General features: G+C 40.0%; 1 protein-coding gene across 1 annotated transcript; it reads left to right on the top strand.

Annotated features, from left to right (window-relative positions):
* Nucleotides 1-15,706: 15,706 nt before the first annotated feature.
* On the top strand, nt 15,707-100,942 carry fgf22 (fibroblast growth factor 22). The gene is made up of 3 exons (XM_028816224.2): nt 15,707-16,412; nt 96,641-96,744; nt 99,780-100,942. The coding sequence occupies exons 1-3, from the start codon at nt 16,082-16,084 to the stop codon at nt 99,972-99,974; spliced, it is 630 nt and encodes a 209-aa protein (XP_028672057.2). The 5' UTR covers nt 15,707-16,081; the 3' UTR covers nt 99,975-100,942.
* Nucleotides 100,943-121,896: the final 20,954 nt, after the last annotated feature.

Genomic DNA, 121,896 nt, shown 5'->3' with positions numbered 1-121,896 from the left:
AATGGGTGAGCCAGGGAGAAAGAGAGACGGAGGTGGGCCGGACAGTAAAGAGAGAGACATTTTATTGTAACTGCTGTATTTTTACCTCTGATTTTAAAGAATTTATTTATTGATGGTTTTTATCCTCACTGGACACTTGTTTTTATGGATTTATTGAACCTGAGGCACTGCACTTTGGACACTGTTTGTTGTTTTAAATAAAAGCACTTTGGAAATTTTTGGATATATCCCCTGGCTTCATGTGAGATTTGTCCTCATTTGTCAGCTTATCTGACATTACCAACGGTGTTGGGTTTAGAACTCCCAGAAGGCATTGGGAGCATGGAGAGAACCCGCATCGTCACACACCTCACTGTAAACTTGCGATGCAGTTATAATATTGCACAACCTGCACCACTTTATAAAGTGTGTATTTACATATGATGACGATGTCATTTTAAAGATGAAATGCAGCAAAATATGTTTATTACATTATACAGATAAAATGTTAACATCATTTAAGTAATCTATATTGTTAATAATTAAACATGTGAGGACACAGTGTCGCTGCACTAGCAAGGACCTGGCGCCCCATTCTCAGATTGTTCCTGCCTCGCACTGTATTCTTGCTGGGGCTGGCGCGACACTAGAAGGACAGATGGATGGAATAATTTAACATGTACTACGAAGATATTTCAATGTTCCTTAAAAGTTTTGAAGAATCGTCATTCTAAGCTTACAAATGGCGTAACATCTATTACAAAACTGATAGATAGATAGATAGATAGATAGATAGATAGATAGATAGATAGATAGATAGATAGATAGATAGATAGATAGATAGATAGATAGATAGATACTTTATTAATCCCGATGGGAAATTCACATTCTTCAGCAGCAGCATACTGATACAATAAATAATAATTAAATTAAAGAATGATAATAATACAGGTGAAAAAAACAGACAATAACTATGTATAATGTTAAATATTAACGTTTACCCCCCCTGGTGGAATTAAAGAGTCGCATAGTTTGGGGGAGGAACGATCTCCTCAATCTGTCTGTGGAGCAGGACAGTGACAGCAGTCTGTCGCTGAAGCTGCTCTTCTGTCTGGAGATGACATTATTTAGTGGATGCAGTGGATTCTCCATAATTGATAGGAGCCTGCTGAGCGCCCTTCGCTCTGCCACAGATGTTAAACTGTCCAGCTCCATGCCAACAATAGAGCCTGCCTTCCTCACCAGTTTGTCCAGGCGTGAGGCGTCTTTCCTCTTAATGCTGCCTCCCCAGCACACCACTGCGTAGAAGAGGGCGCTCGCCACAACTGTTTGATAGAACATCTGCAGCATCTTATTGCAGATGTTGAAGGAAGCCAGCCTTCTAAGGAAGTATAACCGGCTTTGTCCTTTCTTGCTTGATTGTTGATTGTGTGAAGATCGGTTACTTGGAGAAAGAAAAGGAAGGACAGGAATTGGGGGTTAGTATGTTTGAAAGAGACAGTACTGCTGCAATAAATTATTTCATTGAAGGTCGCGCACGGCGCAGTAAGCATCTTGCTCGAGGCAGTCTCCGGACAGGGCGCCAGCTCATCACTATCACTGTACCACCGTGTTCCCATGTTTAATAATATGCTTTAACTCCTATCATCATGAAAATGATATCAAGTATACATCTCAGTATTTAAATTATTCAGAGAGCTGTAATATCACGAATGTATTCTGTGTCCAGTCAGAAGAAGAGAAAGCCCATTTAAGAAGCACATAGTAGAGCACACATAGAGCAGATAGAAAAACACATACAAAACAAAGCATTTAATGTGCTACTTTCATTACAATGGGATTTGAGAAACTATCAAATTAAATGATTTAAAGATGAAGTTTATGATGTTCTACTTTAATGACAAAATAAACAATGTGATTAAAGTGGAAATTTCGAGATTAAAGTTGACATTTCGAGCTTTTTTCTCACTGTGTCCCTAGTTTTTTTCTTTTCTCTGTACCCTAATAAGCTTTCATATGACACTCAGACGGTGGGCTACGACTCGCCCTTTCACGACGACTTTGGTATCTGACAACTTCTTTTTTATTTCGGGCACTGTGCGACTTTGTGAACTTGAGCTTTCGAGTTTCTCAGACACTCTATGTCATTCGATCAACTTCCTTTTGTTGATTATATCACTGTTTAAACCAACAAATAGTACGTTTTTCCTTGCCTCCACTTGGTATTCGCTGAAATTTTCCCCCGTGCTTTTGCCATTGTCTTTTCACAGAATGCTGAGCTTAAGGGCTATTTATATTGATTTACATATTCAAAGAGGCATAATTCTGGGAGGAGATGGGGCGGGACAGCAGGCGTGTGCACGTGCGTTACTTTTCACACTGACCGGGATTTATGCAGCGGGAGAACGTGGAAGTTGGCGTACGCACAGATTTATGCAGCGGGAGAACGTGGAAGTTGGCGTACGCACAGATTTATGCATCTGGATTTTTTTGTGCATACGCACATTTCCGCTTTTGTCCTTATGCCATGTTTTACTGTGAATTCTACTCACAGTGATATACATGACGTCCCAGGACAAATTCAATGCAAAATTAGAGTTGCTAATTAAACAACCGCACATACTTTTGGAATGTGATAGGAAAAACAAGCACCGTGTTTTTAAACAGTGATTTGTTCATTTTATATTGGGCACCCCAGCAATGCAGCCGACCTCGACCTTGCTTGCACACTCACACATATAGAGGCACAAATGAATTAGTGAAAGTGTATATTAAACAAATAAAAAGGCAAAAAAAACAATTAATAAACAAACAATGTGTACACAAAGAGAGGTTGGGAGCATGCATCCACCATGCAACGAACCACCCAGATTGGGACCCGAGTGCAGATGAGCAACTGGGTGACACCTCAGCACCACACTGGAAGTGTGTGAGGTTTTTTTTTACAGTGGCTGTAGTGCCAATCCTGCCACCAGCTCATGAGTTTTCTCTGTAAGTTGGAGGACCCGTTTGTAGGGCTGGAGGCAGGTTAATGTCATATGCAAGAAGAAGAAATTGCAGTTTAAGGGCCATGCTCAAGGGCCAAACAGTGTAGAGTCACTTCATTGCCAGCACATATCCCTAGCCTCAGAGCCACCACTAGGCAAAAACCCTCACTAATTTCCCAATGGAGATAATAATTCAAAAGTTACTTGACAACATCTGGGTACAAAACGGTTAATGGTAAACACTCACAGTACAGTCCACAAACAGTCCGGTTTGACAGAAGTGGTGATGGCGAAAATGAATTGAGATGCCAAGTGAACAATTTCCTGAATGTTACGAAAGTTTTGTCCTACTGTTGTTGCTTGAAGATCTGTAGAAGATGGGAACACTCCCTGGACAAAGATGTTAACCAACCCAGACAAAATCACACAAAACAAAGGCAGAGGACAAGCACAAAAATTCAAAATAGAGCTGTAATTCATCGTCGGTTGTATTGTAGAGGTGCGGTGAGAAGAACAGAAATGAATAACGACAAACGATCACGATCCCTTTTGTAGTCTTTCAGCACCTTTTTAAAGAGAGTGCCTAATCTCCTTTCTTCTCAGCAACCCCTGCGCCACAACGTAGCTGCTCAATGGTGTAATATTACCAAGACTGCTGGGGTTTGTAAGGCATTTAAACAGCACCACTGCAGATGTAAGGGTAATATACCGACTCCACACAGGCAGTGCTGCACTCTTAAAAATAAAGTGTTATATTTCCGCTATGGTTCCTCCCCTGGCTGGGGTTTGAGTTCTTCTTCTTTTGTACATATTAATGTTATTTATGTTTATGTGCTATTGATTGTGTTTATGTTTCAATGCCTTGGAGATGTTCCATGTATTTTGTGGGTTGTTTCCTAAGAGGTCACCTGCCAATCACCACCAGGCACTGCTCTGTGCCTATAAACCTGGAAGGTATCCCACAGTTCCTGGTCGTTCATTGTGAATGCCCTCTGGTTAGTTAGTGTGTCTGTAATTTATAAAATTATAGATTTTTTTCAACCTTCTCTGTATTTTGAGATTGCTATTGAACATGTTTGCTTTGTGTTAAAGGGAATTTCACTTTGCATTATGTGCCTCCAGTCAATTTGTGGAAGTAAAACCTTTTTATTTTATGTATATTCTACATAGCTCTTTTTGTATCTAACCAGGATTTTTTGACAGAATTTCCAATCTAGTGGGCATTTTTGGAAGTGTTTTTGGGAATTACATGCTTTGGAACTCCTAGTTCATGACATAAAGGTGCAAAAAATGTTTATCATAGTGATGCCATTGGGGAACATTTTTAATTCCCAAAAGAACCACTCACATGGAAGTTCCAGAATGAACCATTATTTATTTAGATCTGTAACAGTTTCCATAAATAATCAAGAACAGATGACAACAGATTAGTGAAATATCAATGGATTTATGACTTTGAAAGGACTGCACATATTGTAATACCACAGGCTAAGTTCAGGTTTTCTTGATTTGTTAGTACCCTGTTAGGTTGCTAGTCATACATTGAATATTTCTGTTTTGCCCACATATTAGGAACCTTTTCACACCACCAGAAAAACAACTATACATACAGAGAACCCTTCTCGTGATGAAATGGATCTTTGTCAAGCAATGGATCTATGAGGAACCACAAAACTCAACAATGCCATTACAGAACCATTAATATTAAGAGTGTGGATTGGAATTTAAAGTCTGTCTCCTGGTTCTTTAAAGATGCAGTGTAATCACATGCTACCACCCTTATTTTTCAGTGAAGTGGAAAGATTGTGGTGCAGTAATTAGCAAAGCTGCCACACAGCTATAATATTATGGACCTGTTTCTTGACTCAACTATGTGTATAAATTAGGCCAGTTGTTCCATTCTTCACATGTTTATTCTGGTTTACTCCCATATCCCAATGACACAACACTGTGAAGGTGCTGGCTTCACAAAATGTGTGAATAAAAGATTACTAAAATAATCTCCTTACCATATGTTTTGAACTTACTAGTCAATTGGTTTTCTTTCTGGAGATAATTATCCTTCCTAATGAAGAGGCTCTCTTCATTCACCCTCAGCACCCACAGAGAAATTGTCATGATTTCTCAACTGCACGCTGATACAACTCCAGACAAGATGAATGCTGACAACATTTTGCTTTGCATAAAGGGACATGCACCAATGGATATGAGACTATGCCGTTTATGTAAATGTCATTTGGCCTTCCTTCTGAAATGCTAGTTTTAGCATGACTAGTGTCACAATGAAGTTTTAGGGTTTAAAAGAGCAGAACTGGATATGTCGAGCTTGTGATGTATTGAAGGCTAACGAAGAAGAGATAAAAAAAATCTGTTAGCGATAAAGATGGGGCACCCAATGAGAGCAGTACAGAATTTTCAGAATGCCTCCCATCCCCACCAATACAGGTAGGGTGCAGAGGAGTTGCAGTAATGTGCATCTCTTGTCGGCCAGCATTAGTCTGGGCAGCAAAGATAAATATCTTAATAGGGTAATAAGCTGGCAATAGATCAAAAGAGCTTCCGCAACAAGCCAGATGATTAGCACCAAAGGAACTTGAAACAGCCTCCTGTTACATTCATTCCATCACTAATGACAGATTCTTCCAAATAACCTTCTTTGGAGTTGACACAGTTTGTTACTGCCAGGCCAGACAATAGCTTGTCAGTTGCAAGGCTTTTACGCAACCTCACTCTTCTTTTTGTGCATGTACTGTGCCTTTACATCTGAATAGGAATGTGTTTTGTATCCTTTGCTGTTTCACAGTATGGCTCAACTGGGAATTCTCATTCCAGTATAATTAGAATGTTTTTTTTTCTTGCCTGTATCTCAGAATTGCTGATATGAACACTCTGATTAATGTATACAGTAAATCCCTTTCCTAGTTTCTTTCTAGTCCATTTTAGTTGGAAAGGCTAAACCCACTATTATTGGAAGCTGTTTTGTTTACTGGTTTCCAGTATACCTGTCTGGTTCAATCTGGTCACAGTTTTACAGTAAATGGCCAGATTATTCCAGATATTTTTCCTTTGTAATTTGATTAGCCAGTCAGATCTTGGTATTAGGTAATAATACTTCTTTTTACTTTTCCCAGAACCTTTTAGCTAGGAAGCCTGACCCCACTATAAACTCTTTTTTCTTAATATGCTTAAATTAACTCATCTCTTGCCAGTATACAGTGTGACAGTAGGGGGCGCTGTCGCACCTTCAAACCCGCAGACAACACGCCCAAACACCAGGTAAAAGTCCAAATAATAAATTTATTATAACAATAATGTGCACAAAGCACCTCCACCTCCACTATACACAATAATAAATCAATAATAAGCAATAAACACTAATCAATCCTCCTCTCCACCTCCATCTGCTGGGTTTCCCACAGTCCTTTTTATAGTCCTTGACCCGGAAGTGCTTCTGTCCTTCAGTCCATGTGTTTCCATAGCACTTCTGGGTCAGATGAAAACTCCTCTTTTTCTTCAGCCCGGAAGTACTTAATTTCTTCCGTCCCTGTGATGAGGTAGTACTTCTGGGCTATAATAGAAACACTCGTGCCTCCCTGCAGCGTCCCCTGGCGGCCCCCATGGTATCCAGCAGGGCTGTGCAGCCGAACTCCATTGTCCATAATGCCCTGCAGGAATTCGGGGCACCTCCATGTTGCAGGGAGGACTCCCTCTAGCGGCCTGGGGGTGTTGGCCGGGATAAACTGCTGGCCATCCCTCAGAACAGTAAATGGAGGTATATCTACTACAGTTTCCCACTATAACTGAGTTGGCCAGTGCCCCCTTGATATTCCTAAATGATCATTCTACTCAAAGTATATTATGCTGGCAAAGTCTAACCTCACCATAATTGAAAGGTATTTCCTCATCTGTTTTCTAATGTAGATGATTTATAGAATCTGATCCCAGTATACAGTAAAAGGGGCTGGCCAGTCTGGAACTGGAAAAACTAAAATATTGTTTTTTTGCCAATCCCTGCACTATTATTGTATAATGGAAGCACACTGGGTACAAAAATGGCATATTCTCTATTGTATCACTCACAACAGAGTTTCAGACTGGAAGTAACATTTGAACAAGAACTGTGCATTGGGAGCTTTGTGAAATGAGTTTCCATGGCCGAGCAACTTCACACAAGCCCAAGAACACTGTGTGCATTGTCATGTGTTGGCTGGAGTGTAAAACCTGCCACCATTGGACCCCAGAGCACTGGAAACATGCCCTCTGGAATTATGAATGCCTTTCTGAACACTGGGTTTGGCGGATGCCATGTGAATGCTTACCATCTGGAAGGATAATGGGCTGGGGCTATATTTTAGGGTTCTGGCTAGGCCTCTTGGTTCGAGTGAAGAATACTGTTAATACTACTATATACAAAGACATTTTAGACAATTGTGTGATTGCAACTTTGAGGCAACAGTTTAAGGCCCTTTTCTGTTTCAACATGACTGTGTCCCTGTACACAAAGCCAGGTCCATTAAGACATGAAGAAACTTGAGTGGCCTGCTAAGAACCCTGACCACAATGCTACTGAACACCTTTGGGATCAATCGGAACACCAACTGTGATCCAGGTCTTCTTGTCCAACATAAATGTACCTGCTGTCACAAATGGTTTTTTGGCTGAGAAGATCCAAAAGCTTTCCCAGAAGAGTGGACAATGTTATAGCTATAAAGTTGTAGCCAGTTCCCAATTGGACGTCTAACAAGCTCTTATAAATGGGATAGTCAGATAGCCACAAATGTTTGGCCATATCTTGGCCTAGAGTAGAATATGTGCATTCAAAAATAGACAAAGACATTCAAGAATTTGACAAAGCCATCCAGTATTTGCTGATTCTGTGAAAATAAGAAATTATTTACAATGCAATAATTAGATGGATGAGCTAGTCTGGCTTTAGTATCTTCCATTACAGCATATCCATATCCCAGTCTGATTTAACACAAATCACATATTTATTTTACTGTTCCCAAGAAAAACTGATCACCTCAGTAAGAGCTTGAGACATTTGTCAGATGTTCCCACACCTGCTTCCCTTTCTAGCTGAGGCATCCCTGTGAAGTATTGCCATAGCAGCAGCAGTAGTAGTAGTAGTAGTAGCAGTAGTAGTAGTATCATGTGTACAGAGTGCAGCGAGTTTCTCACTTGCATGTCTAACCAACATGCAACTCTCTCTCTCTCTCTCTATATATATATATATATATATATATATTTATACTATATATATATATATATATATATATATATATATATACATACATACTAGGGGGCATCGCCCCCTGCTCGCTTAGCTCGCCAACCCCCGTGTTTGGTTTTCCAGATAAACACACTTTTAATTTTTTTTCTTTGAATTGTTGCTATTTCATTAGTTTCACTTTTATTTCAGAACTTCAGTAAAAAAATATTTGGAATATTTCGAGTCCCAACATGCTGAATCTTTTAAATGAGGTCCGTGAGACATGTGTTTAATGACTTTCTACCATAATTCAGGATAGATTTCTCTGTTTTGGAATTTCAGCACAGACAAAACAATCTGCATCATCAGCAGTTAATAATTTTTTTTGCAAAGTAACCAATAAATGCATGTGAGGTAAACCCCGTTTTTGAAATTCGATTGTGTAAATGTATGCTCGGATTTGACTGAACACCGTTTCGAGTTCTTTCAATAAAATTAAGACTCTGATAAAACAATGTACTTACGAAAGTCAGAATATCCTGAGCCGATATAGCAGGTGTTTTCAAGAATCTCTGGATTTCTGGCCATTGTGAATTGCACGTCATTGTAATAAATAAATCTGGCCGACCAATAGATAGATAGTTCTGGATATTGCCATTGCATCATGGTATAATTGTTGCAATGCTCTTGGACTACTTTGATATGATGACGCTTTACCTATTTTGAATGTGTCAGGAACTATTGATATTTGAATTTTGAACATGATCAATGAGACCTTGCATATGTTTTGCCTGATTCGATTTAATAAAGAAAAGACAATTAACTTCGACTTTTAGATACGCATTAATAATGTAATGTTGCGTTAGACTTTGAGATGATAGAAGTGGGTTAAATCCATTGGAACGTATTGCTAATTTTGCCCCAAAATGTTGTGTTGGTGTTATTCATTATTATGTGCAGAGGCTGCAGACCTATAAATACCTGGGAGTGCAGCCGGATGATAAATTGGACTGGACTGCCAATACTGATGCTCTGTGCAAGAGAGGACAGAGCCGACTATACTTCCTTAGAAGGCTGGCGTCCTTCAACATCTGCAATAAGATTCTGCAGATGTTCTATCAGACGGTTGTGGCGAGTGCCCTCTTCTACGTGGTGGTGTGCTGGGAAGGAAGCATAAAGAAGAGGGACGCCTCACGCTTGGACAAACTGGTGAGGAAGGCAGGCTCTATTGTAGGCACAGAGCTGGACAGTTTGACATCTGTGGCAGAGCGACGGGCGCTGAGCAGGCTCCTGTCAATCATGGAGAATCCACTGCATCCACTAAGCAGTGTCATCTCCAGACAGAGGAGCAGCTTCAGCGACAGACTGCTGTCACTGTCCTGCTCTACTGACAGACTGAGGAGATCGTTCCTCCCCCCACACTATGCGACTCTTCAATTCCACCCGGGGGGGTAAACATTAACATTATACAAAGGTATTGTTTGTTATACCTGCATTTTTATCACTCTTTAATTTAATATTGTTTTTATCAGTATGCTACTGCTGGAGTATGTGAATTTCCCCTTGGGATTAATAAAGTATCTATCTATCTATCTATCTATCTATCTATCTATCTATCTATCTATCTATCTATCTATCTATCTATCTATCTATCTATCTATCTATCTATCTATCTATCTATCTATCTATCTATCTAAATTCAGTCATAAACAATGAATGTGGCCTTGGTGGTCTCTAGACTAGAAATTTAATTGTGTTAGAATCTGTTTTAACATTTAAAATGAATGCTTCAAAGGATGTGAAGTCACCTACATTTTTAGAAGCGATTTGCATTTTGTCACAATGAAAAACAGTCTCCCAGAAGTCACCAGGAGGATGCTTCTGTGATGTCATCAATGCGACCCTTTAAAATGATCATTTATGCACCGTTCAGTTATCGGTGCTTTCAATTAAACTGAATGACTTAACATACGTTCTATTCTATCTATCTATTCATTTTTCTGAATTTGTGTGTTTCATATTGTATGACCATCCTGTTTCTCCATCTGGGAAAAGCAAAGGAAAGTGTAATGGATCATAATGTGGTAAATTATTAGACAGAAATGTTGATTCATGTTTTGCTTTTGGATAAACACAAATATCTACTCTGTTTTTGATATTTCCGTCTTTCGAAATTATTATCGCTGATAATTTGTCACATTTTGGTTTATTATATATGCGTGCGTGGTCTTTCTGATTAATATAGAAATCCAAGAAAATTTCTTTGTGTTTTGCAGATAAATTTAGTGTAAAGTGCGATACTTTCGAAGGTATGGATTTGTATCCATTATTGGCTGTATAATTTCTATACAGTGGAACCTCGGTTCACGACCATAATTCGTTCCAAAACTCTGGTCGTAAACCGATTTGGTCGTGAACTGAAGCAATTTCCCCCATAGGATTGTATGTAAATACAATTAATCTGTTCCAAACCGTACGAACTGTATGTAAATATATATTTTTTAAAATTTTTAAGCACAAATATAGTTAATTATACCATAGAATGCACAGCGTAATAATAAACTAAATGTAAAAACATTGAATAACACTGAGAAAACCTTGAACAACAGAGAAAACTAACACTGCAATAGTTCACGCTATAGTGCTAGGAACCGCTCGCTAAAAGCACCTTTTTTTAATGAGTTTTAAGCACAGGGGAAAAAATGAACATTTGAAAAATCCGTAATTTAATAAACCACCAAGAAAAGTAACATTGCAACAATGCAGGCTACGAACCGATCGCTGTAAACAAAACTGAAAACAAAAACAAGCCTTCTCTACCTTATGCGTCCCTCCCTCTCTCGCTCTCTCTCTTTTGCGAGCCTGGAGCACCTGTGTGTGTGTCTCTCTAGCGCGCTCCTGTGTGTGTGCGCACCTCTCACTCGCACTCCTGTGTGTGTGCGCGTCTGTCTCTCTCTCCCGCTGCCTGTGTGTGTGCGCGTCTGTCTCTCTCTCTCTGCCTGTGTGTGTGCGCGGCTCTTTCTCGTGGGCTGCCTGTGTGTGTGCTGCCTCTGTGTGTGTGCGTGTGTGTGTCGCGCTCTCTCGCTCTCTCTCTTGCTCGCTGCACAGGAAATGCACAGTCTGAGACTGAACATGTACAAACCAAAAGGGAACCTGGCTTGTTCGTATACCGAGTGTGTGTGGTCGTGAACCGAGGCAAAAGTTTGGCGAACTTTTTGGTCGTAAACCGATTTGTACGTGTACTGAGACGTTTGTGAACCGAGGTACGTCCGATCGTTTAAGTCTTTCGAGTCTATGTTGCATCACTTCTCCGTGATCATAAATATACACCTGACCGAATTGTGGTTTCTTCGAAATTAAACTTGTCATTGCTTTAATTGTTGCTGGACCACAGATTCTCATAGGGTATGATCAATTCTTGTGTAAATCTATGTTTTGAGCATTGAATGATGCGAATGCGAAAAGATTATGGTAGACTCGGATATTTTGCCTGAAGTGTTAGTGGATTTCACTTTCCCCAAACATCAAATCTTTTAATTATCTTGGATACGCCTCCTCATTGTGTATAAACACTACTTTTCCCTGATGGCAACACAAATTAGACGAACTACAAGTCTCTGAGTTAAACTTCAAAGCCTTACAATATTTACATACTTCTGACATATCACCTATGTCCATATATTTGATCTCTATTCACCTTTCCTTTATTTCTCCAAGTAATAATTTCTCTTTGTTTGTGCTAATGCGATCTTTACTTTCTTTGTTTTGACACTTTAGTTTTTTTCTGCTTTCATATTCTGTATCTTGCTCAGCATATGCATCACGCCTACGTTTTTTTTTTGAGTCTTTTGAATTCCATTGTTTTCATTATCTCTCACCTGCTCTGCATGTGTTTGGCCCCCTTGTTTTTAACCTTTTTATGACGTTTTACGTTGTTTTCTACTCTTTGTCTTTTATTTCTGACCTTGCTTTGTCCTACTTTTTATTCAATTACACCTGGTCCGTGGTGATTATTTTCCCTTTTTCGAGTAATAATTTCCGTTTGTTTGCGCGAATGTGATCTTTACTATCTTTTTTTTGATACTTTTTAATTTTCCTGCTTTCTTAATCTCTGACCTGCTCTGCATATGTATTGCGCCACCGTTTTCGAACGTCTTTATGAAGTTCTACTTTGTCTTTTAATTCTGAGTCCGATTGGACCTGCTTTTTTTTTTCAATTCCACTTGTTCCGGGCTGTTTATTACATTCCTTTTATTCTGAATTTGCGCCTAGATTATTCTTTTTCTTTTTTGCATTTTTTTCTCCCCAACACTTTTGTGTCTCTTTTGTCCGCGCTGCTCTTTCTTCTTTGCTTTAGTCATCAACGTTTCATCTATAACGTATTGTCCTCATATGCTTTATATGCGCTGAGAGCGCTGGATTTGTGTCTGCTAAAAGCCTTTACACGACTGAATGTTTTACTGCCCATGGTCTTACTTGATGTTGGTTGTAAGTAGGGCGTGTCTTGCAAGAATCTCATGTTCTATATCCCCGTGAGACAGTCCTGGGTCAATCTCTTGGAACAAAGTCTCAAGTTTAAGGTCCCTGTGAGACACTCCGTGGCCAATCTCTTTCGTCTTGCGGGTCTTTTAAGTGTCTTCCATGAAGATCACGTCTCGTCTAACCTAGTCTCTCCCTCCCAGGATTTTTTTTTATAATATATATATATATACAACCCCAATTCCAAAAAAGTTGGGACACTGTGTAAAATGTAAATAAAAACTCATAAGCCCACATTTTATTCACAATAGAACATGGAAAATATATCAAATGTTGAAAGTGAGACATTTTACTATTTCATGACAAATATTAGCTCATTTTGAATTTGATGGCAGCAACATGTCTCAAAAAAGTTGATACGGATAGAACAAAAGGTTGGAAAAGTAAGTAGTACTAAAAAGGAACAACTGGATGAACATTTTCAATTAATTAGGTGAACTGGCAACAGATCAGTAACATGATTGGGCATAAAAAGAGCATCTTAGAAAGGCAGAGTCTCTCAGAAGTAAAGATGGGCAGAAGTTCACCAATCTGCAAAAAAAAAACTGAGTCTGCAAATTGCAGAACAGTTTTAGGGTAATGTTCCTCATGTAAAATTGTGAAGACTTTCAATATCTCATCATCTACAGCACTAATATTATCAAAAGATTCTGAGAAATCTCTGTGCATAAGGGACAAGGCCGGAAATCAGTATTGGATGCCTGTGATCTTTGGGCCCTCAGATGACACTTCATTAAAAACAGGCCTGATTCTCGCATGGAAACCACTGCATGGGCTCAGGAACACTTCCAGAAATCATTGTCTGTAAACAGAGTTTGCTGTGCTATCCACAAATGCAGGTTAAAGTTCTATCATGCAAAGAAGAAGCCATATGTGAACATGATCCGGAAACATTGTTGTCTTCTATGGGCCAAAGGTCATTTAAGTGAGGCAAAATGAAAACTGTTCTGTGGTCAGATGAATTGAAATTCGTTTTGGAAAACATGGATGCCGGGTCCTCCAGACGAGGACAGGGACCATCTGGCTATGGTATGGGTGTGCATTAGTACCCATGGAAATGGCAGCTTTAACATCTGGAAAGACACCATCAATGCTGAAATGTATGTACAGGTTTTAGAGCAACATATGATTCATCGAGATGATATCTTTCTCAGGGAAGGCCTTGCATATTTCAGCAAGACAATGCTAAACCGCAAACTGCATCTATTACAACAGCATGACTTTGTAGCAGAAGAGTCCGAGTGCTGAACTGGCCTTCTACAGTCCAGACCTTTCACCAAATGAAAATATTTGGCGCATCATGAAATGAAAAACATGACAAAAAAGAACCAGGATTTTTGAGCAGCTAGAATCCTATATCAGACAAGAATGGGACAATATTCCTCTCCCAAAAGTCCAGCAACTAGTCCCCTCAGTTCCCAGACATTTATGACTGTTAAAAGATGAAGGGATGCTACCCTGTGGTAAACATGGCCCTGTCCCAACTTTTGTGAGACGTGTTGCTGCCATCAAATTCAAAATGACCTTATTCTTTTCTTAAAATGGTACATTTTCTCAGTTTCAACATTTGATATGTTTCCATATTCTATTGTGAATAAAACATGGGTATATGAGATTTGCAAATCTTTGCATTCTGTTTTTATTTATATTTTACACAGTGTCACAACTTTTTTGGAATTGGGGTTGTATATATATCTATCTTTCTTGGTACAACTGGGAGATAATCCAAAATCACTCTCTCCTACCGAGCTTTTCCCATGGCCACAAAGATCTTTCACTGGGCATCTAATGTTTCAGTACACAGCTCTGTGCAGACGCTGAAAGCTGCTTTCAAGACAGACATGCAGAGAACAACCCTCTTAAGATGACCTTCAAAATGTAAAGAAGACAGATTTTCTGACATTCTACTGGTGGCTCAGTCTTTCTGCTTTAAAGGATCTCACTGTGATTTCCACAGAAGCCCACAATTCCAGGCTTAGCTTGCCCTTTATCAGGTCTGGCTCTTATATATACCAACCACATGCTACATTGTAGACACAGTATTAAGCCAAGTTAAGTGTAACAGTTAAGGCAGTGCCGCATCAAACAAACCAAACTAGATTTGACTGAATGCTGTCCTCCTGTTTATAGATTTTGTTGAATTTCTAAGCACCCTGAAGAAATTGTTTAATAGGAAACATGGAGCTGCCAAGCTACTTTTACAAAAAAAACACAAAGACAATGCTTGTTGCTGGTGGAATCAAGAAGCTGACCAAGCAGGTGCAGGAAGAAGGTGATTCCTTTTTCAGCACCTTCCCAGGTCTACATAGCAATCAACTATTTGATCAGTGACACAGACTTAATCATTTCCGACAAAAGCTGTTTAAGTTGAAAGAAAGGCATACTGTAGTAAAAAAGTACATATTTAGTAATGGCGAAGGGAGAATAATTCTTATTTTGTAAAGATCACTTGCTCAACTTCAGGTTATCAATTTTTGATGTCTTCTCCTAACCCTGTGAGGTTAATGCAGGCAAAAGGACACTGCTATAAAGTAAGAAGGAACTTGTCAAGTTTGTGATTTAGTTTACCAGAAATAGCAAAACACAAGCAAACAGGATGAAATTAAAATGTCAAAAAATAAAAATTCACATGACAGGGATACAGAGACAGTGCAGGCTTTCCTTTTCCTTAATGTTAGCTGGGTAAACAAAAGCTCCCAATGGTAGTACATCCCTGAGACAGAGGCTGGCATGCTGAAATTATGAATGGACTGCAGGCCACACCCCTTGTCTAGAAAAACATAGCAGATCGACTAGCGCTGGGCTGAGCGGGATTACTATACTCAGGCGCACACATGCACACAACGAATTCTCAGACACACACACACACACACACAGAGGGGAGAGAGAGACACACACATCGTGTGCCCTGCTTTCCTCCCTCCCTCCCTCCCTCCCCCCCCACCTCACCTCTCTCTTTCTCTCTCTCTCTCTCTTCCACTGACTGTCACTGAGTTTAGAGCAACTTCACAAGCAGGAAGGCAGCCTGCAAGGTGCAGGCAGGAGGAAAGCTGAGGAACCTAGAAATAGAAATGGGATAGAGGTAGCATCTTGCTTGGGCAGGACAGCTGGATTTTCTTCTCTGGACAGAGATCTCTATTTTTTTGTCCACTTTGCTTTACAGCTTTCTGCTGTTCTTTTTTTTTTTTTGTTTTAATTTGAGAGCGCCAAAGGAAGGGAACCTGCTTCCTCACTTTGTTTCACGGCCTCTCAAGTGTGATGGATATTGCGGTGCTGGCATTCGGAAACTCACTGCATTCACTCCTGTGCCTGCACGGTATGCCCTGCCTGCATTTTGCTGCCACATTGGGAGTCTGACCCCGCCATGTGGGAATGGATGTCATTTGCCGCCGGGCTCCTTCCTGCTGTTGCTTCCACCTCCTCCAGCCCACTCCTAAACCGTCTGGTGGTCTGCATCTTGCTGCTGCAGGCAGGTGCTGTCCTAGGGAGGTGCCCTGCTGAAGCGGGTGCTGCCGTTGGCCTTGAGCCCCTGCGGGGTGTCAACTGTTCTTGGAGCCTTGATCGACACACCCGAAGCTACAACCACCTGGAAGGTGATGTGAGATGGAGACGACTCTATTCAGCTACAAAGTTCTTTCTGCGCATTGAGAAGTCAGGAAAAGTGGATGGTACACGTCGAAAGAACTGCATTAACAGTGAGTATGTAAAGCGGGTTGGAATGGGGGCATTGGGTGCTGGTAAAATTGGCAAAAACACCCTTGTCTTGACCAATGAACATATAATTAGAATTCTTTTCTTTACATATGCACAGATAAAAATGAAAAAATTGAAGAAGTCTGCCTTCAGTAAATTCTACCATACTTGACTTTACAGTCCTCTGAAACAAATTGGCCAGACAAGAATATATATGCATGACAACTTCTAGATGACTAGCATTTTATATAATATCTTGTCATAAAGATGACCATCTATACTGGCCAATTGCACATTATAGAATTAAGGATGGCAGTACACTTCATTTGCCAATTTAGACCTTATCTTGACCCCCTCAAGGGACACAAATGATATGGTGGGACTCTTCTGTATGATGAGCAGCTTATCAGCAGACTGATGCATAAATCAGATGGTTAAGCAAGACAAATGGGCATAGGAGAGGTGTGCTGGAGATGTATTAGATGCCACCTTGATTATGCGTCCCTGACCATGTTGGCCTTTACCATTTTCAAGCAAACAGTCGCCATTACAGTTGCCAAATTCTGAGTTTCCAAATCATCCTGGAGCTCTGCTCTTAGTGTCTGCTGGGTGAAAGTGGCAACTCTGTCCTGTGCAGCTCCATATCATGACAGCAGCGCCACCCAGCTGTTTGACAATCACCTTTCTTATCTCTAAGGCATCACCTCTGGGAAATGATAAGACCTACATTCTTGTCCTTCAGCAATCACATCCTCAAATGTGACTGAGCTTCAGCAGGTCAAGGGCTAGTAATGGATATGATGAAAAATTGCCAAACTGACTACAAAACTGACATTGGTTCTTCCTCAGCCACTGCTTGCTCTTTTCTTTAACCTCCAAAATGCTCTTCTCTGTGGCCAATCCATCTTTTTACTGCAAGACTTTACTGTTAGGTATTTGACTTTTTCAAAGGAAAATGACACATAAGGTGCAAGGAGGTCAATAAGTCTAGGCACATTTCTACCATTGCTCACCATGCCCACTTTGTCATATAAGCCTGCCTGGCTCATTATTAGCTTTTAGAACTAGACCAGTTCAGAATATTCTGTAAAAGAACTAGTTTAAATCATTTATTTAAGACTGAAATGGCATCTTGCTCAATCTAACACATGCAAATTGAGTCCGGATGGGTTATTAGCTTGAGGGGAGTTGATTATAGTAGACACTAAAACATACTAGCATGGATTGAATGTCCTCATATGTCCATTTAACAGACTGTGTTGTGCTTGACGAATACACCCAGAATAATATAACAGGCCAATGAAGCAAACGGAATGATTTGGTGTAATAACGTCTATTTCGTGAATTAACTCAGTGGAACTCTCTGAGTTAACAACCAATTTTTATTTCATTAGACAAACATAGAAGATTATATTCATTTTATTCTACACCCACTCTGTCAATCAAATACTATGCTGGGTGCATTACTAGTGGCAGGGGCTCAGCAGTGGGAAATGTCTTGCTGAAACAAAATCAGCAAAAAAAAAAGTATTTTGTCTTCTCCTTTCTCAAAAGATACTCTCAAATATGAAGAATTGTATAATGTTGATCACTCATTTAATTTGATCAAGAATCTCAATCATAAACTTAGGAGAAAGAAAGTGCTTTCACATCTCAGCTCCTTGAGGTCAACTGCACTTTTGTTTGTAATGTTATCTATAAGCTCCCAAAAAAAAAAAAAAAAAAAAATGACACTAACACTATATGCTAAAAAAATGACAATGTAATGCATTGCGTTAACAAGCCTAGTTTAGTACACTGGACTAATCTGTCCACTTCAGTATTCTGGGTTTAATACATTGAACTAACAGCCTCAGATGAGACCATTAGCCTAATAAGTACATGTGGCTAAATATGATTAACATGCCAAGTTTAATGCAGTGGGCTAGCAACACCAATTAAAGTCCTTGTGGTAAAGAGCCTAGTTTAAAAATATTGTTTTAATGCACTTAATGTAGGCCATTGGCTTAATGTGTCCAGTTACATGGATTTGCCAAATTGAATTCTTTGGCAAACAAGTTTAGATGAATGCATTACTCAACATGTCTAGTTTAATGCAATATTCTATCTTTAATTTGTTGGTATAACCATAACCTTTAGGTGAATTAAAAGCAATGTCTTTTAATAAGTTTGGTCCATTCTACCCAGTTCATTATATTATGCCTTATAATCCCATTTAATGCATCTGGAGTGCTTAACACAGTTTAGTGCATTTGATGTTGTCCATCCTTTTTCTAACACCCTTACCTATTTCAGGGTCATGGGGATTAGCCATAATGTGGGAAAGAACCTTAAGTAGGGTGTCAGGTCATTAGGAGGCACATTCACACTAGGCCAGTTTAAAGTTGTCAATCCATCTAACCTTAACGTCTTTGCAATACAGAAGATAAACCTTCACCAAGACTTTGGGAGAATACACAAACACACATGCCGTACCCGCTTGCATTCAAATACAGAACTTTGAAGTTGTTAGATAGGCAAAAGACATAACCCCTGTGGCACCATGCACAGAATAATGTACCATGCTTGAATTTTTGGATTAACAAATCCAATTCAATGTCTTTGGGCTAGGGAGTCCAAATCATTCCACTAATAAGTCCAGTACATTTGACCTATTTTGCACATTTCAGTGCATTTGCAGAATAGTCAATCTGTCAGGAATGCAAGAATTTCGTGAACATGCTTAATTTACTTCTTTAACATAGTGTGGCAGTGGCTAAGGCGCTGCACTTTAAACCACACATTAACAAGGTCAGTCCCACACTGGCTCAGTGAATGATCCTGACCAAGTTACTAGACATGCATTGATAGGAGCATCTACAAAATACATCTCTATCTATCTATCTATCTATCTATCTATCTATCTATCTATCTATCTATCTATCTATCTATCTATCTATCTATCTATCTATCTATCTATCTATCTATCTATCTATATACAACTTAATAAAAGGGTAAGTGTCTGTGTGAGTGTGTATCTGTATATCCATTCATTTGTATCCATTTCCCTCTCATTCCAAGAGATGGTGCATCACAGATATTTATAGTAATGCATTTTATTACAAGTGTTTGTGATACGTCATCTGTTAGTTTACTAGAAATGTTTGTGATGCACCATTTGTTGGAATGACAATTTAATTTTATTACTACAATACATTCCAATAGAATGTGTACGTCAAAAGTTAATGCTAAATGCTAAGTTGATTATTTAGATTTCAACCCATCTTAGAAAGGTAGCACAGACAGCATAATGTATAAAACGTTAAGGGTTGTTTATCTGTCACACAAATATTTGCAAATCACTTGGATTTGAAAAATTGAGCTTGGTCTTAATCAAGAGCTTATGCTGTGGTACACACAACACAACCCATGAATTGGATGTGTGGACTACCTCATCCACATAAATTGGGCTTCAGGTCATTCTAATGGCAAGCAGCAGCAAAGCCATGCACCACGCCTGATAAAAGAACAAAGCCATGCATGCAATACAGAAGATAAACCAGGATAGACCAGGAAAAGAAACTCATTGACATTTTATGAGAGTGAAGCACTTTGCACAGGCCAATTAGATGCATGTGAAGTACATATCAATATTCCATCCATCCATCCATCCATTTTCCAACCCACTGAATCTGAACACAGGGTCACGGCGGTCTGCTGAAGCCAATCCCAGCCAACACAGGACACAAGGCAGGAACCAATCCCAGGCAGGGTGCCAACCCACCGCAGTATCAATATTCCATGAAAAAGAATTTGTGGATGACTGATCGTGTTCATCGAAAATGCAAGTCATACACACTGGGCACAAAAGAAAGTCATAGGAAAGGTGGTGACACCCTTGGCTGCTGTGTTTTGTTATGACCACATTTTTGTCTGCTCCCTGTCAAGTACCTTGCATAAGAACATTTCTTCAAGGATCAGAGGTCCAAGTATTTCTAGTAATAATTTAAACGCAGTTTAGTGTAGGTATGCTAATAGGTCCAGTTTCGTTAATTTGGTAAATGTCCACTTTCTATTATTTTGTCCTGAAAACACAGGGTGTTGCAGTTGGGAGAAAAAGAATAATCTACTGCTTTTAGAGAATGCACTAGAATAAGTTATTTATGCTACTAAATTATTCATTTAAAATATCGGTTTTAGTTAATTTTCTCCAAGTCTGGCAAATTTGATTAACATGATAGGTTTAAAGAGTTGGCCTATCAGAACCGAGCCTTCTTTCTAATGGACCAGTTTAATACATTTGGTGAGCATGCTAGGATTAATAAATCGGACCAACAAACCTAGCTCAGCACATTTTGGTAGATTTACCTAATTAAGTGCATTTGGTGAAAATGTGTTCATTTGTTTATTTTCTGAACTCACTTATTTCAATAGATGGTCACCAGAATTTGATTAAAACCCATTTATCTATTACCTTTACACAGTATTTCAATTTATAGTCATGGGGCAATAACAAGGGGTACAATGCATGATGCAATCACTGGTGGGGTGACAGTCGGCCGTGGTAATAGTAGTAGTAGTAGTATTGTCACTGAGAAATTCTTCCTTGCATTTTCATCCAAAATGCCACCCATTGTAGGACACATTAAGACCGCACCTATATAACAGCAGATTTTCCTAACCTGTATGTATTTAAGATAAGGGAAGAAAACCACAGTACTTATGAGAAAAACCTGGTAGATATACAGAGAGAGCAGGCAAACAAACTGGGATTTGAACCCTGTCTCTTGGATATGTAAGACAGCAGTGCTCACTACTGTATTAAAAGTGGAGATGCTATTTTAAATCCACTGAGCTCAAAAACAGTTAGGTGAAGTTAGGCTATAGAGTTGAGCCATGTGAATGTACTATGGTTAACTCATTCAATAAAAAGTCCTTTTCAATTACTTTGGGCTAATAAGCTTAACTCAATGTATTTGGTGAATAAGAAAAAATAAAGGTTGTGCTAAAGGATGTACACTTAGCACTTCTGTCATAGCAGAGAAAGGGACAGATAACAGAAGGTGACTTTCCCTGAACGATGTTTGACTAGATAAATTGCCCTTTCAGCTTAATTTAAAGCCCATTCATAAAGAGATCCTTTAATAGTTCCTATCATCATTCAGGATCTTTGTGCTTTCATGGTGGGCTCGTTTATTTGCTCCTACCTGGACACTGCTGGGAGCAGTAATACCTTGATAGGACAGCAGCTGCCCATTCCCTTTCTGAGTTCAGATATCAGCACAGTGATACCACTTGGGGACCTCATCCTGCACTGAATTTGAAACAAGAACTCTGAGTTAGGCAAGTTCAAATTACATGGTAGTGAGAGCTGCTTTCAGCAGAGTCAATGCTCACAGAAGTTGTTACACTAAAGAGGGTGGGCTCCCACTAACAGACATACATGTGGACTGGGCCAGTGATAGACATCTGACAGCTTAGATGTTCGCATGCTCACATAGTGACTGGGTGGGAGGCAATCATCAAAGGAAAGGACACATATAACTCAATGGATCTGCATCAGAGATCAGTTACACACAGTTACTTACAAGGGATGGACACAAAAGAGCTCAGTACATACAGAGATGATTACATGGGCTCTGAAGTGTTTTAACTAAAAAGAGGCTCACACCCCACATGATGTGGGAATAGCTCACGTAAGCCCAGACACACATAAACACGTGCACACAGACTGTCTGGAGAGCAGCTCTCTTTCAGGGTGTGCTCGCCGACTGACAGTTTCACCCCTGAGTGGCAGGGTCATTTTTTCCAGCCCCTAGTCCCAGCCATTCAGGTGCAAAAACAGTAGAAATTAGTCAACGGCTTTGCTAATTGACGCTGGAAAAAATTGTATCAATCCCAGCAGACTTACATCTGGCAGTGTGGAGCGTGCGTCTGTCGACCGCTAGGATTTGGTGCGTTTAAGGGTTAGTCTGGGAGGATGGAGTTACAGGATTTCAAAGATGACGACACTGTAACTCATGTGCTGCCTGGCATATGTGGGGCTCCAAGACTTGGAACGGTATTTAGGTGCATAGCCTTTTAAAATGAATGTCTGTTGTGGTAGCTGTGGGGAATCTTAACCCTCCTGAACTTGGTGGTCCTGTATCAGTGAACCTCCTGTACAAAACTTCTCTACTTTGAGTCAACATTGATTCCTCCCCTGTAACAGTGATCCATACACATGTGTGCATGTAAACTTTGCTCTGATACCCTGTCTTTAACATTCTTCATTGTTGGTAAGACAGAAATGAAATTAATAAATAATAACTGAAAGTATGCCCTGGAGATAAAAAAAGGTTACAAGCCTGAAAATGAAGTATGCCCCAAATCTAACTTGTCTTCTCCTTCAGCTCAGGTGTTTTAGATCCAAGTTGTTATTTTTAATTTTAGTGTCTCTCCTTATGAAATATTGTTGGCAACCTGCTAATTTATGAGTCGTTTATATTCTCTTTTAAAAGGACAGCCTGTTGAAATTTGGGTGTGTTTACAAAATATAAAAAAGTGAAGAAAAAAAAAAGAGCAAAATCAAAGAGTTGACTGGACTCCAGTTTCTGACAAGACGCTCAGCCCAAGGAAATAATGTCATAGAATGAAAGGAATCAAGGAAGTCATCTGTAGTTATATGTTGCCATGCTACCCGCGTGCCAGGAAGATGCAGTCTGTCAATGTGGCCCTTCTTGGCCATGTGCATCAAAGACAAAAAAGAAAGAATTCTCCTTTGACCTCTAGGCATAGGAGGGGGGCACGGTGCAGAGGTCAAGAAGAATGCCTGCGGGTTTGCTACGATTTCTGCCATCAGATACCCAGAATGACTGGAGCAAAGATTTGAAGGTATAAAAAAGAGCCAAAGATGCTGGAGTTTATGCTGGTTTTTAGTGACAATCACGATGTGACCTTATTTTATCATGGTCCTCTAGGTCGCTGATCACTGCCCACATCACACAATCAGAACTGACATTAGTAAGGATCCTTAAACGGCAGCAGTAGAAGTGAAGGGGTCAATAGAGTCTGAAGATGCTGACTTGTAGCCTATTGAACTGACTTTCTTCACAACTCCAGAATGGAAGCACAACAGGATAATGGCTCACTGCGCCAGAAGAACCTGGGGACTAGCTGCCTGCTTGAGTTTAGCACCACAAAATATTTAATAGAGTTGTTATTTTTTTAGAATGAATTGGTCATTACATTAGATAATACTGTTTTACAGTCTAATCAGAATATTTTCAGCATTTCAGGATTTTACAAATACATTTAGTTGGGTGGAGATACAACAGTTTAAAATATAGTCAGGCAAACCCTTTTTAGGATCACAGTATTGCTGAAGAGAGTGGTTCATTGGTTAGTACTGCTGCCTCACTGATCCAGTATCCTGGGTTTAAACTCTGCACATAGTCACTGTCTTTGTAGAGTTTGTGTGCTGCCCATGTTTGTGTTGGTTCTGCCAGATAAGAGGAAAAGAAGAAGGCCTAAGAGAAGGTTTATGGATGTGTTGAGAGAGGACATAAAGGTGGTGGGTGTAACGGAGCTAGATACAGAGGACAGGAAGATATGGAAAAAGATGATCCGCTGTGGCGACCCCTAATTAGAGCAGCCAAAAGAATAAGAAGAAGACTCCAGTTTTCCTTCCACACTGTAAAAGATGAATTGGGTGTGTCTGTGTGTGAGTTTATCCTGTGTGGAGCTTGGCCCAGACACAGACAGGCAGACATCATTGGTTCAAACCTACACACGTTTATTTACAATATTCACTATTTACAAAGGTGCACACAACCCCAAAACTCCCCCAAAGTTCAGGTCTCTCACACAATGCCTTCTTCACCGCCTCCACTCCTATCCACCAAGCTCTGTCCTTCTCCTCTCCCAACTCCAGCCACTGAATGGAGGGAGGCAGCCCCTTTTATAATCACCTGGACGTGCTCCAGGAGCCTCCCGATAATCTTTCGTTGGCACTCCCCAATGTGGCGGAAGTACCAGCTGCGCACCCAGAAAGACTCTGGGTGTCCCTGGTCCTCTTCCCCCCAGCACTTCTGGGTGTGGCGGAAGTGCTGAGGACCAGGGCTCTCCAGGCATTGGGTCGCCCCCTGGCGGTGACCACGGGCCCCTATAGGGTTGAGCTTCCAAGCTCAGTTTCCATGGTCACCAAAGCCACAAGGGCGGTCGCCCCCTTTGTGGTCTGGAGGAGGCATAAGCCCTCCTCCTGTCGTCCTCCTGGGCGTCCCGGTTGGGTAACCACCCCCAGCCACACGGCACACCAGAGATTCACAGATATCCCATCCAAGGTTATAGGGTCTTGTACCCAGTGCAAGTGGAATAGGATCTGGCCCTTCCACCCTTTACGAGATGAACTAGGCTGTATAACATCATGTTATGTAGAAGAGTTACGGAGAAAGGAAGGATGAGTTTGCTCAAAAGCCAAGTCTGAGGGAAATGGATCTTTGAAACCTGAACAGGGTCAATGGTAAGAAAGGAAACTATTCGGAGGAATACGTCTTATTACCTACTCTGCAGAGTAGACTCTTGTGGTCAGACGTCTGTTTTCTACTCAGGATGGAAATGAATTGATTATGGAGTCAGACAAGGCTTAGCTTGAATTTCTTTTAGGCATCAGAATTTTGACAAAAAAGCAATACCTGTAGTTATGGTAGCCTATTTTCCTCAAATAAAGTAAGTCATAGATATGGAAGAACTCTGTATGGGGTTTAATGTTCTGGGAAGGGAAATAAGTTTGGATATTTAGACATTATTAAATATAATAAAATTCCAAATAAGAATAGTCTACTTAGACTGGCGCAGGCACTGAGGAAGAAAATGTGTTTGAAGCCTACTCCACTGAGAAGCTAGCATCCTGGGAAGAATCATAGATATGGAGAAACCCTCCTAGAAGTCTTGTCTTCTTAGACAGACCATAGTTGTGGACGAATCCAGTTTGTAGCCCACTCTACTAAGGGACACCACACATGTGAAGGAAGCCATCTTGGTGACTGCTTTACTTGAATGATAGTTGGAAAAAATAAGACGGAGGTTGAGTAACCTATAGTGCCTTTAGAAAGTGTTCAGACCTCTTCACATTTTCACATTTGTTATGTTGTAGCCTTGTGCTAAATTTGTTTAAATTAAATTTTATCCCTCATCAAACAATACTCAATACCCGGGAAAGTCTGTATCAGAACATAATTTAGGATTTTTTTGTAAATTTGTTAAAAATAAAAAACAGAAATGTCACATTGATTCAAGTATTCAGAAACTTTGGTATGAAACTAGAAATTTGGCTCAGATGCATCCCATTCTATTGCTCATCTTTGAGATATTTTTATACTTTGTTTGGGGTCCATCAGTGGTTAATTCAATTGACTGGGCATTATTAGGAAAGGCACACACCTGCCTATAAAAGAAAATGTGTATCAGAGTAAAAACTAAGTCATGAGGTTGAAGGATTTGCCTGAAGAGTTTAGAGATAGGATTGCGTTGAGGCACAGATCTGTGACAGGCTACAGTACAAAAAAAATCTGCAGTATCACAGATTAATAAAACGAATGGTTGCCTCCATAATTCTTAAATGGAAGAAGTTTAGAAAAACCATAACTCTTCCTAGAGCTGTCCACAAAGCCAAACTGCACAATCTTGGGAGAAAGACCTTAGTAAGAGTGGTGACCAGGAACTCGATGATCACTTTAGCTGAAATTCAGAGAACCTTTTTGGAGATAGAAAGAACTTTCAGAAAAACAACAACCACAACTACAACAGTCTACTAATTTGGACTTTATTGCAGAGTGGCCAGACGACACATGAAAAGTCCACTTGGAGTCTGCAAAGATACACCTAAATTATTCTCAGACTGTGAGAAACAAAGATTAAATAGTTTGGTCTCAGTTCTAAACATTACCTCTGGATGAAACCAGGCACCCCTCATCAACTGTACAATACCATTTTGAGTGGTGAAGCAAGGTGGTGGCAGCATCACGCTGTGAGGTTGTTTCTCTGCAGAAGTGATTGGGAGGCTAGACATGGTTGAGGGAAAGTGGAACGGAGCAAAGTGCAGAGTACTTAATGAAAATCTGCTCCAGAGTACTCTAAAGGTACGCTAAAGGTTCACCTACCAACAGAACAATGACCCTAAGCACAAAGCAAAGACAACCCAGAAGTGGTTTAGGGACAACTCTGGGAATGTTGTTGAGTGGCCCAGCCACTGCTCAGATTTGAACCTAATCAAATATACCTAGAGAGACTAGAAAATAGCTGTCCACTGACAGTCTTCATTCAGGCTGATGGGGATTGTGAGGATGTGCAGAGAAGAATAGCAGAAAATCTCCAAATCAGGGTGTGTGCAGCTCGTTGCATCATATCCAAGAAGACTCCAGGCAATGATTACTTCCAAAAGTGCTTCAACAAAGTACTGAGTAAAGAGTCTGAATAAATGTGATATTTCATGTTTTAAATTTTAATACATTTGAAAAAATTTCTACAGTCTTGCTACACTTTGTTATTCTGAGCCACTGAGTGTAGTTTGATGAGGGTCAAATGCATTTAAATTATTTTAACATAAGGCTGCAACATAACAAATTTGTGAAAAGCAAAGGAGTCTGAATAATTTCTGAGATCACTGTATTTTCGATTCAAGCCTGTTTAGGAGGATAACTGGATAGTAAATGTGAATTGGCCGTGATGTCCAAGGCAGCTGACAAACTCTGCTGTTTTCTTTAAGATTTCAGCATAATTAGAAGGGTGAATGAGTTACATATTTTGAAAAATCTAGTCACATTTTTGCATTTACTACTGAATGAATATTAGTAGTAGTCAAGATGAGCCATGAGCTGCATTAAGCTACATTTGAACCTAGCCTACTGAAATGAGTTATAAATCCTAAACAACTTGAACACAGAGTAAGAAAGTCTGTGTAAGCGAACTGGACATTGGTGTATGACTTGCTTGATGGTCTTCTGTGAAGGCAGAAAAGAAGCAATCTCACAGTCAAAAAAAGCTGGATTTGGTTTCAGTTCAGCTTTTTGTTTTAGGAATCCCAGAAGAACATGCCTGTCAGTGTATACCGAGTTTGAGGTTGCTAGTCTGACTTACAGCTGGGTCATAAACTTAGTGGAAGACAAATAAGTCTTTGGTCCCCAATGGATTTCTCTTCTCACATCAGTTCTTCCATCATGCTTAATGTCATGTTGTCTGATATACTGTATACATCACACTTCAGAGAGGCCTTTGAAAACAAGAGAGGTTACTTCATTCATGGAAACTATCTTTTCTTAAACAGATGCAGATTGATACTGACTTTAAGATTAGCAAACGGTAGCTGGGATTGTCCACAAAACTGTTTTGTTTTTCTTTCTTTTTTATTAGTGCTTTGCAGACTCAGAGTATTGCATGCCAACTGGAAGCACCTCAGATTACCTTCACTGATTTAATCCAACTCATTGGCAATGATCCCCATGTCTGGCTGCCTTGCCCGAACTTTATGGCAGCTACAATATTCCTAGTTTGAAGCTCCCATTGATTTTTGCTGGCCCATGTTGCCATGCACTGCAGCTTCAAAGCACCCTTGCTACCTGAGGTCACTTTCCATTAGGAGTGGTGCCGGATACAAACAATTTAAGGGTGGATGACATGGAGGTCTGGGAAGTAATTGTCAACTGAACTGGGTGGTTGCAAAATCTCCAGAGACAGCACAGAAAGGGCAAAAAGGAAGCAGTGCCAGGGTGTGAATGGTGCCAGTTATTTCAGTGGTGACTGATGGGCCACCTTCACAACTCCTCACTTGTCACCAGCTGCATCTAAATACAATATTTCATTTATTAAAATGATTTATATTAGTCTTTTATATGTAGTGGTATAAAAATTAAATAGTGCCCTATGAGTTCTAATTGTTAGACTACAGAAGAGACAGTCACAAATATTCAAACTTCAATGCTCATTTTAAGCAAGACTCAGTGGGCAAATCTTCATAAGCCTGTGAATGTCTGAATCGCTCCAGAACAGTGCATATAAAACCTGAAAAGACAGCATATTCTGTTGATTCTGCTATTTTCACAGGCCAAAATCTTAAAAATGTTCACTGTTGTGTTGCTTGTTTTTAAGGCTGTTAAATGTTTGTGTGTTTTGATCTCCTTATTTATTTTCTGGGGCTTGTGGTGTCCTGGGTGTCATCATGCACACTATGAGGTGTATATTTCTATGAAGTGGTTGATGCCAGCTGGAGCTTCTGTCAATAAGATCAGAGTCATCATCAGCAACAGGTCTCATTGTGTCCTACACTGGCACACAAGGATCCTGAAAGGCCTTTCCACAACAAATGGTCTATGGCCTCTTCCCCTCTGACATAAATGAGTTCTTTTTCTAATGTTCTTTGCCTTACCTCTGTAGGATGCCATCTTTATCGACTCCCTTGTGGTGTCCAACATAAAGCAAATTTTGTTAGATGTTTCAGTTGCATATGAAGAACATGTCCCAACCATTTCCACCTCCTCTTCTTGACAATTACTCACTGACTCTGTGTAACTTGACTCGAGCAGGTCTTTGTTTCTGATGGTATTTTTTCTCAGAGTAATTTGAAAATGCTAAACAGAAACCATAGTGTGGAACAAACGAGAATTAAATGATCAAGCAAGCTTTTGTTTAAATCAAACCAGAAAATGCAGTCTAGACTCCTTAGTCAGTAATAGTGATGAGCAAATCCCACTGAATTCGCTTTGACTCGATTTTGGCAAAATCATGGAAATATTTGCAAATTTCACCAAACTCCGCAAAATGTATTAAAGTCAATAGAGAAGGAGGAATTAACTAGCTTTGAGAATTATAATTGTCTTTTAACTCTCCCAGTGGGCTAGGGGAAAAATGACCACCATCTTTGTACAAATAACACCAGAAAACATAAACATTGGCTAATGTAGTTTATTTTTTCTTCTTTTGGCTGCTCCCATTTGGGGTCACCACAGTGGATCATCTTTTTCCATATCTTCATGTCCTCTGCTTCTTGCTCTGTCACACCCATCACCTGCATACCCTCCCTCACCACATCCATAAATCTCCTCTCAGGCCTTTCTCTTTTCCTCTTGCCTAGCAGCTCCATCCCTAGTATCCTTCTCCCAATATACCCAGCATCTCTCTTATGCACATGTTCAAAACAACACAATCTTGCCTCTCTGGCTTTTTCTCCAAACCACCCCACCTGAGCTGACCCTCTAATGCACTCATTCTTAATCCTGTCCATCCTCGTCACACCTAATGCGAGTCTTAACATCTTTAACTCTGCCACCTCCAGCTCTGTCTCCTGTCTTTTTGTCAGTGCCACCGTCTCTAACCCATATAACATAGTTGGTCTCACTACCATCTTGTAGACCTTCCCTTTCACTCTGGCTGGTACCCATCTGTCACAAACCACTCCTGACACTCTTCTCCACTCACTTCACCATGCCTGCACTCTGTTCCTTACCTTTCTTTCACACTCTCCATTACTTCGTACTGTTGATCCCAAGTATTTAAATTCATCCACCTTCGCCAACTCTACTCCCTAAATCCTCACCATTCCTCTAACCTCCCTCTCATTCACATATGTATTCTATCTTTGTCCTACTGACCTTCATTCCTCTCCTCTCTAGAGCATATTTCCACTTCTCCCGGGCCTCCTCAACCTGCTCCCTACTCTCGCTACAGATCACAATGTCATCTGCAAACTTCATAGTCCATGGGGACTCCTGTATAATCTACTCTGTTAACATGTCCATCACTATTGCAAATAAGGAAGGGTTGAGAGTGAATCCCTAATGTAATCCCACCTCAGCCTTAAATGTATCTGTCATTCCTACTGCAGACTTCACCACTGTTACACTTCCCTCATATATATCCTGTACCACTCTTACATACTTCTTTGGCACTCCCGAGTTCCTCATACAATATCACATCTCCTCTCTAGGTACCCTGTTATATGCTTTATCTAGCTCCACAAAGACACAATGCAACTCCTTCTGCTCATCTCTAAACTTCTCCATCAACACCCTCAGAGCAAATGATGCATCTATAGCGCTCTTTCCCACCATGAAACCATATTGCTGCTCACTAATCATCACCTCCCTTCTTAACCTAGCCTCCACTACTCTTTCCAATAATTTTATGCTATGGCTGATCAATTTTATCCCGCTGTAGTTACTACAGTTCTGCACATCACTCTTATTCTTAAAAATCAGTACCAGTACACTTCTTCTCCACTCCTCAATTATCCTCTCACTTTCCAAGATTGCATTAAGCAATCGTTTAAACACTCCACTGCCATGTCTCCTAAATACCTCCATACTTCCACAGGTATGTCATCTGGACCGATGGTCATTTCCATTCTTCATCCTCTTCATAGCTGTCCTTACTTCCTCCTTTCAAATCCGTTGTACTTCCTGGTTCACTATCTCCACATCATCCAACCTTCTCTTTCTCTCATTCTCTTCATTCATCAACCTCTCAAAGTTCTCTTTCCATCTGCTCAACACACTCTCCTTGCTTGTGAGTATGTTTCCATCATTATCCTTTATCACCCTAGCCTGCTGCTCATATCGTTTAATAACGTTATTCATCAAAACAAACCCTAATTAGACATTTCTCTTCACTAAATGCTGTTTAGTAAAGCTGCTTACTTGTGTTTAATCACTTTAAGGTTAACAGTCAAAGGAATAGCCTTTCCCTCTTTTGTGGGCTTTTCTAACTGTTTCATGATGTTTTCTGGTGTTGAAATGCACAGGATTATTCAAGAAAATGAAAGCAACACACGTGAACAAACCAGTGCCCCTCACTGTAGCCTAAAGATCCAGCTCTGTCCTGTTTGGCAAGATGTAGAAAGGAAAGGACATTCTCTGAATGCAGCATCCAGCCCCACTACAGGTGTCCAACCATGCTCCATTCTGCATTCTGTAGTGAGGTACACTTGGAATGAGAACATGATCAGGTGTGGCACCCATTTGAACAGCTTCATTGTAGTTTGTAAAATAAGAAAGAATATTACAAGACTTTCTTCTTATATGCACATATTTGTAAAAAAGGCAGTTCACAATTCAGAGGAAGCCTGCACATTAAAGCCAAGAACACAAAATAATTAAGGTCAAAATACTACAGCAAAAGTCATTAAACTAAAATCGTGTTTTGAAAAGAAAAATTAGAAAAGAAGATTTGAAAGCTTGGATACTTCGTACAGAGTGCTTCCTTCTTATATATGCAGGACATCACTGAAATTGAAATACAACATGTCTGTAGCCATATAATGATGGAAGCAACCATACCAACCCACAAAGCCCAAAACGGTGTTACCAGAGCAAAGGTAAAAACTATAATTAATAATATTAAGAACATTATTCACTTCCAAGTAAATTGCATTTTAATTCTCTGAGGTTGAAAGTTAAAAAAAAGTAATTAATATTCATTTTAAAGGTGCAAACAAAAAAGGACATAGAGGATTCTTTTTCAGAAACATGAAAACTATAGAAGAAGGACTGGAGGTGGAGAAAAGGGGTAGTTTTAGCTTCATAATAAATAATAGTTTTTTCTCTGTAACATATTGGGCCAGGATAGAAAGAAGGCCTTTGCGAGTTTTTAAACATAATTGACTCTTAGTATACTCAACTTCAGGGAGTACAAGATGTAACAGTTTTTCTCAGTGACTATGCTGACTCGTGAGATACAGTAAGGAAGTAAGAAAAGGACTGGGAAATATGTAGTAGTCAAACAAACACGCTAAGATTAAACCAAGAGTCAAACCGATATTTCATCAGAGCCAAAAAGTGAAACCGTAATTCATGTGTCAGGAACCAGAGCAAGAAAGTTACTGAGAAGTCGATAAATAACATGCTTTTAGTAAACTGCACAGGGAATTTGGACAGGGAATAGCTATTCTCCCTGAGGAAGAAGACCAGGGGCCTCATGCATAACACCATGCGTAGAACTCACACTAAAACATGGTGCATGGACAAAAAGTGGAAATGTGCGTGCACACAAAAAAAATTAAGATGCACAAAATCATGCGTAAGTCAACTTCCATTCACTTCAGCTCCATAAATCCCGGTCAGCATGAAAAGTAATACACGTGCACACGCCTGCCGTCCCACCCTGACTCCTCCCATAATTTTGCATATTTTAATATGCAAATCAATATAAATGTCACCTTCCATTCAGTGTTTGGTTAAAAGACAATGGCAAAAGCACGTGAAAAAAATAAATTCAGTGAATGTGAAGTAGAGGCAAGGAAAAACTTACTATTTGTTGGCTTAAGCAGTGGTATGAACAACAAAAGGAAATTGACTGAGTGATACAGAGTGGTGGAGAAACTCGAAAGTTCAGAAAGTAGCACAGTGCCCAAAATAAAATAAAGAACTGGTCAGATATCAAAGTTGCTGTGAAATAGGGAGTTGTAGTTCAATGTCTGAGTGTCATATGGAAGTGTATTAGGGTACAGAGAAAAGAATAAAAATAGGGATACAGTGGAAAAAAAAGGTTGAAATGTCCACTTTAATCTCGTAGTTTATTTTGTCATTAAAGTAGATTGTTGTAAACTTAATCTTAAAATCAATGTTTGATCTGAGTTTCTCAGATCCCATCGTAACTAAAGTAGCACGTTAGATACTTAATATTGTATTTGTTCTTCTATGTGCTCTATGTGTGTGAATCACTATGTGCTTCTTAAACAGGCTTTCTCTTATGCCGACAGGACACAAAATACATTACATTCATGATATTACAGCTCTCTGAACAATTTAAATGCTAAGATGTATACTTGATATAATTTTCATGATGAAATGAATTAAAGCATGTATTATACATGGGGGCACGGTGGCGCAGTGGTAGCGATGAGCTGACGCCCTGTCCAGAGATTATTCCTGCCTCCCGCAAGATGCTTGCTGGGATGTGCCTGACCCTCAAAGAATTTACTTATTGCAGCAGTACTGTCTCTTTCAAACATACCAACCCCCAGTTCCTGTCTTTCCTTTTCTTTCTCCACGTAACCAATCGCCACAAGCTTACAATGACAATTCTTCAAAACCTTTAAAGAACATTAAAATATCTTCTTAGTACATATTTAATTATTCCATCCATCCATCCATCCGGGGTCGTGCCAGTCCCAGCAAGCATACAGTGTGAGGAAGGAACACTACCTGGATGGGGCGCCAACTCATTGCTACCGCTGCGCCACTGTGCCCACTTGTTTAATTATTAACAGTATATATTATTTAAATGAATTTAAAAATATATCTGTTAAATGTAATATACATACTTTAATGCTGTGAGAGGTCGCCCGAACACCATCAGACCAACACCAGCAGGGTTATAAAACACACGTTTATTCATACCCAAAAGTCCCAACACAGTCTCGCACAGCACACAGTGCTAAACACCCCTTCCCTCTGTCGCTGGAGCTTCATCCACCTCCAGCTCCCGACTCTCGCTCCCCGACTGTAGGAAGGCAGCCCCTTTTATAGTCGCATGGACGTGCTCCAGGTGCTCGCTGACGTTCTTCCGGCGGCACTTCCTGGTGTGGTGGAAGTGCCACATGAGCACCTGGAAGCACTCCAGGCGTCACTGGAAGGTCCTTCCTCCACCTTCCCAGTTGTGGCGGAAGTGTAGATCTCCCGGGCTTTATGAGGCTTGGGGCGTACCCTGGTGGTAGCCATGGGCCCCCACGGGTTTGATCCTCCCTGCTACTTCCCTGTGGTCCCCTTGCTATCCAGGGTTGCCCCCTCATGGCCCGGGGGACATATAGATCTCCTTCCGGTCCTTCCAGGCATCCCGGCTAGGTCTGGCCCCCAGCCTCCTGCCACAATGCATTTCATCTTAAAAATGATATCAATAGCTTTAAGAAGATAGCTCTTGGAAATCTAAATCAACTTAGAAGCCAGTCGTCATCATCTGTAAATACGTACTCTCTTCCATTGAATTGAATTGAATTCCTTTATTGTTATAGTATGGTACAATGAGATTCAATATGCAAATCCTCCATAAACTTATTTTCCTATAAAATGATAAAATAATAATAATAATAATAATAATACAATAAAAAACAATTAAAAATATGCAATATGAAAGCATAAGTACAATATACATGTACATATGTATAGTGCAGATAGTGCAAATGGTTCATAACGTGGCTCAGGTTGTGCAATATTACAAATGTAGTGCAAATTTACAGTGAGGTAATTGTACCTATAAGTATAAACAGTTCTATCAGGAGCACTTGAACGAGGGCGTTTATAGCTCTTGGGATGAAACTGTTTCTGAACCTCGAGGTTCCTACAGTCCCTAAAGTCTCTGAAGCATTTGTAGAATTGGAAAAGTTCAAAGAGACTGTGCGCATAGCTGAGGCAGCGTGTGCTATAAATGTTCTCCAGGGATAGATGCTGCATCCCGATAATCCTCTGTGCTCTCCACACAATTCGCCATTGAGCTTTCTGACAGGCTGCTGTACAGCTGTGATTCCACACTCAGATACAGTGGGTTAAAAATACTCTGAGTGGTGCACTGAGAGTAATAATGCTAAAGCAGTTATGGCATTTGGAATAGTTTGGCCATTCCGTGGATTATTATATTATTACAGGTTGATTACAATCAGATGCCTTAAATTTATAAAAAAGAAAGGGAAACCACACAGGAACAAAAGCACTGCTTTGACGCTGGGTGCAGCCAGTTTGCAAAACCAAGCAGAAAACATGCGTACATAATATGTTGTGCTGCTGTGAGAATATGCGTGGCTTTACAACAAGTTTAGTTTTTATACATTGCAATGTGAATGTGGAAACGGGCATTTCTGTGCGCATGCACCGTTTATAGATGAGACCCCTGGTGATGAAGTGAAGTCAAAACCAGAAACAAGTTGAAACTGTGATTATGAACCCTTTTGCATCAAAGTATAAACTGTAATCAAACAGAAGGAAAACAGTAAGTTCAGAAGCCAGATATCTGAGGAGGAAATTCAGGTTATGTTTGCTTGTGTTTTTATGTAAGTAACAGATATTTAATGGGTCACACTAATAATGTAAGATGCGGTGCCATGTACAACCATGTTCCTTGGCAACTTGTGGCACTGTGCTGGTAACAGAAATCATAACATTGCGGCAACCATACACAAAACAAAATAACATTGTGGCACCATGAAATAAATAATTATTATGATCAGGAAATATTATAACATAAAAGTAACTGTACAGAAATGTCCCAGAAATAAAGAAACTTATATTCCCATAGGTACCTTTGCTTGGAAAAATACTATAAGAGAAATAGATTTTTAAAGTGAACATCTCTAAACAATAGCTGCCAGAGGTAACCTTTTATCTCCTTTGTATAATGGACCACTGATGTTGTGATCTTTGTGACCATGACCCTGACAACTAGGACCTGCATCCCAAAAACAGGATCACAAAACAGAGGCAATCACAGAAAATAAAGAGGGCATCATAGCAAGACACTACAAAATATTCAAGTTAGTCAATTTACTTAAATGCAAAAACTAACCAAATTAATAATCCTCGGGTCCCAAAACCCCTAAATAGACATATGGAGTGAATCAACTGGTGCAGGGTGAGCTGCAAAAAGTTTATAAAACTAACTGATTAGAACAAAGACCACTTATTATTAATATCACTTCTGCAAATAAGATAAGATTGATACATTTGTTATATAAGATTAACTGGTTCTTTTGTTATTTATTGGGTTGAATTTCATGGAAACAACTCCTTGAATATCGTCACTCTATGATGAAAAGAAAGATTGTATGTTCTTCTGTGTCTTCATGGATTTTCTCAGTTAACTTTGGTTTCCCATTACATCACAAATTTGACAAGATTAGGTTTATTATTAATCTGTTATCAAATCCACTTAAACTACATCCCTGTTAAGGAACACAATAAGCTGGTTCAGAAAATAAGCAAATAAATGAATGAATTAATAGCAATAAAACACATATTTTCCATTGCTCAAAAATGTTCTGAAGCTTTTATCCAAATCGAATTGACAATCACAAATGCAAAGTTCAGATGTTGCCATATTCATACAATTTAAGCAATGGCAGTTTAAATGACTTGCTCAGGTCACAAACTCTGTTAGTGGTGAGGGGCAATGTGGTCTTCAGACAATGGCTTTAAACACTATATCATACAATCTTCTGTTTTATAGTGATCTTCTTCAATCATTTCAGGCCACACCAAACACATTGCACAAATGTGGTGGAGTGACGTGCAGAACAAAATGTGAGCATAGCCCCTGAAGGATGTTCTTACATTCTGTTTTGTGAATTTAAAATGTTTCTTTACAGACTTAATCCCAAGTGTGTGTTCATAGCAGATTATTGGCAATTAGATACCATTGTTTGGTTTACTTCTTTAAGTGTTTTTTTATCATTCTTTACTACATAGATTGTAAAGAATTATTATCTGTTGTGATTCCTGTCTCTTGCAAATAGTTTATGAAGGCTGTCCATCAGAATCCACCTCTTTATTATGTCTTCTGCAACCAGACAGGCTGATAAAAGGCTCCTTTTACTTGGTAGACAATTGGTCGACAAATTGGTAGAAGCCAGCTTTGCTCTGTAGCAATGCACACATGGCAGGCCACAGTCGCCTAGCCAAGCTGTACAAATAGGATAAAAGCGTCAAACCATTTGTGATATGATATGTAAATAATCCATGAACCCATCTATCCATTGTGTAACCCAGCTTGAGGGGAGCTGCTGCTTATCCTGGATGGGAATCATCCCTGGTTAGAATGGCACTCAATCACAGGGCACACTCATCCACACACCCACGCTTACCCACACTGAGCCATTTAGAGTTTACAATTTACCCAGAATGCAGATCTTTTGGGATGTAGACAAAAAGCTGGAGTAGAATGGTAAAGCCATACAGACACACAGTCCACTTTACATTTACATGTATTCACTTAGCAAACACTTTTATCCAAAACAATTCACAAAAGAGGTCAACATAACTGAGTAAACACCCATCTAGGGAAACAAGCTTTGCTGGACAAGGGTACACAACTGACCATCACAAATGAAGGCCTCTAAACCAAAGTGAACTACACAAGACCAGTTAATTGTTTCTTAGTTACTTAGAACCTATCAAAGCCATTATCAATTAGACAGAAATTAACAGAATAACAGAGTCTTCAAACACTTGCCAAGAACAGTGAAGGGGTGGGTAGCTCATTCCACAAGCTAAGAACTACACATGAAAATAGTCTGGTTTAGGATTTGATGTCAAGTAGAGGTGGCACCGCCAGACATGAGTAGATAAGACGTAGCATAGGACCTCATGAGTGTCTCCCCATACACAGATGGTAATCCACTGACTACTCTGTAGGCAAACAACAAGGATTTGAATTTAATAAATAATGCTACAGGGAAACAATGGAGTGATCTGAAATTGTGGCATGTGCCCACCTCAGCTGGTTGAACATGAGTCATGCCAGTGCATTTTGAATCATATGCTGTGCATGCAGATACCCCTACCAGTATGGAGTTGCAGTAGCTCAGATGTGACAAGACCAATGCCTGGACTGTAAGTTGCACTCCATACTCAGTCAGGTATGTCTGATCTTGCAGATGTTCTACAGGTCCAAACAGACAATGCCCCAGAAGGAATGAACTCAATAATAGGTTTAATTTAGCACAATGTCTATGATTTAGTAGGTATATCACAGAGCAAGAACAGGCCCTAGCATCTAAGACAAATCAGTTTGCAAATTAGGAAGTCATGACATTAGTGGACTGGCTGACATCTTGATGCAAAGTTGCCTGAATATGTAAATTTTTACTTAATATATGATATGTATTCAAGGATGTTTGAAGACTTAGTCAACAGTTTTGGAAGTTGAAGCATTTACATTTTTAAAAATGTTTTTAATCAAAGACAGACATATCACAGTTTTTTTTACAAATAATGTATTTTGTAACAATGAGTCTTGTTCCATAATGACAAAGGTAATAGACTATAATTGCACATATTAGTACAGTTCATGAAATGCATCTTTTTAATAGCATTTTACAGTATCACATAGTTAAAAATTGAGCCAAAGTACACATGTGATAGCTTTTATAGACACCACATTCCAACTCAAGACATGCAGAAAGTGCATCAGTATATGTACTATAAGTAATGAGTTATTATTTTCTAAACCTAAAATTCTGAAAGAACAACATATGGAAAGTTAATTCTATGTGGCATGACAGTGTTAACTCTGCAAGACTCTGCCGTTATTAAAGTAACTTGCATCAGCGATTTGTTTGGCTGTCAGGAGTGGCTATTGAACTTTTAAAAGAGAGAAATATGCAAGGTAAAATAACTTTGCTTAAGTTACATTTTAAAAAACATTAATTCAAGTCACACAGCATGTTTTTATTTTTTAAGTTAGGTAATTTTGAAAATTTGTCAATACTTTTTAAATTCATCAGTCAGTCATTGCCCAACCCACTATATCCTAACACAGGGTCACGGGGGTCTGCTGGAGCCAATCCCAGCCAGCACAGGGCGCAAGGCAGGAACAAACCCTGGGCAGGGTGCCAGCCCACTTGCAGGGCACACACACAACCACCCACTAGAGACAATTTAGGATTGCCAATGCACCTAACCTGCATGTCTTTGGAAGGAAATCTGAACACCCGGAGGAAACCCGTGCAGACACGGGGAGAACATGCAAACTCCACGCAGGGAGGACCCGGGAAGCGAACCCAGGTCTCCTTACTGCGAGCCAGCAGCTCTAGCACTGAGCCACCGTGCCGCCCTACTTTTTAAATTGAATTTTGGAAATTTCAAAACTTGGTATAGGGCTGTCTATTCAAGGTATCACAGCAAAAATGTAACCTTTTGAATTGAACTGAGGAATACAGTAAGTGTACTAAATTTCAATGGACTTGGTCTACTGGGAGCCAAGTTAATCCAAGTGGGCAGATGAGTGGACAGACATATAGATATGATGACAACAATTGCTTTTGTATTTTACATATATGCACCCAATAATAATAATAATAATAAAAATAAAAATAATAATAATAATACATTTACATTTAAATTTAAAAAACTTTTTGCACACATGCAACAGTGGAGGTCCTGGTACTTCACATTTAAGTTGCTGAAACCTATGAGAGCCAAAAGAGAAGAAGAGGCCTCACTTTGAACCCCAAAGACAGAAACCCAGAGGATATAATGGTCTAGGATGCTCTTTCTATCTTTCAGGTAGTCCTGGAGTTAATGCATATGACCTCAAGCAATGGGCATCATGACAAACCTTCTCAAGACAACCCGCCCACACCCTAACATTGCATTTGTCCTCTTATTTAGTATCCACATTTTCTAAAGCAAAGATAGACTTTTAAAATGTAAGAATTTTTAGTTATAAACACCTGGTGACCAGCGGCATCCATCAGGGTAAATGCAGAATTTTAAGCAAAACATTCAATGACCTAATTTTTCAATTATAGACTCACAGAGAACTGAAAATTTGAGACAATCTTGAAAGCTTTCAAAGGAGAGACTCACAACCAGTGGATTTTACCCTCATATGTTTGAAATGTGGGAAGAAATGTGAGTTGTCAATAAATACCATTGTGGACATTAAGAGAATGTGCACACTACCTCCAGACAGTAGTCAATTCAGGCATTGAATTATGGTCAATGGAGGTATCAGTAAGTATCACTAAGCACTGTGATATTAAACCACCTGTCAGTGAGTCACATTATAAAAATAACAAATCAAACTGAGCTACAGAGGTGTGCGTTTGAATTCCGCGCAAGGTTTGTGGCTTTTGTGTGCGTACGAGTATGTTTTTCTGCGAGTTTTATACGCATGTGTGCCTGTATACCCATCTGAGTGTGCATGTGTTTTTTGTCTGAAATAAACTAGAAAGAGCTGCATTTCCTTTTCCAGTGCTGTTAATGAAGAGCAGACTGCACCTTTACTGAGATCTGATGACTTCAAATGCGTTTCAAGTCCAGTTGTTTAAATAAAGCAGATGGGATTGCCTTAGGTTGATAACGCAATTGCGCTGAGGAAAATTGCTCAGAGGAGGGACAAACAATGAACACATTTATTCTGTTTACTCTAAAGCTACAAGAAATCTGAAAAAAAGAAGGCTGATGCGGCGCATTTAAGAGAAAAGTCGTCAGTGGCGGGGCAGACGTTCTGCCCTGTGAGGTTGACATGGCTTTTTGTTGATTGCTATCTGCGCCAATTTTCCAACATCAAAACAAGGAGGCTGTGTGGTCCAGTAGTTAAAGAAGGCAGTCTGACATTAGGAGCCTCTGCTTCACATCCCAGGTCAGTCTCTGACTGTCGGTGCGTTCTGATGGCAGCTCCCTGTTAACACACTGATAAGTAGCCACTTCCTACTTTTCTATCTTCTACTATGTCCCTTCATCTTCAATTCATCTTTTCTGCCCACTCACAGACTCATCACCCATTCCAGACACTTGCCCCACTCTTCTCTTATTTACCACTTTACATAAAGACCCCACAAAAGTCTTCCAGTCACTTCATGTCCCCTTTCATTAAAGGAGAAGTTTGGTATTTTTCAAGTTGAAGTTGTTTCTTCACAAACATAGCATATATGCATTTGCCATGCAAACCTTTGTTCCAAAGTCCAGCATTTTTTATAAATTAAAAAAAATATGTCTTACCCACACTGGCAGTTTACAATGGAGGCAACAGCACAAAGCACCACTGGTGAATAAAAACCTAAAAACTTATGAAATATGTCCTCATTGAGTTACAATGCCTTCTCTGTTTTCGACGCATGTTTATGACAACAAACGAGATCTGAAAATAATCATTTTATCTCATATTCCTGATGCTATATTTCTCAAGGTAAGGATACGTGTTTGATTCGCTTGGGTGACTTCTCACATTCGTAAATATGGAAGTAAATCTAAACAAGATCAACCAAGTGGCACACAAAGTTTATTGTGATTTGGTCTTTCAAGACTAAAGCATGTCTCTGGGGGTGAAAGGTTGTTGCACAGGAACACTAAGAGCTGAGCTATTGTGTATGGCTAGTCTTCTTTTAAAATGGCTGAATCTCATAATATTGGTGTTTTTTTTTTTTTTACAATGTGCGTGTATCAAGATGAGGATCAATATTAAGTATACCCCGTTAATTCTAATGTCAATTCTGGACAAGATCCTTTAAGTGCTTCTCAGCATATCTCTCAGGCCTATTATCACCCAATTCATTGTGGTCCCATCTCACCTTCTATTCTGGTTCAGTCATTGACTTCCTGTGCACCTCTCATGTACTTCCCAGTAGTGATGAGTGAAGCAGCTGAGTTTCAATTTGGATACTGTTTTACAAAACTGTATACAGTTTGCAAAAATAACTAGCATTATTTTTGCAGGTGATTTTGCAATTGTGAAATGCAAAACTCACTAAAAAAAGTGTTTTGGGATTTTTAGTTTTTTGGGTTGAGAAATAAGGAATATTGCTTCATAAAGCCTCATTCACACTTCCATGATTAATTGTGATCTTTCCTGCAGTTGTGTAATGCTAGCACATCAGTAAAATCAATTCTGTGTTTGCCTTCCGTTCACTGTACTGTAGAGAAGTACAATTTGTGATTAAAAAATGTGCCATGCTACATATTTTCTACATGAAGACACATCAAAACACCAAACTGTGCACATTACTGTGTTTTCTCTAAAGAAGAACTAACTACACAGAAAGCTGCTTAGCTATCAACCACTCCTTCCAATTTCTTAATTAATGTAAATGAACCTGATGGTGTGCGCGCTACATGTGTGCTGGAGCTTTGAGTTTTGTTTCTGTCTTTGATGCATCTTTAGGACTGTGATTACCAAGATTATACCAGTAGAGCAACCACAACACATTGCTGATGGTTCAACAAAATGTCTACACATGGCAGCAAATGAGTTGGGATTTTTTTTCCATTAGGGATGACTTGCAGATGCATGTGGAATGAATAATTATAAACGCTTCCAGACAGGATTAAACACCTTTGTTCTTGTGTTAATGGCACAAATTTTAATGGAAGCAAAACACAGTCTGACACACACTTTTTTGCAAATTGAAATACTGAGTTTTGCAGTGGAATCAGTTTTATGCTGATTGTTTCACTTATCATCACTTCTAAGTTTCAGATGTGTATACCTAAGCCGTCCACCATCTCATAATTTAGACATGGATTTCCAGTTTATTTCTCAGACTGCATAAGTGTTACAATTCTGATAATGACCCATAGTGTGGCTCCAAATCATATCGTTATCAAGTTTAGAGACTGACTCTATATCTGTCAATATTCATCGCATCTACCCCTTGAAATACCCCTAATTACAGTGTCACACATGAATGCTTGAGTATAACCTTCCAGGCTCATGAAAGGGGGGCAATTCCCTGCCAGGACAAGAGGGGGCGCCAATGCTAACAATACCATCTTTTTTCTCCTCTGTGGCTCTGAGAAGCTTTCCAGTGAAGGCACCTCAGCCATGCCCATGTTAAACTAAACCATACCTCTTCTGGTTAGTACAACATAAATTTAAGGGCTCCTGGAAGATGGCGTCACGGTCTGGGGAACACAGTCCCATATGACGGAGTTCCCCAATCCAGACTAGCTCAGGGTAATAACTATGGGAAGCTGCAGTGGCTAAAAAGACATATAGTGTGCCTAATTTCTGTTGTGGTACCACAACATCATTTTTGTTCTTTGTTTTAGACACTGGAAGTAAACAGGGTGGCTCGGTTGGCACCCCAATTTTTCTTTGATTCTCCTCTCCCTCATTTGCATCTCACAACAGACTATCATACAGTCTTAGTTTATCCTGATCTACCAGTATCCTTATTCACATCCAAGTTCACAATCTAATCTACATTATTTCACTTTATATTGTTTTTTACGTCCAATGCAGCCACCATTTAACACAGTCTTTACGTTTGTCCTTTATTCATAACCCAATTCAGTTGTGTTATGCCAAAGACAGAAACTGGTTGAAGGGTATGTGTAACAGACCATAGAACTGAAACACAGTCGAACTTATGGATGTAGATCAAAAAATGGGTAGATGAAAGACTTAATTGTTTATACTGTTGATCATAAACTAATATTGAAAAAAGTCTGCTTTCTCAGATATTCACTGTCTTGGCTACTACACAGTTTATGGCTTTTAAAGCATTGTGTGAATGACATCAAGAAACTTCAGGCAAAGAAAATTCTTAGCAACAAACTAAGTAGTGTTAACAATGAGGCCATATAATGTTACCAAAAATTAAACTATTCTAAAATCTATTAAAAAATAAAATAATGATTTTAGATACTCTGACTCTTAAAACATCAGAAAAACTCAATCTGGAATGTAATCAAGTCACTATAAATTCCTAAATATAACACATTACAACAAGCTAAGTCTTTGAATCATCTCATCTGTCATATGTCCTTCAGACTCCAACCAGTTTACCTACTTGTTAGCATCAGCTCTTTGAATTCGTGCCTTACAGTCATCTCACAGACAAGGTATTGATTACCACAATGTCTCTGAATTACCTTATTGACCGGTATGTCCCTCATTTATATATATCTTCAGCTGCTAATCACCACAATGTCTCTGATTCATATTATATCACATTAGGATTACTACTGAGTCTTTGAATCTTCTTTTGCTTCAGTGTGTCTCTTATAAACCCCACAATTTACCCACTCATGGTCACCCTGTCTCTGGATCCTCATAACTTTCAGTATGTTATTCTTTCACTACCCAAATCACTTAATGAGCCTCTGAATCCATTTCTCTCCCAGTATGTCCTTTCATCACTGCCCAGTTCACCCACTGTTTGGGCACAGAGTTTTTGAATCATCTTATCTCCCAGTGTATCCCTCAGTCACAGCCCAGTTCAGACGCTGACTCTGTGTAACCAGGTGATTAAGTGGTCATTTAATAATTTTCAGCTAGTCATTTCCCTTTTTTTTGTTATCTCAGGTTGCAGAATGTTATTTGATCTTTAATGTGAGTTCTAAGTGGTTTCTGAGTTGAAGGGGGCTGGGGGAGTCTTAAGTGTAACCATTATCACACTGTACCCTATTGCTCCTCGCGTCACTGACATCTGAAATTCTCCAATGACGCCTCCACCTCTGAACGGGAAAGAAAATCACCAGTGAGGGCCACTTGGGCTTTTGCTGGCTTTGACAGGATTTGCCGATAGCTGCTTTCGACTTTCCTCTTTTAGGGATGTGACGCCCAGTCTCATTTTAATAATGGAAATCAAACTCAGAATGGGAGTGGGGGTGGGTAGGTGGAAAGCCAGTTTTTTTTTTCAGAGAAGCCTTCAAGGTTTCTGGTTTCCTCTTATTTCCATCCTCATTTTCATTTTCCCTAAACTTCCTTCCATATACCCAGTGCCTGTGTGTCTGAAGAGGTCACCCAAACTGTCAAGATGGCGTACAAGTCCTACAGAGCTATGCAGAGCAAAGTGTCAGCTTATGTCTGGACAGGTTCAGTGACTAACTGGGAAAAGGGCTGCAGGTAAAGTGGTTTAAAACTGGAAGCTTTCCTTGGCCTTGAGAACTAAGTGGATAAAGGTTCTGAGGAAGGATTTTACGCTTACTAGCAGCCACAACTCTGTGGATTAATAATTATTTTTTTTATTAAGTATTTACATTTATGCAGCACATAGTGAGTGGGAAGCCACTTTAACCACCACTATTGTGCAGCATCCACATGGATGATGTGATAGCAACCATTTTGTGCCAGTATGCTCACCATGCAATAGCTTTCAGGTGGTGAAGAGGTGAGAGACAGTTAGCCAATTAGTGACAGGGGATGATTAGGGGGCCAGAAAGACCAGGATATGGTGGGCAAGTTAGCCAGGACATCAGGATACATACACGCTACTCTTTACGAATCATGCCCAGGGATCCTTAATGAGCACAGTAAGTCATAACCTCAACCCTGTACCTGCTCCCAATGAAGTGTTCATCCATCCATTATCCAACCCGCTATATACTAACTACAGGGTCACAGGGGTCTGCTGGAGCCAATCCCAGCCAACACAGGGCGCAAGGCAGGAAACAAACCCCGGGCAGGGCGCCAGCCCACCGCAGGGCCAATGAAGTGTGCTATACAAAAATAATTGAAATGAATTGAATCTGTGAAGATTCCAGTGTCTCACCTGTTTCTTTGTGTGACTTTTACAGTCCTGTATGATCAAATTAAGACAAAACACTGTATGTCAGGCTATACCAAGCAGTGGGTGCCTTCATCAATTTTTGAGGTGTTGGTGAGGCCAGCTGGGGGCGTTGGGGCTTACTCTGTGGTCTGAATGTGGATCCCAATGCCCCTGTGCAGTGATGGGGACACTGTGCTGTAAATATGGTGCTGTCCTTCATGGAGTGCAGGTGCAGGGCACTGCGACAAGTTCTCGGGTAAAACGCAAGTAAAACATGCAAGGAAAAATTGTATAAACTACTGAAGGCTGAATTTAACAAAACACAGAAATCAAAGTAAAAACTGATTAACATACATAGAATAATAACAATATCTGTCTTTCTTTCAATATCTACTGTACAAGTGTTGGGTGCTGCCAGCTCTGAAACATGTATGGTCACATACCGGGAAAAATAACTCAAAACAACAAAAACATGCACACAAAAATAGTGAAGAGGTGGCAGTGGTGGTGAGGGGAGCAAGACCTGACAGAGTGTGTCATCAGAGAACACACCTCAGCATCTCTACATTGCAAACCTCAGGGGCCCTTGGGAGGAGTTCCGCCAGTGAAGCAGCCTGAAAAGAGATCATTTGTATGCTGGACTCACTGCATGCCTCTTGCTCTCTTGTGTTACCAAGTAAAGGCTCACACATACGTCCATATTCATTTGCTTTGCATGTGTGTCAGTATTCATACTTGCGTGTGTGTGCATATTTCAGGGTAATCGTCAGTGTTTGTGCCTTTTAATATGGGAGTGTGTGCAAGCTTGTCAGAGCATTTTTTCCATCAGAGAGTGTATGAGCTTTAAAGTCTGTGTGCTTAGAAAGTGATGCCTAAGAGTTTGCTTCTTCTTTTCTGTGTATTCCTCTAAGAGTGTGTGTGCCCTTTGGTGTGTTTGTATATGAATTTTTATTGGTGTTTAGTCATATCCCTGTATTCAGGTGTTAAAGTGCTTGCTTCTGTTACTGTGCTTCTCTCTCAAACATTAAATCTGGAACAAGGTGACTGATGGTCACATGTCAAGCGCATGTCTAAGCTGGAAGATGACTGCCAGACTCACTGTATATCATTGTCTGAACTGGGACATGACTTAATCTCTGTCATTAATTTTTGAATAGGTAAATGGGATGAGTATTGTCAAATATGATGTGTTCATGTTAGTATGTGCTTACATTTATCCATTAGTTGCAGAAACATTTTTAGCATGAAAATTGTTGGAAGGGCCATACCATAACATAAACATAAACTTACCTAACTAATAATGTAGGTCCATTTTATGCTAATGATAAGTTCATACACCTTTCAAGTCACAAAAAATTAATTAAAGAATGGATGTTGGTGCCTAGTCTATCTCGATGGGTATCACTTCATTGTGATGCCCTCTCACATCATCATCTAACAAAATATAGACAGATATAAATACTACAAAAAAGTAAGAACCCGAACACACAGACTACATCTACTGTATATATTCACATAACAAATTATTAGGGACACTCTACTAATACTAGGTAAGGCCTCCTTTGCCCGCAAAACTGCCTCAATTCTTGGTGGCATGGTTTGCACAAAATGTTGAAAACTTTCCTTTGAGATTCTTCTCCACATTGACATGATTGGCATCATGCAGTTTCTGCAGATTTGTAGGCTGCAGATTATTGTTGCGAATCTCCTGTTCTACCACATCTCAAAGGTGTTTTATTGGGATGAGATCCAGTGACTGGTAAGGACACCGAAGAACACTAAACCCATTGTCATGTTCATGAAACCACTTTAAGTAGCCATTAGAAGATGGGGAAATTGTGGCCATGAAGGGATTCACTTGGTCAGCAACAATGCTCAGATAGGTCGTGGCATTCAAGTGAAGTATGTTTGGTATTGACAGGCGCAAAGTGTGTCAAGAAATCATTACCCACACGATTACACCACCACCATCAGCCTGGACTGTTGACTCATGGGAGTTTGAGTGCATGGATTCATGATGTTCACGTCAGATTCTGACCTATCCATCTGTGTGCCTCAGCAGAAATTGAGATTCACCAGATCAGGTTATGTTTTTCTAGTCTTCAGCTGTCCAGCTTTGTGAACCTGTGCCCATTGTAGCCTCAGCTTCCTGCTCTTGGCTGACATGAGTTGAACCTGATGTGGTCTTCTGCTGGTGTAGCCCATCCACCTCAAGGTTTAAAACGTTGTGCATTCTGAGATGCTTTTCTGTACATCATAGTTGTAGTAAGTGGTTATCTGAGTTACCATGGCCTTTCCATCAGCTGGAACCAGTCTGGCCATTCTCCTCTGACCTCTCTCATCAACAAGCTGTTTCTGTCAAGGGAACTGCCACTCACTGGATGTTTTTTGTTTTTCATATATGTGTCTGTGTGTTAATATTTGTAAGTACATATGTATTTAGTGTATTCTCCAGCTGGAGTGGCAGTATAGGGCATGGTTAGCGTTACTGCTTCATGGATTCTGAATTTGAATCCTGTACACAGTCGTTGTCAATAGGGAGTTTTCACATTCTTTCCACATCAGTGCAGATTACCCTCCGAATTCTCTGGTTTTATTCCACATTAGCAAAGACCAAAGACATCCAGGTTGGGTTAACTGGTGACTCTAAATTGACCCCGTGTGAATGTAGGTGTGTGTGAAAGAACTCTGTAATATACCGAAGCTGTCTTTAGTGCTGCTAGGATAGGTTCCAACCCTTCATGATCTTGCATTGGATGGAGTACTTTGAGAGTGGAATGTTGTCTATCTTTGTGTGCACTTCTGTGTCAGCACATCCGCATGCCAGCCAGTGTGTTAGTATATCTGTCTGACTGCTTCTGGGTGGGTGTGTCAGTATCCCTCTTCCATTCTTTTTGTGTGCTGTTGTGTCAGGGTTTGCCTTTGTCTGCCATTCGTTTTGTATACATGTGTGTCAGTGTCTTTGTGTATTTTGTGTGCAGTTGTGTCAGTACATCAGCCTCACTGCCTGTATACGTGAAAGCCTGGCCACGATTTCTACTTGATCTTTTAGAGGTACAAGTCAGGACATTAAAACAGCTGCAGATGGTATTGTGCTCAGCTTAGTGCCACTTGAGTGAATTCCTGTCTTTAGCTTCTCCTGCCTGCCCTGCCTTATTCAACTCCCACCCCCCTGCCCCCTAAATACAGGAAACTGCAGAAGCCGTGAGTCATGAACCGATTTTGCTGGTAACTATCTGTGAACTCTTTGATAGTGCTTGTTACGGATGTGATGCGTGATTGGCAGCGCTTCTTTCGATGATTAAAGAAAATCTTGCTGCCGGCCAGCCGGCTGGGGACACGCATCTCCAGAGGCCCACCCACATTTCAGGGGACAAGCTCCATTTAACCCTTCATGTTTCACTGGAAGCATGTTCAATGAAATACATAAATGGATAGATAAATAAAAATATGCTAAAGCACTAATCCGTCTACATCTCAAACAGGCTGAAGACATGCACATCCATTGAAAGCTTGTGTGCCTGAGATGGGAAATGTCAGGCTGCTAAAACAAAAAGTCAATGACTGGGAGATAAAAAATATTAAAGGTAATAAAACAAAAGGTCAGAACCAGAGAGACTTTTTAATTGAGGAAACCAGAGCTAAAACACATAGTCAATGAATGAAAGGCAACGTTTGTAGACAGAAATTTTGTTACAATTGGTGTTTTGAGCCAAGTGTGCATCTGTTCTATTAAATAAAAAATTCAATTCCGGTCTTTGTCTTTATCTAGATGAGTTCCTGAATAAGCTGAATAATTTTAACATTATACCCTGACTCCATTGTTTTAGTTACACCTACCACCAGTTTCAGATGTTAGCATCATCAGTGTGGTGATTCATTTATTTATTTAAAATTTCTAGCAATTTAATTTACACATCATTTATGGGGTTTAAATACACAAGGGATTTATTTTTCACAATTATGTTGTGATCCAAGTCTTCCTGAGAAAGTTTTCTATTTTTACCGTTATACTGCTATGCCATTTTGTTTTTGTTGTTGATGTTGCCATATTCTGGCACTTGTGCTGATGATTGCCATGAAATCATCAGAGTTGTCTACATGTGAAATCATCAACACAACCATGCAAACATCAATTTGTCCTTTTTGTTTTATCCAATATTGGAAAAAATGTTATTAAAAGATTTGTGATTGTTTATTTTTTGGTTTAAGGCTTATTTTTCTGAATTTTCAAATATGATTCTTGTTTTACCCATGTTCTGATGAAAGATTGGTTGGATTCCTGGTTTTCTATCCTTGTGTGTCTCTTGTTTACAGCTTTCCCAGAGTCCTTTACAAAAAATATCCCTAACTGTGTTTTGGACAGAACAGTCCGAGGTGTGATATTATTGGAGTGACGGTATAAATGTTGGCCCTGTGACGATGCGGGTTCAGCTCTGTGCTCCCATCGGCTGTTAGGGAGCCCTTGAACCCAACACCGTCGGTAATGTCACCGATGAGCTAGACAGTGAGGCAATAACAATGAGCAAGGGGATGGTTTAAAAGTGCTAAGTGCTTTTATTGACAGCAATCCAAAACAGTGTTCTAATAAAGTGCAGCAGTGTAATGTCCAATAAATAAATAATCCATTAAATGAAACATGGAGGTTAAAATACACAAAACAACAATCCTTTAAAACGAGGTTAAAACGTTCAACAGGAAGCAGTCTTTTAAAAACAAATGACAAGCCCGGTGCTTCTTCGGTTACCCTGGCGGCTCCCCTGCTACTCCCATCTGGGCTGCTCAACAGGAGATATGCTCTTTCTGCAGCTGGTCTTCTACCTACTCCTGCTACTACTGTCAGTCGCCTTTCCAATCCTTGGCTCCGGTCGGCTCCCCCTGATAGTGACCTGGGAAATCTCACCAACGGCCAAGGCTCTCACGTGGTGGACACCACGTTCCCAAGTCCTGATTCCCGCGGTCATCCGTGGAGAATCATCCACCTTCCAGACACTCCCGTCCTTCATAAAACTCTGCGGGAGCAACAACAACTACCACGCCCGGGATGTCGGCCTAACACCCAGGTTGCCTATTCAGCTGCTGCGAGCCTGTTCATACTCGCTCAATCACTCACTCGCACCGGCACACTCTCTCTTTCTCTTGCTTCCTACTTTCTTCTACAAACTCCCGTTCTCTTTCCTTTCTTTTCTTATTCTTCCCTCTAACCGTCTCGGGCTTCTCTATATATGCAGAGAGGACATGGCAGCTGCAGCCCATTAGCCACAGGAACAATCACGGATGTGGGCAGTCTCTCACCTGTGCACTTAGGTGAGAAACGCTCACACCGCAGATCGCCCTGCGGCTCGCTACAGTCACCACTCCCCCTCCTAAGCCGTGAGCGCGGTGATTATTTAACTGGCCTTTGCTGGGAGAGCTGTGGACCCATAACGTCACAGGCCCATGCATTTCTGGGGTATCTGAAGTTAGAATTAAAACAGTGTTGGTGTGTGATTCTTGCTACAATATTTTTGGATAAGATTCTTCCTTTTGGTGTTAAGATCTTTGATTTTTGATTAGCATTTCAAGCTTGATAAGTCTCATCTCCTGACCATTTTCATTATAAAATTCTCACAGTCTTCTCATATGTACGTGTAGAAGTTTTTACAATTTTGGATCATGATTTGTCCTGCATGGTTGACTTACAGTACATACCGTCTTATCAATGACATCATCAACCTGTTGTACTGCCTCAAAAGAGACAGTAAAATTAAAAAAAAAGAAAAATAACCAGGAGAATCATAGTTAGAGAACAGGCAAAGGTCAAAACAAGGAGGAAATGCAATCAAGCTTTGAAAACAAAATGAGAACCAAAAATTGAAGTATAAATACAAGAGCAGAGATACAAAAATCAAGAAGGGCAAAAATAAAGTTCTATAGTACAGTGAGACAGGGTTTATCCGTGAAACTTTTATATCCCAGAACCACTGAGGATGATTTTTAAGCTGTTGCTCCAATGATGATCAACTAGCACATTGCAAAGCTTGCTGGGGAACATTGCCAGGGAGGCAGCAAACAAAAAAACTTTAAAATTGTGGCATGGTCTTCTGGAAAATGGAAATGAAATATGAACTTTTTAAATATACCAGATGCACCATTTCTGAATAAATATTAAGAATCCTTGAGTGTCACATTTCCTGATTCCATATATAGATTGTCTGGAATGCATTCAGAAAGGACGTAAGTAATTTATAAAAATCAGAGCTCATGACACCTGTGTCTTCTGGGTAATAGCCCTTGGGGAACTCACTGCCACGTCTTAATAAATAATTTCACAAAATTGCAGTGGGCAAGATAAAACAAAATAATAATTCAAAATAAACGGTGACATGAATGAAGATATCCAAAAGCAAAATTAATGAACAAAATAATCGTGTCATTAAATTCTACGTAGTTGTAAACTTTACAAAAAAAGTTTAAAGAGACAAAAATTTCTAAGTAAAGAACAAAAATGTTGCAGAAGAATGGTACAAATGCTCAATTATGACAAAAGCAGAGTCAATCTCTCCGATGGTGTTGAATCCGGTGGATAACAAGGTAGTTTCTGTAAGTTTTTAAAAAAATTATTGCAATGATCAATTCTGTATTTTGAAAATAACTTTGTTATTTGTTATTTTTGTTATTGTTATTTGTATTTGTTATTTTCAGAAAGCCAAATTAGCAATCAAAGTATTGGCAGTGACAAATTACTGGCTATTATTTACCCTTAAAAAACTTTCCAATTGACTTTATGTTATGATTTGGAAGTTCAGGTACTAGGAAAAATAACTTTCAATTATTGAAAACAAACAGGCTGTTTTTGACATGCTTTCTTAATTTTGTATTAAATTTTAAAAATACAGGCAGTGTAATAGCACAAATAGCAAAAACAATTTTGTTCATAAATGTAAGTTCAAAAATGGGCTCCTTGTCAAGACTGTAACAAAAGTACAAGATGGTAAAAATCATGGTCTGTGTATGGGGCCTTCAAATATTCTCATAGTTTGTTGAGGGCCCTTTGAGGACTAGAGGTTGAGGACCACTGATAACTTTTTTCTGGTAACTGTTTAAGGAATTCTGCCCTTTTCTGTAAAACTATTTCACTGTCCTTTTTCATCTGCTTTGAAAACTTGTTTGTTTATTCTGTATTTAGTTTTTTGCTTCTACATACTGACTCCTGCCAGTCTGTTTCTGACTAAATCTCAATATTCTCGAGATTTCTGCCTGCTGTTCTCACATACATCTAACCAGTACTGCACCTGAAATTTCTTGTCCTAGTATACTCCTTGTACTAGAAGTTCAATTGAAAGCCTAAATTTATTGTTTAAAAAATTAGATTGTTCACTTAGAAGAAGGCAAGGTGGTAATACCAGGTATGTTTTTAATGTCCATTATGTTTTATTTATTTCAGAAGAGGTTTTATTTATCTGTCAGCTGCAGAGATTTTAAAGGTCTTCTTACAAGGCCCGTCCTGGGTATGACGTTAATCTGCATCCAGCCCTGCATGTAGGCCCTCCAACCTGCAGGGAAAAACCTGGGAGTTGGTGGCAGAAACCATAAAAAAAACTCACACTGGTTCCATTCCATCTGAACTAGTGTGGTGCTGAGGTGTCACCCATTGCATGGCTGCACTCGAGTCCCAATCTGGGATCCTGAGTTGATTCGTCATGTGGTGAGTGCAGCAATGCGCTGTATCAGTGCGTGCTCCTAACCTCTCACTCTCATTACATGGCTAGAGCAGGTGAGTAATCAGAAACGTTACAGGATCAAATACACCAAAGTCATTTTATTTTTCAACATGTTAAAAGAGCAAAACTAAATGCTAATCTGAAAGACAGAGGTACAGAAACAAACCCTACAATCAGAATGACTTTCCCTAAGAATTTATTCATTTTCTTAAGCACTTGCAAGTCCCCCATGAAGGTCTCTACTTTGTAACCAAAGGCTGAAGAATTTGTTGTGCATACAACCTTCTTGTAATTGACCCCCCATAATGTGCAACGCTCGCTGACATCACTTTGCCTGGCATTGCATTCTACACCATAGAATGGAAGTTCCCATGATAAAGCGATGAAAAATCAAAACAAAAATAATTAAAAAGTAAACACATCAAAACATAATACAAACATCAACATTAAATATTAATGTGTTTCTGATCTTAATATAGTAAAATTACTAACCACAAAAAAATGAATAAACCATTCAACCATGCATATCTGTATTATTGAGGGTAGGTTTTGAGACAGACAGATGGGCGGGCCACCATCCACCCTCCCACTTAAACAAAGACATTTTTAAATGAAATTGTGTTTGGCCTTAATGTCCACCATGGCTTATCCTCACTTTCTCTAAACTTTGATGTCCTGAATTAGACTGAACAGATAAGAGATACCAGAGTCCAGGCTAAGAAAGCTCTTCTGGAGCCTGGGTGGCCAGTTCCACTGCTGGTGCCATCTCATCTGTAAAAACTTGCACATCAGTCTCATTTATAATTGTTCACCCTTACTGAAAACCATTCTATTTTTCACACCACAGTATCCAATATCTTATTTGTCCTTGGCACCTGCCACAGTTTTTGCTCACCTCTAAACAAATCCCATTCTTTGTGGTGACAGCCTGTCTGGATATCATGGTTTGGTCTGACCTGAGTTTTGACCACAATCCCTTCCGTTTGGTCTTTTTAGCCTTGACCTTACTAACTCAGGTCTGAATTTCCTCTTGGGCTCAGCCATTGCAATGATTGATTCATTAAGTCAGTTATGTGAATCCCCTGAATGGCACATTGGCTTTCTGCTTTCAATTTTTCCCAGGTGGCCTCAATGATGTTAATTATGATGTGGATAATTAAAAAGGGAGCCATACCTTGTGGCATTGCTCAAACATTTTGACAAGTGGCATCATCGTTTTCCGCAAGATCTTTGCTTCCTCACAGTTTTGTGTTTTATGGTTCTGAAAATCTTTGGTGTTTCTTCTGCATTTCAGAAGTATAATGGAGAGTCTTGAATTTTTTTGTATGTTAATGTTTAGGTTCTGAGTTTTGTGGATGTATTTGTTAATACTCAAGCCCTAGGTTTAGTTAGTCTTGCTGCATGCTACAAGTGTTCATACGATTTCTAGTCACATAGCAAGGAGAATGTGATGACAGCAATGGCTGAATCTCTAAGGTTGTTACATTATATGACTGGGAATTACAGGGGCTTATTCATTACATGATTCACTCCTTTTTCATCATGGTTCATAATCTTACATTGTGCTGTGAAGATGTTGGGAGACCAGCTTATTTTGGTAGCCAGTCTACAGAGAGCACAACAGAATAAGAAGAGAAGCACTATGTGAAAGTAAGCAAACAACATGGAAAACAAGGAGATTGTTATCACCTTTGTTGTAGTACAGAAAAACAAAATACTGAAAAAATCTCTGTGCTGACTCTCAAGTTCCATGAACACTTCACATTTGCACATTCGTAAATGCTCAGTGTCCTTTTATATGTGACTAGACAAAGAGCCCGTTTCGACAACGTAAGATGAAACGGGCACGAGTGGAATAGTAATAAGTATAAGCACCACAAACCTGATATAGGTGTATTGAATGAATGTGTAATTGAATCAGAATGCGTAATTAGGCCTCGAGCTGTAGTCGAAATCGCCTTTCAGACCTCTAGAGCTTTAATCGAAGTCACCTTTCTCTTTGAATTTTTGCGGCCGTAAATCTGCCACCTGCCACGATGTTGGGGTTGGATGTCGGTCGAAGTCGCCTTTCTCTTTGAATTTTCGCGGCCGTAAATCCGCCGCCTGCTGCGATGTTGGGGTTGGATGTCGGTCAAAGTCACCTTTCTCTCTGAATTTTCACGGCCGTAAATCCGCCGCCCTGCCGCGATGTTGGGGTTGGATGTCGGTCAAAGTCACCTTTCTCTCTGAATTTTCACGGCCGTAAATCCGCCGCCCTGCCGCGATGTCGGTCTCGTAAGGTTTTTCGGGCAGCTGCGCAGAAGGCGACTGCGCATTCGTCTTCGGACGTGCACAGAAGGCGACTGCACATTCGGCTTCGGACGGACATGAGTGAGTGAGTGAGGAGGCTGGCGAATTATGTATTAAGATGATGTTACCATTTCTCACTGTTTCTGAGTATTGCATTTATTCTGGTTGAGTTCTAATTGGTTATTAACTAGCTATGTACAAACTGCTATGTTTTCATTTAAAAATGCAGACTTTTAAAATATTTTTTAAACTTATTTCTTCTGTCAGCTGTCTCAAGTGCCTTGAGTGCAGTGCAGCTTGTTCCAGCTGCCAGGGTAACCTTTCCCATTGTTCGGGTGGGGCATGGCACCTAGGTTAGTCACCTGCTGATCACTGCAGTGGTGGGTTTAAATAGCTGCCTACTTCGCCTTTATCTGAGTCATGAATAAAAAAAAAAAACCTTTGCTAAGCCTATCATGAATATTTCTTGTTTTCTGAATTGATCTCTTGGGTTCCTAACTTTCCTTTTGTCCTATTGACCTCAATTTTTGTCTTTCTCTTTCAGTATTTTTTGACCTCCCGGTTTTGACCCTTTTCTGTTTCATGCCTCTCTCCTGGTTTACCCTTAAAAAATCTTGGCAATTTCCCAAAACAACATTAGTCTCAGTTTTTGTCTTTCATCCACACTGAAAACAGAGACTTTTGCAAACACTTTCCAGAGCCATATATTTCTGAAAATGCTGACTTGTTAATTGAAGAGTGTGAAAGTGAAAATGTGGTGTTTTGTAAAAGCAGACTCTTATTGATTTCTGATTGGCTTTTGCTTATTACGTGGATCTTCCCTGTTTGGAATCTGCTCATTACAACATTCTTGATTGGTCACCCTTCATGAAAGAAAAACGTATTCCAACAAAGTGGACAAAGAGTGCTTTCCTTCCAAGGTACTTGTTGTGTTACTTGCCTGCATGCATCTTAATTGCATTTTGCACAGTTTGAATGCTGCATACATGTGCAAAAGTCAAATAATTTACCGCATACTACAGTTTTGCTGGACACGGCATAGCCATCTCTGGCTTTACAACTTCAATTCTAAAAAAGTTGGGATGCTGTGTAAAATGTAAATAAAAACCGAATGTGATGATTTGCAAATCTCATAAACCTATATTTTATTCACAACAGAACACATAAAACATATCAAATGTTGAAAATGATACATTTTACTACTTCATGAAAAATATTAGCACATTTTGATTTTGATGGCAGCAACACGTCTTGAAAGAATTGGGACGTGGGTAACAAAAGGCTGAAAAAGTAAGTGGTACTAAAAAGAAACAGTTGGAGGAACATTTTGTAACTAAATAGGCTAATTGGCAACAGGTCAGTAACATTATTGAGTATAAAAAGAGCATCTTAGAGAAGCAGAGTCTCTAAGAAGTAAAGATGGGCAGGGGTTCACCAATCTGCCAAAAACTATGTCTACAAATTGTGGAACAATTTCAGAATAATTTTCCTCTACGTAAAATTGCAAAGACTTTGAATATCTCATCATCTGCAGAACATTATGTCATCAAAAGATTGTGAGAATCTGGAGAAATCTCTGCACAAGAAACAAGGCCAAAATCAGTATTGGATGTCTGTGATCTTTGGGCCCTCAGGCGACACTGCATTAAAAGCAGGCCTGATTCTGTCGTGGAAATCACTGCATGGGCTCAGGAACAGTTCCAGAAATCACTGTCTGTGAACACAGTTGGCCGTGTCATCCACAAATGCAGGTTATAGCTCTATCATGCAAACAAGAAGCGATATGTGAACATGATCCAGAATCTTCTCTGGACTAAAGCTCATTTAAAATGGACTGAGGCAAAGTGGAAAACTGTTCTGTGGTCAGACGAATCGAAATTTGAAATTACTTTTTAAAAACATTTGACGCCATGTCCCCTGACTAAAAAGGCTTGTTCAAAAGCCTGCATCTCTGATGGTATGAGGGTGCATTAGTGCCTATGGAATTGGCAGCTTTCACATCTGGAAAGGCACCATCAATGCTGAAAGGTGTATACAGGCTTTAGAGCTACATATGCTCCCATCCACAATGCGTCTTTTTCAGGGAAGGCCTTGCATATTTCAACAAGACAATGCTAAACCACATACTGCTTATATTACAACAGCATGGCTTCATAGTGGAAGAATCCAGGTGCTGGACAGGCCTACCTGCAGTCTAGACCTTTCACCAATTGAAAACATTTGGTGCATCATGAAACGAACACTACAACAAAGAATACTGTGATTGTTGAGTAGCTAGAATTCTTCATCAGGCAAGAATGGGACAACATTCCTTTCTCAACAGTCCAGCAATTGGTCTCTTCAGTTCTTAAATGTTTATGGACTGTTGTTAAAAGAAGAGGGGATGCTACAAAATGCTAAACATGGCCCTATCCTAACTTTTTTGAGACATTTTGCTGCCATCAAATTCTAAATGACCTTATTCTTTTCTTAAAATGGTACATTGTCTCACTTTAAGCATTTAATGTTTTCTATGTTCTATTGTGAATAAAATAATTGTTTATGAGATGTGTAAATCATAGCATTCTGTTTTTACTTACATTGTACTTTTTTGGAATTGGAGATGTAAATGAAATTATAGTAGTATGTACATAATGTTTTATCTACATAGAGTAATATTTTACTCTACTTTCCCCTATTGTATTATTAATATATAGCCTTTGTCAGAATGCCTCAAATCTCCCAGACTTACCACTGTTTATAAGTTATTATAGTATGTAACTTCTCCCCACTTTCCCTCCTACATCTGTAACCTCAGGCAATTAGGTGTAGTAAAAGACAAGCAGGAGTTAAGCTACAATTTAAACAATGTATTATTGATAATATTCATAAATAATAACAATATGCACATTTGAATATTGACAACCATACAACCTAAAAATGGTGATGTGTAGTTTCAGGCAGCACACAGACTTGTTAGTTACTTAAAATGTCTCTAGTTAAGGCATCATTTGTGGTCAGCTTTCTTCAGAACAGGCCGCATGCTTGTCTCAATATGGCTGCTGAGCTGTGCTCTTCATTGTGTTATCTTTTTCAGTTCATGGTATGATGGTCTTCATCAGTTTGGTAAGAGAGAGAGAGAGAGTGAGGGAGTGAGCAAATTTATAGATGTTCTGTCCAACCCCTAGAGCCAATAGGATAGCATAGTACTTAAAGGCTTCTGATACAAGCCAGTTCTAAACAGCCATACTTCAGACCAATGTGGCAAAGAACATCTTAACACCTGCCATCCCCCAAAACCATATGTTTAAGATAAAGCTTGGCAGTTAGGCAGCCTGGCTTTGTGTGGGAGTTGAGAGACTTCAGAGAAATATTAGCCAAACTTGTTTCAGGCACTTACCCCAAATCCTGCCGTAAAATTCAAAGAGACTCAGTCCTGGTGGGGGGAATGGGTTCTTAAACCATCAAACCATTGCTGTTATTATCAATAAAGTAACACTAATATTACATTGCTTTGCCTAAGTTACAAATAAAGGCATACAAAATATTTATCAACTTATATGCAAAATCTCTCATCAGAACACATAACCTCTCACAAGAGCCCACACATATGAATTGTATTTTGCTATGTGGAAATCAAGCTGGTTTGATTTTGAAGTAATGACTTGTAAAGCAGCTATTAACAATGTGACATTTTCCAAAAATTATGTAAATAAAGGCAATGATGGAAAATTGTAGAAAAAGTTATGTACTGTTGATACTGGCCTCAGTATTTAGTGTTCCATTTAGAGTTCCACCCTGATATCTTTTTTGGAGATACCTTACTTCTTAAGATTTAAAGTACTTTGTTCTCCTTTTATTCAAGATTTTCAAGAAGATTATGTTTTTTTTTCGTTTAAGATTTTTTTGGTAATTTTTCCTGTTTACTTATTTTCTTGAATTCTGTTTTGAGATTTTCTACTTTGGTTAATTGATCTCAATTACTCCTATGGATGAGAAGTTTACTTTGTTGTTTTCTATTCTGCTTTTTTCAACTTTGTCCTCCTTGTTTATTCAGTACATTTACATTTACTTATTTGAACCTGCAACTTCAGGGTTTGAGGTCCAAAGCCTTAACCACTATGCCACACTGCAAACCCAACTGAGAATTTGAGATTTGTGTAGTCTTTCACATGTAGCAAATGTTTTGTGTTGGCCAGGAATCGAGGTCAACTGCTTGGAAGGCAGCTATGCTAACCACTATACCACCAACACTAGCCTAGAGTATTCATGTGTTATTTCTTAATACACATAATTTGATTACTTTTGTGTTTTCTGAATTGTTATCATTTAAGGTCAGGGCAGTTTAATTAAATAAAATACAGCTGAGGTCCTTATGATTAGGTCTGGTTTAAAGACTCAAGGACCCAGCATGTGACACTCTACACCAGATACACAAGATACCCACCAGGCAGGGCTGAAGATGATCTTCTGTATTCTGTGTGTCTGGTACTGTCACAGCATCTTCACATACTGGAAGGCAGAACACCCTCGCACTAAGCTTAGTAAAGCATGGATTTCTTCATATTTAAATTACCACTTGCATTCATTGAATTTGTGATTTATTAAACTTGTTATTGTGATATTCTAGGGTAGTCTGGCTACTTACATTATTATATTACATTAGAATGATTACGCTATCAAGCCATTTCCAAACCCAGTTAATCTAGGTGCAAAGCAAGACCCAGCCCTCTACAGAGCTCTAGTCCAGCTCAGGATTCACTGACACTCACAAAGTATCACCAATTAACTTAATGCAATCATGTAATGACTGTAACCATTACAAACAGGTCGGTACATATTTATGGTAATTTATATTTAATATAAGTAAATACAAAGTATTAATACAGATGATGAAAAGCTGTTAAGATTTGAATACACAGTGGACGTTGGAGACTTGAAAGTACACCTGATTCGAAGAACCTAGTAGTAATAGTGGTCACATCACTATCTACATCAACACAGTGCACAAACTAACAGGAAAATAGGTTACACAGGTCAATGTGTGAAGCTCAAGTCAAGGGAGGTTATGCTTAATCTAAATAACACACCTCTCAGGCTTTGTGTAGTTTTGGACTCCATAATACAAATAAGACAAAGCTGAAAAATAATCAGAACGCTAACTAGAGAAACACTTTGAAAAACAAAAACAGACTCTTTGTCAGAAAAATGAAGCAAGTATTCATTATTATTATTCTAAGACCAAAAATCTAATGACATAATCAAAATACAAATGTAAATGCAATATTCAAAAAGACTAGCTAAAATAAAAAACAGGTAAACTAGTCAGTCAGTCAGTCAGTCAGTCATCATCCAACCCACTATATCCTAATACAGGTTCAATCCCAACCAGCACAGGGTGCAAGGCAGGAACAAATCCTGGGCAGGGCACCAGCCCACCGCAGAACTTAACAAACACCTCAAACCAAAATAAAGTACAAGGCATGCAATGTAGTTTGTCCGAAAATATTCAAAAGTAAGGATGCAAGGCATAATGTGCCGCCATCTTAAATAGGAAAGGCTTGATGACACAACATGCTATGTGAACGCCATGTTGTGTGACTGGCACGGGGGTTAATGATAGTAAATAACATGGCCACGGTCAGATAAAATAAACAGAAAATGGAGTTGGAAATGACCATAACTAACACAAAATGGTACCAGAGTGGCTTCACTGTCATAATAAGAAAACAACAAAAGAAATGATTATGGACTGAAAAAATCAGTGGTAAAAAAGTTGAGGAGAGCAAGTAGGCAAATTCCAGGTTTAATTAAGCAGAGACTAAAAAGGGACATGACTGAAATGTTCAAAATTATGAAGGGAATTACTATGATAGTGATATGAATTTTCCAAAAAATGTTCTCCTTGATGGCTTCATGTATTTTATCGCTTTTCTTTCTGTTTTTTATTCTTTTTGTTGAATTTCTTTCTTTAATTAGTTTTGTAATTGAAAACTTTTTTAGTATTTAAAATTGTGTCTCTTGCCAGTTTGGTTTTTGTGAGTGCTGCCATTTTTAGTGGTGTTTGTGTTTAGTTTCTATTTCTGTTATTCCCATGTGAAAACACTGTCACAACAGCACAAAATCATCTGGCATGGTTACTGTATTTGATTTTTTGTGACATTTCTAGGGAATCTTTTGGACATCTTTGCAACTAAACAGGGTTCTTTAGGGTTTGGGAATTTAATTTTGATATTTATTTTTTTCTATCATATTTGTTTAGAAACCTATACATTTTTAGCATCATCCTGTGGCAGCATTTTATATTGTTTATGGGAGACAGTATTTTGCAGATTCTGTGTTGGCAGAAGCCTAGGCAATATCTTCTAGAATTCACCAGGAATGTGTGACATGTGATGTTATCAGTATAACCATATAAAGAATGTCATATGCGTTTTCAGCTACTCTGAGTTTGGTAAATTTAACATTTGGTGTGCGATTCTCTACATTATTGTCTTCTTGGAGTTATTTTCTGGCTTACAGTTTTTGTTTAACATTTTGGGTTTGTTGAAAGATTGTCTAGTATTTCTGCTAATGACTCTACACTTATTTCTTGACCTTGTTTCATCTCCTGATCCTATAACTAAAATTCTTCTGTCTTCTACTGAGTCAGAACTTCAGGATTACACAATATCAGGTTGCCAAGATTCCGGATTGTCTTAACAAAGGTGCTAGTTAGTATGGCAAAAGAAATGCAGTTTTTGAAACTCTTTGTAGAGACTTTTGGGCTTTGTACTTTGGTGAAACCTTTGACTTTGGTAATGACCCCCCTAGAACTTTGACTCTGATTTGTCTTCTCCATCTCCCCATGTAACTAATACATTTATTTTGGCCTAGTTTACAGTCAGGCATAACATTTGGATCTCAGCTGTGACTTACCCTATAAACCTAGAGTAAAAAATATATATAAAATTGGATGTTTGATAAGAACACAGGGGCACAGATGGAAACTGTTATGGGAACATTTTCCACAAATGTAGGAGTCTTTTTTCAGAAAGAGACTATAGACACTTAGAATAAGATATCAAGTACTCTGGTAAACGGTAAGACTTTACAAACCTTCAAAATTCAGGTTAATGGTATGTTGGAGAAAGTAGCTGACTAGGACTGAGAAGATTTTATTGGGTTAGATGGCCTATTTTCATCAAAACTGTTCTAATGTCTTCGGGACGTGGGAAGAAAGTTCCCAGAGAAAAAACTTGACATGGATATGATGTAACCAAATGAGATCATCAAGAAAATACCATATATCGTATAGTTTTAATTCATTAAATTCTTGGATGGCAGCAGTTAAAGCACAACCTCTTGTAATCGTAACCATATAAAAAATAGACATCGATTAACCAATTAACCAGTAATAGACAAAAGTAGAGGCAGTAGGCCAGAGTAAATGACCATAACCTGTTATTTTTAAAATGTATCTTTATTTGGAAAAGAATCTTTATTTTTAAGTTCAAACAAATCATTTACATGACATCTACCATGTCATCAATTGCTGTATGTACAGCAGGAACACAATGAGCAGGACAGTGTGTCCATGAACACAAAGTATGAAACAACACAAATGTCATCATCAACTTTGTGATGAAAACAGCATAAACAAAGTTGTATATTATGTATATTCAAAAAATTTAAATAGAAAAAACTGCAAAAGTGGTCAAAGTGGTCATGACACACTTTGATACCATGAAATTTCCAAGCAGTACGGTGCAGGCCAGAATTCAAAGCCATGTCTCTCAAGATAAGATGCAGCAGTGCTACCCTATGCATATACAGTAATCCCTCCTCCATCGCGGGGGTTGCATTCCAGAGCCACCCGCGAAATAAGAAAATCTGCAAAGTAGAAACCATATGTTTATATGGTTATTTTTATATTGTCATGCTTGGGTCACAGATTTGCGCAGAAACACAGGAGGTTGTAGAGAGACAGGAACGTTATTCAAACACTGCAAACAAACATTTGTCTCTTTTTCAAAAGTTTAAACTGTGCTCCATGACAAGACAGAGATGACAGTTCCGTCTCACAATTAAAAGAATGCAAACATATCTTCCTCTTCAAAGGAGTGCGCATCAGGAGCAGATGTCAGAGAGATAGAGAAAAGCAAACAAATCAATAGGGCTGTTTGGCTTTTAAGTATGCGAAGCACCTCGGCACAAAGCTGTTGAAGGCGGCAGCTCACACCCCCTCCGTCAGGAGCAGAGAGAGAGAGAGAGAGAGAGAGATAGAGAGACAGAGAAAAACAAACAAGCAAAAATCAATACGTGCCCTTCGAGCTTTTAAGTATGCGAAGCACCGTGCAGCATGTCGCTTCAGGAAGCAGCTGCACAGAAGGTAGCAACGTGAAGATAATCTTTCAGCATTTTTAGACGAGCGTCCGTATCGTCTAGGTGTGTGAACAGCCCCCCTGCTCAATCCCCCTATGTCAGGATCAGAGAAAGTCAGCGCAAGAGAGAGAGAGAGAGAAAAGTAAGTTGGGTAGCTTCTCAGCCATCTGCCAATAGCATCCCTTGTATGAAATCAACTGGGCAAACCAACTGAGGAAGCATGTACCAGAAATTAAAAGACCCATTGTCCGCAGAAATCCGCGAACCAGCAAAAAAATCCGCGATATATATTTAAATATGCTTACATATAAAATCCGCGATGGAGTGAAGCCGCGAAAGGCGAGGGATTTACTGTATATATATATATATATATATATATATATATATACTAGCAAAATACCTGTGCTTCGCAGCGGAGAAGTAGTGTGTTAAAGAGGTTATGTAAACATATATATACATATACATATATACATATATATACATATCTACATATACACATATCTACATATACATATATATACATATATATATACATATATACATATACACATCCACATATATATACATATATATATATATATATACACATATCAACATATATATATATACACATACATATACATACATACATAAACACACACATATACATATATACATATACACATACATACATACATAGTGCATTGTAACACGGGCTGTGATTGTTACATGGGAGGGAGACGACAAATCACAGTTTCCCGCTTTCTAATCGGGCCTGTGATTGGTGCTTTGACTGATGCCTAGATCCCACAGTATGTCCCCTTAGGAGAGGCGTTAGGCAAGTGTAATTGAATAGCGGTGCTGCAAGTTTAGCTTTACACCTGTTTTTAAGGCTTATTGACTGAAAGGGGCTTTCATGAAAAAAGTTAGGGCTTTGCCACAGGATACACCCTTCACAAGTTAAGGAAGTAAAAATAAAGGTATATATTTCTGTTTTATTTAAACCTTTTAAGTTTGTATGCGGGCGGCATGGTGGCGCAGTGAAAGGTGCCAGTTAGGAGACCCGGGTTTGCTTCCCTGCGTGGAGTTTGAATGTTCTCCTGGGTCTTCCCCAGGGCCTCCTCCCGGTTAGACGTGCCCGGAACACCTCACCAGGGAGGCGTCCAGGAGGCATCCTGATCAGATGCCCGAGCCACCTCATCTGACTCCTCTCGATGCGGAGGAGCAGCGGCTCTACTCTGAGCCCCTCCCGGATGACTGAGCTTCTCACCCTATCTTTAAGGGAAAGCCCAGACACCCTGCGGAGGAAACTCATTTCAGCCGCTTGTATTCGCGATCTCGTTCTTTCGGTCACTACCCATAGCTCATGACCATAGGTGAGGGTAGGAACATAGATCAACTGGTAAATTGAGAGCTTCGCCTTGCGGCTCAGCTCCTTTTTCACCACGACAGACCGATGCAGAGCCCGCATTACTGCGGATGCCGCACCAATCCGCCTGTCGATCTCACACTCCATTCTTCCCTCACTCGTGAACAAGACCCCGAGATACTTGAACTCCTCCACTTGGGGCAGGATCTCACTACCAACCCTGAGAGGGCACTCCACCCTTTTCCGGCTGAGGACCATGGTCTCGGATTTGGAGGTGCTGATTCTCATCCCAGCCGTTTCACACTCGGCTGCGAACAGATCCAGAGAGAGCTGAAGATCACGGTCTGATGAAGCAAACAGGACAACATCATCTGCAAAAAGCAGTGACCCAATCCTGAGCCCACCAAACCGGACCCCCTCAACGCCCTGGCTGCGCCTAGAAATTCTGTCCATAAAACTTATGAACAGAATCGGTGACAAAGGGCAGCCCTGGCGGAGTCCAACTCTCACTGGAAACGGGTTCGACTTACTGCCGGCAATGCGGACCAAGCTCTGGCACCGATCGTACGGAGACCAAACAGCCCTTATCAGGGGGGCCGGTACCCCATACTCTCGGAGTACCCCCCACAGGATTCCCCGAGGGACACGGTCGAATGCCTTTTCCAAGTCCACAAAAACACATGTAGACTGGTTGGGAAACTCCCATGCACCCTCCAGGACCCTGCTAAGGGTATAGAGCTGGTCCACTGTTCCGCGACCAGGACGAAAACCACACTGTTCCTCCTGAATCCGAGGCTCGACTATCCGACTTACCCTCCTCTCCAGGACCCCTGAATAGACTTTTCCAGGGAGGCTGAGGAGTGTGATCCCTCTGTAGTTGGAACACACCCTCCGATCCCCCTTCTTAAAGAGGGGGACCACCACCCCGGTCTGCCAATACAGAGGCACTGTCCCTGATGTCCATGCAATGTTGCAGAGGCGTGTCAGCCAAGACAGTCCTACAACATCCAGAGCCTTGAGGAACTCCGGGCGTATCTCATCCACCCCCGGGGCCCTGCCACCAAGGAGTTTTTTGACCACCTCGGTGACCTCAGTCCCAGAGATGGGGGAGCCCACCTCTGAGTCCCCAGGCTCTGCTTCCTCATTGGAAGGCATGTTAATGGGATTGAGGAGGTCTTCGAAGTACTCACCCCACCGACCCACAACGTCCCGAGTCGAGGTCAGCAGCGCACCATCCCCACCATATACAGTGTTGACACTGCACTGCTGGTGGACCAGAATCTCCTCGAAGCCGTCCGAAAGTCGTTCTCCATGGCCTCCCCAAACTCCTCCCACGCCCGAGTTTTTGCCTCAGCAACCACCAAAGCCGCATTCCGCTTGGCCTGCCGGTACCTATCAGCTGCCTCCAGGGTCCGACAGGACAAAAGGGTCCTGTAGGACTCCTTCTTCAGCTTGACGGCATCCTTCACCGCCGGTGTCCACCAACGGGTTCGGGGATTGCCGCCACGACAGGCACCGACCACCTTACGGCCACAGCTCCGGTCAGCTGCCTCAACAATAGAGGCACGGAACATGGCCCATTCGGACTCAATGTCCTCCACCTCCCTCGGGATGTGGTCGAAGTTCTGCCGGAGGTGGGAGTTGAAACTACTTCTGACAGGGGGCTCTGCCAGACGTTCCCAGCAGACCCTCACAACACGTTTGGGCCTACCACGCCTGACCGGCATCCTCCCCCACCATCGAAGCCAACTCACCACCAGGTGGTGATCAGTTGACAGCTCCGCCCCTCTCTTCACCCGAGTGTCCAAGACATGTGGCCGCAAGTCCGACGACACGACCACAAAGTCGATCATCGAACTGAGGCCTAGGGTGTCCTGGTGCCAAGTGCACATATGAACACTCCTATGCTTGAACATGGTGTTCGTTATGGACAATTCGTGACGAGCACAGAAGTCCAATAACAAAACACCGCTCGGGTTCAGATCGGGGGGGCCATTCCTCCCAATCACGCCCTTCCAGGTCTCACTGTCATTGCCCACGTGAGCATTGAAGTCTCCCAGCAGAACGAGGGAGTCCCCAGAAGGTATGCCCTCTAGCACACCCGCCAGGGACTCCAAAAAGGGTGGGTACTCCGAACTGCTGTTCGGTGCATACGCACAAACAACAGTTAGGACCCGTCCCCCCACCCGAAGGCGAAGGGAGGCTACCCTCTCGTCCACCGGGGTAAACCCCAATGAACAGGCTCCAAGTTGGGGGGCAATAAGTATACCCACACCTGCTCGGCGCCTCTCACCGGGGGCAACTCCAGAGTGGTACAGAGTCCAGCCCCTCTCAAGGAGATTGGTTCCAGAGTCCAAGCTGTGCATACACATAGGAACTATTCATTTATTTTCAGTTAAGTCATCTGCAGCAAAATTTTATAAATGAGGGTTTCTCCTTTTTAGATAGTGCAAACTGTTTCTTCTTCATTGAGGTTTTCTCTTGGAGAGCTTTTTTCATTTCATTGAAAGTTAAAGGAGCAGCTGCCAAAATATGTAGCTTTCTTATTAATTTTTCAACATTGTATAAAATAACTTTATAAAGTAACATAAAAGGTTTAAATACTGGTTATCCTTTTACACTAAAATATTACTAAAGAGATACAAAAAAAGTAAAATGCATATGTTGTTTTTCTTTAAGGAGATTAAATATTACTGAAGAAAGAAAAAAAAAACTAAAACAGCCAAATGGGGCTATGCATACAAACTTAAAAGGTTTAAATAAAACAGAAATATATACCTTTATTTTTACTTCCTTGACTTGTGGAGGGTGTATCCTGTAGCAAAGCCCTAACTTTTTTTTGTGAAAGCCCCTTTCAGTCAATAAGTCTTAAAAACAGGTGTAAAGATATTGACAATAAGCTACGCAAACCCACCAAGACATGGAATCATTTAAATCAAGTATCATTACATCTTCCTTTCTTAAAGAGAAGTAAGGCAGTACTTATAAGCTTAGTAATGTTATACATTTCAAATGTTACTTTGATAAACTTTATCACTTCAAACAACTGAACTATCCAGAACATTTCAGGCATACATCCAGCATTCAAACTATGTATAAAAAGCACAACTGTTAAAGGAATTCAGCATTTCTTAATTGAAAATGTTCCTTTAATCCTCAACATGTCTCAATGAGTCATTCTGGTGGTTTTACTTGACGTTTTGATCTTCTGGTTAATTGTGTTTGCAGTTGAGATGTTCTTTCCTGATTTATACTTGTTTTCTCGTTAATATTTGTTTCGCTGGTGTTAGTGTTCTGATTAGAGGTTATTGGTCCTTTGATGTCTCAATGGTTTCTTCTTAGAACAGCTCCTATTACGCAATTCCGTCACATACTGGTCTATTGTTTCGCCGCTTTTCTGGAAACATGTAAAAAACTTGTGCCGCTCAAACGTCACATTGCGCTGTGGGTTGCAATACGCTTCGAATTTTTCAACTATTTTGTTCAATTTCATATTGTCTCCATCTTCTTCAAACTGAAAATTGTTATACACCTCTAGCGCCTCTTCGCCAATTACATGTAGAAGCATAGACGCTTTCATTTTTTCACTTTTCCTACCTGCTTCAATCGCAGCAAGATACAACTCGAATCTCTGTTTAAATCTTTTCCAATTTTCAGCTACATTTCCCCTTAACTGGAGATTTGGTGGGGGCTGTAATCCTTCCATATTTTTTTTTTTCTCTTTTGCTAGAAGTCTTAGCGCTTTCTGACCACGTTTTCGGGTTACTCACAGACACGAGACTCGTTCAAAAGCTGAACCTCTTCTTCACATTCCTCTTCAAATCCGCCACTTCTGACACCATGTAGTGATCTTGTTAGGTTCGTAGTTTAATCAATACACAGGATTGAAAGATATAATAACTTTTTAATAGACAGACTTTAGAGACATTTACTGTACATGTTACTACTCGTTCTTTAGTTCACGCCCATTCTCCTACTTGCATCTGTATTCATAGGCATTACTAATCATTCTGTAAGTATCCCTTAATAGACCTTACTAATCAACTATCATTACAAAATCCAACGTGGTTTGTGCCCTTCAGAATGAAAACAGTTTGCATTTACTTTTTTAATAAAAGGCGAGCTTTTAAGCCTGAGAAATCACCCCGTAAATGCACACGTTTAATTGCACATGTGTTAATATGTATGCTTACACAGTATTAAACCCACCAAGACATGGAATCATTTAAATCAAGGCGCTGCACTACGTTTAATGTACATGTTACTACTCGTTCTTTAGTTCACGCCCATTCTCCTACTTGCATCCGCATTCACAGGCATTACTAATCATTCTGTAAGTATCCCTTAATACACCTTACTAATCAACTATCATTACAAAATCCAACGTGGTTTGTGCCCTTCAGAATGAAAACAGTTTGCATTTACTTTTTTAATAAAAGGCGAGCTTTTAAGCCTGAGAAATCACTCCGTAAATGTACACGTTTAATTGCACATGTGTTAATATGTATGCTTACACAGTATTAAACCCACCAAGACATGGAATTGTTTAAATCAAGGCGCTGCGCTACCTTCTTCCAGATTGGCCCCAAGGAGTTTCACGTGATTACGTAGGAGGCGTGATGACGCGATACGCGACTCCGCCTCCTCCATTACAGTATATGGACAAAAAAGAGGTTCCAGTTATGACCGTTACGCTTTGAATTTCGAAATGAAACCTGCCAACTTTTGTAAGTAAGCTGTAAGGAATGAACCTTCCACCTACACGGGAAGTTGGAGAATTAGTGATGAGTGAGTAAGTGAGTGAGTGAGTGAGTGAGTGAGTGAGTGAGGGCTTTGTCTTTTATTAGTATAGATATATATATAAATGAAACATGAATATGTAAAGTGATTTGCTCAAAGACACACAGTGAATCAACCATATGGACTGAACAGTCTGTTATAAACTAGAGGTCCCAAGTCCCAAAGTCTACAAAAACACTTCTGAAAATGTTCACTAGGTGGCTCGTTTTGTGGTGGCATGCTCCCAACTTCTCCTCTCACTCCAACTAGAATGAAAGTAAACACAAAATCCTTATAAAAATAGAAAGATTGTGTGCAGCACAAGAGGCAAAAAGTAGTTACCTAAAACAACAAGACAATCCAAAGCAAACACATTCCCAACACAGAGTCAAGATACAAAGTCAAAAACAGAGCATGAAGTCAAAAATGCAACAAATCACACAAGCACAAGCACACCAAAACACAAGAACTCACCAAGTCAGAGTGCATTCCCAATGAACCATGAGTAACTGTGGAAGACCCTCCGGCTATACAGTATAGAGTGGATGGCAGTTCCTGGAAATGACTGACAGGTGGCCCCACCTCTTGGTGGACCAACCAGCAAAAAACATGGAACATAACACAGGCTAAGAATAGGCTATAGTAAGATTAACGTAAATAAATGGTTTAATGAAAACAAGAAGGACATAACACATGGATTTGAACACCAGCCAGTGGAGGAACCCTAGTTGGAATATAACACAGTAAACCTTGTCCAGCATTTAAGCAAGTAGACAACATTGAGAGTACATGGACCTTATTCTGTTACCCTGTTACTAAAGAAAAACCCTCTGCATTGGCACCTTACAGGGATAATTATGTTCCATGCCCTGATATATGAATCTGAAATAGGCTAAGTGAACTAATTTGAAAGCCACAGTTGCTGCCACAAGCCTGAAAGGAGTTGTCAGGTGAAGTGACAGAAGCAGGACTGTTCATATGGATCAAAGAGTGTTCTGTATCTGTCACTTATACTTTTTCATCTTTATGCCTGTCTGCCAAACCCTTGAAGTGCAGGAGTCCTCCCCTCAGTCTTTCTTCATCTGGTACTGTCCTGGATATGCTCCTGACATTTGTGTGTGACAATATATATTATATCATTTACTTTATCAAATACAGTTATAATCACATTACTATTGTTAACTCTATGGAAACAGAGATCATTCACAAAATTTCCATCTCTGATTGAGGCTTTTCCAAATTGTGAAAGATCCATTAGTAAATTCATACATGTATGCCTTCAGTAAATTTTTCTCATATGATTCTTTAATGTTTTTCATGCTATTGTATTTCTGAATATAACGATTTCAGTTTTTCAGTTGATTTTGTTTTAGATCAGTGTTATATGATATACAGTACATTAATGATCACTTATTTTTATTTTACAGCAAGGCTATCTTGTTTTAGCTATGGGTGTTGCAATTTATGCAAGGACTGAACTGTAGATCATGGTGAGCGTTGCCATTAAAACCACAATATTTAAGATGGTTCCTCTGAACATTCACTGTCCTCATCTGACTTGTACTATGTGTGCCACTTAAAGTTTTCAGGATTTAAATTTTTTTTGATCCAATCTTATGACTGGTACTTGGGTTTTGACGTTTTTGCATTGTTTCCTGATTTTGACATAACTTGTTTATTTACTTATATTTCATCTTCTGACCTATTTTCAAATGTTCCTCTATGGGCTACTGCTTTCCATCTCTTGGCAGAACAGATACAATCCCTTTAGCACCTTCTGCCCTGCCTAATCCAAAATTGGTCTAAACCAGGCCCCTCTTGAAGACATATTGTGATAAAAAAAAGAGTCAGCTACAGACAAATACTCTTAAGCTACTGCTTTTTCACTTCTTCTGTCCAATGAGGTGGAAGAGGGGGCTTGGCTTTTCACAGCAAAATGTCAACATGGCTGTGTTATTTAAAATCTCAGCTACATTTTCAGGAATGCAGATGCAATGTCACTTTATTATTCAGTATCATTTGCTTCAAAAGCAGTTTCAGATTCAGCAATATTATTGTATTTTACTCAAATACTTTTCATCAATTGGTATTTGATAACTGAACTCATGTCCAATTTTAACAAAATCTCTTGGGCACAATGTGATTCCCAGTTTGCCTGCAGCTGGCATAACCTTCTTGAACCAGATAGTCATTACCAGCATGGCTAGGGAAATAAAGACAGATAAGTAACAAGTTTGGTGCAAATGTGCAGTTTTATTCAAAAAATGTGCCCAAATGAATGTGCAATGCAGTCAAATAAATACATCAAATAAAACATTTTCTTAAAATTCGGTGCTTGTGAGGAATTTAAACTTCAATAAATAAAGTCAATAAATACTCCTCTAAAACCAGTGATAAAACAAAAGTCAGAATCACTTTGTGTATCCTTTCCAATTTTCTCACTCGCTCGATCACTCTCATCTCACCCTGTTCACCTATCTCGCAGGTATAGACCCTCACGAAAGCAGTTCATTCCCAACTCCATCCCAGTTCCCTCCACATCCACCGGGACACGGTGAGCCCAACTCAGTGTTCCCTCTGCCTCCATCGGGGTCCGCGGGATCCTGAGGAGCCCACGATTGTTCCTGCTCTGCATTGTTCATCAGGAGCAATTCATCTTTGCAGCAGTACACAACTGCACCAATTAGCCTGATCTGCACTGTTTTTTAATATTTAAAACTCTGCACTGCTACGGACCCCATACTCACTTCACCACACATAAATGAAGTGAAAGTACTAACTGGAGTTTGGGTTGATGACAAATTCCAATGCAACTTGGAAACATCAATTTGTATTCAAATTATACAAAAGATACTAAGAATAGAGCTGGAATATTTACCTTGTGTGCAGAATTAGCTGAAAATGAAAAAAAAATTAAAACCTTAAACAAGATTGTAAAAAGCAAAGACAAATAAGCTCTGATTACAAATCTGTTTTCTATCATTTTACATTAGCAATGCAGATAAAACACCACCTTTAGCTTTTATTTGTAATGGACAAACCTCTGTAACCAGTTTGTCAACTTTCTTTTTAACTTTTCCCTGAAATAGTTCTTTTTGGCTGTGGAAAATAGTGCAAGACTGTCAAGATGTATCATTTAAGAGGCAATTTAATAGCATCACTTATTTACCACCAAAGTTACACAAGGAGATACAGCAATGTGAAAGACTGCTTGACGTTCCTCTCAACTGCTAGAAGTCAGATAGTGCGGTGCAGTGGCTAGGAGTTTGGAAGTTAAACCACAAGATTGAATTTGTGATTAGCCACTCAATCTGTGACCCTAAGGAAGTCACCTAACCTGTCCATAAAAATATACGTAAAGAACTATAAGCCACTTTGTGTAAAGATGCCTAGTAAATCTGCCATAAAAATACAATAAGGTGGTGTAAAATTGAATTAGACAGATTCTGAAACAAGATGAATGGTTAAATAATAATAAATAAGTGGGGTGAGCATATTATAGAAGGGCCCCAAATGTCTAGACTATCTCCATTTAAATGATGATTTAGAACTGTCCAATGGAGTTTAATAATTAATATGTTTCATACATGTATTTTGGGCTAATGTTTTTTTAATTTCTCTGTAAAATATTATGAGATGATTTGATTACTTTGGAATGAACTAGAAAAGGTTTATTGTTCTTTATGTGATTGGGATAAATGTGTCACACAACTGTAATCATAAGATGTGACTTTACGAATATGGTGGCGATCACGTCATACTTTATCCCTCAGTGGATTAAATTCTTTGTTCAATAATTCTGATTTAGTTTCAATTCCTAGCAGATTCTGGTGTCAGTTATCATTTTTCATTTTGATCATCTTTTGACTTTGACTTTTGATTTTCTTTTTGTGCTTTGGTTGTTTTTTCTGGAATTGACCTGTTTCCATGTGACTATGATTTTTATCTCTGTAGTAAAGCTCATTAAGGGTCTGTGGCATTTCAATAGTCTTTAAAATAGTGAGGCAGCTCAGACCACAGGACAGTGGGTGTCTGGGAGAAAAGTCATGTGGCAGTGAAGATCTTTATAATAGAATTTGTATTTAATGTGCATGCAGGCAGTTAATGTTGCTGTCCATCAAAGCCCAGTCTGTCATTTAGCGAACCTGCACTCACTTGGGATAAAAGTGGTCTGTGAGCAAAAGGTAGACAGATCGAAAGAGAGAAGAAAACATCAAGACAAGATGGTGGCTAAAATCAAGTGGAAGAAAAAGAGAGGGTGAAAGAAGACATCAGGGCTGAGTCAAAGCCGGTGTAGATAAAAGGAGGCAAAGAGATTAGGGAATCCCCAGGTGAAGCAACAGCGCTTTGTGGGTAGAGTTGCTCTTGCTGGGAATAGAACAGTAGCAGGAGTGGCTGATCATTCCAATGAGGTTCAACAGATGCTGATGATCTGTGGTGGGACAAGCCGATGAATGGTGGTTGTGGAACAAGCTGAAGGCCAGATGAAGCCTATGTCACATTAGATAGATAGATAGATAGATAGATAGATAGATAGATAGATAGATAGATAGATAGATAGATAGATAGATACTTTATTAATCCCAATGGGAAATTCACATTCTCCAGCAGCAGCATAATGACACAATAAATAATATTAAAGAATGATAATAATGCAGGTGAAAAACAGACAATAACTTTGTATAGTGTTAAATGTTAACGTTTACACCCCCGACTTTTTGTCATATTTGCCGATCACAGTCCCTGATCTTGTCACTGTACCGTGATTACACAATTACACAAGTATTAATCACAGCCCAAGTCACATTTACCAGCTGAGCACTTTCTTGCTTGCCTCTTTTTCTGGCAGCCAATACCTTGTTGCCTTATGGAGTGGCACTTTATGAAGTGTTAACAGGTGCAGCGAGTTTAGCAGTAATCTCTGCCCTTTTTGTCCATTCTGTTATGGTATATAACATACAAGGCATCAGACAGACAATTTTCTGTTCTATTTGGGAGGTTCAAAACACATGTGTTCCTTATCCTCATTTCCACATTCTAAGCATTGCATTTCTAGCTGAGCATTCATTGGTTCATTTGGCTGTCAGCTCTCCTGTGTACAGAGTCCAGCCCTCTGCCAAGGCTGTGGGCAATTATCCTTCAACACCAGCCACTCACCAAGCTCAATTAGTGTCAGGACATAGAAAAGCTGCATGTAGGACTTGCAAAAATAACAAACACATATTTCTGCTTTTGCAAACAACCCTGGTTGCAATTAAAAGATCAAAAAGACCAAAAAATAACGCAGTGTAATAAAAACATTGATCATTTTACTTGTAGCAAATGTCAAGTCCTAACAACTTCTCATCTGGGTGCCATTATGTGTTTCATAAAGAACACTACATTTGTGTATCTTTGTGTTGCTCAGTGTTTTATTTACATTCACGTATTGCCTTTTAGTCAGGACACCTACTTGTAGGTTCAGTGCAGTTTGTTCAACCAAATTTCAGCAATGTGAATGCTGGAGGTTAGATGACTCACTCAGGATAACACATGAGTCAGCAGTGGGAACAGAAGTGAAGGCCTCGTTGTCAGTTGTGCCAGCCAGTGGAGTACATTTTGTGCTACCTTTTTTAGTTTTTTTAAAATTTATTTTCTTTATTTTTAATTTTTGTTGTATTATTTGGCAAGCAATCTATCTCTCACTATATAAAACACAGTAGGAATAATCAGTTCTTTTGAAATTTATGATATTTTCAACGGCTAATTTTGTTACATTCTACTTTTTTAATTCCTTGGCTGTGCTTTTTTGCACAGTTTTTGCTTTTGATTATTTATTTGGTTTATTTTGACTTTTACAGTAATGTGATTTGCAGTTGTTTTTAACATTTTTAACGCTGTTGATAAGTAACTGAACAGAGTGGCCGCCTCATGTAGCTTCTGTCCTCGGGTTAGCATCACAGTTTTTATTCAGCACAGTTCTTTTGATTTCTCCATGCCAAAGCCTAAAACAGAGGTGACTCAGAGGTGTGTTGTTTTCCATCAACGATGTTTTTGTGTGTCCACTGAGTGTGTTAAATGGGGTTTGTGGTCCAATAATTTAACCACTGCCATTTTCAATTTGGTGGCATCCTTCTGTTCACTTCTAACTAATTGTGAAACATCTTCATACATAACTTTTTTTTGAAAAAGTTAGATGTGGGCAGCACGGTGGCGCAGTGGTAGCGCTGCTGCCTCGCAGTTAGGAGACCCGGGTTCGCTTCCGGTTTCTCCCTGCGTGGAGTTTGCATGTTCTCCCCGTGTCTGCATGAGTTTCCTCCCATGGTCCAAAGACATGAAGGTTAGGTGGATTGGCGATTCTAAATTGGCCCTAGTGTGTGCTTGGTTTGTGTGTGTCCTGCAGTGGATTGGCACCCTGCCCGGGATTGGTTCCTGCCTTGTGCCCTGTGTTGGCTGGGATTGGCTCCAGCAGACCCCTGTGACCCTGTGTTCGGATTCAGCGGGTTAGAAAATGGATGGATGGAGTTAGATGTTAACTTAGATTTAGACTTAGTATTAGATCTATCTAGGCATCCTTTTACAGAATCTAGTAATTTTACAGTTACAGAATGTTTATCCTGGCAGCATTGGGTGCAAGGCATGAAGCAGCCCTGGACATTGCTTATAATAAAGAACTATAAAAACTATATCTAACAAAATCCCAAACAAATTAAAAGAGGGTTGGGGTGGTGAACCCCATGTAATTAGTTCAAAAGAAAAATAATCTAAAAGACAAAGAAAAGGTGAGTACGTCATCAAAAATGGAGGTCAAAAGGAACTGCCTTAAGATGGTGGCATATCCGATTTTATATGGCCTAGGCAAGAAGGGGCAGGTCTAGGAAGGTGAATGATAGAAGTGATGTCAGAGGTGATAAGGCTGTCAATTTTTCATTCTGCAGAGGAAGGAAGAGAAAAGGTAGTAAGCAACAGTGCCAACCCCTGGTTTGGAGGGTAACTGCCATCACCAGAGCCATTAAGCTGTCTCCCATTTATATGGGTATGGCATGATGGTAGGGCTTGTTGGATTGCTGAGTGATACCCAAACTAATGCCTCACAAGTGTCTTTCTTTATATTTCTCAAAGGACTAAAGCCTCACATCTGCACAGTGTTGGGTTAAAAAACTAGCCTTTTGACTGTGTGTGCAGTTCATGCACAATTTTCTGATTTCAACTCTCATCCCAAAGATATATGTGATCGGCTGTTTATAGACTAAATTTGCCCAGTGTTCTTAGTGGTACATTTGTATTATTTCTAGGAATACTTTGTGCCTTGGATGTGCCAGGATGTGTGGTGTTTTGGCTAAGGCTTTAGACTTCAAGCCATGAAATTGTGGGTTCAAATCCTGCTACTGACACTATGTGACCATAAGCAAGCAAGTCTGCATGTGCTCCAACTGGAAAAAATTAATGAAATCATAGAGCCATTTTGTTTGTGTTGTTCTTGGCCCTCACCCTATTATCAAATGCTATGTCTTCTCTAGCTGGGTATGTGAGCCATCAGCACTATCCAAGATGGCAGCGCACCAGGCTGCAATCAAGTTGAACGTAATGAGCAAGATATGAGCCATTAAAATGAGCAAGTGATAGCATCAAAGCCAAATCATACCCAAAAACTGTAATCAAAAACAGAAGCAATATGTCAGAAAAAAAAAAATGAAGAAAGAAAACACGCAACATTTTTATTTAGAATCCAACAAACTCAGATAATTATAGTTCTGTTACCAATGATGTTACTTCACACAACCTATAAGACTACTGTCTGTGGCAACCACAAATGCGAAAACCAGCTACTGATTATATTGCATAATGGCTTTTAGTTATATTGTAAATACTGTTGCATTTAAATCAGGGGACAGAGACTACAGTATGTAACTGAAACTGGTCTGACAGCATTTGGAGTACTTTGTTCAGCTCTTGAAGCTGTGCAGAGGAGAGAAACCAAGTGCATCCCAGGACTTACGGACATGTTATACTATGAAGGAATCAAGAGAATTAAACCTGTTAAGTCTTGAGCAGAGGAGACTGTGTGGGGACATAATGCAACACTTCACAATTCTCACAGACTTTGATAAAGAACATCCAGTAGAATTCACTGAGCTTAAAGGTAAATCACTTAAGAATGATTTGGAAGTTAAGAGGAAGCACATTTAGGACGGAAGACAGGAATCATTTGTTTAGAGTTTTGGGAATCGGGAACAAACTACCGAGATAAGTATTTGAAGCAGAAACCTTGACAACCTTTAAGAAGTAGCTGGATAAGATACTGGGGCAGCTTGCCTATTAGCTAAACCAAAGAGCTTGTGGACTATATGTTCTACTCTCATTTGTCAAATTTCTTATGTTATTATGTACACTGTGACTCAAAGAAGGATTGTTTGGAATTAAAGTAAAATTAGGATCATCCATTTAAAAATTCATACTATACCTATCCAAACATATGAAATTTAAACACAAAACAGAAAAACATGAGTCAGGGAAAGAATCACAACATTTCCAAGCTTAGGATGCAACTCTCAAAAAGAATTGCTCTTTGTTAACTAAGGAAATATTTTGATTCTTCTTTTCAACTACAACTTTTGTTTTTTCATTTTCATTGCTCCAGTTTAAATTTAGTAATTGAACCCAGACTGCTCCCTGACAATCCTCATGGTCTACTCTTAATATCAGTTGTTCATTTTCTGTTAAAAATCGAATTCTCTTTGTTCACAAGACCACTGAAGTCATGGAAGGAAATGTAAGAATTTAAGACTGCATTTTGTTTTTCTTGCTGTTAAAAGCGATTGTAAATTTTATATAATTTATTTGTACAATTTTCTGAATGTTTTATTTGTTAAAATCTTAATAAGAAATCAGTTAACAATTTTGTTTTGCCCTTTGGATTTGTTTATAGATTGAATTCTTTTGATTGAATGTTGATGGTCTGCAAATTTAGATCTAACAAAGAATCAATATGCTCCATCATTAAGAAATAGTTTATCAAATATGATTTTTCAGATTACTCATATCTTTTAAGGAATGTCTATCAAAATGACCTTGCTCCTAGATCAATTGATGAATATGAATTGGCCCCATGTGAGTGCAGGTGAGGGTGTGAATGGGACCTTCAATAAATTGGCACCCCATCCAGAGTTGATTGCTGCCTTGCACCTAATTCTACCTTGTTATTTTTCTGTGAACTGGATCAAGCCAGTTTTATAAGTTGTTCTATATTTTGTTACTTTATGCCTCATATGTGGTAGGTCTTTGTAAGATAACTGAGTCAGTAGTACAGTAAAATATAAAAAAGTGTCTCAACAAGTGCTCAAGGTACTGTAGACTAGCATTTTGGGAAATGCTGAATGATGATATGCTCTATTTTTGTTGTGCTGGTGGTGGAGTTACCCTTAAACTTTTCTGAATGTCATATTTGCACTGCTTTGCTCTTGCTTCTAATGGGTGGTGGGATGGTTTCTCTTTTAACATTTTGGCAAGAATGTGGGTGGGTCTTTGGGGATACACCACCTTGTTCACCACCAAATGTGCCTACAATGTGCATGTGAGCATCAAAACTGGACCATGGAGCAACTGGAGAAAGGTGAGCTGGTCTGATGAATCACACTTTCTTTTATATCATGTGGATGGTTGAGTGTGAGTACATCATTCATTTACCTGGGATAGAGATGGCAACAGAATGCACTATGGAAAGAAGGCAAGCTGGATGAGGCAGTGGGATGCTCTGGGCAATGTCCTGCTGGTAAATATTGGGCCTCAGCATTCATGTGGATGTTACTTTATGAAGTAACACCTACCTAAAGATTGTTACAGATCATACCTACCACTTCATATCATGGTATTCCCTGATAGCAGTGGCCTCTTACTGCAGGATAATGCACCATTGCCGCACTGCACAATTTTTTTAGGAGTGGTTTGAGGAACGTGACAAAGAAGAGTTGTCTTGGCCTCCAAATTTTGATCCAAAGTCTGATTCACAGAGGCCTCATCTTTCAATTTATAGGACTTAAGGGATCTGCTGCCAATGCCTTGGTGTCAGATACCACAGGACACCTTCAGTGATCTTGAGGGGTCCATGACTCTAAGGGTCAGAGCTGTTCTGATGGCTTGAGGGGGGTCTACAAAATATGAGGCAAGTGGTTTTAATCTTGTGGCAGATCAGTAAATGCTTGGGGGGACTTTGCTTTTGTATCACACATTCAAAGTCATTTTCTTTTTCTTGGCTTTGGCTGAGAAGTTTGAACCTATGCAAGTGTCATTGTTAGTTATGTCACCAGTTTCAGTACAACTTTTATATTACTCACAAAAGCTGCACCAAAACTATTTTTTCACACCAGGCTTGAGATGTTTTACACTTACATTTCTTTAGGGAGAGTAGGGTTGTGACATTTCTGGGACATAATGGCTATCCTGTTGGGGTTTTTTTTTCCGTCTTGCATATTTGTACAAACAATGTTGTCATTCTACAGTTTGGGGATGCAGTCAGACAACTGAGGAAAGGCTATTGTCATCTTGCTTCTAAACAGTTACATTTTAAAAGACACAGAGATTACTAACTTCATAAGTCTAAAGGAGCTCACTCAATGAAAAGTGTTGTTTTATTTTATCTTATTTTATTTTTTGCTTTACCTCCAGGGAAGTTCATGCCGGGTTTCTGACACCCACATAGACTAAACGGCCCTGCAGCACACATATGGCCATGTTTACAAAGCTGAGAGATGATGGACCACCCATTTTTTCATTTATGAACTAATAAATCTTTGAAATCATCTTCTCTCCACCCCATTACAGCTACTGCTCTGAGTGCTGTGCCAGCATTTTTGCCCACTAAGGTTCTTGCTGTTACTTTTCACACCCTAGTCTCCCCACCCACTGTTGAATGGCAGCTGAGAGTCCAGGCATTGCTGTGGGAGGCCCATGGAGCCACTTTTTTGGCACAGTCCACTGTTTATAGTAAAGACTAGCCCTAGACCACAGTAAAACTTTATAATCACTTTTACAAGCTTCTGACTGTGGTGGCAAACACTCCAACACAAGTGCAGCTGTTTGCTTCAGACAGATATTTGGGCACCCATTTTTGCATGTTTGAATCATTCCTATGTACTTCTTGATTTATTAAACCACCCACTTCCCCCCACCACCACTTCTTGCCAGGAGACAGGTGCCTAGCAAGATGTTCCACATACAAGCTATACTTACAAGTCATAAAGCTGAGTTTATTCTGTTGCCAGAAAGATGACAGACTAGAGTGTTTGGTAGCAGCAACATAAAGTGTGTCTCTGGGTCTCCTGATTTTGATACAAAAGGCAGACTTAAAAACAAGTGGAACAACCCTAGTGACCTTAATGCTAGACTAAAGCTGATTTCACATCATGTGACTTCTAGTTGTTGGGTGCGTCAGACTTGCCTACTGCAGTTGCTGATCTTGTTGCCATGTAAGTTTAAATTGTGCAGCAATTTACCGACTAAGTGCTGACCTTCTAGCACAGCCCTGCTCAGTTCTTTTGAAGACAGGCAATAGCATGCTGCCTGACAGATCCGGTGCTGTAGGAAGAGTTAAAACCTACGGCAAATTCTCTGCCCCTTTTTTCTTTAACTAGTGTCATGATATGTAAAACATGCATCATCAAACAGACAAGCTTCTGTTCTGTTTGCAAGGTCCAGGACACCCATCCAATGAATTATATGCATTGAGTTTCCGATTAGGCAGTCATTGGTCGTCAGTTCTCATGCATACACAGCCTGAAACTACAACTAAAGACAAAATCAAACCTGGGGCAAGTCGAGTACTAGTTGGACTGAGACACTGGGTATGTCATATTACACAACTGCTTTATGAGATCACACCGTCAACTACCTCTGACTCACTACAGATTGTTGTGTAATGTGACATGGTCTTAAAAAGTAAATAAACTGAAGGCCCAAGAATCGGCAAGAACTTCATTCACCTGATCCACGTTGTCAACGCCTACTTGCATAGTTCAGAGTACAGTTAAAAAAAACTTCAAACAAAGCAATAACAAAATTGTTCATAAAACCAAAAAGAAAAAATCATGAGGACTGCCACCTAGGTCTTTATAGGAGGCCAAAAAGCTGACAGCTGACAGAGTCTCCATAGTTTATGTGAAAATGGACTGTGTCTGCCATCTATTTCCAGTGATGCCACAAGCATGTTCCTCACAGTGTATGAATGCCCTGTGAGCATTGCGGTGATATCATGGTGAAGGGCCATCTTGTAAACCCAAGAGAAGGCAGGAAAATGTTAGTCCTTCAAAAATAGTGAGTGTGTTTTGCAGGCGAGAACATACTCTTTAAAAATTGGTCTTTATTCATAGCTTTTTGTAACAGTCTAATTCTCCCATAACAAAAACATGCAAAACAGTCTATGGAAGAAAGTCAACTTGAAAATTACAGAAAATTGCATTGACTTTTAAGGGCGACTTAATATTGTAATCCATAGCAGAACTAGAGTATCAAATCCCAGGAACAATCAGGCACACTCCTCACAGTCTGCACACTCCCAGTCTTTCTTCGTGATTCCAGATGCTTTGGCTCAGAGGAAAAGCTCTAAAGTCTGAAAGTCAGTCTGATCTTAAACCATAGCAAAAACAGCAGCAGCAGGGCGTGGTAGCTGTTCCTTTTTATTGCTTAATTCATACATTGTTTGCAAAAACATAGTCCAACACATGATGGATGTGCAATATTTGTCATTTAAGTGTCCATGTCTCTTAATTGAAGCATTCTGGAGCATTATGGCTAAATAAGCTGTCACATAAATCTGAACCTGAACTTTGGGTTCACTAGTTTTTATTAAGTGTCTTTGTTGTTTCACTTTGTTTTGTAGTTTTTAAAAATCTACTTTTAAGAGTCTACTTTATCATTTTCTCTAATGCTCTACAGTATGTACAATATTCTTTACAGCATTAAGCTGATTTTGAAATTGTAGAGAGAGAAGTACTGCTTAGATTAAAAAGGCTGAAATGAAACAAATCACTATGACCAGATAATATTTATCTTAGAAGAGTTAAGGAGGTCAGTGAGTACATCCATCAATCCATTATCCAACCCGCTATATCTTAAGTACAGGGTCACAGGGGTCTGCTGGAGCCAATCCCAGCCAACACAGGGCGCAAGGCAGGAAACCAATCCCGGGCAGGGCACCAACCCACTGCAGTATATATATATATATATATATATATATATATATATATATATTCACGGCATTCGAAGTCTGTATCACAATCTGTTAGTGTGGGTGGTTACCTACCAGGTAACACTTTTGTGGTTGGCCAGCAATCTGCTAACATCCGCCACGGTGCCCTCAGTTTGTGAAGAGCAGATCATAGAATGGTTGCAATAGTTTACTGTCAAATAAATGCAAAGAGTACACGACACGTGTTTCGCCCTCATTCTGGGCTCATCAGGTGTACACACTCCACTGCACTCCCTCTCGGGAATCGAACCTCGGACGTCAGCGTCAGAGGCGATGCCCCTAACGTTGCGCCACGGCGTGTGGTTCGTTTATTTGACAGCATGTAGATCGGGGTAATTACATTCACGGCATTCGAAGTCTGTGTCACAATCTGTTAGTGTGGGTGGTTACCTACCAGGTAACGCTTTTGTGGTTGGCCAGCAATCTGCTAACATCCGCCACGGTGCCCTCAGTTTGTGAAGAGCAGATCATAGAATGGTTGCAATAGTTTACTGTCAAATAAATGCAAAGAGTACACGACACGTGTTTCGCCCTCATTCTGGGCTCATCAGGTGTACACACTCCACTGCACTCCCTCTCGGGAATCGAACCTCGGACATCAGCGTCAGAGGCGATGCCCCTATATATATATATATATATATCCCCATATATATACATATGCTTAAAGGACCTCTTTGGAGTTGCCTATTAACTAAAACTGCATGTCTTTTTACATACTGTGCATACATATACTGTATACAGTGCATCCGGAAAGTATTCACAGCGCATCACTTTTTCCACATTTTGTTATGTTACAGCCTTATTCTAAAATGGATTAAATTCATTTTTTTCCTCAGAATTCTACATACAACACCCCATAATGACAACGTGAAAAAAGTTTACTTGAGGTTTTTGCAAATTTATTAAAAATAAAAAAACTGAGAAATCACATGTACATAAGTATTCACAGCCTTTGCTCAATACTTTGTCGATGCACCTTTGGCAGCAATTACAGCCTCAAGTCTTTTTGAATATGATTCGTTTATTTGACAGCATGTAGATCGGGGTAATTACATTCACGGCATTCGAAGTCTGTGTCACAATCTGTTAGTGTGGGTGGTTACCTACCAGGTAACGCTTTTGTGGTTGGCCAGCAATCTGCTAACATCCGCCACGGTGCCCTCAGTTTGTGAAGAGGGCGATGCCCCTATATATATATATATATATCCCCATATATATACATATGCTTAAAGGACCTCTTTGGAGTTGCCTATTAACTAAAACTGCATGTCTTTTTACATACTGTGCATACATATACTGTATACAGTGCATCCGGAAAGTATTCACAGCGCATCACTTTTTCCACATTTTGTTATGTTACAGCCTTATTCTAAAATGGATTAAATTCATTTTTTTCCTCAGAATTCTACATACAACACCCCATAATGACAACGTGAAAAAAGTTTACTTGAGGTTTTTGCAAATTTATTAAAAATAAAAAAACTGAGAAATCACATGTACATAAGTATTCACAGCCTTTGCTCAATACTTTGTCGATGCACCTTTGGCAGCAATTACAGCCTCAAGTCTTTTTGAATATGATTCGTTTATTTGACAGCATGTAGAATATGATGCCACAAGCTTGGCACACCTATCCTTGGCCAGTTTTGCCTATTCCTCTTTGCAGCACCTCTCAAGCTCCATCAGGTTGGATGGGAAGCGTCTGTGCACAGCCATTTTAAGATCTCTCCAGAGATGTTCAATCGGATTCAAGTCTGGGCTCTGGCTGGGCCACTCAAGGACATTCACAGAGTTGTCCTGAAGCCACTCCTTTGATATCTTGGCTGTGTGCTTAGGGTCGTTGTCCTGCTGAAAGATGAACCGTCGCCCCAGTCTGAGGTCAAGAGCGCTCTGGAGCAGGTTTTCATCCAGGATGTCTCTGTACATTGCTGCAGTCATCTTTCCCTTTATCCTGACTAGTCTCCCAGTTCCTGCTGCTGAAAAACTTCCCCACAGCATGATGCTGCCACCACCATGTTTCACTGTAGGGTTGGTATTGGCCTGGTGATGAGCGGTGCCTGGTTTCCTACAAACGTGATGCCTGGCATTCACACCAAAGAGTTCAATCTTTGTCTCATCAGACCAGAGAATTTTCTTTCTCATGGTCTGAGAGTCCTTCAGGTGCCTTTTGGCAAACTCCAGGCGGGCTGCCATGTGCCTTTTACTATGGAGTGGTTTCCGTCTGGCCACTCTACCATATAGGCCTTATTGGTGGATTGCTGCAGAGATGGTTGTCCTTCTGGAAGGTTCTCCTCTCTCCACAGAGGACCTCTGGAGCTCTGACAGAGTGACCATCGGGTTCTTGGTCACCACCCTGACTAAGGCCCTTCTCCCCCGATCGCTCAGTTTAGATGGCCGGCCAGCTCTAGGAAGAGTCCTGGTGGTTTCGAACTTCTTCCACTTACGGATAATGGAGGCCACTGTGCTCAGTGGGACCTTCAAAGCAGCAGAAATTTTTCTGTAACCTTCCCCAGATTTGTGCCTCGAGACAATCCTGTCTCGTAGGTCTACAGACAATTCCTTTGACTTCATGCTTGGTTTGTGCTCTGACATGAACTGTCAACTGTGGGACCTTATATAGACAGGTGTGTGCCTTTCCAAATCATGTCCAGTCAAATGAATTTACCACAGTTGGACTCCAATTAAGCTGCAGAAACATCTCAAGGATGATCAGGGGAAACAGGATGCACCTGAGCTCAATTTTGAGCTTCATGGCAAAGGCTGTGAATACTTATGTACATGTGATTTCTCAATTTTTTTATTTTTAACAAATTTGAAAAAACCTCAAGTAAACTTTTTTCACGTTGTCATTATGGGGTGTTGTGTGTAGAATTCTGAGGAAAAAAATGAATTTAATCCATTTTGGAATAAGGCTGTAACATAACAAAATGTGGAAAAAGTGATGCGCTGTGAATACTTTCCGGAGGTACGGTATATATTCTTATGCCCAGGCACGTACAGCCTCCCCAACCCCGACACAGACAGGCAGGACACTAGTTCTAGTTCACACAGCACACAATTTATTTGCACAGTTGCCTTCCACAACACACAAGGCAAGCACAGTCTTCTCACCGTTGCCTTCAGTCCTCCCTACAGGCTTTGTCCTCTTCCTCACGACTCTAGCCGATGACTTCTGGTGACTGGTCCCTTTTCCAGGTGCCCAACAAGGTTCTTCTGGCAGCACTTCCAGGCATCCATGTGCCCCCCTGGCGGCACAGCTGGAAGCCAAGGAGGCTGCCCTCAATCAGTCTGGGGGAGAAACCTCCTGGTCCTTCTACAGTCAGGGCATCCTAGCTGCATAAGGGCCGCAGCTGTACGCCACAATATATACAGTATACAGTATATATATATATATATATTGTGGTGGATGGCCGGCTTCATATTCCGGCCCTCACCCCCAGGCCGCCAGGAGGAGCTCTCCTGACAGCATGGACGGGCCACCAGGAGTCGCTGTAGGGAGGCTCATGGACTCGTATGTGCCCTATAACCTGGAAGTACGTCTTGGTCACGTGAACAGGAGAGATGATGTACTTCCAGGTTGAAGAAAAGGACTTCTACCCTGACCCGGAAGGAATAAGGACTTGTGGGTAATGGACCAGGAACACCTCCGGGTCAAGGGGTATAAAAGACTCTGGGAAAGCCCAGTACACTGAGCTGAGCTGGGAGGTAGGGTGGCAAAGTGTCTGGGAGTGGAAGAATTGTGTTTGATTAGTGATTGATATTTATATGAGTAGTGTGGAGTGGAGGGTGCTTTGTGCACGTGATTATTATAAAATAAAAGAGTCTTGGACTTTTATCTGGTGTTTGGAGTGGTACCTGAGGGATCGAGAGGTGGATCAGAACCTCAACTGCTACACTGGCGTAGTCAGCAGGATTCTCTGGCCGTTGTTAGGCAGAGGACCTGAATTTGAAACAATTGTAGCAGAAAACCCCAAGAAGGTACCGCTCACGGGCACGGAGGTTGAAACAACCCTCACTACAAACAGTACGCCAGTGTAGCAGCTGAGGTGTGATCCCCATAAGGCAGGGGTAGGCAACGTCGGTCCTGGTGAGCCGCAGTGGCTACAGGTTTTCACTCCAACCCAATTGCTTAATTAGAAACCAATCATTGCCAATCTCAGACCTTATTTAATTTTATGGCTTGTTAGTCTGTGCAATGTAAGGCTCTTATATCGTAGATTTTTTTCCTTTCCAAGGATATCATCCAAATGATATGAAGCCTAAAACAGATCATTTTCAGTCTGTCACATTTTTCTATTAAGTGTTTTATTAAATCAAACAGTGCATGATGAACACACACAGATGTAATTGGAAAAAGCTAGCTGGAGAACTGCTGGCTGCTTTGTCTTTTACATCTTATTGCTAATAAGGAGCAATTAAAACACTGAATGCAGCAGTTTAAGATTGAAATAAGCAATTAAGGTTGGAGAACCTTAACAAGCGAGACCACTAAAATGAAGCATCAAAATGTCACTTAAGCAATATGTGCTTCATCAGCAATAATTGAGTTCTCGTTAAGGAACTGGGTTGGAACAAAAACCTGCACATACTGCGGCTCACCAGGACCGACATTGCCTACCCCTGCCATAAGGGAATGCAAAAATGCAAACACCCAACTATCACCGATAAGGGTGAAACATGTGTCATGTGGTCTTTATATTATTTGGTACTGTATAACACATACACAGTATATATATATATATATATATATATATATATATATATATATACAGTACATAAATACATATATATACATATATACAGTGGATTCAGAGAGTATTTGGACCCCTACACTTTCTGCACACTTTATTGTGTTAGAGATTTAATTTCAAATGGATTAAATTGATAAAAGTATTCAGACCCTTTGCTGTGCTGTGAGGCTCCAAATTGTGGTCAGGTGCATCCTGTTTGCTTCAGTTCTCCTCGAGATGTTTCTAGAACTTTATTTGAATTCACCTGTGGCAAAATGAATGGACTGGACATCTTTTAGAAAGGTACTCATGTGCATATGAGGTCCCACAATAAACACTGCTTATCAGGACAAAAGCCAAGCCATGAAGTACAGGAAACTCTCTGCAAACCTCCATGATAAAATTGATCAGGGAAAGGTGATAAAAACATCTGTAAGGAGTCTGTAATCCTTTGAGTGTTCCCAGGAGCACTGTGGCCACAATAACTGAAATGAAAGAGGTTTGGAACCACCAGGATTTGGCATTTGGTATTTTCATAGAGTTGGCAGGCAGGCAAGAAAGGAATTGGTCAGGGAGGTGAGTAAGAACCCGATGGTCATGTCCTTTGCTCAGATGTGAGAACTTGTTGGAAAAATGGCCATCTCAGCAGCACTCCATCAATCAAAGGGATATGAAAGTATATAAAAGACTCTGAAACATCAAGAAAAAAAATTTCTGGCCTAAAGAGAAAAAAAACTGAACTATTTTGGCAGAACTCCAGGCATTATGTCTACTGAAGACAATATGCTACTCATCACCTCTCTAATACCATGTTTACAGTGAAGCATGGTCATGGCAGCTTCATGCTACGGGAGTGCTTCTCAGTGACAGAGATAAGGATATTGGTTAGAATGGAGGGAAGGATGAATGCAGCAAAATACAAAGAGATCCTTGAAAAAAACCTGCTACAGATTGTAGAGTAACCTCAGACTTGGGTAATGGAGGACTGTTCAGACTGATAATGACCGGAAGCATACAGCCAAGACAACACTAGAGTGGCTTTGAGACAAGTCTCTGGCTGTAGCCAAAGTTCCAACTTAAACCCCAAAGAAAATCTGTGGAGAAACTCGTAGCTTGTAGGGACTTACCCTAGAAGACATGAAGCTGTAACTGCTGCCAAAGTGCCTTCAGCAAAATAATTATTGGTCTTTATACTTCTATGAATGAGAGATCTTAGTTTCTGATTTTTATTAAATTTGCAAACCATTCTGAAAATATATTTTCAATTTATAATTATGGGATATGTTTTGTAGACTGATGTGCAAAAATGGCAAATTTGTCCAAATAAATTACATATATTTTTATTTGTCTGAATACTTTCTGAATCAATTGGGTATATAAATATATATATATATGTATATATATATATATATTTGCAGTTGGAGATCCACAAAGGGAGAAAAAACGAATCACGTATCATAAAATAGTTTTATTCCTGAGCTTGCAACCCCTGTCAGGGGTCTTCATCAGAGGATAATGCTTAGACTTACAAGAATCAAAGGCAATATATAGCAACACATTCAGTGGGGGGTGGGTGGAGGTGACTAAGTCCATATGATCAAAGGGGGGGGGGGTGTATCGTTAAATTAAAGTGCATATGTCCTTCTTAAGTCTCAAATCTCAACACGTGTACAAGAACATCGCAACACCGTCAGAAGAAAGGACGCACTATCTTTGATATATGCACATACTAAATCGACAGGACGCACATTCAACTGGGACAACGTGAAAGTAAAATTTAAGGCCAGTACAAAAAGCGCCAGAGAGTTGGCCGAGTCTTGGCTATCAGATGAAAATGCCATCAACAGACACTTGGACATAAACCCAGCATATGCCAACTTAAGAAGGACATATGCACTTTAATTTAACGATACACCCCCCCCCCCCTTGATCATACGGACTTAGTCACCTCCACCCACCCCCCACTGAATGTGTTGCTATATATTGCCTTTGATTCTTGTAAGTCTAAGCATTATCATCTGATGAAGACCCCTGATAGGGGTTGAAAGCTCAGGAATAAAACTATTTTATGATACGTGATTCGCTTTTTCTCCCTTTGTGGATCTCCAACTGCAAATATGCAAACCGTATCACAGACCTTCTCTTCCATATATATATATATATATATATATATATATATTGTGACACTAGAGGGCGCTGTCACTCCTCAAACCCCACAGACAAATGTCCAGGACACCAAGTAAAAGCACCAAGAATTATTTTAATTTCTTCTTTCTTTGATATTGTGCCAGAGTGAACCACAATCACCCCAATAAACAATAACTCAATAATCACAAATACACTAAATATCCCCCTCTCCTCCCAGCAGCTCTGTCACACTCCCTCCCAACTCTGGCTCGGCTTGCTGGGTCTCCCATAGTCCTTTATATAGTCCTTGACCTGGAAGTGCTGCTCCTCTCTTGTTCATGTGACTTGTCAGCACTTCCGGGTCAGATGGAGAATTACATTTTTCTTCAGCCCGGAAGTACTTCTGTTCCTCCGTCTCCGTGACTTGGGAGTACTTCCGGGCTATATGGGAAACAAAAATCCCCTAGTTTCCCTGCAGTGTCACACAGTGGCCCCCAGGGTAACCAGCAGGGTTATGAAACCACATTCCATCTTCAATGATACCTTGCGGGAATCCGGGGCACCTCTAGGCTGCAGGGAAGACGCCATCTAGCGTCCTGGATGTGTTGGCCGGGTTGAATACATAGAAGAAAAAAAAAAAAAGAAAAAAAAAAAAAAATATTATATATATATATATATATATATATATATATATATATATATATACTTGCCAATTAACCTACCTGTATGTCTTTCTGATGTGGACAAAAAAACTAAAACTCTATAGCCAAATATTGAACTATGAGTCAGCAATGTAAACTACTGTGCCACAATGTCATTCTGTTCCCAGTTCATTCTATATTTATAAAATAATTATCACAAATAAATGGAGTAAGAGATCTGAAAGAAGTTCTGTTAGACAGACAGACAGACAGACAGACAGATAGATAGATAGATAGATAGATAGATAGATAGATAGATAGATAGATAGATAGATAGAACACACATACACACTCTTCTAGTGTACCTGCTTTGTTCATAGACTGTATTTCCCACTCAGACTTTGAGATACTAAGCCAGGCAACCATCTGCAAAGAGGTGGGACATTTGGGAAATATCAGTTTCACTGTGATGATGGAAGAGTTTCAGAGAGCTATGAAGAGATGATGTGAGCAGATCGCTAATCACATTGATAGCTTTGGTGTTTGCTGTTCCAGACAGTATGTGATCCTTCGATGCCCTTCCACTTAGCCACTAACAGAAATGCTAGATGCAAAAAGCTATCAGCACACTGGATGCCACTATGTTAAAACACAGAGAAGACAGAGATAGAAAGAGAGAGAAAGAGAGAGAGAGAGAGAGTAGTTTAAAAAAAAAGTAGCAAACAGAAGGGTGCCGGCGCCGGCTGTTTAGTAATCCAGAGTGCTCTCCTTGGGGGTCAAGACCACAAGGAAATTGGGACGCACGTTAAAGAGCGTTTTTTTAAAACAGTGCCTCTCTTAACCCATTACATTTTGAAGACCAACAAGGTAGAAAGCCACCAGTATGAAGTTAAGCTGTTCTTTCTCTTTTTAACAATGAGCTGGGGGTCTAGACGGGTCTAAAAAGCAGCAGACTTGCATAAAGAACAGACTAGAAAAGGCCAAGTGGGTCTTTTGTCCTCGTCTGCTCGTTTTTTTAATTTTCTGTTTTTTCTTTTCTGCCCACAGATCTCTTCTCAGCGGGGCTATGATATGACAGGCGTTCTTTGAATGGGGTTGGGTACTGGATGGGGGGGCAGGGGGGTGATGGGGGGCAAGAAGTCCTCTGTCCTACACACTCACGCCTCTCTTTAAATCCCCCCATCATGTGGGAGTTGGAGTAGGAGGTTTTCACATCAAAGGTGCTGGTCAAAGCCATTAGGCTTCGGCAGTGTGCAGACTACATGAAAAGATGTCTTTTTATTTTGGGTGGGGGGTTGGCGTCCAGGCGGGGTGGGGTGGGAAGCAAAAAAAAAAAAGAAAAGAAAACACAAGGCCCTTTCCATTTAAAAACCAGGCAAACTGTGAATTCCGTGAAAAGGTATGTCAATCAGAGATCAAGCCTCGGTGGGATCTAAGAGGTTCCCAGGCCTAGTCCCAGGGCATAACATGGCTGTAGAGAATGGCCAGGGCCCGCCCAGGAAATTAAAGAGAAAAAAAAATCCCCCACTAATTCCTTTTCTTTTCCTGGACCTTGTCAAAAAAGTGTACAATTAATAAGGCTTTTCTTTTGCTGCCCCTGCTTTTAACAGTGTCTTTCCATCTCACTCTTTCTGTCTTTGTTTTTTCTTTTTCACTTAAATCAGAAAAGCCTGAATAATGTTGGGCTCAGATCCAGTAAAATAAGTAAAGTTTCTTTCTGTATTTCCCTCTCTGTTGTTTTCTTTTGGTGTGGGGGCTTCATATCTTGCCCATCCTCAAACTATTCTAAGCCTTTAAAATACACCTTTGAAAAAAAATCTCAAATTCAAGTGACATTGAACATTACAAAAGGTTTGTCATCACAAACAAAGGAGATAAATCAGAAATCCACGGGCAGCTACTTCAGCCTCTTCTTGAATTCCAGACAAACTCTCAGTAATAGAATGGGTGGTGTAGAGGTCTAAGTGGGCTGATAAACATTTTAACCCCCAGTGCCATTCATAAGGAGGAGAGGCAGCAACAAAATTTTTTTCAGTTTCAGCCCAAAAATCAATTGGCAATTCTATAGTAAACTGGCCTCTTGTGAATGTCATTGAGTACACCCTGTAATAGGCTACTATCCCATTCACAGCTGGTTCCTACCTTGCACCTAGTGATGCTGGGGTAGGCTGTGCCCACTTTTAGATATGAATTGGATTAAGCGAGTTTGAGAATAGCATGCTATGCAATCATCCACATGCTGCTCTTTAAATAAAATTTAGTATTATCATCATTGTTTATTATTTTGCATTTATGCTTAGTGTATGTATTCTATTTTCTTTCATTCGTTATTCAACCACCAGATCCTCCTTGCCCTCCTGTCTGACTTTAGCATCACTGGGACTGTAATTAAGACCTATTATATGTCCAGGCAAGGAGACATGTCAAAAGTGCATCGGACAATCAAGGGAGAGCTCCAAGGACCAGTGCTGGGTCCTCTACTTTTTTCCCTATACAGCTGCCTTCCAGTCTCATGGTTTCTCCTATCAGTGCTATGCCAAAGATAAACAACTCGACCTGTCTTTTTCCTCCAGTGGACCACACATTGTAAACAGAATCTCTGTATGTCTTACTAATATTGCAACCTGGAATAGTGATCACCACCTCCAGCTCAATATGGCAATGACGAACCTTTTTGTTTTCCCAATTTTTCCATCTATTTAACACCCCATCTCTGCTCAGCTCGGCTCACTATTGCTAACACATCCAAGTTAGTTTGCAACCTTGGAATGGTAATCGATGACCAGCTGTCCCTTACTGATCACACTGAAACAGTCTCTCGATATTGTAGTATCACTAAATATCTGTAAGATCAGACTGTATCAGACTGAATATGCAGCACAACTCCTGGTCCAGGCTTTGGTCTTGTCATGTCTGGACTACTGAAATTCTGCTGGCAGGAGTATGGGCATGTGTTACCAAGATGTTGCAGATGAATCATCTGAAGTGAAAATATATCTTGCCACTTTTCAGATCACTACATTGGCTACCTGCAGCAATGCTTGCCTACAGAGTAATCAATGGGTGAACAACTATATTTACATGAAGACACTTGTGTGGTACTATGCGCCTTCTTGACCACTTAAGTCAGCTGAAGAAAAATGTCTGGTGATGCCACCTCTGTATGGCATCTTTTGTAAGTCGCTTTGGATAAAAGCATCTGCTAAACAAATAAATGTAAATGGTTTTTGCATGGAATCCCAAGAAGCAGGCCTACATTGAGATGACTGCTGAAGGGCCACCCTCGGCCTTTATGTCTCATGCAGGGGAGTAGATACTTCAGTGATTAATTGACTGTGGAAGAGTACATATTATTGTGAGTACTCATTTTCTTGATTATGAATTTTTGCTTTTGTTTTTCAATTTTTAGCTTACAGAGTTGGATCTGTTTGCCGTTTGTTGTCTTTTTAGACAAACCCTTTTGCCTCATTTTTGCTGTTTTTGTGCTTTATTCACATAACTTCCTATATTTGTAAAGATTCCTCGTTAAACTATTTGACAGTTCCCATTCCCTAGCAAGGTATTTTAGTGTATTTTGAAAGATGAAAAATATTTTGGAACCTATAAGGGCAGCTGCCGATTTTGGGCCTCTGCAGGCCAAAGCCTGTCTATGGAGTTTGGGATCTGGCTGTCTGGTGTAACACTTGGATTATGGGTTTTTTGGAGGCCTCACTCCTTTTTCACTATTTCAAATGTAATGATCACAACACTTATATAGAGAATGTTTTATGATGGCATCAAAATCTTGACCTTGGATTTTCAGATGATTTACACATTTTAGGAACCCTTAAATACAATTCAATCACTTTTGTAGAAGTAAGGTCGGTCTGTCTGTCCATCAGTGATTCCATGAGCATGATTGTTCTGCCAAATGACTACAATGACAGGCCACAAATGCAACTGTACTAGGAGATGAAATGTATATAAAAAGGAATGGGCAGGGCCATAAAATCCTTCCAACTAAACTACCAAATCAAATTCGTCAGGTGGTACACTTCTACAAGTAATTGAGGGTCCACATAAAGGACAGGTTGGACTGGTCTCGTAACACTGAGGAACTATAAAAGAAAGGGCAAAGAAGGCTCTTTTTTCTTAGGCAACTTAATTTATTTAATTTGGGTAGTGACATTCTTCCCATATTCAACATCTCTATGATGGTCAGTGCGATTTTCTACACTGTGGTATGCTGGGCAAGTAACATCACTTCAAGAGAGGCCCACTAAATCAACAAGCTAATAAAGGGCAGGCTCTGCTATGGAACACACTCTGGACCCCCTGGAGGCAGTAGTGGAGGAAAGTATTTAAACAAAATTGAGTACCATTATGAACAATGCTGCCCATCCTCTGTCTTACACACTAACACTGAGGACTTTCAGCCAACAAATTACTCAGCAGAAGTGTGTCAGGAAATGCTGCTGGGGCTCATTTATACCAACAGCAATATCTCTGTATAATGTCTCACTGGTACTGGGACTGTCAAGTCAAAAGTTTTCTTTCGTTTTAACGTTCTTCCTTTTTTGTCATTCTAGCGTGTGTTCAGACCATAATGTGTATATATTTATTTATCTATTCATCTATTTATTTATTTAAAGAGAAAAGTCCTAACTAATTTGAACAAAAGCCTAGTACAACAAAAGTTTATAAGGAATATCCACAATTTTCAACAAAGTGGTGCCCACAATTAAATAGCTGCATTGATGATGTCATCCTATATAACTCATGTGACCACACCCCTAGCAGCGCAGCACAAAAAGGAGGTGGCCTGAGTGATAAAGAGTGCAGCTGACATCACCAGGTAGCCCTCCGCTTTCAGTGTTTTTTCCCCAGTTTGCACAAGCAGAGAAGAACTTCTATTGCTCATGACATTGAGAAAGGACCTGCTCCTTAGAGGCCTTGTCATCCAAAACCAAAAGATTTGTTGCTGCCCATTGGCAGGCACCACAATGCAACTGTCTGAACTTGTACGGATTGTGGTGTGACTTGACGACAAAATAAACATAATGGTAACACATATAAAAAAAGAAAAACAGTGTTGTGAGATAAACTCTTATTTAAAAATAATGGTAATACATATAAAAAAAGAAAAACAGTGTTGTGAGATAAACTCTTATTTAAATGTGAAATAAAATAAATATAGAATAATCAAAAAAATATTTTCAAATTCCAGGCATTCCAAAACCCTAATAAAAAATTTAAACACATGAAAAAATGTATTTCCATTTAAAAAAAAAACAAAAAGAAACACAATTCATAAAAATAGCTTCAATCATGTGGCTCCTTAATCTCGGTTTGATTAAATGAGTTCAATGTTTCAGTTTAAGCAAATGGAGATTAAGAGGTGACATGGCTTAAGTTTTTAAAATTGTGAAAGGAATTAGTATAGTGGATCAAGGCGGTTACGTTAAAATGAGTTGAACAAGAACACAAGCACATGGTTGGAAACTTGCTAAGAGATGTTAGAAAGCTTTTCTTCACACAGAGAGCCACAGACACATGGAATAAAATACAAAGTTGTGTGGTAAAGAGCAGGAGTTCAAGGACATTCAAACAATAACTCAAAAAGAACCACTCAATGCAAATAAAAAATAGGCCGAGTTGTTAATACTGTAAAATGATGGATGCCTTTAGATTTTGAACAAAATTGCTTTTCTAGTTTTATTCTACAGTGGCAACTACATACACCTATAGAACATACTGTATACAGTATAGCAAAAGTATTGTGCCATTGTCAAAACTTTGAAGTCAAAAATAATATTTAGGGAAAGTCATGTGATGGAATGAACAGATTCTGAAAATTCATTGTAGTCGATATCACTCCACAATGCCTATATGTACTCATGTTTTGCTTACTATTCTTTTTCAGGTGTAATGGAAATTCGGTCTGTGAGTGTGGGTGTTGTTGCCATCAAATCTGTTAACACGGGACTCTATTTAGCCATGAACAAGAAGGGGAAGCTGTATGGTTCGGTAAGTAAAGTGGTTTGAGCTGAGGGCAGGGATATCAATAAAAAGGCAAGTGTCTTTTGATGCTCTGCCACCATAATCAGTAGTGAAGATGGTAAACACAGGGGTGTTACTGCGGCTATGACAGAGCTATGAGAATCACAAGTCTAATCTGATCAGATACAAGACCCAGGTGGTGGTGTACTTTGTTGGCTTCAAGTGCAAAGCAGCAGCTACAGCAAATGGATGCCAGCCAAAATCTCTGCTCTGCAATTTCACTGGAACTTTGATAAGTCACAGAGAGCTGAAGAAACAGAGAACAAGACAAGCACCCTGGCCTCAGTGGCAAGATAAGAAGGCTGTCAAACAATAACTTGTTATAAAATTCTAGAGGGAAGATCCTCATCAGCTCACTCACTGCTGATTGCTCTCTTCTGCTCAACAAATTGCCCTCATTCTGTTCCAATAGCTTTGCTTAGACAAAAAATAAGAGACTGAGGACTCCTGGCAAACACATACGAATTTACTCTCTGCAAACAGGGCAGTCACAGCTGAGGGAACTGAAGAAACTGCCCATCAGAGGCCCAGCTAATAACTCACAGTGACATAGTGTAAAGACTAGGTCTGCAGTGGGAGGTAATAAAGACATAATGGGAGTTACTGGGTAACATGACTCAGATGCACTGGGAGTCAAAACAATAGGCAACAGAGATCAGTGATTGAACTGGAAGGTAATGCAGTGACTTTGGAGGTTATTATCTGAATTGGATGGCGACACATAGATACAGCTTAAGTCAATGTCTGAACTGCCCTTAATTTAAGGTAATGGCTAAACTGGGATGTGACACAGAGACAATGAGGTCCAAAGTGATTTAGGGGCACTCTAATACTTGGTAGTCACTTTAAGGATTCAAGAATTTTATTTTAATGCCCATTTGCAGAAAATTCTAGGGCATTGTACATCATAAAAGAGCATGAAATACAAAAAAAATGTTAAGACAATATCTAACATAATATACAAGTACATAACACTGAAAATATATCAATTGGATTAAAAAAGTGAATCAATTAAAATCCTTAATAGGAATTTAAAACTTGCTCAAGTAAAGAAGTCTGATTTAGACATTTCTAAAGACTGCAGCTATCTACTGCTAACTGGGTGTGAACTGTAAAGTTCAGGAGCTAAAATAACTGAAGCCTTGAGCCATAAATGTTTTATGCTTGTATTTTCAAATAGCAACCTGTATTCAGGCATTCCATTTCTTATTAGTTTTATACTGCATTGTTCTTGTGAACATAGCAAAAGGTCCAAGGATATGCTTATGAAACAACTATATGAGCTATTTCAGGACTCTACCTGCTTATTTTTCTTTTGTGTCAGTGCTTTTGAAAAACTCACTGAAGGAATGTCAGTGTGTGACATTTGAACCAGTGTCATATAGAAATGAAGTAGAAATACTTTGTTACTGTACTTGAGTATGTTTGGGAATATTTCTGTATTATCACACCATACTATTTACTGCTTCTGCTTAATGCTGAGCAGAGTTATGGGCAGCTGCAGCCTATCCCAGCTATCCAAGTATAAAATCTTCTCCTTACTTTCATTTTTATTTCACTGCATTTTCAAGCACAAATTGCTACTTTTACTATGATACATTCTGCTAAAAACATTTGTTACTGCAATATTAAACCAGAAAACAAACAGGACACGAACAATGTTTTCTTGTGTCAGTTATGCAAAAATACTGGCTTCCCCGACTTAAGTATGATTTTCAAATGTGTGCCAAGTCATCTATGCAGTCAGTTCATGTACACATCACTGCAGCTTTCTGAATGGGGCAGAGCTGGATATTTGGGGCGGAGCTGGATGTTGGTGATACGCAATCCCAGTCTCAGAAATTTCCACAGCTCTGTTTAGGCACTGTCCTCATGGCAGTCTGCTGAATGGAATGGAGCTGATGTGCAGACTACACAGGTGTACTTGTGTGTTCATGTGCTGTGGTTCATTCATCTTGTCACATGTGTTGCTCACATTACTTCTCACGTCATCCTGGGCATCACAGTTCCAAAACAGATTGTGAAATAGTCCAAGAAAAACCAAAAGGCCCTTCCTTTGAATGTGAAACTAGACAAACTAGTCAAAGACAGGTATTAGAATAACTCTTGCCCTATCTCTTATCCTACATATACTTTCTTGGTATCTGCATGTGTCTGTACCTCTCTTCACCGGTGCTCCCTCTTTCATGCACGTTCCATAAGGACCTGCGTCTCAGACTCTTTCATAATTTTCAAGGCGTCTTTCTTGCCTCTGTGACTTTCTCAGCATACTTACTATGCCTTTATTCCTCCTTATTTGTCTCACACTTGCACTCTCTTTCAATCACATCACCAAATGCCTTAGTAGGGTTTTTTGATGATTAATATGATTATTAAACTAAATCTGTGAATTTTTACATAGTTTGGTAGGATTTGAACAAACAGGGGGGTCATTTTTGGGACTATGGAATGTGTAGAAATGGTTTCCATTTAAATTAATTGCAATTTGGTGTTCATGGACAGATTAACTCCTTATTAAAGTGGAAGAAGCCTGTATACCTCTCCTATTAGCGCCTACCCACTGAATTAGAATAAAATCATTACAATGTCTGCTTGTGTTGAATGTCGCTGCTTCATGTTTTAGTTACCTAGCCCAGACTATAGTGAGTATAATATGAGTCAAATGCAAAAAAACGTAACCTGAATTATATTTGTGTTGGAACCGTTTTGACTATAAATAAAACAGGAAAAGATACAACATTTACTTGTACATTTGATACTCAGGTAAGCTTAATATCAGATACTTTCAAACTTCTGCTTGAGTAGTTTGATCACTGCAAATGTTGGTTTTACTTTAGTCAACTTCCAAAAATGTATCTCTACTTTTCATCAAGTATGGCTGCTAGGTACTTTATACAACACGCCATCTGAACAAAAAGCAAAATTAATCACAATGCTTTGTTACTTTGTGGGTAATTATCCATGAGTCTGAGATATTTGTCTTTCTTTGTGTTTCTCGGCAGGAAGAATATAACCACAACTGTAAGTTCAAGGAAAGAATTGAGGAGAATGGGTACAACACATATGCCTCGCTGAGATGGAAACACAATGGACGGCAAATGTTTGTGTCTCTGAATGGCAGAGGGATGCCCCGGCGGGGGCACAAAACCCGTAGGAAGCACCTCTCAGCCCATTTCCTCCCTATGCTGGTCTCCTAGCCTCCTAATCCCCAAAAACCTAAATTATTTTCTTTTTTATGCTTGAGTTGGCATATGTCCAAACAAACAGCTGCTATCAATGTGTAAATATATTTGTATTATTATTAATATTATTATCCTGTTGTTTTAAGGAGAAAGAAAATAGAAAGGTACATTGCTTTCATGATGCCTGCATGTAAAAATGACGAGATGGCGATGGTTTCTGCCAGACCAGAGTTGTACTTGTTTTTCAAAATGGGGCACCAATCCTGTGAATTGTGTTATTGTTAAACCTAAACTGAGACAGCAGCTGGGATGGTTTCCTATCACAACTCCCCCATAGTTTCATCATCAATCCCACTCTCATTCTTGCTTCTCATTATCCTGTGCATGACCTGGGATTTTTGAAATTCACTGCCTTGCAGCCTCTGTAGTTCTGTACATGGCATGTCTCATCAAGGTGACATCATTTTCAATTGTTGACCCGATTAATAAATTGTTTAGTATAACCTCTCTATATACATTTAGAGCACACCTAAGAAAGGAAAACATTGTGAGGCTACTACTGCAGGAGACCCCTGAGAGTCTATGAGAAAATGCCAAGGATGTTATAAACTGAAGGACTATGTGGGTATGGGGTCGGTAAGTGTACCAGTCCTCATCAGTGAATCACAACTGCCCCAGGCCAAAAAGGCATGAATGGAGGATGGGAACACATGTGGCAGAGCATCACACTAACTAAGTGGAGGTACCATAGATATGTTTGTTGAGAAAGACGGACACCTTCATTTAAACTTTTATTTATTAAATTAAAATCATCTAAAGACCCACATACTAACTGCCTCCCCAGTGGAAAATCCATAATCCAAGCTGTAATTTTTCATTGCCATGACTTGGTCAGCAGCCACATGAAGTGCAACTGGCTGCAACGGGACCTTCACGGGTATTTATTTTATTTGAAGATGCTGGTGGCTATCATTATATATGCATACATACTAATAATATATATATATATATATATATATATATATATATATATATATATATATATATATATATATATATATATATCTTTTTTTTTTACCCATGATACAGAAAAAGCAAGCCAATGTCACTTGTGTTTATAAACAGACTTGCAAAATGCTCACATTAAACCTTCTGTCATAAAGTGTTGTCCTGGTTCTTTTTTCTCATGGATGGTTAGCCATGTCATATTTTGTAACACAAGTTCAAAGGGTTTGTGTCAGAGTTAATTGGTGTATTTACTGTATAAGGCAGATATGGGATATGCACAACATCTTCATATTCATTCTAAAACATATTTATTGAGAATTGGTGTAAACTGGACTGGCAAAATATTTCCTTAAACTAACACCCAAATGGTGTGGCCAGAGTTGACAAAATTTAAATAAGGATGAATAAACTGGTCAATATTTACATGTCTACAAAAACCTCCCACATAAGCAAATGCACACCAATAGTGTTGTGGGGACCCCCATCTCCTTCAATGACAGGAATAACTATGGACTGGAGTCACAAACATGGTGTAAAGGGACAGAGACCTCCAAAAATAACTATAAGCACAGAAAGGACCTTCATTGGTAAGTCAAGTCAAGCCAAATTTCATTTCTGAAGCACTTTTATAACAGCAGAAAGTGAACCAAAGTGCTTTTGAAAAATAGGGTAAAAGAAGCAATTAACATATATATATACACAACACAAAACTGTAAACATAACCATTACATAAAGAAAAAATACCCAAACCCATGCATACATACGGTATTTATAATCATGAATGTAGATAAGCCAACATATACAAAAATAATGTTGGCCTCTTGCAGGGTCAAATGCCAGTGAGAAGAGATGTCTTTAAAGATGATTTAAAAATGGCCGATGTTGGGGCTGACCATTTGATATTAAGGCAAGCCATTCCAGAGAAGAGGAGCAGCTACCGTAAAAGCCCAGTCCCCCTTTCCTTCAACCTCGACACATTTAATAGCATCTGGATAGTAGACAGCAGTGCTGTTGTTCGCACATACAAGTGAAGAAGTTCCGAGAGGTAAGACGGTGCTGTTCCATTCAAACATTTAAAATAAAATAACAGAATTTTAATATCACTTCTGAAACGGACTGGAAGTCAATGGAACGAGGTCAGTATTAGTGAAATATGGTCACACTTACGACAGCCAGCATTTTGGACTAGTTGTAGACATCTTAACAAGGCTTGGTCGGAAAACAAGGCTTAATACAGTTCAAATGAGATGATATAAAAGCATGGATGGCCTTTTCAAGATCACTAAAAGAAAGAAAATCCTTTTCCTTAGCTAAAAGTCACAACTGGAAAAACCTGCATTTAACCACCAAATTTACCTGTTTGAATGAGCTGTCAAAAATCATGCCTAGATTCTTAACTGAAGCTTTATGATATATGGCAAGGGGTCCAAGAGCAACATCAGGGACACTCAAGGTTTCAAAGCTTTTGAACACCACAGTCTCAGTTTTATTAACATTTAGTTAAAGAAAATCCACGGCCAACCAGGTTTTACTATAATATCATTCAAGCACATGAAGGGTCTGTATTGTCTCGCTTTGCTTTGATTTTAGTGGTAAATAGATTTGAATGTCATCAGCACAGCATTGAAAGGAAAAGCCATACTTCTTGACAATCAAGCCTAAAGGTAGCTTGTATATCACAAAGAGAACTGGTCCAAGGATAGAACCCAGTGGAACACCGCAAGTAAGAGGGGTTAAGGAGGATGAGAATTCACCCAAGTGAACAGAAAAACTCCTATTGCTTAGATAAAACTTAAACCATTTAATGGCATTACCTTGGATGCCTAAATGCTGCTCAAGGAGGGATGTAAAAATTGCATGATCCATAGTATCAAAAGCTGAGGAAAGATCTAGCAGTACAAGAATGGCATAATCTCCACGTCAGTAGTTATGGGGAAGTCATTGTAAACCTTTAACAAGGCTGTTTCAGTGCTGTAACAGGATCTGACTTTAGATAAAAAGCTTAAAAATTGGACTGAAATTTAACAGATTAATGGGCGTCCAGATTTTGTTTTTTAAAAAGTGGGTGCACCACCAAAAGTTTCAGCCAGAAATCAAGCTAGCATCTATTAAGGTAACAATACAGGTGCTGGTCATAAAATCAGAATATCATGACAAAGTTGATTAATGTCAGTAATTCCATTCAAAAAGTGAAACTTGTATATTAGATTCATTCATTACATACAGACTGATGTATTTCAAATGTTTATTTCTTTTAATGTTGATGATTATAACAGACAACTAATGAAAGTCCCAAATTCAGTATCTCGGAAAATTAGAATATTGTGAGAAGGTTCAATACTGAAGACACCTGGTGCCACACTCTAATCAGCTAATTAACTCAAAACACCTACAAAAGCCTTTAAATGGTTTCTCAGTCTAGTTCTGTAGGCTACACAATCATGGGGAAGACTGCTGACTTGACAGTTGTCCAAAAGACGACCATTGACACCTTGCACAAGGAGGGCAAGACACAAAAGGTCATTGCTAAAGAGGCTGGCTGTTCACAGAGCTCTGTGTCCAAGTACATTAATAGAGAGGCGAAGGGAAGGACCAGCTGTGGTAGAAAAAAGTGTACAAGCAATAGGGATAACCGCACCCTGGAGAGGATTGTGAAACAAAACCCATTCAAAAATGTGGGGGAGATTCACAAAGAGTGGACTGCAGCTAGAGTCAGTGCTTTAAGAACAACCACGCACAGACGTATGCAAGACATGGGTTTCAGCTGTCACATTCCTTGTGTCAAGCCACTCTTGAACAAGAAACAGCGTCAGAAGCGTCTCGCCTGGGCTAAAGACAAAAAGGACTGGACTGTTGCTGAGTGGTCCAAAGTTATGTTCTCTGATGAAAGTAAATTTTGCATTTCCTTTGGAAATCAAGGTCCCAGAGTCTGGAGGAAGAGAGGAGAGGCACAGAATCCACGTTGCGTGAGGTCCAGTGTAAAGTTTCCACAGTCAGTGATGGTTTAGGGTGCCATGTCATCTGCTGGTGTTGGTCCATTGTGTTTTCTGAGGTCCAACGTCAACGCAGCCATCTACCAGGAAGTTTTAGAGCACTTCATGCTTCCTGCTGCTGACGAACTTTATGGAGATGCAGATTTCATTTTCCAACAGGACCTGGCACCTGCACACAGTGCCAAAGCTACCAGTACCTGGTTTAAGGACCATGGTATCCCTGTTCTTGATTGGCCAGCAAACTCGCCTGACCTTAACCCCATAGGAAATCTATGGGGTATTGTGAAGAGGAAGATGCAATATGCCAGACCCAATAATTCAGAAGAGCTGAAGGCCACTATCAGAGCAACATGGGCTCTCATAACACCTGAGCAGTGCCACAGACTGATCGACTCCATGCCACGCCGCATTGCTGCAGTAATCCAGGCCAAAGGAGCCCCAACTAAATATTGAGTGCTGTACATGCTCATACTTTTCATGTTCATACCTTTCAGTTGGCCAACATTTCTAAAAATCCTTTTTTTGCATTGGTCTTAATCGATATTCTAATTTTCCGAGATACTGAATTTGGGACTTTCATTAGTTGTCAGTTATAATCATCAACATTAAAAGAAATAAACATTTGAAATACATCAGTCTGTGTGTAATAAATGAATCTAATATACAAGTTTCACTTTTTGAATAGAATTACTGAAATAAATCAACTTTGTCATGATATTCTAATTTTATGACCAGCACCTGTACTTGACCCGACGGAATCAAAAAACCTCCATAAGTAATCCTGAGGGGACACTGTCCAGGGGGCAATTCATAGGATGCAGGCGATGCACCAAAACAAATAACAGAGACATGATACAGGCCTAAAGTGGTCAAAGACAGCAGAACTTACTATGTGACAAGATGGATCCTGAGCAGGCAGTATGACTGATGACCTAAAAATGCAATGTAAAAATTCTTTGTAAATAATCTTTTTTACAAAAAATTGTAAACATTTTTCAGAAACAGTAGGTGATATTAAAGGTCAAGCTGTATTACAGGGATTGATAACAGAGTTAATAATATTAAATAAAATCTGTGGCCTGTGACAGTTGTTAAAGATATGTTTAGACAGGTATTCAGTTTTTGCAGAATTAACTGCTTTCTGATATTCAGATAAGCAGTCTCTGAAAATGTCCTGGGATACATGAAGCTTGTCTTTTTTCCATTTACATTCAGCTCACCTACAGGATCATCTGAGTGCATGTGTCGATTCATTTAGCCAGGGCTCCAATTTCAGCTTTGTAACTCTAGAACTAAACGGAGCAACAGAATCCAAAATACTAGTTGAAATGGAATCAAATAAAGTAAAAAATTCCTTTTCATCTGGGTTGATGGAAATAGTTTCCATGAAACACAGTAAGGAGTTTCTGAATGCAGCAGAAAACCGACTAGCAGACATGTGTCATTATGACTGAGTATTGATTGATATAGTAAATAAAACAGGATAATGATCGGATACAGGCAAATCACAGATCACACTACTTGATATAGATACACCAAAAGACAGAAAAAAATCCAATGTATGCCCCAAATTATGTGTTAGGCCAATCACCAACTGAGTGAGATTAAAAAGAATCAATAATGTTTAACAGTTTTGGCTAGAGGCTTAGTTTCACAACAGACACAAATATTAAAATCTCCAACAATTAAAATATTATCAAAATATGGCATAACTCCAGCCAAGAAGTCAGAAAATTCTGCTATAAAGTTCTTATTAAACTTCGGTGGGTAATAAACTACCACACACAACAAAAGACAGGACAGGTTAATCTTAACTGCAACTCAAAGCTGTAGTTCAGCGGACCAGCTTAAACTGTCTCTGAATACTGAAGCTAACCCTCCATCCCCTGTCGTTGGTCCGAGGAGTGCTGAAGAATTTACCATCAGGAGGACATACCTCAGAAAAGGGGTCAAACTCACTCGCATTTAGCCAAGTTTCAGAAACATGAAATCTGGACCTCAAGAAATAAAAAAAAAAAATCTTTAGAATAAAAGTCTTTTTTGCTAATGATAGAACATCTAACAGGGTCATACCAATTTTGAGCACATTGCTAGCCAGCTAAGATGCACGACCAAGCAGACGCAGGCTTGCAAAATCCTCTTGCCTCTCTGAAGTCAAATCCATTGCTGGAACAACGGGCTGGATCCACTGACAACTCAAACCCACAGAGCTCAGGACACAACAATGATAAAATCCACCAGGAGCAAGGTGAGGGTCAGCCACATCAGAAGAAGTCAGATAGGTTCTGCTTTTAACCAGCATGCCTACAAGAGTCTCATTCCAGACCAGCCTTTCCCAGAAAACTCCATATAGGCTTTAGCCTGTCTAAACTAAATGTGGGGAGATGGCTTAACAATTCAATATATTGAGAAATGTCTCAAAATATATCAAAATGCCCTTCAAAGGAAAGGATAAATGGAAGCACATGGCTTGTAAACATAAGGGCAATGAAGTATCTTTATAAATGAATAATGTTGTCACACACGTGTGCATGGGAGGCAGCTAAAGGGCACCAGTGATGATGTCACTTCCAGTTCTGGACCCCACGATGATGTCACTTCCTGACCATGCCTTTAAAGCAGCCATCTTTACTACATGTCATCAGTTCTGTTTTGGACATTGAACCAGACACAACTCTTCAAAATCCAACCCTTTTTGCAGCCAGGGCATAATATACGAGTGGCTGCTCCAAACATTTTTATGTCTCCTGTCCATTCTTGTGAGAGTGGTGTAGTTGGCAGGATGAAAGGATCCCAGAAGAGAAGGGGACAGGACCTGAAATATAACCAGGTGGGAGAGTACCATGGCCGAGTTTCCGAGTGGGTGGTTCGTCCCCAGGTTTAGGCTCTGCTCCCAAAACATAAAACTGGGCAAAATAAGAAACACGGGAAGTGTATGGGAGGGACTCACAGGATTGGGCTAGTTCCTATGGGGGAAGCGAAAGGGGCTTATTATGCTCTCTTTGATGAGAGAGCTGCTCCCCCCATAAGGCCAAGGCCTCAAGTGAAAATGGGGCATCCCCAGACCAGCAGGTGGCTAAAGTTGAGGAATGGCATTTTGACCCAGAGCGGTCAACCCAGTCGCAGGCTTTCGACTTGTGAGAAAAAGTAGGGCAGTGGCTAAGACCATTTCAAAATACTGCCCTACAAATTGTGCAGCAGGTGGCCTGATTCATATTGCTCATCCACCTCCCAAGAAAATTCACCCATCCTGTCTGGGGGACATTTAAAGACATGAAAGAGCTCATAGAGCTTGTTGAAATAACTAGGTCAGCCTCACAATCTGGAAGGGCAAAATGGCTCTTTAGCGGATACCAGAGGGATTACGTCCCAAAATCATTGCCCTTCCCTTACAAGCCGGAGCCTGTTCCGAAGTCCCCGGATTCGCGGGCACACTGCTTACTCAGGAATGAGGTGGAATGCAGGTGGTGAGAAAGGGGGAGTTTCTGTGCACTTACGAATCCCTGACAAGTCCTCATACGGGAGTAGTAGTGGTAAATGGTTTTAAAACAGAGGCCCTCTTTGATTCCGGCAGCAACATTTCCATTGTTGATTGCCGATATGTACTACCGCGACAATGGATAAAGGCTAAGACCAGTCTAACCTATATCCACGGAGAAACCTGTAGGTACAGGATGGCCACCTGTTTAATCAGTCATAGAGGATTGCTACAAAAATTAGCCGTAGCGGTCTTCCCAAATACACCTTGTCTGTGATACTGGGGCGAGACTGGTCTAAAAATAATTGCGATTTAGTACTGTCCACTCTTAAAGAAAATTTGGTCCTAATTAGGGACAAGGACGTCTCAAGCTGTCTCCAATGTGTGTAATCAGCTGGCGGAGAGACATATGGAAGACCACGAGAGGGATGGAGCGGATCCTGGACCGTTGCAAACAGACACGTCATCCAACAGTGCCATGACGGAACAAGCTGAAACCCCGCCTCTTGAGGTCAGACTGGACCCTCTCTCTGAATTACAATTTCAATTTAGAGAAACTCTAGCTTCTTTTAAAAGGGAGAAATGGAATGACGACTCCCTAAAATTAGTAAAAAATGCAGTCATACTTGTCACTGGACTACTCATTCATCAGCCAGGGTCCTCACTTTGTGTTAGAAAATGACATATTGTATCGGATAGTGGAGCATGACGGGGAGGTGCGGAAGCTGCTGCTAATACCATGAACCTACAGGTGGCAGATTTGTGAATTTGCACACGCCCATCTCCTAGGAGGCCATTTAGGCACGAAAAAGAGTGTATCAAGCTTCGATTTTATTGGCTGGGAATTTACGAGGAGGTTTACAGCTTTTGCACATCTTGTCTGGAATGTCAATTGTAGCAAATTCCTAGGAAGGACCGAGCTCCTCTCGTTCTCCTTCCCCTACTAGATGTCCCATTTGAAAGAATCGGGGTTGATATAGTAGGACCCCTAGAGCCCTCAGCCCAAGCATATAAATAGTTCTCGTAGATTATGCTACCCGGTATCCTGAAGCTGCTCCATTGCACTCAGCTACATCAAAAGCTGTCGCACGGGAATTGGTAGGGGTCTTTTCACGAGTCAGCATCCCTAAAGAAGTCCTTATGGACCAAGAGAAACCGTTTACCTTGGAGACATTCAGGGAAATGGCCAAGTTACTTAAAATAAAGACCTTAAAGACCTCGGTATATCAGCATATCATTCTCAAACCGATGGTCTAATACAGAGGTTTAATACAACTCTCAAGCAGATGCTTCACAAGGTGGTCAGTGGGGAAGGAAGGAACTGGGATCAGCTCCTCCACCTCATCCTTTTTGCTTACAGGGAAGTCCCACAAGCCTCCACGGGGTTCTTGTCTTTTTAATTATTATATGGACGACAGCCCCGGGCCATATTGGTTATTTTGAAAGAAGGCTGGGAAGGAGAGGCTCTTCCCTCCACAAATATATAAAAATATATTGCACAATTACGTGATAGATTTGGAAAAATTCGACCCATTCTTAAAAGTCACATGGAGGAGGCTCAAACAGCACAGGCTTGATATTATGATCGTGGTACATCTCTCTGAGAGTTCCAACCGGGACTTTGTGTCATGGTCTTAGTTCTTACTCCCCATTCTAAATTAATAGCCCATTAGCAAATTCAAGAAGTTAAGAAGAGGAAAGGACTCATCGACTATTTGGTGAAACAGCCCAATTGTCAACCAAGTGAGTGGATATATCACGTAAATCTGCTGAAGCTTTGGAAGGAAAGGGATCCTGATCCCTCCTGCGTTTAGCCCCGCTCGTTCTTTGCTCATAAAAATAGGCTTAACTTTGGACCTGAATTAAACCCCAAACAGCTCGAAGAAGTTATCCTCTCTGTTCCTGAGGTGAATGAAAAACCTGGAAGGACCTCTCTGATTGAGCACAACATTGTGACTGAACCCGGGGTTATAATCTGCGAACACCCTTGTCGACACTCTGAAGCAAAAAGAGCAGAAGTGGTGCTTGAAATCAAGGGTATGCTGGAATTAGGAGTGACAGACGAAAAGTTATAGTCTCAGGTCCAGTCCAATAGTTTTGGTTAGTAAGCCTGACAGAAGTTGGAGGTTTTGCGATGACTTCCGTCAACTTAATCAAGTCTCCCAATTCAATGCCTATCTGATGCCCTGAGTGGACGGCCTCCTCAAGAGGCTAGGACAGGCAATACACTTGTCCACACTTGGCATGATGAAGGGGTACTGGCAGGTTCCTTTAACGGACTCCGCTAAGGTTAAGACTGCGTTTAGCACCCCTAGTGACCACTGGCAGTATCGTGTCCTTCCATTCAGGTTACATGGGGCTCCTGCGACATTCTAACGTCTAGTGGATAAAGTGCTCCATCCTCAAAACTTGTACAGTGCTGCATACCTGGATGATGTAGTCATCTATTCCAGTACATGGAAGGAACACATACAGCAGGTCCGAGCAGTATTGCGGACACTGGGTGAGGCCGGGCTTCGAATCAATCCAAAGAAATGTTTCTTTGGGTTGAAAGAAGCTACTTGAGCTACCTGGTGGGTCGGAGTATCGTGAAACCACAGTGGTCTAAGGTAGATGCCATACTGAAATGTCCCCGTCCGAAAACCAAGTGGCAAGTCCAAGCCTTTCTTGGCTTAGCTTGGTACTACCGCCGGTTGGTACCTTGTGTTCTGAGAGAGTGCCGCCCTTGACAGATTTAACAAAGAAGAGAGTTCCAAACAATGTGGTTTGGACTGACAAGACAGACGCTGCATTTAGTGACTTAAAGAAAGCCCTTATATCAGCACCTGTATTGAATGCGCCTAACTTTTCATTGCCTTTCATTCTCCAGACGAACGCTTTGGATACTGCCCCAAACCTTTTTATGTCTCCTGTCCATTCTTGTGACAATAGTTATTAAATTAAAAAAATGAAAATGCCCAAAAGGGCAAAAAAATAGTTGCCTAAAAGGCAATCCACTGAAAACAACAACAATGTATTTATTATATAGCTCAAGGAATAACTCAATGGACGTTAACAGACCTTGTTTTTTGACAGCTCCCAGCCATGATTCCCAAAGACGACAAGGAAAAAAAAACTCTCAAACCTGTAGGGAAAAAATGGAAGAAATCTTGGAAAAGGCAATTCAGACAGAGACCCTCTTCCAGGCAGATTGGGGGTGCAATGGGTATTAAAAAAATGGGGTTAAAGGTTAAACAATTCCCAAAACAACATTCTCAAGCAAAAGTGAAAAATTCCATAAACCAAAAATCAGTGAAATATGTGAGTCAGTGTGAAACTGGGAATTAATCTAACTAGCATGATTTTGTAATTGTGTGAGGAACACTGAAATATGTAGAGAAAAACCCACACAAGCATTGAGGGTAAACTCCACGCAGACAATGTCACAGAATGAATGAACATTCATGTGTGGAACAGCTGCACAACAGATCTGTGGCTCAGTTAAAGCTGTCTCTGAAATATTCTTTTCGTCTCATATGCTATAAAAATACAGCTTCATACATTACCCAGAGTCTGAATCAGAGTAAATATCTGGAAATGCAAGGCTTCTTGAATGGGTAGAGACAATAGTGTTTCAACTTTTCAGGCCAAGGTTATGCATGAGGACTTAAAAGTGGAAGCCACCAAGAGCAAAAGTTGATTTTTTTTAATTAAATCTGGGTGGGGGCGGCACGGTGGCGCAGTGGTAGCGCTGCTGCCTCGCAGTTAGGAGACCCGGGTTCGCTTCCTGGGTCCACCCTGCGTGGAGTTTGCATGTTCTCCCCGTGTCTGTGTGGGTTTCCTCTGGGCGCTCCGGTTTCCTCCCACAGTCCAAAGACATGCAGGTTAGGTGGATTGGTGATTCTAAATTGGCCCTAGTGTGTGGGTGTGTTTGTGTGTGTCCTGTGGTGGGGTGGCACCCTGCCCGGGATTGGTTCCCTGCCTTGTGCCCTGTGTTGGCTGGGATTGGCTCCAGCAGACCCCCGTGACCCTGTGTTCGGATTCAGCGGGTTGGAAAATGGATGGATGAAATCTGGGTGGTTTGCCATGTGGTGCTGCCAAACTCCTCTTCCTCCCCCTATATGATGCTGATATTTTAATTGTAATGACTGCCATAAAAAATCAAAAATTAAGACTTTATTAATAACCTGAACTTTTAACATTAATAAACATTTACGAACATTTATAACAGATGAATAGTTTCAATCTTACGTAAGGCACTGTACACAGATCAACATCTAATGATGAAGTCATCAGTGAAAATGGAAGGAAGAATTAGGCTGTATGTTTAAGTCCTTAAACTTTTTATAAAGTATTACTAGTATATAATTATAACTATTTTAATGGACAAGCTACTAATTTGCTAAGCGTTATATAATGTTTGTTAATGACTTATTAATGGAAGTTAGAATAAAGTGTTACCAATTTGTTTTCCTAGTTCTCAGACCGAAGGTAAAATAAGGCCATGAAGTTAACATCAAGAACCCTGGGATGTGGTGCCAGCTAGTGATAAAACTGTAAAATTGCTCTGTCGATGTTGGTGACCTGCCCTGCGATGGGCCAGTGCCTGCTTTTTGTTTGCCATGATGCAGCTTTTCTTCCCAGCTGTGGTCTGGAATTACTTGCATTGCTTTTCAGGCTTACTTGTCATTTCACTCAGCAGCCAAACAAGCCAAGCCATTCCTTTGGCATCTCTGAGGCAGAAGGATCAAAGCAGGCCCTTTGATCACTAGTGACATAAAGACACCAGCAAAAAAGGAGAAGAGAAGAAGAAAAAAAAACCAGGAATGTTAAAAAAAAACAAAAAAAAAACAGTGAGAGGTATTCTTATGACAGTGATGTGCCAGTGTGCCCCTTGGTAGCACCAGTTGGAGAGGTAGTCAAGCTTCTCTTTTTATTTGGTTTCAGAGATAGCACTTTTTATGCACAATTTTGAAAAGGCATATACTGTATTTACATTTGGCAGCAGCATTACTATGGTGTTGCCCCACAGGGTGTGCCAATGCCCACTTATATTATTTCTGTTGGAGTCCTCTGTTTGGCACCATCACACATTTTAAATGTGGGGTACATCTCTGACTAACATTTCATTGTTTGTTGTCTTCAGGATGAATTGCTCATTTGCCCATACAGGTTTAGCCAGTTGACCCTGAATGAGGAGTAAAATACAAAACTTTAACACAATTGAAGGTTAAAAAAAAGAACTCAGACTAACAAATAAACAAAAAAACAACTGGCACATTGCTCTCTGAGCTTTACTAAAAGCTTTTTAACCCCTGTCAAACATGAAAAAAGCTAAAAGAAATCAGCAGTTTCTTTTTATGATCCTATAGATATTGAGACCATTCATTACTAATAGGCATGAAGCTAGAGAGCTGGTTCATAATGTTATGCTGCTGCACTCCAGGACACAAGAAAAAAAAACCCACTGGATTTAAGGTTGGCAATCAGCCTGACTGCAAGAACAACAAAAAGTGAGAACATAGAAACTTAACAATGGAGCACCCCGTCAACTGAAATATCTGACATGGCAGAAATTCTTCTGATTGTGTGACATTGTATTAATTATTCTAGGAGGCAATTGGGTATCACAACCACTTTCATACTGCACAGAAAACGATAGTAAATGAAGCTGAAATTCGAGATTACTCAGAAAATCAGTTGGTGACTGTAAATCGGTCTTAAAATCATTCCAAAATTGCATAGCACATACCCAGTTTAGGACATCAATATGGTTTGCATGCCCAGTACAGGCAGATGATTATGTCATATGCATTGTTTGGTTATTTTAGTATGGAAAGTATATACACTTTCCTAAATAATGTGAAAATGCAAGTGTGGACAGAGATTGTTTTCACTTGAAAATGAAGTAGCCTTAGACAGTATTTTCTTGCAGATTTAATTCTGTTGCGTATGTTTGAAGATCCCATTGAAGCCCCTCACGCTTGAGGGTGATTAGGTACCATGCTGTGAATACTCTGTTTGTGGTCCAAAGTGCACTTTCTATTTTAGCTGTGGGATACCAGGATAGTCAGTGTGGTCATCTACCAGAATTTGCAGCCTAGTTATTTTTTACTTAGTACACACAGTTAAGGCCATGTAGATGGACTAGGGTTCAGACTTTGTCTGTTTTAACTCAGTAGTCCTTTACTTTATTCCTCTACCTGCCTATCCATTCATTTTCTCAACCCACTTGAGTTAACAAAGAGTTCCATGGAGCTACAGAATTAGGCACATGACATGAAGAAGTTCTGCATGGGATGTTATTCCTATTCAGTCTATCTCTGAGGCTCCAGAAAGTGCTGCTGTTGTGGAAAACATCCTGCATTGTTTCTTGTTTTCAAAAAGACTTCTTCACCTAATGACTACAGACCAGTGGCACTTGCATATCACATCATGAAGTATTATGACAGGATGGTCCTAGACTATATGAATCCTCTTGTGGTAGACCACCTGGTTCCCCTAAAATTTGCCTATTGGATGAAGAAAGGCATTTTGTTCCTGTCTGGAAGTATTTGCAGGTGTTAATTCTACATGCATCTGCCTGTCATTTAGTGTTTATATGAAGATCTTGGTTTGTCATGGTAGGGTCCTAGGGTGACACTATTTCCCTTAATATTCCAAATCCCTTCTATAGTCCTTATCTGTTACACAACCTTTTATATATATGATCTCAGGCAACAGGTACCAAAACAGGCAGGAGGAAAAGTTATTTTTTCATCATGAATTAGATTAGATTAGGTTATATATGTTAACACCCAGGTGGAAATTCAAAAATTCATAGTAGATATCATGCCCAAAGTATGAGCAGAGTACAAATGTGTTTATTAAAATAATACAACCTGATAAAAGGCTACCGGGTGGCTCTCTGTCTTAATGTGTTGATCAGTTTTTGATCCCTGGCCCTCCAGCATGCCATCTGCATAAGCCAGACAGCATGGCCGGTCTATATATGGCTGTAGGGACAGATGATCTCCACAGTATTGACAATGGTAGGGAGAGAGTGGGCCTGCAACATATAAGCCTCCTTTTTTGTCTCTGTAGCCCCTGACTCAGCAGTGAAATTGCTCAGGCATAACCCCCTACTCTAGTTCTACTGCTTTGAATGCAAAAAACATACATGTAGTTAAGTTACAATCTGCTTATTCAAACCCACCTTCCAGTACAGGGTATCTTCCTGGGGGAAGAGGTAACAAAATTTTTTAAGCAATGGCTTTGATGTGTCCTTACAGCCTCACAACCACTCTGGTCAATTATCCCCTTCTTTATCTCAGATTATACTCTTTGTATCATAATCACATTCCTAATAAGGAGAGGAAATTACAATAACTTGCTTTCAGAAAACCATTTCTTTTTAATGTCTTAAACGACAGTTTCCAAAAAATATTAAAAATTTTAAATATTAATCTACATTACAGATCTCTAGTGAAAAAAACAAAAACACTGGATGTGAGCATATGCTAAACTAGGATAAAGCTGTTATTAGGTTATGACAAGTGTAGGGGATTTAGCAACAGCTTTCCATGTACCAAATTTCCCTGTGGTGAAGGGACGGTAATGTGCACAATGATGCATTTTTATGTGTCTTTGTGTGGAAAATAATCATGCTGCATTCCTGAGTCTTGACTTCCTCCTTTGCAGAAGGAAGTGAAGACACTGCGGTCTATTCTTGACTATGTAGGTAGGGCTAATTAATCAAATAAGGTCAGCAGCCAGGTGCTCATCAAAGTATTTGGTGCTCTGGACAAATTTCATTGCAGGGCCCTTGATGCGCTGTGTGGTGTAGACTGCACGGGCCGTTTGTCTTGTCTATGTTACGAGACAGATTTTTGCACATGCACCAGTCTGCCAATTGTTGTACCTTTATTCTCATTCCAATTGCTGATGAGACCCAGCAACGTTGCACTGTCAGCAAACTTAACAATGGCTTTAAAGCTGCATTGTCATGGGTTGTTTTTTACTTTCAGTTTTATTGGGTTTCATGGGGTTCTGGTGTCTCATTCTGTTGTGCTGGATGGGGGTAAGGGGAGGAACAGTGGGTTTCTTTGGTAAGCAACTGGGCTGTCACCCAGGTTGGTGGTGGTAGAGGGAGTGTGTGATGAGTGAGTCAAGTTATTCTAGTGAGCCATTATTCCTGTCATAATGAAAAGGCACCATGCTAGGTTATACAGATGGATTATTTCAACAAATTGGTATTCCAGCAACTTTGCCCTAGGTGGCAGTTTAGTAGAAATATGATGAGTGTCAGCTCTGTCATGTGTACATGAATCCAGCATTGGTTCCACCCTTGAACTCCAATTACCTTGCCAGCTCTGGACACTAAAGCAAAATGAACTCACCATTTGATACATGCAAAAGCCAAAGACATGAATAATAAAAGGAGATTTCAGGGACAAGAAAGAAAGCTTGGAGCGGGGTCTTCACTGGGTAAGAAATGCATCATCATCAATGGAGTCCTAATGGTGTTCCGAGCCTGGTGCCCAACTAAAGAGCAGACCACCGAGGATCAATGGTGACCTTTTAGTCTCTTGTAAGCCCCTTTAATCCTTTTGTATGTCTCCTGCTTGTTCAGCACTCCTCACAAGCTCTGAATTTGGGATTACAGCTAGTTTTCTGCTGAAAAACACCTCACGTTGTTTGATTGGCATCTATTTTCTGTGTATGTGGTTGGGGGGGTGATTGGTATCAATGGAGTTTTAGGTGAAAAATCTGGTATAGTTCATGATGGAGCCTTCTTATCCAGACTAGAGTGTGGTAAAGCTTGGAAAAAATGAGCAGAACATATATCTGGTGGAAATATTAAAACACAAGAGAGGCATATTCACTATGAAATTTTTGTGATACACACAGACAGTCCACCTCTCAGACTGGGTATTGCTCTTTGCCCCCTAATCCCAAATCATATCTACTCTAGCATCTAAAGCAGTAATCTGGATATGACACGTGTAGACTGGGGAAAATCTGGCTTTACCTTTGTGACAAACCCTTCCTTATTAAGAGGGAAAAACTGGTGAGTGTCTTACTAAAGAAATTATTTAGCTGCCCTGAGGCAGACTTTCCCCTAGAACACAGGTGTCGAACTCCAAGCCTGGAGGGCCTCAGTGGCTGCAGGTTTTCATTCTAACCATCTTCTTCATTATTGACCAGTGTTTGCTGCTGATTAACTTCTTTTGCTTTAGTTTTAATTAACTTCACTCAGGCCCCTTAGTTCTCTCTTTTTATAATTAGCAGCCAAACAATAACGAGAAACAAAATGAGCCGCCACATGACCAGCTCACCTGTGCATCACACAATATCTGAAAATAAAGAAAAGTGAAGTTCTCTGTAAGGTTGATCTCTCAGATCACCAAAACATTTTGATGAACAGAAAATCAACAGTTTTGGAAATGTCTGCTGTGGCAGAATGAGAGCAGCAACAGGCCACGGAATTAAATAATGGGCTTAATTAACAGCAAGAATAAGCTTCTCATTAATGGATTGGTTGGAGTGAAATTGGATGAGTTTAGCTGCTCATCTGTTGGTTCGTTTCACATCTCATTTCTGTTTGGCTGCCATTTCATGAAGAAACGAATCAATTCAGAGGACTGAATCCTTAAAAACAGGGCTATTAAAATGAAGGGAAAAGGAGTTAATTAGCAGTGAAAATTGGTCACTAAAGAAGAAGATGGTTAGAATGAAAACCTGCAGCCAATGCGGCCCTCCAGGCCTGGAGTTTGACACTCCTGCCCTAGAATCACTAAAGCTACTTTTCAGCACTGCTCTATTAATGATTTTATTTTACAATACAAAAGGTTATCAGACAGTCCTTCCATATACAGTGATAGATTAGCACCAAAGAAGAGGTAAAGAGAGCTTCAGCTGCACATGGCAGTGGGCAAGTTCAATGAAGATGGTATGTCTCAGTACGGAGGTACTGAAATATTTGTCTGCTGTAGGCAAATTGTGTTGCAGTACTTTATTTTAACCATCTAACTTTTACTCAGATGCTATTTGAGAAGGTGTAATACTCAATCAAATGACTCTTGACTTCAGTCTCCCCTTCCTCACTAAATGAGGTGCACATTTAAGACAGTGGCACAGGACATAACCTCTAGTCATAGATGATGTCAAACTTGACAACTGCGCTTGCTGATCTTGTCTCTTGAGCGTGTCAAATTACACAACTAGGAATCACATGCAATTACAAATTACGTGATTGGATGATGTCTTTTCAGCACAGTCTCACATTTACAAGGTATTTCAAGCCAACCCCTTTTTCTGACATCCAATAGCACGCAGCCTGGCTATGCTGGAGCTGTATCAATGCTTTACATGTACACTTTTAGCTGCATTCTCTGCTTTTTTCTATTCTATCATGGAATGTAAAACACAAGAGATCAGACAGTTAATCCTCACTTATGTTCGTAAATTCCAAAACACCAGTGTTCCTTATTCCTTGCAACTGCATTAGATGCATTATACTCTTGACTGAGTGCTCATTGGTTGCCAGATCTCATCCTCAAAAATCCCACTCTTTCAACTAAATACAACATCAAACCCTTTTGATTTTGTCAAGGTGAGTCACTGACTGATTGAACTGAGTCACTAGGTATGTCACACTACATAGCTGTGATTGCCCATGACTCTCTCCAATTATGTAAATGAAGCGTGTGACTGAAAATCACTGGAAAAGTGGTGTAACGGGCACTGTAAAACCTCATCTGTTTGGGCCAATGTTTTTATAAAGCAGTATCACACTTTGCGATTCATCACGAGTTCTGTTAGTTTTGTACTCTTCCCTTACACGCCATGACCAAGAAGTGCAAATGGCAGACAGACAAGTTAGTGGGGCATATAAAATTATAAGGAGGGAATGGCACAATGTGGTTCAGGGTGCCGAGAGTTTATAGGCCCTGAAGATGCCTGTAACTACAGTACTACAGAGGGTGCCTTAATCTTTACCATCACATCCGGGTTCAGCTTCTTAGTTTCAGTTACTTTAATTTTCATGAGGGTTCCCATCAGCTTTGGTTTCTTAGACCTGGGCCAGTCTGTATTTGTTGGACAATAATAAAGTCCTAGTACTAGTAAGCAGGAGTCCACTTTGTATGAAAATATGAATTGGAAAATCTATTTATATGCTTATCAAGGTCATTTGTGTGTGTTACCATATCCAACAAAGTTTCAGGTATATTAGAGGATAGACGTAGTAGAGAACACATTAGGTATGCTGATTTGTGTTTTATAGTAACTAAAATGCAGTTTTGTGTTTTAATATACTCTTGTTTATTGTGGTGCTACAGAGTGGTGATATGTTGTATGTTATTTGAAAATATAAGAAAGAATTACACTTTACTTTGTTTACACCGTAATAGCCATTGACAGTAGCATGATCCCATCACACTTTGCAGTATGTGAATAACTGACTGAAGGAGACATCACAGATGCATAGTGGTGCCTGTTTTACAGCTTCAGGTTGCTAGCTTCTAATCATGGGCCTTTATGTCAAAAAGACGTCTACTTTGGCCCAGTCTGGCCCGTTGCTGCCCACATCATATACAACGCTGCTGTGGTTGTCACTGTTCCTTGATGACCCTGAACTAGAAAAAATGGTTATTGAGCTGATGAAATACAGCTGTAGATTCCAGTAGCAGCGCCATATATGCTAAAGGCACCTCCATCCCCATAGCAGGTAACAAGTGCCCCCTGCTAAATCTGAATAAAACAGCATCAGCTACCCTCTCAACTTCAAAAAAGTTCAATGCTACCATCTGGTGCCAAGTTGAGGAATTGCCTGCGATGGGCTGAGAACATGGACTACTTCCAATTCAAATGACGCAGAACTCAAATCTGGTCCCATCACAGCTTGTGCTCAGTCTGCATATTCTTCCCCAGTTTCCCCTCCACACACCACAGAATAAAGTGTACATTAATTAATTGGTGACTTTAGCTTGGAACAAGTAAAAGTGTGGCTTAATATGCAAGTGCATTTACTAAAGTTTGTTGTCCCATCCACATCTGGCTGCTGCCTTGGACTCGGTGAGTTCAGAAAATGGGTGGATGGATGCAAACTGTCCATGTCTGGCATGGTAGCAAAACTGTTTGATTCCTGTGTTTAAACCGGGTCCTTAGATGTTGCACTTTCTGCTTGTGTTCATGCAGGTATTATATGGACACTTCAGGTTCTTTACAGATGTCAAAAATGTGCAGGACAGGTTGACGGAGGACATGGTGTGAATGCACCCTGCAATGTACTGATGCCCAACCTTAGATGGTTTTTACCTTTGACTAAAATCTTCTGGGAAAAGACTCCCAAGACCTTGGAACTAGATGTTCAGAAAACCAACAAATCAATGATAATCCATCCTTCGCTCATTTTAGGATCTTGACCTTAATGTGGAAGAAGAGTTTGTGTGTCCCAGTGTGGCAAAAAAACTATGTTGTCAGAAAAACAGCAATCCAAAAATAGACTTCTATGACAGCTCAAATGAAAACGATTTCTCACAAAAGAGGGATACTGGACAAATCCCTTGAGCCAAACCTGGCAGTGCTGCTTACCAAGAAGTACCTGGTGGCCAGATGAGCTGTGTTACTTGGATGAGACCAACTCAAGGAGGTTACAGTGGGGAGCTACAGTGTGAATTAGCCTCTGGCAAGGGGAAGGGCATAGGTTGGCAGCAAAGCATGCCAGGTAATGGATATGAGCCAGGCGAATTTAGGAGGACAATATGTTGCTAATGAAAGCTGAATGTTGAGTTATCGAATATTACTTCACTGGTGAGAAAGAAGTTGGGAGTTCACACAGCAAGCTGAAAAGTACTTGTTAGATATAATCTGCTTCACGTATGTATGCAACACTGCATCCTCAATGGAGGTGTTCTGACTTCTTCAGTGGAGTTGCAGCTTTACTGATTGTATCTGGTTATAGATGTAGTCCCCATGATCACATCACACTGTGTTCTCCAAAATGCCATGTAGTTAGTTTAAACTATACCAGAAAGGGTTTCTGTAAAATTGGCAGGGAGCAAACAAACGTCTTCCAAAGACTCTCATCTTTTTCTGCAAAAGGGGCCAATATGGAGAGTATTTGAAACACCATAATAATAATATGTAAATTACCTCTGAAACTTGCTGAAAGGGTCACACTGATTTTGTGTGAATTCTGCCAAAAGCATCCAGCCTAAATATATAGTCACTTAGCCACATTACTTCACAAAGATAAAAAACATTACAAAAATAATTTTGTCTTCATACTACAACTTGGTAAACACATTTCATCAGTGTCCACAGTGCAATAACAATCAATCAACTATGAGAGTGGCAAACTACAGAGAAATGATTCTGAGCCTGCAACATAAATCAGTCAATAAGTTTTTGTTTCATATGGCTCCTTTCACAGAGCACATTAGGATTACAGGATAAGGTGAAATATGAAATAAATGCCATAAATTATATTTAAAATAGCACCTTTAAAATGGTGATGGTCATAGTTGCTTCTGTGTCCCACTGGGTCCGTCCACTATCAGATTTCATTACAGTAATGCTGCATTCTTTAGGGTGATAAATGCCTATTTTTAGACTTAGATCTCTTCACCAAACAGTATACAGGACTATGTGTTAAAGAGTAGGACGAAGGTCAAACGAGACTTTGTCAAATCAAAAGAGACACACACATACTGGCAATGACATTGTGTAAGTTGCTATATCAGTGTGCAATAACTAAGAAACCACCAGAGGGCTGCACATCTATTGTCCCTCAGCCCCAAGGCTCTATTAACAAATACAAAAGCAGAGAAAGAAACAATGTCGCCAGAAAGGGACAGACAGAAGTGGTGACACCTCCCATCTGTTAAAGACCACACATTCCTAGAAGCATCTATATGACCCTTCAGCCCCTCATACAGTACAGATAGCCAAGGAAGTGATGGGTGACCTGGCTCTTTGGGACCTCTAACCAGGTTTTCCGGTGAAAATGTAGAAGTTGCTCTTACAAGAGTTAAGATCTGGTTACTACAATTTACTTTAGCCCTTTATGTAAGTTTTGATTGATTTCAGTTTGTTATTTTGAGCATTACTATAATTTATCATTTTTGGTGATATCATCATAATGCCATTTTGTGCACATTTTTCCTGGCTGTGGTTTAATGTTGCTGTACCTTTTGCTGGTCACATGTCACACAAATAACAAATAACATAATATATTATGCTCCCGCTTTGGCTGTATCTAATTACTTTCCTTGACTCTTTCACTTCTTCACTCACTTTCTTTGTCACAAAGGATTTACGATTAGAACTTTTAGCCTGTTTCTTGACTGTGATTCTGCTTTATTCTTTCTCTATGACATTTCCTCCTCATTTTGACATGTATTTGTACCCCGACTAAGATTTTTGCCTGTACTTTTTTGCCACTTCTTTTCTCTGTTTTCCCACTTCATTCCATTATGGCATCTTCCATTTTCTA

Source organism: Erpetoichthys calabaricus, chromosome 12 (assembly GCF_900747795.2).
Source record: "Erpetoichthys calabaricus chromosome 12, fErpCal1.3, whole genome shotgun sequence".
Lineage (NCBI taxonomy): Eukaryota > Metazoa > Chordata > Cladistia > Polypteriformes > Polypteridae > Erpetoichthys > Erpetoichthys calabaricus.
This window is presented reverse-complemented; position numbering and strand designations above follow the sequence as displayed.

Coding starts and splice junctions, on each gene's coding strand:
- fgf22 (XM_028816224.2), top strand. CDS start 16,082: ATGTGGGAATGGATGTCATTTGCCGCCGGGCTCCTTCCTGCTGTTGCT. Junction 16,413..96,640: donor TCGAAAGAACTGCATTAACA/GTGAGTATGTAA, acceptor ATTCTTTTTCAG/GTGTAATGGAAATTCGGTCT. Junction 96,745..99,779: donor AGGGGAAGCTGTATGGTTCG/GTAAGTAAAGTG, acceptor GTTTCTCGGCAG/GAAGAATATAACCACAACTG.